Here is a 144,179-nt window from a genome sequence, read left to right as displayed (position 1 = left end):
GTCCTTATTTGCATTCTGTCTATGTAGATAATCCCTAGGAATCTATTTTTAAAAATACTTAGTACTAATAAGAGGCTTTAGCAAAGTCCCAGGATACAGGGTCAGTACACAAAAATTAATTGTATTTCTATATACCAGCAACAGACACTTGGAAACTGAGATTAAAAATAAATACACAGTCATTTGTAATTGCTGGAGGAAAAAGAGAAAGAAAAAGCAAAATGTTAGGATAAATCTAACAAAATATTTAAGAGGATCTGCATGCTGAAAATTACAAGACTTTAAAGAAAGAAATCAAAGAATATTTAAATAAATGGAGAGACATACCATATTCACAGACTGTGAAGATTCAATATAGTAAAGATGTCGGTTCTCCTCAAACTGACCTAAAAGTTTAATACAATTCCTGTGATAAACATAGGATTATTTGAACTGACAAGCCAAATCTAAAATTTTTATGGAAAGGTGAATTAGATCACTAATAAGATTTTTTAAAGCATTATCTGATTTTAAGCCTTATTATAACTACAGCAATAAAGATAATTTAGTATTGACAGAAATACAGACAATAAATCATTGAAACAGAATAGAAGGTTCAGAAATAGACCCACACGAGGATGGCAAACTGGTATTTGACAAAAATGCAATAGCACCTCAGTGGAAAAAGGATAGGCCTCTCAACAAACATTTTTTAAACAACTGGACAAAAGGCAAAAACATTAACTTCAGCTAAAACTTATACATTATACAAAAATGAACTAAAAATGGGTCATAGATCTAAATGTAAAACCATAAAACTTTTAGAGAAAATGTTTGTGACCTAGGATCAGGCACAAAATTTTTAGATATAACAACAAGGGCACAAATCATCGAAGGATTGGACTTTGACAAAATTTAAAAGGTTTGCTCTGCAAAAGACCCTGCTAAGAGGATCAAAAGATGAGCCACAGACTTGGGGAGAGAGAAAAGGGGATTGCAAATCATAGCTATAAAAATCAAATGACTCGTCTGCAGAAGATAGAGAAAAAATCTCAAGACTCTACAATAAGAAAACAGAAAAATCCAATTAGAAAATGGGTGAAAGACTAGAACAGACATTTCACCAAGGAAGATACATGGATGGTGAAAAAGTCCATAAAATGAAGTTCAATAACATCTATTTATAATGAATAGTAGTAACTCTACACTAGGGGGCAGGGAATGCATTTTCTACAAATTCACTGGGACACTCGGTATCAAAGCCCTGGCTTTCCAGGTAAGAAGATCTCTGCACCATGAGGAAGCCCATGGAGAGGCTTCAACTGAGCCAGCAGAGGTTCCAGCCAAAAGCTCACCTCAAGTGCTACGTATGTACATGGAGACAACTCTAGATGATTCCGGGCCCCAGCCATTGTTGCCTCTAGCCATCAAGCCTTCCAAGCTGAAGCAGATATCTTGAAACAAGTCTTTTCCACAATATCCTGCAAAATTCATAACCTGCAGAACCCATGAGCTTAATACAATAGTTGCTTTAAGCTGCTGAGTTTGGAGTATTCATTACCTGCGATAGTCACCAGAGCAAAATGGCACTCTGCTCTGTGAAACATGCTGATTCAAATTATGAATTATTTATATGCTTACCAAACATCTACTATTAAGTATAAAGCACCTGTCTGTTATGTACCCTTTCATTTCTTCCCATCCGTTGGGTTCTGTGCTTGTGATGAGGCATTGTGTTGTTCCCAGACCTGTTTATGTTAATTGTGGTTATTATTATAACCACACAATTGAATTTAAAGTATATAAACCAATAAAATCCTGGCATGAAAAGAATGAGCAGCAAGTGAGGGTTTTCATTGTGAAAACTAAAGTGAATGCCTTGGAAAGACTCAATAAGGGTGTATCAGTGAAAATTATTACAGTAGAATTAGATGTGGACAAGATAACTATGTAAGACAGATAGGGGATTTTGAAAATCCAAAAGGATTCTGCATTTAGATTGCTTTTAAATGTCTTTAAGTTCTCATTCCCCTTTAGAGAAATGAAAACTGTATCTTGTAGTAGAGGCATTATATGGGTATGATTTGTGTAAGGAAGATAGGCTGCAATTCCACCCAGTGGACCCAGACTCAAAAGAAAGGACTTGGCCCTACATCAAAAGATTGGCAAAGGAATATGCTTTAATATGTTTTAACTTAAAATAAAATGTTTAATACACTAACCCTTTGACCCAGTAAATTCACTCCTGGGTATAAGCCTAAGAGAAATGAAAACATATGCCCACAAAAATACTTAGGCAAAGATGTTCATAGCAGTGTTTGTCATGAAACCCAAACTGGAAAGACAAATGCCCATCAAGCAAAGAATGGGTAAACAAGTTGTGTGATACATTCCCACACGAAGTAATTAATACTCAGCAGTAAAGATGAATGAAAGCAAGTACCAAAATGAAGTATGGGTGAATCTCGCAGGCATGATACCAAGTAAAAGAAACCAGACACAAAAAACCCCAAACTACACGATTTCATTCATATAAAATTCTAGCAAAGGCAAAAACTCATCAATAGTGATCACACTCAGGACACTTTCTGGGACAATGGAAATGTTGGATGTCTTGAAAGGATTGTGGGTCAGACACCCGTGTCCATTTGTCAAAACTGTAGTTAGGATTTATGTATGTTTATGTCTGTAAATTTTACCTAAAAAAAATAGAATTTCAAAACACAAGTAGGGGATAAGGAGAAGAAGGAGTCATAGACTAAGCAAGAATGGCAAAATACTGATCTCTGTTGAACAGTATAATAAGGGCACATTATACAGTTCTGATTGTTTTGTGTATGTTTGGAATGTTCCACAATTTTTTCAGTTTAAATGGTTAAGGTATGTGTTTTCCTCTAGTTTCCAGATTTAATCAACCATTTTGATGAGCTGTTCGATAATTGATTCATGTCTTTGCACCTCATTAAAACTTTGAAAGGTGATGTGATACAACAGAGGAAAAAAACATGAATTTCGTTATTAGAAAGAGTAGGCTCAAATCTCAGGTCTGGCACATTTAATCTATTCAACTTATGACAATTGAATGTCCCTGAGCTTCCGGGTCCTTATCTGTCAAAGGAGGGCAAAACCTGTGTGGACTGCTGTTGTCTCCCCACATCTGTCATTTTTCTTTCCACAGTATAAGAAGGCTTGACAGGTGCATGTGATGTCACCAAATGCTGGGTTTGACTACGCTGAAAGGCAGCAAAGTGTGGCTGGATGACTAAGTGCTGCCAATGAGGAATAAAATAGCTCATGCGTCATAGCTTCTGGAATCTTCCTTAAAACAAAACTGGCATACATACACTTTCTGCTCCTTTTTTGTCATCCCTTTCTTCCATCGTGCTGCTGGGATGTGGATGGGATGGCTGGGGATCCAGCCCCCAGCTTGGGCACCCTAGAAATAAGAGTAGTGGTAAGCTGGCAGCAACCTGGGGACTTCTAAACTTCACTCAGCAGAGCTGCCATTTGTGCCCCGAACTGCCTAGCAACAGTTTTATGCGAGATAGAAACAAATGTTTTCCCTTTTTAAGCCATTGTTAGAGTCTCTGTTACAAAATATAAGTTCACAAGTAAACCTAAACCTAATACAATACCTGCCTCAGAGTGTGCTGTGATGAAAAAAAAAAAATGTGTGTGTCTGTAACACCACTTAGGTAGCAAAAATAATAGTGAATTATTGTTAGCTTTTGAGTTAATGTATTGTTGGTTTTCTGTAAGCTCCTCTGGGTCTAGCAATAAGTAACATGTCGTAGCTCCCAACAGATACTTGTGGAAGTGAATATATCACACTTGAGTTTGCATTGAGGGAAGACATACTGATCCACAAGGAAATAATTAAGTATAATAGTTATCATTTGACCAGGCAGGATTTAAAATAATTCTAAAACCAAGAATTGGTGGATGAAATCAGTGATATATTGAGACAGACACCCTCATAAACCAAAGATCAAAGTTTCTCAGTATCAGCACTTATCAACACTTGGAGCCAGATAATTTTGTCTTGGGTGGAGGAAAGGTTGGTGTTATGTATTCTAAGATGTTAGAAGCATCCCTGGCCTCTCCCCACAAGAGATGCCAGTAGCATCCTCCTTCCCTGAGTTGGGATAACCAAAAATGTCTCCAGACATTGCAGAATGTCCCCTGGGGAACAAAAATCACACCCCTGGTTAAGAACCACTGCTAAAGATGGAGGCATAAATTTATACGACTTTTCTAGAAACAACTTGGTAATAACTATTAGGAACTTAAAAATATTTGGACATTTTCCTCCAGAAATCCCACTTGAAGAAAATAATCAGTAATGTAAGATGCACATACATCAATAAAAAAGACAACCTTATTTAAAAATGGGCATAGGATCTAAGTATACATTTCTCTGAAGAAGATATAGAAATGGCCAATAAACATGTGAAAAGAAGCTCGACATCATCAGCCAACAGAGAAAGCAAAAGCAAAATCACAGTGAGATATCACTTCATATCCACTAGGGTGGCTATAATCAAAAAGATAGACAATAACAAGTGTTGGTGAGGATGTGGAGACACTGGAACCTTCCTATGCTGCTGGCGGGAATATAGCAGTGGTACAGGCACTTGGAAAAACAGTCTGGCAGTTCCTCAAAAGGTTACACAATAAGCTGAGGGACGAGGAGTGACTGTGGATGTGTATGGGGTTCCCATGTTCTAAATGGTCTTCGTTGCTGGTTGCACACCATGTGAACACACTAGAAACAATTGATATGTGGACTTTAAATGGGTGAGTCGTACAGCCTGTGAATTAATAAAGCTGTTCTAAAAATACTCAAAACATCAACATCACCCCCAACAAAAGGATGCACATACAAAAATGTACATTGTTATAAGTTATTGGTAAGATTTTTTAAATTGGAAAACACCTAAATGCAAAGCAAAAAGGGATGGCAAAATAAATTCTGTTCAGTCATATGAATAAACATTAAGTAACCACTGTAAATCATCTTTTTGACCACTTACTAACACAAGGAAACCTCACGCTGTGATCTTAAGGGAGAAGGCAGAATGTAAAATTTGCACTTAGACACACACGCACAGACACACAGAGAAAGTTTATAAAAGAAAATCCACAGTCAATAAAGAATGGTTAACATTAGGTGGTGGGATAAATGGTGATTTTTATTTTCTTCTCTTTCTTTGATAGTTTCTATATTTCCTAAACCATATATATGTCTGCAATCAGGATAATTACTTTTTAAAGATTGAGAGAGTTTATTTCCAAAACTTACTTGAGATGTCTAGACCATAAGTGCTAAATAGAAAATCATGGATCATATAGTCAAACCTTCTAATTTTACTGAGGAGGCAACCAGAGCCCAGAGAGGCTGAGTTCCTGTGGCCCTCGTCAGCCATCCTCCCAGTATGTGAAAACAATACAGCTCCTTCCTCTTCTCTCCTACTTTCCTTTCTCTCTTGCTGACCTTCCTAAACACACACACAAAGGCAGCTCAAGGAGAAATTGAGGGATGGACCATTAATATTAATAATTGAGGGCATGATGATAAGACAAGTAAGTCAGACAAAGACAAATATCGTATGATCTCACTTATATGTGGAATCTAAAAACTTTTAATTTTAATTTTAAAAATGAATTCATAGATACAGAGAACAGACTGATGGTTACCAGAGGCAAGGGGTGGACAAAAAGGGTGAAGAGGATCAAAAGGTACAGACATCTAGCTATAAAATAAAGGAGGCCTGGGACGTGCTGAACATCATGGCGATTGTGGGTGGCAACACTGTATTGTGTACAGGAACGTTGCTAAGGGAGTAGATCTTAAAAGCTCTCATCACTAGAAAAAAAGATTGCGTGTGGTGTGTGTGGCGGTGAATGTTCAGCAGACTTACTGTGGTGATCATTTTGTAATATATACATATATAGAATCATTCTACTGTACACCTGAAACTAATACAGTGTTGTATGTCAATTATATCTTAATTTTTTTTAAAAGAAATAAAACATCTTTGAGGGACATCTTCCCCAAATTGGATTCTGTTCTAAAATTCCTACAAGATTAGGTAGAAAGACCCAACAGCCTCTCTCGCAGACCATCAGAGGGCAGTATAGCAAGGCAAGCCAGGCTGAGGCCGAAGCACAGTGAATAAATTACAGTGGGAATAATCATCCTTCCTGGCATCAGAAGCAGACAAACAGGACTAAAACCATGCTGGCCCTGAGATGACCATCTTCAGTATTCTCTGGCAAGCGTTGACCAAAGGAGTCTTTTTGAAGTGGGGCATTCTGGTTCCCATCCAACAAGAACAAGAAATAGATGACACCCCGGGGAACTGCCCCCACCAACATCTCCCAAATTTTTGGAAGCAGCAGAATCTTAAAAGATTCACTTCATTTTCCTGCTCCAAGTGGTGTCAGAGGGATTCTCCAGCCTCCAGCCTCTGGGAGGTGGCACCAAAGGAAGGCCGGAGGCACACAGACAGGACACTTCTCTCAAAGTGACCAGCTGCCAGCGCTGCTCCTTGGGGTCCCCAGTCTTCCAATCAGGCAAGAAACAAGAGTCCAGTACTCCTCAGCGGAAACAAAAGTTCAGTGAGATTTGGCAAACCTCCCTGTTCTCAAAGGATTCCCAGATGATGGTAAATTTGGAAAGTGGTCAGTGTTGACAGTGAGACACATGGACTTGGCTGCAAAGCCTGCTTTCTCCCCCCTCTCCACAACATGTGAAAATAAAAAACACAGAGTTGGGAGAAATAGTGTTCACGTCCACTGAAGGAACCTTCACCATACATGTAGGGCTTGACTGGAGTGCCTTAGCCTACTTATACCGGAAGACAGCCCTCCATCAATCCCAGCTCTACCACTCATTGGTCTGGTGAACCTGTGCACATCGCTCAGCTTTTCTGTACCTGGTTTCCTCATCTATAAAATGAAGGTAACTGGGACAATAGTTCTCCTTTCCTAATTTGTGAGGATTTACATAGTCCCTGACACACTATTAGAACTCAAGAAATATAAGCTATTACCTAGTGCTAGGGGTATTGGGGATAAAGATCCTAAAATAGCTTTTCTACCTTCGTTGCTTAGGCGAGTCCAACATCCTGGGGCTTTTACTGTGAGGAAATTCTCTCTTAAAGACCTTCAAAAAGTTTGTTCGACAATCAGTGTTCAGTCAATCAGCCAGCATTAATACTTTGGAAAAACCCTATATCACCCAACTAAAAATTATCTCTAAAATCTGCCTCGGTTGTATAAGCTGAAGTACATTCTTTTTCACCCTAAGCTGCTGGTTGTCAAAGTTCTTCCCCAAAAGTAAATTTACCATGGTTTGATGTGAAGGCTTAGAAACACAATGTCTACACATCTATACATTGTTTCATCAATAGTTGAAGTGTCAAGTAATTCCCCATAACTGATATATGCTAGGAAAAACACAATAAGATTAATTAATGTGGCTCATTGTATTTTCCAAGGATGGCCACAGCAGTATTTCCTAGTACACGTGATTCTTCTCTTATCGAGAGGTGGGGTTTGTGCTCCCTCCCACTGAATCTGGGAGCAAATGATGCTGTGTGTCTTCCAAGGCTGTCATATAAGACAGTTTGGCTTCCTCCTGGGGATGCTCATTCTTGGAACCCAGCCACCACACCTCAGCACTTGGAGAGGCCATGATGGGTTTCCATTCAGCAGTTGGGGCAACACCTCCCATCATGTAACTGAGCAAACCTGCAGATGATTCCGGTTCCCAAGTCTGAATCATTTCCAGCCTTTGGGTTCTGCCAGCTAAGCCCCTGGACACTATGGAGCAAAACAAACTATCCCACTGTACCCATTTGACCCACAAAATCTAAGAGCACAAGAAAATTTGTCATCATTTTATGCCACTAAGGAAGGGGAAACACTTGTTAGGCAGCAACAGTAATTAGAAAGCTAGCAATTGCGGTTGCCTCACATTTAGACCGTTTAGACTCGACTGCCTGTAAAAATAAACCCCACTTTGCTGAAATCTTGAATTTCACAATGAGATACTTATTCTTTCTGCTTAAATTTTTAATCCCTTTTGAAATATAGAGTAGAATATAGTCAGAGGCCTAGAGTCCCAATTCAGGAGCTACCAACTATTAGTAGTCACTTAATATGTCGGTCTTATGTTGCTTCCTTCCAAATCCACTCTCTACCCTTCTCCCTTCACCCCAACCTCCAAACTGGTGTCTTAGGAGATTAACTTTATGAATTAAATCAGCAAGCTTCCAGGTGTATGTGACCAACGGGAGGCACCAGCAAGAGACCCAGAGGCCAGCAGGAGAAAGGAGTTTGGGTATTCACTCTGTAAAGGAAAAACCTTCCCATTTCTCCTCTCACGTTTCTACTTCCCACAATTCTGGTCCCCAAATGTGTGGGGAGGTTTTCCCACACCAAGCAATTCTAAGACACCAGCTGGGTGTCCTCCAACTTCACTCAATGCTAACATTGTGTATCTAAATATAGCATCAGATCCCACAGGTTAAGGGCTCAGTCCCATAAACTGCCCCCACTGCAGATGCCAACTGCAAGTCCAGTTGTCACCTGGGCTTCTGATCAAATGGCTGAAAATCAGAGGTTCTCACAACCTTTCCTTAGGTTCCATCCTTTGCTAGATGGCTCAAAGAACTCAGGAAACCAGTTTATTCATTAGATTACAAGTTTATTATAAAGAGATACAACTCAGCACCAGCCAGATGGGAGAGATGCAGAGGACACAGTGTGTGGGAAGGGGCGATGGAGTTTCCGGGCCCTCTCCAGGCCCACCACTCTCCTGGCACATCCTCACGTCAGAGCCTGGAAGCTCCCTGAACACCAGAGCTCAGAGTTCATAGCTTGTGGGGGCTTCATCACGTAGGCATGGCTGCTTGGACCTTGGCCACTAGTGACTGAACCCAGGCTCCATCCCCTCTCCCCTCCCTCAAGGCTGAGTTCCAGCCCTCTAAGCACATAGCTGGATCCCCTGGAAATCCCATCTTTAGGAGATTTCCAAAAGCCACCCCATTAATCTAAATTCAAGTGTGATTGAAAGGGTCTTGTTATGAATAATAAATGACACATTTATCACTTTTATCACCCAGGAAATTCCAGGGAATCTGGATGAAGATGAAGTGTATATGGCTTATTACAAATCACAATTATCCCAATTCCCCTCTCCCACTCTTTGGGGTGGTGACATCTCTCAGCCAAAGGTCACAGCTCCTCTGAGCCGTGCTTCTTACACATCTAGTTCACTCTTGCTCCCAAATGCACCTCCACTGGCTGACTTTATCACAAAGCCAGCTGACTGAGTGTTTCAGGAGCTGGGTCTGAAGTTTCCCAGCCCAGGATCATAGATCAGAGGATAAAGGATAGGGCTCAGGACTGAAGGACAGCAGGTAAATGACCAGTGCATCTGGGTACCATTAAAATGTTCTATATTACAGTTATTATTGTTACCCATAACTGAGAAAATGTAAGTATCTGTACCTTAGAATGAATAACTTTTCCCAGTCCTATCCTCAGAGCTACGATATTACAGTCCACATGTTCCGAGCTTACCAAGCTTTGAAATATCCTAACCTGTGCCTCCCCAAAACACACCAAAATGTCCCATAAACACATCCAGACCTCCCAGACCCCTTCTGTGACTGGTGCAGCCACACCAATTCTTTTCTCACATTATAAATGTCAATGATGGTTTCAGAAAAGATGAGTGCCACCAACACTGGCAGTGCCTAGAGCACGGTGACATCTTGGAGAAGCACTCTTGACAAATGCCAGCCAAAACGGGGGTCACCAGCTCTCAGGCTCCGCCTCAAAAGCCCTCAAGAGGTGAAGGTTGCTAGTTCCCCAAGACTCCGCTGACTGTGTGTGGACAGCTAAAGCCCCCACCTCAACCCCAAGAGCTAGTGACCTGCAAAGACCTCATTCCTACAGTTATCAACTCCCACTCTGCAGCAATGGTTTTTAAATTATTGTTGTCAACATATCTTCTTCTGCTTTTTATTTTTATAAACATAGAACCCCAATTATAAACAAAATAGATAAAGTTGGTGGTGTATTAGTTGAAGCTGAGGCTGGTGCTGGATTAAATGGAGCAGCCTGAGGTGGCTGCTGCTCCAGGCTTCCCTTGGACAGTGTCCTGGGTCTCTGAGGAACCCAGTTTGAGAACTTGCAAGTGCTCTAAGACTCCAGCAGTCTTGATAAAGTTTAGTAACTTCAGATACTCTTTAACATAGCGATAGAAGTAGCTTACTACGTATAATTATTCTAGATATTTGAGGATCAGAGGCTGTCTTCTCAGCACACTTATATTACAACCCCATATAGAAATTCTTCATTTTACCTATAGACACAGTTACCCTCTCACACACAAAACCCTAAACAACACATGTTTTTATACCACAACTTTCTCAGAGATTTCCAGACTCTAGGAAAATGGGAAAAATGTTGTATCTGAGGCACTGTGCCTGTGACAGAGCCCCACCCGCTTCAGGCGGGTGACAGGTGCTGGTCTGTCCCCTGGTCTTCTGCAGCCGGCACATCTGCCATCTGTTTGGCATTGGTATTCTGCCTGAGGTAGTCCGCAAAGTGAGTCAGGACTATCTTCTGGAATGTGCTGCTGTAGATGGCCCATGATGGGATCAGGTTCAGGACACTCGCCTGGACGAGACAGAAATGGGGGTGTCTGAAAGAGAAGACTGCCAAGCCAGTTACAGCTACAACATCTCAGTTTGTGTTCATCTCCTTTAAAAAGATTTTTCTGACTAATGAAGTTACGTCCCAAAATCTTTTAAGTAGTTGCTAAAGTTTAAAGGGTTTGTGACACTTCCTCCGCAAACATGGTTTTCTCAGAACCCCAATCCACACATGGCTCAGCCCTGAGGAAATCCTGAGTTAAGAGCACTCTGTCCGTGGTAGCAGCCCTGCCCTTCCTTCTTTCCCTTCCTGGTCCTCCATCTCCCCGTGTCTCTGTGTGCTTCCACCAAGGTTCCATTAAAACGAGATTCCAGGAGAAGATCAGAAATGCGTTCACGTTCAGCACATCTGAGGCATAGTAGGCACAGATAGAATATGTGAACGCATGAATGAGTTAGTGGACAAAAGTCACCACAGAGTGTAAATTATTCACACAAAGCATTTGCTTTGAAAAAGAGGGCAAGCCTCAGTCACAGCCGGACCACCTTTTGGGCAGTAGACACAGGCCCACATGGCTTCTTGCCCTCAAATCACACCTGCACCTTGCAAGATAGGTCCAGGCCCCCAGAAGTGCTCATTTTACCACAGTATGATCCTGTTCATCCATCATTCCTCAATGCACCTACCCCCCCAGGACAACAGAACTGCAACCAGAGGGAAATGCAAGCTTTTTACGGAGTGTTCATTCTTCAGGCAGCTCAGACCCTTGCATCCCTGCACTGGCTGAGATATCTCAAAGCGGCGGACCAGAGATGTCTTCTGGGAACCAAAGCAGAACTCTTCTTCTGTTAGCCAGGTCAACGGACCAATGCAACTTCTTCCTCAAGAGCTTCATTTTCTCCCCCAGAGTTTTTCTATCTCTCAGCAAAATCAAGCCCTTTCATCAGTTTTGCCTTGAAATAAATATTTTGGCTTCGTGAAATCAGCCATAAAGAAAATAAATTAGAGCTGCAGACCCCTAGAAAAAGTTCTAAAAAGTACCCTCTCCCATCCCCAACTTTGTCTACCTCCTCCCAACAGGAAGGGCCATGTAGAAGGAGCCAGGAGAGGCTCTGAGTGGGACGACAGTGGACGTACACCCCAGCCGCACCATCAACCCCAGGCGGCCTCGGACACCCGGTTGCAAGTCTGGTTTTCTCAACTGTAAAGCAGGAGCCAAATGACCCATCTGACAAGATGTTCAGGAGGGTTAAGCAAGGTAGCCCCAGATGCCGCAGGGACTCCACTTGGGTCTCTGTTCTGCCCCAGTGCCTGCCCAGGACTCCCTGGGGACGGAGCGCATGCTCTCCTTCCCTCAGCGTGTAATGGGAGGATTGCTTGCTTACCAGGTGATTCTACTTGATCACCCATAACTTTAGATTTAATAGTCTTTCTAAATCCTGGCACATTACAACTTCCCTTTAAAAGCTTTAATAACTTGTGTGTTTTTCTTTCTCTTTTGCTCCACCAGGCACCAAGACTCTTTGTCCTACTCTTTTCTTGGCATCTGTTTGCCGGAAGAGATTAGATTTGTTACGTAAGAAATCAAAAGTGAAAAGTCAAAAAGTAGACATCTAGAATTGGATCATATAGCAAGGCAATAGCTTTGCAAGCCAGGCTCTTATCTCAAGAAAACATTTTCTAAATGCTGATGGATTCCATTGAATACATCAGCATCCTGGAGAATGTGTGTCCTCTGAAATGTGTCCCCTGGACTTAGGCTGGGGACTGGAGAGAGGCTAGGGACGTCTGATAAAGAAGCAAGAGGGGCACTGGGGGTGAAGGAGAAGTTATTGCCCTTACTCCTCTGTAGTGTGAACTGTAGAACACCATCTCAGTGTGGCGACACAGGTGCCAAGGTTTGGTTTTTCCCAGCGCCCCTCAGATCCACATTGATGCTGATGCAGAATTGAGAGCCGGGGGCCCTCTATGAACCAAAGCTGTAGGTGGACTGCAAGCCTGTGGCTATATGGGGAGGGAGCAGAGATAGCTGGGGAGCAGCCGGGGGTCCCCTGGCCAAGCAAAAAGGACAAGAAGGGTCACTCCCCACAGCCATCAATCAGCAAGGTGCACAGCCACCAGGCAGAAGGGCCACCCATACTTAAGGGCCAGCAGGGACTCTTGTCTGCAGTATCATCTCAGGGAGAAAGACAGGAGAAGGGGAGGCACCCAGAAATACTGAAAGTTTTTCTCTAATTAATATAGACAGAGGGCACATTTCCTAAATGGCCACTTTATATTTTCAGATCAAGTGAACTTTAAACTCATTGGACATTTCATTCGTTTGTTTTCCTGACATGCAGCAAATGTTGATCTGGAGAAAGACCAGATCAGCAATGAGTAAAATAAAGGTCTTATATTCTTCCTGCCTGTCCACCTTGTAGTGTGGGTCAAACTGTTAAATTCTGCACATTGTTGAGGTTCTAAGTAAAAGTAGGAATAATCATCTAACGCAAATCGGTGTCTCTTGCCAGAGTCTCCATTAAGTCCCAGGAGATGACTGAGTATTTGGGGAGGTTAGTGCGCTGACCCATGAATTATTCTAGCATCTGAGGGGGAGAGAGAGAAAAAGCATGAGGCACAGCAACCCATTTCCTGTGGTAGAAAAGCATACGGGTCAGAGGAAGAAGGGGGCATATGCAGGGCAAGTAGACATCTTTCTACATGTGCAGTGAAAGTAGAGATCCGCCTAAAATTCTAGAAACAGAGCTGCAGGACATTGTTTTAAGCATCAGAGTGTGATACTCCAGTCTACCTTTGGTTCATGTTTGTCTCTCAAAGCAGCGCAGGAATGGTGAAATGTCCTCCCGCCGTGAGCCTTGAGCCGTGTTAGAGGCGGCCGGGGCGTGTGGGGCCCGGCTGGTGCTCGCTCGCAGCCGCCCACCGTGCTCTCTGCTCACGAACCGTGAGCAGGGGCAGCCCAGCGGCGGCCCACAACCGGCTGTGGGGGAATAGTTAAACCAAGAGACGAGCGAGGGCTGCCGATCAAGGTGTTTTGTTCCTCCTTGACAGCCAGGCAGTGAGGCATTGACCAGCAAGAGGGCCAGAGAAGATAGTGGTCCCCCCATGGAAGCTCCCTGGGTCCTGGTCTGCCCTTCCCAAGAGCTCAGGGAGCCCTGTCACCATCTGCGGGGAGAGGCGAGGCAGCCCAGGGTGAGATTGGCCAACCCTGGGGTTCTCTGTGGGCTGAGCACCCGGCCATGCACCTTTTCCCTGGCTGTATCACCACCCAGTATAACCTCTGGCGTTGTGATCTTTGCCAAGTGTTCCAACAGCAAGAAAGGGCTAGCTCAGCCCTACCAGGGCCTCCTGCATGCTGCCCTCACTCCCTTACAGAAAGGAGATGCTATCAGTTACCAGGAATTCGTGGGCGAGGCAGCCACAGATCTCATCTCCAGTGGTGACATAAGTCAGTGATTCTTTAACAAACTCATCGGCGGTCTTGGTTACCACGTTGGTCTTTAGGTGCTTCGTCATCGGGGTAGAAACAGCATAGGGGGTCAGCACCTACGGTGGGAAATCAAGGCTGTGACACAGAGGCAGTTCACCCAAGCCTGAGAAATTAACACCCCTTTTACCACCCCTCTGTTTTCCAACTGTATTCTGGCTGTAAAAAGATTTCAGGACCCTAAATAAAAGTGGACAACTGAAAAGTTCTGGTTTAACTTCGCCACTAATTCAAGATCAGGCCTTGGCCTCACCACGCAGATTCAGATGCACGGAAAACATGAACTGCTCACTAAAACAAGACTGCCAGACTTCGAAAATAAGAATGCAGGACACTTAGTTAGATTTGAAGTCCAGACAAACAACTACAAAAATTTCGACATAATTATGTCCCAAGTATTGCATGGGATATACTTACACCAAAAAAAAAATTGTTTGTCATGTACCTGAAATACAAATTTAACTGGATGTCCTGTATTTTATCTGGCAATCCTACCCCAGAGGTTTATTTCTAACACATATGGCCAGAGTTGGAGCAATTTAAAGCCCTTTGGATTCCCACTTTCACACTTCAGTTAGGAGCCAGGAGTGGCCCAACCTCCTTGATCTTTCCTGTTGTGGTAGAAAAATAAATCACCCCACACTGTGCCCCGCACATCCGACATGTGTTTCCACCTGAGGTCACACCACCGTGTGGCCTGGCGGGAGGTTTCACAACGGGGCTTCTTCCTTTATTCCCAGACACAGAGACGTTGGCATTTTTAGAAAGGAAACAAGATCCATGGTTGTTTCTGTGGTTTCATTTATCTTCACATCCCACTTGAAATTGCATTGTTTCATAATTGAATCCAAGCATGAGTCCACCGGTCCAATCAAATCGTTCCTCATGGAAATTTAAGCTGTCATTACTTACACAACACTTTTCTTCCAAAGATCTCAAAAATAACTACCTTAGAGAAATATGAGGAGCATACATTCTCCAACCCAGTTTCCAGATAGGGAAATGCTAACAAGTACTTTCATTCCTACAGTGAGTTTTGGTTGGCAAAACACCTTTTGCACAAAACAGGGGCTCAAGAAATATTAGTTAAACTTGCATACCTATTAGTTTATTGGATCTTGCCAATAATGCAGGGAAGTAAGCAGGTGTAATAAACCCCCTTTTACAGATGGGGAAACGGAGGCTTTCAGAGTTTAAGCAGGTTGTCCGATGATAAATAGCAGAGTTGGGATTTGAACACTAAACCACATCCGTAGTAATACTTGCTCATCCACTGAGCAGAGATGTACTGAGTACCAATCACATGTGTGTTTGGAGAAACCAGTCATTTCTCAAATGGTCACAGAGACCTTTCACCTTGTGCCCTTCCTCGGGGTGGGCTGCCTCCCCTGGGCCACCTCCCCGTGCCCTGCTGTCCCATGGAACGCCCCACCTGGGAAGCTCCAGCACTCCTGGCCCACAGTTACCAAGAGCAGGTGATACCCAGGCTGTCACATCACTAGGGTATAGCTACAGTACAACCAGTAGTGCTGTCCACAAGAACATTTCTCTTTCTTCTTTCTTCCAGACATATGACAGAGTTGCATTCCCTTGATTCTCGTGGTTGGGTGTGACCAGATCTGGCCAATGAGTACATGCAGAAGTGGTGTGTGTTTTTTCCCATCCAGATCCCTTAATTACCAGAGCAAGATCACCCAGAACACCTGCCTCTTTTGCTCTGGCGGGTCAGTGACAAAAATCTAAGATAGCAGCTTCCTCCACCAGCCTGGGTCCCATGTCACCACGATGAGCTACTCCCCTCTGCCAGCTCACAGTGAGTGGGTGGCATGAACAAGAAATAAATATTTGTGGCTTCAAGCCAATGAGACTTTGGGGTTTATTTTTACTGCAACAAACTTCACCTATATGGAGAGGCACCGTTGCAAAAGGGTCCATTGTCAGCAGGGAGTCAGTGAATGGGTAGGAGGGAAAATCTCTGAGAGGTGAGGCTTTAGCTCAGCAGAGCAAAAGAGCAGGACTGTGACCCAGTGACCTCGCTGTTACAGTCACTCGCTATGGCTGGGAAGATGATGTCATTTACAAAGTTCCCACCATTAACTCATACCTGCCTACGGAGTGAGCTGTATCCTATCACCGGTTAATTTATAGGAACAGCCACCTGAGATATTCTCACCCGAGTATTTTAGTTGAAAATCGATATACATACAGCAATCATTTTAAACATGCAACTGTGAGTTACATGTAACTTTTTCATTTCTAATAGTATGTCATTAAGCTTCTTCCCAAACAATAACAAAAACCTCTGTAAAGTGTTTATTCCAGGTTCCTGAAACAGCTTAACTCTGTGCTGCTGAATCAGGCACATGTGTAGCATTAGCTCCTCAAGACATCATTGCTCAGCCTGCAGACGGTGACAACCCGGTTCTGTTCAGAATTCGGTCAAGGTCACCTCCATGACAGATCTGCCATTGCAGGTAAAGGGGAAGCAGAGTGCATCTCCCCATCTGATGACATCTGTCACAGATGAACCACCCCCGAGGGAAGATCCCCCTCCCCTTTCCAACGTGGAACGAAGGGCCCAGTTTTCTTTCGTGTCTCCTCCACAAGTCCTCACCTCACAGCCTGTCTCCCGTGTCCAGTCAGGGAGCAGAGGATGTTTACCCAAGACCCCAAGCACTCACTCGCCTGCCCCCTGCCCTCCTCTGCACCAGGGCGTGCATGAGAACAGCAGCAGGGGGAGCCAGGGCCACCCCGTGGCCACCATGATGGTCCCAGGAACTCTCATGGTGTCATCCAGAGCCTCTCTCATGACCCCACATGCTCAGCCAGTCCTGCAGGGTGCACAGATCCAGCCCCCAAGCACCCAGAGGTGCTGAACTCACCTGGATAATGATGCCTTTCGCTTTATATTCCGCTTGCAGTGCCTTGGAAAATGTGCGCACAAATGCCTGGAGAAGAGGGAGAAACACGTAAGGACCCAGAGCTTGCCGTCCCCATCAGAGCCCACTTGCTCAGCTTTGAAGGAGCAGCCCAGAGAACCTCCCTGTTCACCTTCCAATGCAGTCATCTGGGACTCGGCTGTACTTCCTGGTCTGGGAGAAGCTCCCTCAAGGAGCAGAAACACACATCTTGGGATAAATGCACACTAGCACCCTCGCATTTAGACGACCTTATCCAGGGAAAGCTCTGCCTTGGCCACAGCACTCTGTCCTCCAAGGATGGGTCTTTAGGATTGGGGTGTGGGGACACCTGGCTAGGCTTCCAGGATGGAAGGAAGCTAGTGTCAGTTGCAGGCAGGAAGAAAGCAGGGCTCCCAGGCCAGAGGCTGAGTGGGGCTGGGGTCCCATGGGGATCATGCAGCTGCCCAGAGGCAGTCAGCGCCTCTTTCTAACCTCCCCCAGACCCCTGCCGACTAGCCCAGCCCTGTCACAGAAGGGCATCTGCAGGCGAATCTGTCCATCCCTTTACCAGGGGATGCGAAGGACGATGCCAACCGGGAAGAACAAAGAAAGAGAGGGGAGGCTTGGACTACATGCTGTTACTCGCCTTGGAAGCTGAATACAAGGAGTATTGAGGCCAGGGAAAGAGGGCCACTCCCGAGGAAATGTTCAAGATGAGCCCTTTCCGCCTAAAAGGCAAAAAGCAAAGGTTCATTGCTTTAGTGCCCCATCACACACACCTTGAGAAGGAAGACAGCAACAGGGCCCGTAAGCCCTACAGAACCCCATCCTCTCCAGGCTTCCACACTCACTGTGTGTTCTGAGCAGAAGGTCCCCCATGTCGTGGATTATGACATGGCACAGTGATGTCACTCAGCAGATAGTTGACATCAAGGGCTTGTGACTGGAAGCTGGGGCTCCCCTAAAAACTATCTCCCATAAAATGCAGAGACCAATTCAGCTCAGACAAGAGCCAAGGAGGAGGGGATCCTTCTCTCAAATGTGATGTGAGCCCAAGGGCCCTCCTGACTCATAAAGATGACACGAAACAGGGCAGATGTCATGTGTAATCCTGTCTTGGGTGCAACTGACAGTCTGTCATCTGCTCACCATGCATCCCCCAAGTCCCTGGGGTCCATATGTAATATTTTTAATCCTTCCCACTTAGATGGGTTTGGACCAGAAAAGCCAGGAAACTGCAAAGTAGACGGCAAGGTTAAGCCCCTTCTTGCTCTAGGTAAGACAAAACTATCGACCATTTTCTATTAATGAAACCACCTGAGAAGAATCAGCCCCCTAATGGGCATTGTAATAGGTAATAAAAACATGGAATAAATGGGGACATGGATGGAGTGGCGATTTAGCACTAAGTTGGAGTATTCATTCTGACCAGCGCTGAAACCCCTAATAAGAGATGGTCTTGGTCTGCAGTTGCTTTTATGCTCAATGTAAGTTAATTGTTTGAATACAACATGCGCTCAAACTGCTGCTCTCTTCCTGCCCCTCATCCAGTGCTGTGTTTGACCTTCAAATATGTTTATCTGTTTGCCAGGCTGGCCTGGCCCAGGATGTTAAACTCTCTCTCATCACCTCCGTGTCCTTTCATCACAGTTTTAACATCTGTTAAAGTAGCAGTTGATGAACCCTGTTCCCCCCCACGTCCACCCTCCCACCCTGAGCGCCCACGTTAGCCGATGGCCAGGCCAGAGAGACTGCACTGCTCTGAGTTTTTCAGAAAATGACCTCACCTTGATTCCATGTGCTTCAGGATGAGCTGTGTCATCTGTAAGAGAAGGTCAAAGTTAAGCCCTACATAAGGACTAAGTAGCCATGGGCAGGGGACTTGGGGCAGCAGGTGCTGGAGGGAGCGAGAGAGAGCGCTTGATCTCAGATGGCCTTGAAAATCGCTCACCCTCCCTGGAGGTAATCCTGGCAACACTAGAGTCTGCAGGAACCCATGGGAGGCTATCTAGACAGACGGCAGATTATTCAGAGGCCACAGGTTTCTTCCCCAAAAAGCTGAAGTCTTCCTAAAACTGAGGGCAGTGAAAAATTACAAGAATTGGCTTCTGGCTACACTGAAATTCCCTAGATACTTCTTCTGGGAGACAGGTCAAAGTAGGCTGACCATCACAAACCTTGCCAAGAGCTAGAATCGAGGGACCATCAGGAAACCTACCAGGTGTCCATGAGTGCCCCACATACCAGGCAAGAGGTAGAGGGACAGCTCCTCAGCTCAGACAGTGGCACAGAAACAGCCTGCAGGCGGCCTGTGGAAAAGCCCCACAGACTGTCCACCGGAATTAAAACAGCACTGGGAAGCCCCTTTCCTGTCCAACCTACTGCCCCCGAGGACATCTTCCCTGCCAGTCTGTAGCTTGACTGGCTCATTAAAAGAGCCTTTTACATCACGACGACAAGGCACCCATATTACAAATTAAGGAAGAGGCAAACCCATGGGCTGAAATGTCCTCCAAAGTACAACTGAGTGGAACTGGCCCCAAGAATCCCCCGGACTATCCCCTGAAACGCTGGATTTTGAGGCAGGTGAGGACAAGATCGTGTCACCACCCTTTCTTGGGTTTCCAGCCTCATTCTGGGAATTGCTGGAGCACTTGAGAGCACCACCAGCATTTCCTCAGTCTCCCACATGAATTCACCAGCCTTTTGGGCAAATGATCCCAATTAGAGACAACATCAGACTTCGGGTGTCCCTGTCTCAAAGCTCCCAATTTTTAGTCTCTTATCCCATGCTGTCTTTGCCCTCAAACTCATCCTTGAATCTCTGCCCTGGATAGAGAAGCCCACGGTTTCCAGATGGCTCCTTTGGAAGGGTGAGTGATTGCTAACCGCGCTGCCAAGCAGCTGGCCAGCTGGGGCACGGCACACTCAGGGGCCAGCCTGCAATTTGTTTCCTTTGTTCCCTGGGGTAGTTAGTGCCTACCAATACACAAATCGATTTTTTTTTTTTCAGCAAAGCAAAGCATTTCTCTGCTAAAGGAGGCAGAGGGTTGTCAAACACAGTTGGGAAACCCTGTGATCAAACGGATCAAGACTGAAAGATCAATGTGTGAAGTAAAAGGAAAGATTCTAGTGGTAAAGCTGCTGACAACCATGTGATACATGAAACTATTACATCAATGGGGATTTTAAAAAGCCATTGATTACTCAGCATAAGAGGAATGTGGGTACCAATAAAAACTGGGCAGGAAACTATAAATGCCAGTATGTTTACAGAAATAAAACCAGTGGTGAAAACAGTTTTTGTCAGCCCAACTTAACCACCTGAAAACAACTTTATTTTGGCCTGCACAGCACCCATCCCCACTCCTTATGTTGATGGCAACCTATTTTCCTTTGAAGAACCAGCCCATGTCTTGTAGATAACACTGAGCCTTCCATTGCTTCCCAACCTGGGTCACAGCACTGTGAAATCAGGGGTGATACCTGATTCACTGCTGCAAGTCCATGGACCTTCTGGAGGGATCACAAGGGCTGTCACGCACAGCTGTGAAATTTTGTGTGCTGAGCAAGGTGCCCAGCTGGAGTGTGAGCGCAGGCTGACAGCCCATGGTTCACTCACAAGCCATTTGGGGGGCTCTCGCCCCTCAGAGAAAAGGGGTACATTGTGTTCACATTGGGCTGTGTCCACTTTAAAGCAGCACCTTTTTTCCAAACTGTCTGTCCAGAGGGACACCTTTCCCCTGCCTCCACAAAGGCCCGGCATAGGGCAGCTTTGCGGTAAGACCTGCAAACGCTGGCACTTATGCAGTTAAGTCCAATAAAGGACCTGAGCCCTGAATGGCACCCAACACACCTCTTAGTCCAACACTCTGAACAGATAGGAATCTGAAGTTCAGGGGGTTACATAGCATGCCCAGCACTGTCCAATAACTAGTAGCTGAGCTGGGATCAGAGTATATTTGAACTTGAACTTCAGTTCAACAAATATTTATGGAACATCAGAAGTCCAGAAAACCCAAGCTGTGCCCTCCACCATGTTTCCAGAGCGAACCCTGCTCTATTTACACAGGCTGAGTTGGAGGAAGGTGTGACCTGTGTTTTTTGAAATCTGCCTTAGAATCTGAGTATGTTTCAGTATCATTACACCTATTATGTTCTGACATGTGACAAACTGAAGGGAGAAACAGAAGTCAGATATTAGGGGTAATGAATCTGTCACTGTGTTTTCTTGATGAGAACAGAGTAAGATGATTAAAAGACCACTCCATTGCCTCTCAATCAAGTGTGGTTCAACTTCAAAGAAGACTGCTTATCCAGGGAATGGCATTTATCCTGAGTTACAAGTTGCAATAGCGCCTTCATGTTAATGCATTTAGCACGTATACTGGTCACATACCTTCACTCCTGCGGTGATGTTACAATGGATGAGGCTCTGTAATAAATCATCACAACCATGAATCAGCCAGACCACTGGAAAATTCTCTTGAGAAGTAGTCAGGGCTAAAGAACCATAAAGTGGGCAAAGCCAGTCTGCGTGCTGCCCCTCAGAGCCTGCAGATTCAGCTCCTAAAGGACTCAGCAAGTGTGTGCAGTAGAACCAGGAAATTTCTGGCATCCGTTACGATTCTGTAAGAATGTGATCTTGAACAGAAGTTAATTGTTTCCTTGAAAATTCAGGGAGGAATGCAAACAATTTTTCAAAGGGAGATGTTTCATTTCCAGCTTAGGGAGGAGAGGTGAGTATTCGTGAGGCTAGAAGCCAATAGCCAGAGAATGGAAAGGCAGGTGGTTGTATAATACAAGGGTGAGATTCTGGGCGACAGAGGTCAGATAAAGAAACTACTAGCGTCACCCAAGACAGGCAGATGGGAAAGAAGAGACATGAACAGAGGAAGAGAAGCAAGAATGGAACCCACTTCATGGAAAGACACAGACTCTAGCCAGATCCAGGGACCTTGGGGGTTGGACACATGGCCAAGCAAGGGTGGGGAGTGGGGTTTGGCAAGGATCACAGCAGTGTCCAGGCTCTCAGGTGTTACGTGCCCATGCAGCAGACTGCATGCCTGAACAGGACCCTAGGAATGCCTGTGGGACAAGGGAGCGGAAGCATGAGAGCCCGTTCAGAATCAGTATAACTCCATGACTTCAAAGGTTAAGGCCAAATAAAAGCCAACAGTTAGGGCCTTCAAGGACTGTTACATGCATGACAAAGTCACTCCTAACCAGCAACGGCAGCCATGGGCCTGAGTCACGCTTGCTACACTCACAACACAGAGTTCATATCATGGGCAACCCTCACACTAAAAGGTGAACAAATTTTATTACTGGGGAGACAAAGAAAACCAAAGAGCTGGCTTTCTCCCGTTTATACCCACAGCTATGAATTTAGTAAGCAGAATTACCCCTAGTCTTAGCAAAGCAGAGTCCCAAAGGAATGGGACAGTGGGCAGGGAAGTTTTGACATGCAGAGGAGGGGAAGACACCCTTATCCTGGAGATGATCGTGAAAGTGGCTCCCTCGACCGTGTGTCAGACACTCAGATGAAGGGGAGTCCTCCAGACATCCACCTGGAATATGGGGTTTCGGCCAGACCTGCTCCCACTCCCCCCACCCAGGCTCCGGGGGTGAGCTGGTGAGAGGAACCGCCCCCCAGAACAGCTCAGGCCTACCTGGATTTCCTCTGATGTATTAAGGAAGCAGCTCGGCAGAAAATTTGGAAGCATTCCGACATTGTTGACTGACAAAGAGGCAAAACAGAGATGTCAGAAGAGCCAGTGGCACGTTTATTGAAATCTTTAAAAATGTTCATCCGCAACCAAGGAACTCTTCTCTTGGGAATTTTCCTCACGAAACACATACAAAAAGATATATACTCAAGGTTGCTCATTGCAACATGATTTGATAACAGTGAGACATCGGAAGGAAAAACATAGTTGTCTGATGACGGGAAGCACATGAAATGAATCGTGGGGTGGCCATATAGTGGGACGCAAGGCACCATCCAAAATCATGGCTGCTTCAAAGTTTAAGGAACATGGAACACATTTGTGATGTATGATTCTTAAAGAGGGTTATGAAACAGTATGTACATTTAATCCCAGTTTTGAAAATATGCGTAAATGTGTCTGGAAGGTTTTGCACCAAAGTGCTCTCTCAGGCTGTTAGGATTTTAAGAAATCCATAGTTCTTTTATTAGTGCTCATCTACTCTTTCCACCTTTTATGCAATAATGTATTTAACATTTTATTAGTAAAAAAAGGAATTTTTTAAAATTCAGCAGAAAGTTTAGAAATTAAAATCTTCCTTCTACATATGATACAAACACTGTACTATGTATGAGGTTATCAAATATTCTGTCTATAAATCATGACAGAAAAAATATTGTCTTTCTTCTAAGTAAGAAAAAGAGACAACCCTCAAACAATCATACTGAACTGCTGTTTCATGGATCAATCACAGAAATGTTCGTCTGTTAAACTAATTCCTTTAAGCCACTGTTTCTGAGATTGCCTCTTCCTGCCACATGACATAATTGGTAAATGAAAATTTATTTTAATACTAGAAAATATGGCTAGAAAAATTGAAATATCTAAATTTATTATATTCCAAAACCCTATATAAATGTATTAATACAATGTGCCTCTTGAAGAATTGAACTTTAATATTCAGTTTAATGCTACTGCTTAAAATACAACCATGGGCTAAATTTAAGCTACTATGGAATAATCAGGTGTCACTAAGATAATTGTTTCACTTACAAGGTGTGCGTTTTACAACTTACTTACCTAAAATTCCGATTTCTAAGCCTTCAAGTTTTTCTTTAATGTGCCCATAGATGTCGCCTTTGGTAAAATCTGCTTGTATGATCTTCACACTACTCCCTGTAGAACACTCTGCATTACAGACAAGTTGTTTTTAATGAACAAGGGTCCAGATCACCGTTTGCCCGTGACGCACCGCAGTGCTCCTGCACCACCCGAGGTGACATTAAGGGAACAAGCCCACCACCCCAGTTAGGAACAAGAAATAGCCCAGATAAATGCTGTGCTGTGCTGAAAGATCTGTGAATGACCGTTTTCCTGTGTGTTTGTAAGAGTTACTATAGTGGCAAGTATATGCACTAAAAACAGATTTAATGAGGTGGTTCTCAAAGTGGGGTCCACAGACCACAGCATGCACATCCCTGGGAACTTGTTGGAAACTGATTTTCAGGCTCCACCCCAAACCTCCTGAACCAGAAACCCAGGGAGGGGGCCCAGTGCTGCGCTACCCAGCCAGTGTCGGGTCCCCTCAGCAAAGACACAGCATTTCAGCCTTCGGAAAGGATCTACGTACACAATATCTTGCTTTAATCCTCTCAACACCCTTGCCAAGTAGATATTATCCCCATTTTCCAGAGGCAAACGTGAAGGCTCAGGGAAGCTGAGTATCTGCCCAAAGGCATCCCACTCTGATGCCTCCACAATTCCCTGTGGATTTGTTCTCTGGCAGTTTTCAGGCAGACAGGCCCGCACCAGGTGGAACTCACCAGCCACTGTGGCTCAGCTTGGAAGTTAGACCCGACTTCCCTGGGGCAAGTGATCTGAGGCACAGTTTGAGGGTGGGGGATGTTTTAGTCCAAAGACAATACTTGCCTCTCAAGAGGAGAATGGAAAGCACTGTTAGCATCGTGAGGGAAACACTGAAGAATGTCCCAGTTCTGGCCCGAGTTACTTCTGATATCCAGACACAGAACAAAACCAGAATTCATCGGTCCAAGGGCACTGAGCCTCCACCGCGTGACTGCTCAGCCCTGTGGCTCCCACATCTGCCTGCTGCCCCAAATCTCCCCCAGGGACCCAAGGCTGTCCCCTAGACAGCCTGCCACAGTCTATTTTTCATAACTGAAGACTTGCTGCTTTGAGTTAGGGAGTTTATTAATTACTAAATTAATAATTCATTATTAAATTTAAGTACCCAGAGAGGGACACTGTGGTCATTATCAACTAAGAACACTTCAGAGTGGATCATAATAAAACGTTGTAATATAAACTCTGTCTCACGGGGTTACACAGTGTGGAACCTTCAAAACCCTACGTGGCAGCCCTGGGTCAAGTCCTTCTTAGAAGTCTGACAGCCCCCTGAGGCATCGAACCTCACCCTCCTGCAAGGGTAAGAGCACAGACGCTGGCAAGTGACATCCCAGACAGGTCCTGCTTCTGTAGGGGGAGGCAGAAGCACCACAGAGCTGGGGCCTCTGGGTGGGGGAGGGCTGATCTTGGGGCGGAAGACAGGGGACCAGAGCAGAGGGACAGCTGTGCGTGAGCCCCTCCTGCTTCACCTGCCCGGAGGCTCGCTGGCCGACTGGAGCCGCTCACGCCAGCGCTTAATTGTGAACTGGGGTCCCCGCAGAGGCCCGGTGCCCCAGGCTCCAGGGGGCGACCTAGGGATGCTGACGAGGCCCCCCAAGGCAGGACAGGGGCAGGTTTGGTCGGTGGGCTCCACAGACATCCCCTTATTTCACTCACCGATCTCCGCGGCCACGGCCTGAAGTTTTTCCAGTGTCCGACTGATGAGCACCACGTTGATCCCTTGCCTTGCCAGCTGGGGGTGCGGGTGGGAAAACAGAAAAAGACAGGGAAGGCCTGTGTTAAGTCCGGGGAAAGAAAATCGCGGGGCAAAATACCTCTAAAAACCGAAATCAGTCCAAGGGAGAAATAAAGCTTAAAACCCGTTTATTGCTTACAAAGTGCGGTCCAGCACATCACTCTTCCCCCACCCCCCTCCCCCACCCCCGCCTGCTCCAGAAGAAGCCAGCCAGCCCCTCCTCTTAACCTCTCATGTTCAGACATGCCCTCCGTTGCCCAGGTAATTACCTACTGACATGGAGATGAACTTCTCTCCACCCCTGAGGATATGCAAATGAACCAAAGCCAGGAGAGAGACTCTGGAAATGTTACAGTTTTACCCACAGCCTGTTTTAAAGGTGAACTGGGGCATCTTTGTGTAATCATCGTGTCAAAAGGTATATGCTCTTCAAATTGTAACATTATTGCCAAAGTGCCCTCCCTTACAACTGCACCATAAAAATACAGCTATTATATAATATAGCTATTATTTCTCCACACACTCTGACCAACATTTCATATGAGCAACCTTGTTCAACTTTTTCCATCCTAATGGTTAAGAAATTGCATCCCTTTATTATTTTAATTTGCATTTTTTTTAGTTATCATTGGAGTTCAGTATCCTTTCGTATGTTTACATGTGAATAACCAGAGTATTTCTTTGCCATTCTTCTACTGGGTAATTAATCTTCTTACAAATTTCTTATAAATTTGTAAGAGTTTTTTTTAGCATATTCTGGATATTAATTATCTGCCTACTCTATGTGGTATTTTCTCCTTTGTTTATAGTTTTCTTGCCATACATTACATATTAATTTTAATGTTATCAAGTTTGTGAATATCTTCCTTACGTTTTTTCAAAAAATGTCCTTTATGATGTTCCCTAGCTCCGAGGATATAAATACATTTTCCTATAACATTTTGTAATTTATTTGTTTATTGGTTTTTGAAAACAGCATGAGCTTGAAATCATCTACCACTGTTGTTTTTAAAATGGCCAACTAGTTGTGCCCACCTTTTTCCATTTCTCCATTACTTCCCAAGGTAAAATGCTCAGTCACACGCCCAACCCTCATGTGCACTGTGTCTGATCTGTTCTATTTCACTGACCTGTTTGTCAGTTAGCCCCACTTCTTAGTCATAATCTTAAAATGGGCTTTGACATATGATCAGTCTGCTAGAGAAAGTCTCTATCACTTATTATCTTCTTTCAAATTATTTTTATCTTCTTAGTTTAATAAGAGATAAGTAAGTGATAAAACGGATCAAGTAATACATCAAAATTAGAGCTACTTAGGGGAAATAATATTTTACAATATAATAGTCTTTGTAGCAATCAGTTAATCTCCTCCATAAATATGGTATCCATTTATTCAGATCTCATGTGTTTTCCAAAGACTTTTAGAAATTTATTCAGATAAATCTTGGATATCTCTCATAGTTTGCATTAGGTAGGATAACATTAGCTCCTATAATAATTCCAAAATTTCAGTGTCTTAACACAATGAAGTTCATTTTTTTGTTTTGTATAATAAACTCCGTTCCACATAATCATTCAGGCCCTTGACTGAGAAAGGCTTTGCCACAGTCAACCCCGATTTTCTAAGATTGCTCCGGGTGTTGATATCCAACCAGTACAAGGTTGAAAAGACATACCCCCTCCCAAAACCACTTGGCCAAGAAGGGACACCCATCATTTCTGCTTGATTTCATTGGCCAAATTAGTTACATGGCCCTACTTGGATAGAAGGGAGGCTGTGTAAAGCCCTAGCTGGGCAGTCATGTACTGGCTGCAGCGCCATACCATGGAAGAAAAAGGAGGGATCTGGTTGGACTTGCTGTTCCTGCCACTGTTATCTTACACTTATTTGTTACCATTGTGAATTAAATTATTATGGAAAAAAGAATCTCTAGAATTAAATACCTAGGTTCAATTCCTGCTTCCACCACTTACACCTGTGGGCACAAGTTACTCAGTTCGGCCCCTTGGTATTCTCATTGGCAAAATTTAAGGAAGTCCTTGCTCTCAGGTTGGTGGTCAGCACGCATGCCTTGCCCTGGTCCCAGCCCTACCCTTTCCACCCAGCGGCTCCTCCCTATCAACACAAGGCCTCCCTAATTTGCCTCACATTGGGTAACTGAGCACTGAATTTGATTAAAGGATAGTAAAGGCAAATCTGTGCCTTTTGTAAAAAAATAAGTTACAAGAACAATAGCAATTTTTTCCCCAAACTAAATACAGAAAGACCAGCTCTGTATCCAGATTAGTAAAACATTTCCATAAATGAAAATACTCATAAAACAATAAATATTTTATTAGAAAAAAATACAGATATAAAGATACACATCAAAGATACTAGAAAGTCTGTGTATGGGAGGAAGGGGAGTGTGGGAAGGGAATGGAAGCAAAGAAGATGACAGAGGGAATCCCACTGTCATTCGGGCCCTTGACTGAGGGACATCTTGTGGATGGGTGACAACCCAGCCCTCTGAGGCTTTTTTTCTTCTATCTTGAGAAAACACTATTGCACATAACCAATAGTAAATTTGATAGGATACTAACGAAAGAACAAGAGATATTTCCATTAAGTTATCATCTAACAAGATAAGAACCAACAATATACCCAGTCATAAAAAAGATGTGCAGCCTTCAAATTTCATGCATACAGTGGCAATATTAATGTATCTATATCCCACAATTTGAAGTTCACATAATCCAAGTTAGATAAATGTAACCTACAGAGCGCTCAACATTTCATAAACATTAACCCAGTTAAGTTGACAACAGCTCTGTGAAGCAAATCACATTATGTTACTGATGGATGAGGAAACTAAAACTCATAGAGTTTAAATGAGATCTGCAAGTTGAAATGGTAACTGACATCTGTGATTTGAACCTGTTTCTCACTGCTCATTCTACTTCTCAACACAAAGTTTTAAAACCCGGTCTGCACTACTGGTACAGTTTTTGTGTTCTGCCTGAGCTACATATCACCAAAGAGACAGGAAAAATAGACATCAGAGAAGTTTTTTAAGAAGCTTTTATCCCTTCAGCTTGGCTTCATTGTTATACTCCACAAATGAGGGAAATCATTTGGCATTTGTCTTTCTCTGCCTGGCTTATTTCACTGAGCATAATGTCCTCCAGCTCCATCCACGCTGTTGCAAATGGTAGGATCTGTTTCTTTCTTATGGCCGAATAGTATTCCATTGAGTATACGTACCACCTCTTCTTTATCCATTCATCTACTGATGTACACTTAGGTTGCTTCCATATCTTGGCTATTGTAAAAAGTGCTGCGATAAACATAGGGGTGCATATGTCTTTTTGAATCTGAGAAGTTGTATTCTTTGGGTAAATTCCAAGGAGTGGGATTCCCAGGTCAAATGGTATTTCTATTTTTAGTTTTTTGAGGAACCTCTATATTGCTTTCCACAATCGTTGAACTAGTTTACATTCCCACCAGCAGTTTAAGAGGGTTCCCCTTTCTCCGCATTCTCGCCAGCATTTGTTGTTCTTAGTCTTTTCGATGTTGGCCATCCTTACTGGTATGAGGTGATATCTCATTGTGGTTGTAATTTGCATTTCCCTGATGATTAGTGATGTTGAACATCTTTTCATGCGTCTGTTGGCCATCTGAATTTCTTCTTTGGAGAACTCTCTCTTCATATCCTCTACCCATTTGTTAATCGGGTTATTTGCTTTTTGGGTGAAGCAAAACTGAAGGAACACAATAGCAGCAGACTCAGAGACTCCAAGAATGAACTAGTGGTTACAAAAGGGGAGGGTTGTGGGAGGGTGGGTGGGGCGGGAGGGAGAAGGGGACTGAGGGGTATTATGTTTAGTACACATGGTGTGGGGGATCACAGGGAGAACAGTGTAGCCCAAAGAAGGCACATAGTGAATCTGTGGCATCTTGCTGCACTGATGGACAGTGACTGCATTGGGGTATGGGTGGGGAATTGATAATATGGGTAAATAGAGTAACCACATTGTTTTTTCATATGAAACCTTCACAAGAGTGTATATCAATCATACCTTAATAAAAAAAAAAACAGAAGCTTTTATCCCTCAAGAGATAAACACACACATACACACACACACAGTGGATAGTGTATACTTCAGTATGCTGGTGTGTTGTGTTGGCTGTTAATAGCATATGGTAGAGGAATAGGAGTTAATCAGCTGAAAAATGCCTAATGTCAGTGTGATGGGGGAGGAACACAAGCTAATATTAAATGATAATGTAAAGTAAGAAGGACTTTGGTAAAATTTCATGTAAGATCTTAAAAATGCACAAAAGAGGCAAATAATGTAGCCTTGGGTTTAGTGTAAATTTTGGAAATATCCCCCAGAATGTGAAACAAACATATTGTACTTCCCTTTGCATAGACCCTGCATTTTTTACAAGTTGGGAAGTATGTGGCAACCCTGTGGTAACCAAGTCTATTGGCGCCATTTTTCCAACAGCATTTTGCTTACTTTGTGTCTCTAGGTCACATTTTGAAAATTCTTGTAATATTTCAAACTTTTAATTATTATTATATTTGTTATGGTGATCTGTGATCACTGATCTTTGACGTTGCTATTGTAATTGTTTGGGGCCCCACCAACCATGCCCATGGAAGACAGTGAACTGAATCAATAAATGTTGTGTGTCCTGCCTGCTCCACCTACCAGCCATTCCTCCATCTCTCTCACCTTGGGCCTCCCTATCCCTTGAAACAAAACAGTATTGCAGTCAGGCAAATCAGTAACCCTACAGTGAATGTCACTAGTGTTCAAGTGAAAGGAAGAGCAGCATAACTCTCACTTTATATCAATAGTTAACACATGATGCATCTCAGTGAGAAAAGCATGTTGAAAACTAAGGCAGGCTGAGAGCTGGGCCTCTTGTGCCAAACAGTTAGCCAAGCGGTGAAAGCAAAGGAGAAGTTCTAGACATAAACTGAAAGTGCTGCTCCAGTTCACACCCTAATGATAAGAAAGCAAAATAGTTTTATTGTTGATATGAAGAGAGTTTTAGTGGTCTGGGTAGATGATCAAACCAGCCACAATATTCCCTTAAGCCAAAGCCTGATCCAGAGCAAGGCCCTCACTGTCTTCAAGTCTATGAAGGCTGAGAGAGATAAGGAATCTACAGAATATAAGCCTGAAGTTAGCGGAGGCTGGTTCATGAGGTTGAAAGTAGGAAGCCATCTCCATAACATAAAACTGCAGGTGAAGCTGTAAGGGGTGACGCAGAAGCTGCCGCAAGTCATCCAGCAGAGCAGCTAAGATCATGAACGTGGCCATGCTAAACCACAGATTTTCAATGGAGAAGACACACGCTTCTGTTGGAAGAAAGTGATATGATTTCATGTCATTTTCTTCCAATAGAGAATGAGAAAGAAGTCAATGCCTGCTTTCAAAGGACAGGCTGACTCTCTTGTTAGCTAATGCAGCTGGTGACTTTCAGTAGAACCCAATGCGCATTTACCATTCCTAAAATCCTAGAGTCCTTAAGAATTATGCTAAATCTACGTTGCCTGTGCTCTACAAGTGGAACAACAAAGCCTGGATGATAGCACATCTGTTCACAACATAGTTCACTGAGTATTTCAAGCCCACTCTTGAGACCTACTGCTGATAAAAAAACAAAAGATTCCTTTCAAAATTATCACTCCCGGACAATGTACCTGACCCCAACAGCTCTGATGGAGATGTACGGCGAGATTAATGTTTTCATGCCGGCCCTCTGAGGCTTAGATTAACAAATAAGGAGGAAGGGATTGGGGGGGAAGGAATGGGGAAAGGAAGAACATAGAAAAACGTACAGCTTGCCTGCTGGTAGACCCATACCTATATCCTGATGGCAGTGAATGTAGCAGGCGTGGCATTTCCCTCTCTTTTGCTGTCTATTAAGTGTACCTATTCTAAGTCTTACAACACCCATGCTACCAAATGTAATTTTCTTGTCTACAAATGCTTATTTTACAGCTGCCTCTAGCCATTCCAGTTTATTTTTTAGCTAAGGTTACCCCTAACTCTATCAATGAATAAGGCCATAATTGCACACATTCTGACAAAGAATTTTATATTTTGGCATTAACCCCTTTCCCAACTATGTAAATCCATACATTTTTTCAGTCAGCTCTTGTGCCTTCCTACTGGATCTTTCCTTACTAAGCTGAATAAAACCTTACAAGTGCTAGCATGCATCTTTGTTGGAGAATTTATGTTACTATAATACTGAAGATAAAATATGGCCAATCCTTTGAATTATTTGCCTAAATGGCCACAACAGTTACACTAAAACTCTAATGTCTCCAAGATTTCAGAAGTGAATATACTACCATGCCCTGTGAAAGACAGAAAATATCAGAGAAGAGTTTTAAAGTCTAGATTTATGGTATTTTCAAGAGACACAGCTAAAACAGAAGGTCGTAGAATGGTGGAAACTTAAAAGAAGAAAAAATTATTATACATATATACGGTGAATACCAACCAAAAGAAAAAGACACAGCTTTATTAATGCTACCAAAAGAATTATGCCAATAAGCTTGAAAACTTAGATGAAATGGGTGTATTTCTAAAAAAATTTAAATTTCCAAAACTTATTCACAAAAAAATTAAAAGCCCAAATAGTTCTGTAACCAGTAAAAAAAATAATAGTAATAGTAGTAATGTCCTGATGATAACAATATAAATGAGCAGTTTAAATCACCCCAAAGAGAAAACTCCAGCCACAGATGGTTTTATGAAGTCTATCAAACATTAAAAAAAATCATTTCAAAATCACACAGTGCTTTTTTTTTTTTTTAAATAATTATTTTTTATTGAAGGGTAGTTGATGCACAGTATTACATTACATTAGTTTCAAGTGTACAACACAGTGATAAAACATTTATATACATAATTCTAGGTTCCAGCTATCACCCTACCAAGCTGTTACAGTATCTTGACTATATTCCTTATGCTATACATTACATCCCGGTTACTTATTTATTTTACCATTGGAAGTCTGTCCTTTTTTATTTATTTATTTATTTATTTATTTATTTATTTATTTTTGTGAGGGCATCTCTCATATTTATTGATCAAATGGTTGGTAACGACAATAAAATTCTGAATAGGGGAGTCAATGTTCAATGCACAATCATTAATACACCCCAAGCCTAATTTTCGTCAGTCTCCAATCTTCTGAGGCATAACAAACAAGTTCTTACATGTAGAACAAATTCTTACATAATGAATAAGTTACATAGTGAACAGTACAAGGGCCGTCATCACAGAAACTTTCGGTTTTGCTCATGCATTATGAACTATAAACAGTCAGTTCAAATATGAATACTCATTTGGTTTTTATACTTGATTTATATGTGGATACCACATTTCTCTCTTTATTATTATTATTTTTAATAAAATGCTGAAGTGGTAGGTAGATACAAGATAAAGGTAGAAAACAAAGTTTAGTGTTGTAAGAGAGCAAATGTAGATGATCAGGTGTGTGCCTGTAGACTATGTGTTAATCCAAGCTAGACAAGGGCAATAAAACATCCACAGATGCAGAAGATTTCTCTCAGAACAGGGGGGGTGAGGTTCTAAGCCTCACCTCTGTTGATCCCCAATTTCTCACCTGATGGCCCCCCTGCGACTGTGCCTGTCTTAGGTTGTTCCTCCCTTGAGGAATCTTACCCGTCTCTGGCTAACCAGTCATCTTCCAGGGCCATACAGGGAAATGTAAAGTTGGTAAGTGAGAGAGAAGCCTTACTGTTTGAAAGGTTAGCTTTTTACTTCTTTGCATATTTATGCCCTGTGACTTCTATGCCCAGCATTTGTCTTGAGGTATCTTTACCACTTGGAAGAATTATGATACTCGGTAAATTTGATATGAGGCACGAATTATATTTAAGGGTTGTAATTAGGAAGGAAGAAGAAAAGCTATAGTAGTAGCAGGCGGAAGAAAACATAGAAAGATTGATTATTTCTTTGACATATCTTCTTGTAGAGTAACTTCAGCATGTATAGGTTTTAAACTACTAATTAAATTGCGCACACACATTAACATAATAGGAGTATAGTTACATAACCAAAGCATACCTGTAATAACCAGCCATCTCCAGTGAAACCAAGAAAACCAGTTAGGCACCTTAGGCATTTGTGAAAACTTATCTATGATATGGTGGATATTGTCCAAATGAACTTGAACAGTCTGAGAGAAATCAGACAAATTAAAACAACCCATTCCTGGGGAATGTTCACATCCCTTATGTTCTTTTAACAGTAAATAGTCTGTAGTTGTAAGATTTTGGAGCGCTACAATTTGCACTTCTCCTAATTCTTGGTTGAGTTCCAACAGTATAGATCCAGTCAAATTTGTTGTTTTACTGTATGCACAGGCCAGCTTAGATATCTCCTTCCTCATTCCCATGGCAAGTCCAGAAGCTGGTGGGATGAGTGCATCTACAGCTGTAGCAGTGCGTGGATCGTTGTTGGGGTTTTTTGATGATCATCTTCTGGCATGAGTCTTCCAGAGAGTGCTGATGTTGGAAGTTCTCTTTCATATCGTATCTTAGTTCATTTTCAGGGTAGCCCAATTAGGCTTTGAACTTCTGTATAGACGCAAACAGACCCTTTGTCTACACTTTTATATGCCCTTTATACCCTTGTGTAGAACTCATTGGAGGTTACCACACAGGAACTGCCCTTTTTTTTTTTTTGGTATCACTAATCTACACTTACATGACGAATATTATATTTACTAGGCTCTCCCCTATACCAGGTCTCCCCCATAAACCCCTTTACAGTCACTGTCCATCAGCATAGCAAAATGTTGTAGAATCACTACTTGCCTTCTCTGTGTTGTACAGCCCTCCCTTTTTTCCTACCCCCCCATGCATGTTAATCTTAATACCCTCCTACTTCTCCCCCCCCTTATCCCTCCCTACCCACCCATCCTCCACAGTCCCTTTCCCTTTGGTACCTGTTAGTCCATTCTTGAGTTCTGTGATTCTGCTGCTGTTTTGTTCCTTCAGTTTTTCCTTTGTTCTTATATTCCACAGATAAGTGAAATCATTTGGTATTTCTCTTTCTCCGCTTGGCTTGTTTCACTGAGCATAATACCCTCCAGCTCCATCCATGTTGCTGCAAATGATTGGATTTGCCCTTTTCTTATGGCTGAGTAGTATTCCATTGTGTATATGTACCACATCTTCTTTATCCATTCATCTATCGATGGACATTTAGGTTGCTTCCAATTCTTGGCTATTGTAAATAGTGCTGCAATAAACATAGGGGTGCATCTGTCTTTCTCAAACTTGATTGTTGTGTTCTTAGGGTAAATTCCTAGGAGTGGAATTCCTGGGTCAAATGGTAAGTCTGTTTTGAGTTTTTTGAGGAACCTCCATACTGCTTTCCACAATGGTTGAACTAACTTACATTCCCACCAGCAGTGTAGGAGGGTTCCCCTTTCTCCACAGCCTCGCCAACATTTGTTGTTGTTTGTCTTTTGGATGGCAGCCATCCTTACTGGTGTGAGGTGATACCTCATTGTAGTTTTAATTTGCATTTCTCTGATAATTAGCGATGTGGAGCATCTTTACATGTGTCTGTTGACCATCTGTATTTCTTTTTTGGAGAACTGTCTGTTCAGTTCCTCTGCCCATTTTTTAATTGGGTTATTTGTTTTTTGTTTGTTGAGGCGTGTGAGCTCTTTATATATTCTGGATGTCAAGCCTTTATCGGATGTGTCATTTTCAAATATATTCTCCCATACTGTAGGGTTCCATTTTGTTCTATTGATGGTGTCTTTTGCTGTACAGAAGCTTTTCAGCCTAATATAGTGCCACTTATTCATTTTTGCTGTTGTTTTCCTTGCCCGGGGAGATATGTTCAAGAAGAGGTCACTCATGTTTATGTCTAAGAGGTTTTTGCCTATGTTTTCTTCCAAGAGTTTAATGGTTTCATGGCTTACATTCAGGTCTTTGATCCATTTTGAGTTTACTTTTGTATATGGGGTTAGACAATGGTCCAGTTTCATTCTCCTACATGTAGCTGTCCAGTTTTGCCAGCACCACCTGTTGAAGAGACTGTCATTTTGCCATTGTATGTCCATGGCTCCTTTATCAAATATTAATTCACCATATATGTCTGTGTTAATGTCTGGATTCTCTAGTCTGTTCCATTGGTCTGTGGCTCTGCTCTTGTGCCAGTACCAAATTGTCTTGATTACTATGGCTTTATAGTAGAGCTTGAAGTTGGGGAGTGAGATCCCCCCCTACTTTATTCTTCTTTCTCAGGATTGCTTTGGCTATTCGGGGTCTTTGGTGGTTCCATATGAATTTTTGAATTATTTGTTCCAGTTTATTGAAGAATGTTGCTGGTAGTTTCATAGGGATTGCATCAAATCTGTATATTGCTTTGGGCAGGATGGCCATTTTGACGATATTAATTCTTCCTAGCCACGAGCATGGGATGAGTTTCCATCTGTTAGTGTCCCCTTTAATTTCTCTTAAGAGTGACTTGTAGTTTTCAGAGTATAAGTCTTTCACTTCTTTCGTTAGGTTTATTCCTAGGTATTTTATTTTTTTTGATGCAATTGTGAATGGAGTTGTTTTCCTGATTTCTCTTTCTGTTGGTTCATTGTTAGTATATAGGAAAGCCACAGATTTCTGTGTGTTGATTTTGTATCCTGAAACTTTGCTGTATTCCGATATCAGTTCTAGTAGTTTTGGGGTGGAGTCTTTAGGGTTTTTTATGTACAGTATCATGTCATCTGCAAATAGTGACAGTTTAACTTCTTCTTTACCAATCTGGATTCCTTGTATTTCTTTATTTTGTCTGATTGCCGTGGCTAGGACCTCCAGTACTATGTTAAATAACAGTGGAGAGAGTGGGCATCCCTGTCTAGTTCCCAATCTCAGAGGAAATGCTTTCAGCTTCTCGCTGTTCAATATAATGTTGGCTGTGGGTTTATCATAGATGGCCTTTATTATGTTGAGGTACTTGCCCTCTATTCCCATTTTGCTGAGAGTTTTTATCATGAATGGATGTTGAACTTTGTCAAATGCTTTTTCAGCATCTATGGAGATGATCATGTGGTTTTTGTCTTTCTTTTTGTTGATGTGGTGGATGATGTTGATGGACTTTCAAATGTTGTAACATCCTTGCATCCCTGGGATGAATCCCACTTGGTCATGGTGTATGATCCTTTTGATGTATTTTTGAATTCGGTTTGCTAATATTTTGTTGAGTATTTTTGCATCTACGTTCATCAGGGATATTGGTCTGTAGTTTTCTTTTTTGGTGGGGTCTTTGCCTGGTTTTGGTATTAGGGTGATGTTAGCTTCATAGAATGAGTTTGGGAGTATCCCCTCCTCCTCTATTTTTTGGAAAACTTTAAGGAGAATGGGTATTATGTCTTCCCTGTATGTCTGATAAAATTCCGAGGTAAATCCATCTGGCCCGGGGGTTTTGTTCTTTGGTAGTTTTTTCATTACCGCTTCAATTTCGTTGCTGGTAATTGGTCTGTTTAGATTTTCTGTTTCTTCCTGGGTCAATCTTGGAAGGTTGTATTTTTCTAGGAAGTTGTCCATTTCTCCTAGGTTTCCCAGCTTGTTAGCATATAGGTTTTCATAGTAGTCTCCAATAATTCTTTGCATTTCCGTGGGGTCCGTCATGATTTTTCCTTTCTCGTTTCTGATACTGTTGATTTGTGTTGACTCTCTTTTCTTCTTAATAAGTCTGGCTAGAGGCTTATCTATTTTGTTTATTTTCTCGAAGAACCAGCTCTTGATTTCATTGATTTTTGCTATTGTTTTATTCTTCTCAATTTTATTTATTTCTTCTCTGATCTTTATTATGTCCCTCCTTCTGCTGACCTTAGGCCGCATCTGTTCTTCTTTTTCCAATTTCGATAATTGTGACATTAGACCATTCGTTTGATTGCTCTTCCTTTTTTAAATATGCTTGGATTGCTATATACTTTCCTCTTAAGACTGCTTTTGCTGTGTCCCACAGAAGCTGGGGCTTAGTGTTGTTGTTGTCATTTGTTTCCATATATTGCTGGATCTCCATTTTGATTTGGTCACTGATCCATTGATTATTTAGGAGCGTGTTGTTAAGCCTCCATGTGTTTGTGAGCCTCTTTGCTTTCTTTGTACAGTTTATTTCTAGTTTTATGCCTTTGTGGTCTGAAAAGTTGGTTGGTAGGATTTCAATCTTTTGGAATTTTCTGAGGCTCTTTTTGTGGCCTAGTATGTGGTCTATTCTGGAGAATGTTCCATGTGCACTTGAGAAGAATGTATATCCCGCTGCTTTTGGATGTAGAGTTCTATAGATGTCTATTAGGTCCATCTGCTCTACTGTGTTGTTCAGTGCTTCCGTGTCCTTACTTATTTTCTGCCCAGTGGATCTATCCTTTGGGGTGAGTGGTGTGTTGAAGTCTCCTAGAATGAATGCATTGCAGTCTATATCCCCCTTTAGTTCTGTTAGTATTTGTTTCACATATGCTGGTGCTCCTGTGTTGGGTGCATATATATTTAGGATGGTTATATCCTCTTGTTTGACTGAGCCCTTTATCATTATGTAGTGTCCTTCTTTATCTCTTGTTACTTTCTTTGTTTTGAAGTCTATTTTGTCTGATATTAGTACTGCAACCCCTGCTTTCTTCTCACTGTTGTTTGCTTGAAATATGTTTTTCCATCCCTTGACTTTTAGTCTGTACATGTCTTTGGGTTTGAGGTGAGTTTCTTGTAAGCAGCATATAGATGGCTCTTGCTTTTTTATCCATTCTGTTACTCTGTGTCTTTTGATTGGTGCATTCAACCCATTAACATTTAGGGTGACTATTGAAAGATATGTACTTATTGCCATTGCAGGCTTTAAATTCGTGGTTACCAAAGGTTCAAGGTTAGCCTCTTTAGTATCTTACTGCCTAACTTTGCTCACTTATTGAGCTGTTATATACACTGTCTGGAGATTCTTTTCTTCTCTCCCTTCTTGTTCCTCCTCCTCGATTCTTCATATGTTGGGTGTTTTGTGCTGTGCTCTTTCTAGGAGTGCTCCCATCTAGAGCAGTCCCTGTAAGATGTTCTGTAGAGGTGGTTTGTGGAAAGCAAATTCCCTCAGCTTTTGTTTGTCTGGGAATTGTTTAATCCCACCATCATATTTGAATGATAGTCGTGCTGGATACAGTATCCTTGGTTCAAGGCCCTTCTGTTTCATTGTATTAAATATATCATGCCATTCTCTTCTGGCCTGTAGGGTTTCTGTTGAGAAATCTGACGTTAGCCTGATGGGTTTCCCTTTATAGGTGACCTTTTTCTCTCTAGCTGCCTTTAACACTCTTTCCTTGTCCTTGATCTTTGCCATTTTAATTATTATGTGTCTTGGTGTTGTCCTTCTTGGATCCTTTCTGTTGGGGGTTCTGTGTATTTCCGTGGTCTGTTCGATTACTTCCTCCCCCAGTGTGGGGAAGTTTTCAGCAATTATTTCTTCTAAGATACTTTCCATCTCTTTTCCTCTCTCTTCTTCTTCTGGGACCCCTATAATACGGATATTGTTCCTTTTGTATTGGTCACGCAGTTCTCTTAATATTGTTTCATTCCTGGAGATCCTTTTGTCTCTCTCTATGTCAGCTTCTATGCGTTCCTGTTCTCTGATTTCAATTCCATCAATGGCCTCTTGCATTCTATCCATTCTGCTTATAAACCCTTCCAGAGTTTGTTTCATTTCTGCCATCTCCTTTCTGGCATCTGTGATCTCTTTCCGGACTTCATCCCATTTCTCTTGCGTATTTCTCTGCATCTCTGTCAGCATGTTTATGATTCTTATTTTGAATTCTTTGTCAGGAAGACTGGTTAGGTCTGTCTCCTTCTCTGGTCTTGTCTCTGTGATCTTTGTCTGCCTGTAGCTTTGCCTTTTCATGGTGATAGGAATAGTCTGCAGAACTGGGACGAGTGACGGCTGGAAGGACTTCCTTTCTTGTTGGTTTGTGGCCCTCCTCTCCTGGGAGAACAGCGACCTCTAGTGGCTTGTGCTGGGCAGCTGCACGCAGACAGGGTTTCTGCTTCCTGCCCGGTTGCTATGGAGTTAATCTCCGCTGTTGCTGTGGGCGTGGCCTGGCTCGGGCAGCTACTCCAAAGTGGTGGAGTCGCGTTGGAGCAGGAGCTGCTGGGAGGCTATTTATCTCCGTAAGGGGCCTCCCTGCTCCCTGCAGCCCAGGGGTTAGGGTGCCCAGAGATCCCCGGATTCCCTACCTCTGGATTAAGTGACCCGCCCTGCCCCTTTAAGACTTCCAAAAAGCACCCGCGAAAACAAAACAACGACCACCAAAAAAAAAAAAAAAAAAAGAAAAAATTTTTAAATTAAAAAAAAAAGGTGGTCATTCGTTTTTCTTTATTCTCCGGTGCCAGCCTCAGGCCTCTGCTCACCGGTCTTTCTGCCCTGTTTCCCTAGTATTGGGGTCCCTATCCCTTTAAGACTTCCATAAAGCGCTCACCAAAACAAAACAGCAAAAAAGCAAAAAAGCAAAAAAAAAAAATGGTCGCGCACTTTTCTTATGTCCTCCGACACCCGGCCTCCAGTGCCCGCTCACTGTTCTTGCTGCCCTGTTTTCCTAGTATCGAGGGCCCTGCACTCTGGCCCGGATGGCTGGGGCTGGGTGTTCGGCAGTCCTGGGCTCCATCTCCCTCCCTCTCTGCCTATTCTTCTCCCCCCGGGAGCTGGGGGGAGGGGCGCTCGGCTCCTGCAGGGCCGGGGCTTGTATCTTACCCCCTTTGCGAGGCGCTGGGTTCTCTCAGGTGCGGATGTGGTCTGGATATTGTCCTGTGTCCTCTGGTCTTTATTCTAGGAAGGGTTGTCTTTGTTATATTTTCATAGATATATGTTGTTTTGGGAGGAGATTTCCGCTGCTCTACTCACGCCGCCATCTTCCGCCCCTCTCCCCACACAGTGCTTTAAAAGAGGTGACTTTTTCCTATCCAGTGTAGGAGGTTGGCATAACCTTGACACCAAAACTTGGGAAATAAGTTGGCATCGTGTAGTGATGTTGACAATGCTTCGCCTGTGAGCAGGCAATTCTACCTCAGGGCATGTTGCAAGGCTTGCACAAGACTTCAGCAGAAGTACAGATGACAACAACGTCTGTCAGCAGAGGAAAGGATAATAAACTGGGACATGGTTCTGTCATAGAACACTATACAGCACTGAAAATAAGTGAGCCACATTCTACACATGCCATCGTGGATGAGGAAATAATATTGATCAAAGCATAATATTGATCAATAAGACGCAGATCACAGAAGACATATGAACTGATTTACATTAAGTTCAAAACAAGCAGTGTGGCTGGTCCCCCGCTTAGGGATTCATATGTATGTGATAGAACTTGTTTCTTAAGGAAATCAGTACCACAATGTCCATAAGGCTGATGCCTGTAGGGGCAGGGAAGGGAGACTCAAAGGTGTGCATGTGTGCCCATGTGACATGACTCAAGGACACTGGTAACATCCAATTTCCTAAGCTGGGTGATAAGGGACACAGTACTCATTTTACTCTTTTTTCATAATCACACCTATGCATTAGATACCTTCTTGTTTAATACATTTCTCTCTTTCTCTCACACACATGCAACCACAGCACCCTACAACAAACCCAGGATATTCAAAGCCCAGATCAGAAATTATAGGTTGAAGTCAAGCCACACAGGAATAAAGCAGTGAATCCAGAGGAACATAAAAACAGTTAAAAGCTGCTGTTTTCATTTAAGGCAAGATGAAAGAGAATAAGCTGAGTGCAGCTGGAGCAGTTCAGACTAGGGTAATTTAACCATGCTGAAATGGCACAAGACGCCATGATACATTGCTAAGTAAATGTGTGATGTATACAAGAACAGGGCAAGCAGTTATTTTTCTTGGACTGGTCTGAGGCAGAGCTAGCCAGGTGGTTTCAATCCAAGGGCCAGCTCTGCACCATTACCTGTAGCTGCCCAGAGCACTGCCCTGAGGAGGACGTGGCCTTTGTCTGCCACACTGGAGCTGCGAGCAGTGCCCGCACCCACTCCCCCAGGCACCAGAGCTGCACAGATGCGGGGGACTAAAACCACACAACCTTCAGCTGTATATTTTGCTTCAAGCATTCTCTGGCCAAGTAAAATGTTCATTAAATACATATTAGATACATATTGTAAATTATATAAACATCAAGCTTTGTAATAACATGAGATGGACTAAAACTGGTTCAGTCTTACAGAGAACAGTTTGACAGTGGTACCCCTGAGCCAGCAAGCTCACTGATGAGGATGTACACTCGGATATGTATATGTTGAAAGGTATAAGTACATCTTGAAACATAATGTATAAAAACAAAAATCAACCTTAGTGCCCATCCCTAAGAGGCCAATACAAGAGACATATTACATCCCTGGGATGGGATAACCCTGAAACCATTAAAAAGAATGCAGGCCATCTGTATGCCTTAGCTGTAGCAAGATCTCAATGCTCTTTATTAAACAAGCAAAGCAAAGTTTAGAGCAGGGCTCATGGCTGTAAAGTAGGATCTCATTTGTGCCACCTGGGCATAAGCTAAACAGACAAGTATAAATTCTGACGGAGACCACTAGCAGACCACCAGCACCTATCCCCTCTTCCACCCAGGCACAGGGCCCCCAGCCTTCCTTGCACAGGGTTTGGCCACAGGATGGAGTTCGGTCAGTGGGCCCACAGGACACAGACATGCTCACGACCAGCTTCAACCTTGAGGAGCAGAGCAAAGCCCACATGGGAGAGGAAAAACAAGATTGAAGAAGCCTGGGCAGAGCTAGCAGCCAGTCAAGAAAGTTCCCAATTTCTTTGAAGTCTCTGGATTCCTGTTGGGTCCATTACTATAGCCAATCTTTACCACACTATCAACACTGAAGTATGGGTATAGCTGTGGTTTTTCTTTACCTTTTCTGGGAGGAATCTCAAGATATTTTTAACCCTAGTGACCTTGCAGAGAGGGACAAGGTAAGGGCCAGGTGGGGACAGACCATTGTTTTTCTCTCTCTGTGATTTTCTGTACTGTTTGTGCTTTCTGATTTATGCCTGTGTTACTTTCATCTTTAACAGGAATGATCTGGGAAAAGAGACAATGGCCTTTTTGCTATTTATACTTCTTTATACCTCTTTGAATTGAAAATACATACATAAACATCATTAGCCATCAAGGAGATGCAAATTAGAGCCACCAGGAGACATCAGCACACAGCCATCAGAACGGCTAAAATAAAAAAGAGTGATAACACCAAGTGCTGACGAGGATGTGGAGAAAAGGAACCACTCACACATCGCAAGTGGGATGGTACAGCCACTCTGGGAAACTGTTTGGTAGTTTCTTAAAAAACTGAACGTGCAGCTGCCATACCACCCAGCAATTGCTCGCCTGAATGTTTATCCCAGGAAAATAGAAACTTACGCCCCACAAAAACTTATACACACATATTTCCAGCAGCTTTGTTTGTATTGCCAAAAATTGGAAACAACCTAGATGTCCTTCAGCAGATGAATGGTCACACAAACTGTGGAACAGCACATCATGGATTCTACTCAGCCAAAAAAGGAAGAACTACTGATACGACAGCCCAGATGAACCTCCATAGAATGGTGCTGAGTTGAAAAGGCCAATCCAGAAAGGCTTCAAGCGTATGATGCCATTTATACAGCATTCTTGAAATGACAAACAACAGAAATGGGGGCCAGGTTAGTGGCTGTTGGGGCTAAGGAGGGGTGCTGGGAGGCAGGGGGCTAGTCCCATTTGGGGCCAGGTGGGCTGCTTTCCATACAGGCCAGCACCGTGGCTCTCGGGCCCTCGGGGAGCCCTTCCCGGGGCAAGGCTGAGCCAACTGGGACCCTGACTGGCTGGGCCCATGGGAGGCAGTCAGTGTGAAGACTCTCTCTAGTCTAAGCCTACTTGGCTGTTCAGTAATTAGTCTCCTGCAGATGAGGTAGAGAAGGGCTACAGCTCTCCTTCCCCCATGATCCCGCCACCAGCTGATGGCATCTTGCAAAACGCAGCAAGACATTTCTTAGTATGACAGCATCCAAACATCCCTGGCCCTGTTCTGGTAGCTCAGCAGGTCCCAGCTCTCTGCCCCTCGGGCTCTGTGAGCGCCTGGAGTGAAGGTTCATCCCAGTCATTGTGATAATGTTCTGGGCCTAGTTGCAGTCAACCTCCCAGGGCTGAGACGCCAGAATCCTGCACTAAGAGGCAGGACCAGGGAGGGGCCCAACCAGTTCGAGGCCGAGGATGCTACTCCACCACACTCACAGACACCGCACCTCTGTTCTACAAGGGTGAGGTGCCTATCCGGTGTTTCCAGCCAAACCGCCTATTTTGACCCGCATTTCCTCAGGAAATTATTTATAACATCTGTTAAGCTAAGTGGTAAAAATGAAAGTCCATAGATGCTGATAAACTGTGACATAGCATCTTTAAAAACTAACTAAAAGCTACATTTAGTCAGAGTCCTGGCAGAAAAAGAGAGCATGTTCCAACTGCACAACTTGAGAGAATTTAATAAAAAGACAACGCATAAAGTATGGGTACAATGTAGAGAAACCCAATACCCTGGGGCTGATTATCTCTTGTCACCTGTGGGCCTGAAAGCACTAGAGAACAAGCAGGTACCAGAACCCAAAGAGGATAGCTGCGTGGAGAGGCCCCGACAGAGCCTGCAGAGTGGCCTGCAGCCTGGGACACGGCCAGACCTGACCCGTGGGGCAGGGCCCCCAAAGAGCCGAGCCTCGCTCTCCTCTCTCCCTCTTACACTGGTGCAGTTGCCAGTGTCTCCAGCGGCCCAACCCAGCCACACCAGAGGCCCCCACCGTGCAAGTCAGCCTCCTAGGCACAGAGCGAAGAAGGGCAGAGAATAAAGAAACCCAACACACGCCACCTCTGGGCCCTAGCTTCCACTGTTCAACAGCTTCTAAATGTAGACTGAAGCTCACCAACCTTAGACACACATTCACCATATAACCCAGAAATTCCATTCTTAGGTAATCTGCCCAGGAGAAAAGGAAACATATATCCACCTGAAAACACATACAAATGTTCACAGCAACATTATCCCTGACTTTTGATAGTTGACCTCTGGTTTTTCAACTTTGCAATGGTGCAAAAGTGATACATATTTAGCAGAAACTATACTCAGATTTCAAATTCGGGTCTCTTCTGGAGCTAGCCACTGCAGCCCGGTCCCCTTCCCATGCTGGGCGGTAGTAGGGGACCGCATCTCCCAGGTGGCCTGGGGTCTGCAAGTGACATGCTGACAACCAGCCTGAGCCCACAGATCTATTCTGTTTATCACTTTAAGCACAGCAATGAATCCCATGCACTATTTAACACTCCTACGAAATAGGTCTGTGTTAGATGATTTTGCCCAACAACAGACTAATATAAGTGTTCTGAGCACATTCAAGTGTTCTGAGCACATTCAGGGTAGGCTAGGCTAAGCTCTGGTGTTCCTACATTAGCTGTACTAAATACATTTTTAGCTTAAGGTATTTTCAATTTAGAATAGGTTTATCAGGACATCATCCCATGGTAAGTCAAGGAAGATCAGTATAGCCAAAGCGGGAACGACCCACACGTTTGTCAACTGGTAAATGAATAAGCAAGCGGTTTACCCATTCATGCAGATGTCATTCTGAATTGAAAAATGGAAGAACCACTCACACATCTTACAATATGGATGATTCCTCAAAAACACCATGCTAAGTGAAAAAAGCCTGTCACAAAGGACTATGTATTGAATGGCAGTGTTCATATGAAATGTCCAAATAAGATAAGCGGCGGGCCCAAGGCTAGGGATGGGAATAGGGGACTAATGGTGACCAGGGGAGAGGGATCTTATTAGGATCATATTGGGATGATGGAAACGCCCTACAACTGGATGGTGATGGTGGTGAGCAATTTGGTTAATTTACTAAAAAAGATTGAATTGTACACTTACAATTAGTGAATTTTATGGTACATGAATTATATCTCCAGAAGCTGTTTAAAATGGAAAACTGATGCACACATATACTATATCATCTATGCCTAAGTATTTTAAAGTAAATTCACATTGACTTGAACAGGTGATCGCCAGCCATAAAGTGTTGTCACAGGTCCCACTCTTGGCCTGGAATCTGTACGGTGAGGTTCTGCTTTATAAAAAATAATTAATCAATATACAGACATATAAAAAAGATATTTAGGAGCAATACTCTGCATCTGCTGTTCCCTGTAAATAGTTGATTTCCTGGTATATTTAAAGATGACGCACCCAAAGTTCATCCACTGACAGTTTGGTAGGAACACAGCTATGATTTAAAAGGAAAACACCCTCAGAAGATCTCTTGCAGACTTTCATGTCAATTTTGACTAACCCTAGATAAGCCCCATTCTGACCAGACTGAGCAGAGGCAGGGAAGGCCAGAGCAGTTTCCCTCAATGAAACACACTTTCAGCTGTGCCTGCCTCATAATGGCCTCTGAAAACAAGCTCCCCGGAAGAGCCAGGATGAGTGAGCCCTGAGGTGACCTATGGCCTCTGGATGATGGACTGTTAGTGCAGGTTGTTGGTTGAAACAAACCTCCCACTCGGGTTGGGGTGTCAATAGGATGGTAGCTGTGTGTTTACAGGGACAAGAGGTATATGGGAATCTTCTGTACCTTCCACTCTATTTGGTGGTCAACCTAAAACTGCTCTGTGGATAAAATGAGAGTTCCTGTAGCCAGGATTCTCACCTGGCCATGGTTGACTAGTTCACTGCACACCTGTGGGCAATACATGACTGCTGACTCTATAAAAAGAGCTCTGCCCAGTGCTCTGGGCATGACACGGTGGCAGGGCTGCAAAGCTGCAGGAGAGCAGAGCAGAGGCTGGAGTGGTGGCAGAGCAGAGGCTGGAGTGGTGGCAGTGCCGAGGACAGAGGCCCGGAGGACAGCTGTGCGGACAGAGGGGCCCAGAGGCAGAGACCAGCTTGCTGCATACAGACTCGCTCTGAGTGAACGGGATTTTAGTGACTGACCTGCCAACTGGAAATAAAGTTGGGTATAACCCTTTCACTCCAAGAACGTTTTTTTGTCATTTTCTTTGGTCACATTGAATCCATAGCAAACTTGCCTGGGCTAAAACCCATTGGCAAGATATGCTCTAAGAAATAAAGTTCATTCAAAATTTTCAAAATAAATAGAAAGTAAAAAGACAAACAAAATCAAAAACCAAAGCCTGTCCCATTTCAAGACTTACCCTGCCAGTGATTTCCCAGAGTTTTCTCTCTTTCTCCCTGTGGAACATCCCCCATCATGCCCAGCTCTCAATTTGAGTCTTGGAATCTATCAAAAGGATGGTTACGGAATCAAACACCTTTCTTTCACCATCCACTTCATCAGCCTGCTGAAGGACAGGCTGCCCATTAAATGGAAAACAAGTTGCATTTTGAACACAAAGAATGCGCTCTCCTGGTGGGCTCTCCTGAGTTGTGCTGTTGCTCTCAAGAGCCATAGACATTTTAAAGGTTCCCTGTGAAGTGGTCTGGGCAGCAGGGGGCAAGGAGAACATGGGGTTGTCCAGGCCAGGCATTGTACCTTTGTCCACCTGAGCAGGGCTCAGTCTTATGTCCCAAATGTCCAGGCGGACAGGCTCCATAGGTGGGTGTGCCTTCCGGTTTGCAGGGAGTTGAGCCACAGAAGCACCGCTTTCCCAGACTGTGCTCCCAGGCACCATCCAGAAGAAGCATGCCTGCTTCTGGGATGAATGGCCCTGTTTTCCTTCTACTGCATGTGAGGGCCTGGGCTAGGGAAGGAGCTTATGCTGCTAATCTATAGCAGGTGGTAAGAAAGCCAGGGAAGACAGGGCCTCCTCTGTGCAGCAGAGAATAAAAGGGCAGGCCTGAATTCAGGGGCAAAAAGAGTGAAAATGGTGTGGGACAGAGTGAAGGAATGGCTTCAGGTTTGGAAGAGCAGCCCACTCTCTCCTTCTGTCCCTCCCCACCATATACACACACACACACTGAATCTTTTTCCACAATTTTTTCCCACCTGCTTCTAGTAATGCTTGAAATTCCTTTAGCAGGAGGCAAAGCCTCTCTTGCTACTCTAAATATGAATACAGATTAGGTTAAAATGCAACATAGAATAAGCTTCTGGAAAGATAGAGTGAAGTACTTTCCCCCATTCCTCCCAGGAAATGCAACTAAACCTTGCAGCCTGGACATAAGGGACCCAATAAACAAAAGAAGATGCCAAATGATAACGAGGAGATCACTGGTGCCTCAAGCCCCAAAGGATAGCCCACTGGTAAGTTTCCTGGGTTTTCTTTTTGCCCATATATTCCAGGTTCATTGCTGAAGAATCTGGCAATGTGGAAACACCAACATGTTCAGACATAAAAAGTCCTGACAAAAGCCTGCTCTTTTTAACCAAAAGACCAGAAAAGGGGACAGCCTAGGAAAAGAGAATACTTTGGGCAAAACTGCTTTACTCCAGGTAAACAGCTTGAAAAAAAATCTATGGTCCCACCTGCACTGTCACCCGCAAAGCTGTCAGGAGCCGAGACCTCCACTCTCATGAGGCTGCCAGGTTGGCATCAGAGAAGCCCAAGTAGGGAGCTAGGCCTTTCATCCCAGCCATGTTCCCACATCAAAGTCAGCTGAAACCTGAAGTTGTATTTCTAACTGGCAGTGCCCAGGCACCTCCCCCATCTCTCTTCCCTTGGGAAGGCAGCAGAGGAGGCCTAGCGGGGAGCCAACACTGTGCCCCACACACCTAGCAGTAACAAGAAGGCAGCACCCCCAGTGGAGGCCCAGTGGAAAACCTGAGCTTCTACCTTACCTGCTGGGAACAAGTTGGCACTCCCAATCCCCCACCTACTGGTATAGACCCAAAACAGAAGATTTAAATAAGAGCCAGAGTCTCATAACATAAAACTGAAAATGTTCAAGATACAATAAAAAAATCACTTATCACACCAAGAACCAGGAAGATCTCAACCTGAGTGAGATAAAAACAACCAACAGATGCCAACATCAAGATGACACAGATGTTAGAATTATCAATTAGGATTTTAAAGCAGCCATCACAAAAATTCTTTAATAAGCAATTACAAACACAATTAAAAAACAAATGAAAAAATAGAAAGTTTCAACAAAGAAATAGAAGATATAAAGAAGAACCAAATAGAAATTTTAAAACCAAAACTGAAAACTCAATGGATAGGCTCAATAGCAGAATGGAGGGGACCCAGAAAGAATCAGTGAACCAAAAGATGAAACAATGGAAAATACCCAATCTAAACAACAGGGTAAGATTCACCAAATAAAAAACAAACAGCATCTTAGAGACTCATTGGTCTATAAGAAATATATAACATACATGACATTGCAGTCCCAGAAGATAAGAGGGCCAGGCAGAAAAAGTATTCAAAGAAATATTAAATGAAACTTTCAGATTTGTAATTCAAGAGGCTTGGTGAAGCTGCAACAAGATAAACCCCAAGAAACCCATACCAAGAAACATAACCAAACTTCTAAAAACTAAAGACAAAGAAAAAATTCTTGAAAGCAATGAAAGAAAAGCAACACCTTACCTATGGGGGGAAAACAATTCTGATTACATCAGACTTGTCAGAAACCACAGAGGCCAGAAGGAAGCGGCGCTGTATTTTTCAAGTGCTGAAAGAAAACGATGCCAATAACAAGTCCTACATCCAGCTGAATTACCTGTCAGGAGTCAAGGGGAGATCAAGACATTCTCTGATGAAGGAAAACAAAGAGAACTTGTCACCAGAAGACCTACTCTAAAAGAGCAGCTAAAGGAAGTTCTCAAAATAGAAGAGAGATAGCAAGAGAAAGAATCTTCTCAAAAAAAAAAAGCGATATACAGAAAAGCAAACAGTCTAAACATATAATAATAATAATGGTTAGCTTGGAGACCTTATTTTATGCAAAGCATTCTGCCCACCTCATCCCATTGAACCTTTACAAAAGCCCAGGTGGATTATCAATACCTCCAGTTTATTGATATGGAAATTCTGCAACGAGCTTTGGAGGCAGGGTTTGAACACACAGATTCTTGATCAATTCCCAACATTGGGCTCTTAACCATTATGGTCCACAGCGTCCCAGACTGAACTGCTTTCCTTAGAGCAACACTTGGCAGGCAGTGGGCTCTCTGGAGGGGAAAAGCCCACATGAAGGAGAGGTAGGGAGCCTGGAAAACTCCTGTTTGCCTTAGAAAAGAACAAAAAGAAAAGATTCCCACAAGAAGAGCAAAGGAAGACTTAGTCTAGAACAGAAACAGAAGTTAAGACTTAGAGGCCCTTGAGAGGTATCATTTATGCTGGTAAAGACCCAGGAGCCCAGAAAGGATGTGTAACTTGCCCAAAATGTCCAGAGTGAAGACTGGAGCCCACAGCTCCCAACCTTCAGGCCACTGCTTTTGGAAAGAGTAAAGAAACAAATGGCTAAGGGGAGTTTCCACATGGGTCTCCTCTAAGTAAGAAAGTGAAGTGTCTGAGTCTTAAGACTCCGAGGGAGGGGGCGGAAGATGGCGGCGTGAGTAGAGCAGCGGAAATCTCCTCCCAAAACAACATATATCTAGGAAAATATAACAAAGACAACCCTTCCTAGAATAAAGACCAGAGGACACAGGACAATATCCAGACCACATCCACACCTGAGAGAACCCAGCGCCTCGCGAAGGGGGTAAGATACAAGCCCCGGCCCCGCGGGAGCCGAGCGCCCCTCCCCCCAGCTCCCGGAGGGAGAAGAGCAGGCAGAGCGGGAGGGAGACGGAGCCCAGGGCTGCCGAACACCCAGCCCCAGCCATCCGGGCCAGAGTGTAGGGCCCTCGATACTGGGAAAACAGGGCAGCAAGAACAGTGAGCAGGCACTGGAGGCTGGGCGACAGAGGACATAAGAAAAGCGCGCGACCATTTTTTTTTTTGCTTTTTTGCTGCTTTGTTTTGGCGAGCGCTGTTTGGAAGTCTTAAAGGGACAGGGACCCCAATATTAGGGAAACAGGGCAGAAAGACCGGTGAGCAGAGGCCTGAGGCTGGCACCGGAGAATAAAGAAAAACGAACGACCACCTTTTTTTTTTAAATAAAAATATATATTTTTTTTAATTAAAAAAATTTTTTTTCTTGTTTTTTTTTGTGGTCGTTGTTTTGTTTTGGCGGGTGCTTTTTGGAAGTCTTAAAGGGGCAGGGCGGGCCACTTAATCCAGAGGTAGGGAATCCGGGACCTCTGGGCACCCTAACCCCTGGGCTGCAGGGAGCAGGGAGGCCCCTTACAGAGATAAATAGCCTCCCAGCAGCTCCTGCTCCAACGTGACTCCACCATTTTGGAGTAGCTGCCCGAGCCAGGCCACGCCCACAGCAACAGCGGAGATTAACTCCATAGCAGCCGGGCAGGAAGCAGAAACCCTGTCTGCGCGCAGCTGCGCAGCACAAGCCACTAGAGGCCGCTGTTCTCCCAGGAGAGGAGGGCCACAAACCAACAAGAAAGGAAGTCCTTCCAGCCGTCACTCGTCCCAGTTCTGCAGACTATTCCTATCACCATGAAAAGGCAAAGCTACAGGCAGACAAAGATCACAGAGACAACACCAGAGAAGGAGACAGACCTAACCAGTCTTCCTGACAAAGAATTCAAAATAAGAATCATAAACATGCTGACAGAGATGCAGAGAAATACGCAAGAAAAATGGGATGAAGTCCGGAAAGAGATCACAGATGCCAGAAAGGAGATCGCAGAAATGAAACAAACTCTGGAAGGGTTTATAAGCAGAATGGATAGAATGCAAGAGGCCATTGATGGAATTGAAATCAGAGAACAGGAACGCATGGAAGCTGACATAGAGAGAGACAAAAGGATCTCCAGGAATGAAACAATATTAAGAGAACTGTGTGACCAATCTAAAAGGAGCAATATCCGTATTATAGGGGTCCCAGAAGAAGAAGAGAGAGGCAAAGAGATGGAAAGTATCTTAGAAGAAATAATTGCTGAAAACTTCCCCACACTGGGGGAGGAAGTAATCAAACAGACCACGGAAATACACAGAACCCCCAACAGAAAGGATCCAAGAAGGGCAACACCAAGACACATAATAATTAAAATGGCAAAGATCAAGGACAAGGAAAGAGTGTTAAAGGCAGCTAGAGAGAAAAAGGTCACCTATAAAGGGAAACCCATCAGGCTAACGTCAGATTTCTCAACAGAAACCCTACAGGCCAGAAGAGAATGGCATGATATATTTAATACAATGAAACAGAAGGGCCTTGAACCAAGGATACTGTATCCAGCACGACTATCATTCAAATATGACGGTGGGATTAAACAATTCCCAGACAAACAAAAGCTGAGGGAATTTGCTTTCCACAAACCACCTCTACAGAACATCTTACAGGGACTGCTCTAGATGGGAGCACTCCTAGAAAGAGCACAGCACAAAACACCCAACATATGAAGAATCGAGGAGGAGGAACAAGAAGGGAGAGAAGAAAAGAATCTCCAGACAGTGTATATAACAGCTCAATAAGCGAGCTAAGTTAGGCAGTAAGATACTAAAGAGGCTAACCTTGAACCTTTGGTAACCACGAATTTAAAGCCTGCAATGGCAATAAGTACATATCTTTCAATAGTCACCCTAAATGTTAATGGGTTGAATGCACCAATCAAAAGACACAGAGTAACAGAATGGATAAAAAAGCAAGACCCATCTATATGCTCCTTACAAGAAACTCACCTCAAACCCAAAGACATGTACAGACTAAAAGTCAAGGGATGGAAAAACATATTTCAAGCAAACAACAGTGAGAAGAAAGCAGGGGTTGCAGTACTAATATCAGACAAAATAGACTTCAAAACAAAGAAAGTAACAAGAGACAAAGAAGGACACTACATAATGATAAAGGGCTCAGTCAAACAAGAGGATATAACCATTCTAAATATATATGCACCCAACACAGGAGCACCAGCATATGTGAAACAAATACTAACAGAACTAAAGGGGGATATAGACTGCAATGCATTCATTCTAGGAGACTTCAACACACCACTCACCCCAAAGGATAGATCCACTGGGCAGAAAATAAGTAAGGACACGGAAGCACTGAACAACACAGTAGAGCAGATGGACCTAATAGACATCTATAGAACTCTACATCCAAAAGCAGCGGGATATACATTCTTCTCAAGTGCACATGGAACATTCTCCAGAATAGACCACATACGAGGCCACAAAAAGAGCCTCAGAAAATTCCAAAAGATTGAAATCCTACCAACCAACTTTTCAGACCACAAAGGCATAAAACTAGAAATAAACTGTACAAAGAAAGCAAAGAGGCTCACGAACACATGGAGGCTTAACAACACGCTCCTAAATAATCAATGGATCAATGACCAAATCAAAATGGAGATCCAGCAATATATGGAAACAAATGACAACAACAACACTAAGCCCCAACTTCTGTGGGACACAGCAAAAGCAGTCTTAAGAGGAAAGTATATAGCAATCCAAGCATATTTAAAAAAGGAAGAGCAATCCCAAATGAATGGTCTAATGTCACAATTATCGAAATTGGAAAAAGAAGAACAGATGAGGCCTAAGGTCAGCAGAAGGAGGGACATAATAAAGATCAGAGAAGAAATAAATAAAATTGAGAAGAATAAAACAATAGCAAAAATCAATGAAACCAAGAGCTGGTTCTTCGAGAAAATAAACAAAATAGATAAGCCTCTAGCCAGGCTTATTAAGAAGAAAAGAGAGTCAACACAAATCAACAGTATCAGAAACGAGAAAGGAAAAATCACGACGGACCCCACGGAAATGCAAAGAATTATTGGAGAATACTATGAAAACCTATATGCTAACAAGCTGGGAAACCTAGGAGAAATGGACAACTTCCTAGAAAAATATAACCTTCCAAGATTGACCCAGGAAGAAACAGAAAATCTAAACAGACCAATTACCAGCAATGAAATTGAAGAGGTAATCAAAAAACTACCAAAGAACAAAACCCCCGGGCCAGATGGATTTACCTCGGAATTTTATCAGACATACAGGGAAGACATAATACCCATTCTCCTTAAAGTCTTCCAAAAAATAGAGGAGGAGGGGATACTCCCAAACTCATTCTATGAAGCTAACATCACCCTAATACCAAAACCAGGCAAAGACACCACCAAAAAAGAAAACTACAGACCAATATCCCTGATGAACGTAGATGCAAAAATACTCAACAAAATATTAGCAAACCGAATTCAAAAATACATCAAAAGGATCATACACCATGACCAAGTGGGATTCATTCCAGGGATGCAAGGATGGTACAACATTCGAAAGTCCATCAACATCATCCACCACATCAACAAAAAGAAAGACAAAAACCACATGATCATCTCCATAGATGCTGAAAAAGCATTTGACAAAGTTCAACATCCATTCATGTTAAAAACTCTCAGCAAAATGGGAATAGAGGGCAAGTACCTCAACATAATAAAGGCCATCTATGATAAACCCACAGCCAACATTATATTGAACAGCGAGAAGCTGAAAGCATTTCCTCTGAGATCGGGAACTAGACAGGGATGCCCACTCTCTCCACTGTTATTTAACATAGTACTGGAGGTCCTAGCCACGGCAATCAGACAAGACAAGGAAATACAAGGAATCCAGATTGGTAAAGAAGAAGTTAAACTGTCACTATTTGCAGATGACATGATACTGTACATAAAAAACCCTAAAGACTCCACCCCAAAACTACTAGAACTGATATCGGAATACAGCAAAGTTGCAGGATACAAAATCAACACACAGAAATCTGTGGCTTTCCTATATACTAACAATGAACCAACAGAGAGAGAAATCAGGAAAACAACTCCATTCACAATTGCATCAAAAAAAATAAAATACCTAGGAATAAACCTAACCAAAGAAGTGAAAGACTTATACTCTGAAAACTACAAGTCACTCTTAAGAGAAATTAAAGGGGACACTAACAGATGGAAACTCATCCCATGCTCGTGGCTAGGAAGAATTAATATCGTTAAAATGGCCATCCTGCCCAAAGCAATATACAGATTTGATGCAATCCCTATGAAACTACCAGCAACATTCTTCAATGAACTGGAACAAATAATTCAAAAATTCATATGGAAACACCAAAGACCCCGAATAGCCAAAGCAATCCTGAGAAAGAAGAATAAAGTAGGGGGGATCTCACTCCCCAACTTCAAGCTCTACTATAAAGCCATAGTAATCAAGACAATTTGGTACTGGCACAAGAGCAGAGCCACAGACCAATGGAACAGACTAGAGAATCCAGACATTAACCCAGACATATATGGTGAATTAATATTTGATAAAGGCGCCATGGACATACAATGGCGAAATGACAGTCTCTTCAACAGGTGGTGCTGGCAAAACTGGACAGCTACATGTAGGAGAATGAAACTGGACCATTGTCTAACCCCATATACAAAAGTAAACTCAAAATGGATCAAAGACCTGAATGTAAGCCATGAAACCATTAAACTCCTGGAAGAAAACATAGGCGAAAACCTCTTAGACATAAACATGAGTGACCTCTTCTTGAACATATCTCCCCGGGCAAGGAAAACAACAGCAAAAATGAGTAAGTGGGACTATATTAAGCTGAAAAGCTTCTGTACAGCAAAAGACACCATCAATAGAACAAGAAGGATCCCTACAGTATGGGAGAATATATTTGAAAATGACACATCCGATAAAGGCTTGACGTCCAGAATATATAAGGAGCTCTCACGCCTCAACAAACAAAAAACAAATAACCCAATTAAAAAATGGGCAGAGGAACTGAACAGACAGTTCTCCAAAAAAGAAATACAGATGGCCAACAGACACATGAAAAGATGCTCCACATCGCTAATTATCAGAGAAATGCAAATTAAAACTACAATGAGGTATCACCTCACACCAGTAAGGATGGCTGCCATCCAAAAGACAAACAACAACAAATGTTGGCGAGGCTGTGGAGAAAGGGGAACCCTCCTACACTGCTGGTGGGAATGTAAGTTAGTTCAACCATTGTGGAAAGCAGTATGGAGGTACATCAAAATGCTCAAAACAGACTTACCATTTGACCCAGGAATTCCACTCCTAGGAATTTACCCTAAGAATGCAGCAATCAAGTTTGAGAAAGACAGATGCACCCCTATGTTTATTGCAGCACTATTTACAATAGCCAAGAATTGGAAGCAACCTAAATGTCCATCAATAGATGAATGGATAAAGAAGATGTGGTACATATACACAATGGAATACTACTCAGCTATAAGAAAAGGGCAAATCCAATCATTTGCAGCAACATGGATGGAGCTGGAGGGTATTATGCTCAGTGAAACAAGCCAAGCGGAGAAAGAGAAATACCAAATGATTTCACTTATCTGTGGAATATAAGAACAAAGGAAAAACTGAAGGAACAAAACAGCAGCAGAATCACAGAACTCAAGAATGGACTAACAGGTACCAAAGGGAAAGGGACTGGGGAGGATGGGTGGGTAGGGAGGGATAAGGGGGGGAGAAGTAGGGGGGTATTAAGATTAACATGCATGGGGGGGTAGGAGAAAAGGGAGGGCTGTACAACACAGAGAAGGCAAGTAGTGATTCTACAACATTTTGCTATGCTGATGGACAGTGACTGTAAAGGGGTTTATAGGGGAGACCTGGTATAGGGGAGAGCCTAGTAAACATAATATTCGTCAGGTAAGTGTAGATTAGTGATAGCAAAAAAAAAAAAAAAAGGGCAGTTCCTGTGTGGTAACCTCCAACGAGTTCTACACAAGGGTATAAAGGGCATATAAAAGTGTAGGCAAAGGGTCTGTTTGTGTTTGTACAGAGGATCAAAGCCTAATTGGGCTACCCCGAAAATGAACTAAGATATGATATGAAAAAGAACTTCCAACATCTGCACCCTCTGGAAGACTCATGCCAGAAGATGATCATCAAAAAACCCCAACAAAGATCCACGCACTGCTACAGCTGTAGATGCACTCATCCCACCAGTTCCTGGACTTGCCATGGGAATGAGGAAGGAGATATCTAAGCTGGCCTGTGCATACAGTAAAACAACAAAATTGGACTGGATCTATACTGTTGGAACTCAACCAAGAATTTGGAGAAGTGCAAATTGTAGCGCTCCAAAGTCTTACAACTACAAACTATTTATTGTTAAAAGAACATATGGCATGTGAACAGTCCCCAGGAATGGGTTGTTTTAATTTGTCTGATTTCTCTCAGACTGTTCAAGTTCATTTGGACAATATCCACCATATCATAGATAAGTTTTCACAAATGCCTAAGGTGCCTAACTGGTTTTCTTGGTTTCACTGCAGATGGCTGGTAATTACAGATATGCTTTGGTTATGTAACTATACTCCTATTATGTTAATGTGTGTGTGCAATTTAAGTAGTAGCTTAAAACCTATACATGCTGAAGTTACTCTACAAGAAGATATATCAAAGAAATAATCAATCTTCCCATGTTTTCTTCCGCCTGCTACTTCTATAGCTTTTCTTCTTCCTTCCTAATTACAACCCTTAAATAGAATTCGTGCCTCATATCAAATTTACCGAGTATCATAATTCTTCCAAGTGGTAAAGATACCTCAAGACAAATGCTGGGCATAGAAGCCACAGGGCATAAATATGCAAAGAAGTAAAAAGCTAACTTTTTCAAACAATAAGGCTTCTCTCTCACTTACCAACTTCACATTTCCTTGTATGGCCCCGGAAGATGACTGGTTAGCCAGAGACGGGTAAGATTCCTCAAGGGAGGAACAACCTAAGTCAGGCACAGTCGCAGGGGGGCCATCAGGTGAGAAATTGGGGATCAACAGAGGTGAGGCTTAGAACCTCACCCCCCCGTTCTGAGAGAAATCTTCTGCATACGTGGATGTTTTATTGCCCTGGTCTAGCTTGGATTAACACATAGTCTACAGGCACACACCTGATCATCTACATGTGCTCTCTTACAACACTAAACTATGTTTTCTACCTTTATCTTGTATCTACCTACCACTTCAGCATTTTATTAAAAATAATAATAATAAATGGAGAAATGTGGTATCCACATATAAATCAAGTATAAAAACCAAATGAGTATTCATATTTGAACTGACTGTTTATAGTTCATAATGCATGAGCAAAACCGAAAGTTTCTGTGATGACTGCCCTTGTACTGTTCACTATGTAACTTATTCATTATGTAAGAATTTGTTCTACATGTAAAAACTTGTTTGTTATGCCTCAGAAGATTGGAGACTGACAAAAATTAGGCTTGGGGTGGAATAATGATTGTGCATTGAGCATTGACTCCCCTATACAGAATTTTATTGTCGTTAACAACCATTTGATCAATAAATATGAGAGATGCCCTCACAAAAAAAAAAAAAAAAAAGAAGGACAGACTTCCAATGGTAAAATAAATTAGTAACCGGGATGTAATGTATAGCATAAGGAATATAGTCAAGATATTGTAACAGCCTGGTAGGGTGATAGCTGGAACCTAGAATTATGTATATAAATGTTCTACCACTGTGTTGTACACTTGAAACTCATGTAATGTAATACTGTGTGTCAACTACCCTTCAATAAAAAATAATTATTAAAAAAAAAAAAAATACCACTATTTCCTAATTTGTAGGAATGTGGTGAAGATTAAATGGATCAGTAGTCATCAAGTGCTTAGAACAGTGCCTGACCCATAGTAAGGCCCAACAAGTGTTTGCCATCATTGTCATTGTTATTATTAAGAAATAAGTCTCTGAATCTTCTGCATACGTGGATGTTTTATTGCCCTTGTCTAGCTTGGATTAACACATAGTCTACAGGCACACACCTGATCATCTACATTTGCTCTCTTACAACACTAAACTATGTTTTCTACCTTTATCTTGTATCTACCTACCACTTCAGCATTTTATTAAAAATAATAATAATAAAGAGAGAAATGTGGTATCCACATATAAATCAAGTATAAAAACCAAATGAGTATTCATATTTGAACTGACTGTTTAGAATTCATAATGCATGAGCAAAACCGAAAGTTTCTGTGATGACTGCCCTTGTACTGTTCACCATGTAACTTATTCATTGTGTAAGAATTTGTTCTACATGTAAGAACTTGTTTGTTATGCCTCAGAAGATTGGAGACTGACGAAAATTAGGCTTGAGGTGGATTAATGATTGTGCATTGAGCATTGACTCCCCTATACAGAATTTTATTGTCGTTAACAACCATTTGATCAATAAATATGAGAGATGCCCTCACAAAAAAAAAAAAAAAAAAAAAAAATGGGACAGACTTCCAATGGTAAAATAAATAAGTAACCAGGATGTAATGTATAGCATAAGGAATATAGTCAAGATATTGTAACAGCTTGGTAGGGTGATAGCTGGAACCTAGAATTATGTATATAAATGTTTTATCACTGTGTTGTACACTTGAAACTAATGTAATGTAATACTGTGCATCAACTACCCTTCAATAAAAAATAATTATTTAAAAAAAAAAAAAAAAAAAAAAAAAAGACTCCGAGGGAACCACAAGCAGACCAGGTCAGCATGAATTTGAGGAAAGAATCTGGAAAATCATAAAGAGCAAACTTGAATTTCTCAACACTTCAGAGAATGGAGAGTTAAGGTCATGGATCTTTGGCTGCGATCTGGTCTAAGGTGGGAAACAGTAATATAAAAGGGATACAGTTTCGGTGCAAATGACTAGAAAAGCTTTCCTTTTGATTCTGGGGTACGGAAGACATGAGGCATGGCAAAGCGGTTACTGGGTAGTCGCTGCAGCCTCGGCACTCAAATATGACTGCTCATCGACTGAGTGCCAGGCTCTACTGACCATCAGCATGTAGTGATAAAGAAATAGGATAAGAGTAAAGAACTCTTTTGCTCAAAAAAAAGCAGAGTTGAGGCAGGATGTCAGAACCAAAGATATGAACATCAGAGGCAGGAGGATGGGAGGCAGACCCCAAAGCCCCACACTGGGAGCTTTTCCCGTTTGTTAACATGCCAGAAGTTTCTGTCAAGGGCCTCCGACACACTCTGAACGCCTCACACGAGATGGTTTGGCATCTGTTGTAGTGCAGGCCTTTGGGGACACAAAGTTCTGCACAGTGTTGAATGGTGTTTTCATAATTGAAGTTGTTTTCATCATGTTTTTAAGGTATTTTGATTTTTTAGCAATGCTCTTCTTATAAATTCCAGGACTCCATTTCTTCTATTGTATTTTACATGGGTCTAGAGGTCAGTGGAATAGGCATAAGGAAGGAATCGAGTATACAGGTATTCCAGGAAATAATACTTGATTAATGAAAATGGGAAACTCTTAATAATAATAGCATACAAACCTTCATGTTGTATAAATGCACTTTTTTTAAAGTATAGCTATCTATCATCCATTTATCTGCAGAGAAACAATAGCCTATAAGGAATGCCCATAAGGGCATTAGGCACTCTAAGGAAATACCCAGACACTAATCATAGTCCAGTGAATGTTAGTCCTCTCTGATCCTCTATAATATTTTGTAATGCCCATTACTTTTCTTGCAATGAAAGTCACAGATGATATGCCACACCTACACAAATTATTTTTTTTAAATCAATATATGCCCTCACTATAATGTAAAGGGTAAGTAAAAGGAAAGTAGGTTATCATTTTTTTAATTGTGTTTAAATTGTGTTTCATTTTTCTTAATGCAATGGTACAATTACAGTAGAAAATAACAATGCCCCCGTAAATTTCCAGAACTCCTAAGGGGAGACATCTTTGAATATCACTATATTTTTTTAAAGGAGTTGAGATTATGGTTTTCAAACTTGCTATTTTAAAGAAAATATTTCTCTTCATGAATGAATGTCTTTTGCTTTTGTAATTAGAAAACTAGTGTCTGGGGTGGGGCTCCCGCAACCATGATGTGTTCAACACAAGGGGAGGAGAAAGCCTCCTAGAGCATAGCTTACCTCGAAGGAATAAGCTTTCCCAATCCCATCTCCAGCTCCGGTGATCACTGCAAAAAGCAGACGTAGTTTTGAGGATCAGAATCACCGTCAAGTTCTCTTGCTCACCGGCTGCGTTTTGTTTCCTGGCAGGCCTGCCCTCCAGGACACAGCATCGCAGAGCAGCGTCCTGCTGCCCTCCTGCCCACCTCTGCTCAACTGGGAAGCTTTCAGCCCTTGACTCCTTAAACGTTTTGACATAATGTTCAAAATTAAGCTTGTTTTGGGAGGGGTTAGGAATGCATCTCAAAATGAAACAGAGGATCTCACCTAGGGAACATTTCATTCATTCAAGCCCCATAAGGGCATTAGGCACTCTAAGCTTCAATTCATCAAGGGAAACAGCAGTGTTCGCTGTTATCTCTCCACCCACACACACAGCTGTCACTGTAGGACATTCAAGGTTCCTCCTAAAAGTCAAGTTCTCTCCCACTTCCTCCTCACCCCGCCGGACAGCAGCCATCAGAGACTGTGGTAGAAAGGGAACTTAGAAAGGAAAACACAGATATGCGAAAATGCAATGAAATGATAGGGCTGGAAGAACTAGTACTCAATCAAGCTATTGATGAGTATATAACAATCAGATGGCTTCCAATCCTTTTACATCCAACGTTACCTACACAGTTAATGACTGAGCTCTAGGATGAACCTAGTTTGTATTAACGGCACAATTTCAGATTGCACCACAATTTTGGATGTAGTATCTGCAGCTTACCCTGCACTAAAGGAAGGGGATGTCTTCCAAAAGTGTGACCATAAGCTCCATGTCCATCTTGACCTAAGTGTGACAGCAAGCCAGGTTTCCAGCTCAAAGCAACCCGCAAGCAGAAGCACCTCATTTTAATAATTACTAATGATTTGATCTGTTTGTTTAGGCACTTTGAAGTGAATCCATGTATATTACCTGTTTCACTTAGGAGAGATATCATGTTACCACCTATCTTCCCTCCCACCTTCCCCTTCCTTAGGGGAGCTTCACAGCCACCCAATACAGGGCCCATCCTGTAGTTATGAGAACATCAGTCAATGGCTGATGTCTGCTGAGGGCTCACCTCCCACCATGCTCTGTATCAGGTGTGTCAGAGACATCTTATCATTTAATATCAAAACAAGCCTATAATGGAGGGACCATCATTTTCCTTAGATTATATGAGAAAGCTCTTAACTTGATCAGGATCACACTGATAAAAATAATGATGACAGAATTGGAACCCAGGCTGGCTGACTTTGGGACCACACGTCTACAAAGATACACCAGAGACATAATCAGGAGCTCAGCCACAGAGCTCTGGGGAACTTAAAAGTTTGGCCTCTGCTTAACTGTTTCTTCTTGCCTCCCAACTTGAAATACATTATCTCCCTGATAGCTGCCTATGCCCAAGATTTTATTCTCATTAATGACAACTCTATTCAATATTGATTCAAAAAACAGGTCAAGAGGATATATTTTAATTGGGGTCAACAAGTGTTCTAGTCTCTGTGGCCCCATGTGAACTTCTTTTGCAACGGGTGTTCATAGAAGGGCTTTGCCCTACACTGGGTGGCAGCCATGGTGCAAAGTTCCAAGCTCTCTCTGTGTACGCGGGCATTTGAACCTGTGTAGAGCAGACTACTTGGGTCCAGAAAACTCGAGCCAAGCTGTTCAGCAAGCCTACCAGAGACAGCATACTGCCCCAGAGCAAGGGGGTGCTCACACATACACATGCAGATTCTTCAAATGTAACAAGCAACAGTTAAAAACAATTCTCGTTCTAAACAATTTTCATACAGATGGTAACTTTTCAATTTAGCAAATAATGATCCAGGACATCCAGTTAAGTTAAATTTTAGGTAGACAACAAATAATTTTTTAGTACCGATTTGTCCCATTTAATATTTGGGATATCATATACTAAAAAATTGTCTCCTCTTTATCTGAAATTCAAATTTAACTGAACATCCTCTGCTTTATCTAGCAGCCCTATAAGGTTGTTTACAACCTCTCCTGTTTAACCTGGTATGGTATTTCTAAAGCTGCTTAAATTCTTTTATTTCTTTTTTTCTTAAGTCATTGGATTTCTTGATGCCCAACTTGGACATATAACCTTCAGTGATGCTGAAACCATATCCTCACGCCCTTTACCTTAAGCCCAGGCATGGGCTGAAATCCTGCGTGGCCATTCAAGGAGCTAAATCCCACTGGGAGACAGCCATCAATCAGCAGGGGACACAAAGCAGACCCAAATTCCATATGTAACCATCTTAGAAACATCTCTAGAGATCTTTGCTGCCTTGATTTTGTAATACACCCACTTCATGAAAGGGCCTGGAGAAAATATTTTTAGCAAAGTGAAGTAAAATTATCTTGATTTTAGAATTTTGAAACACTCTTTGACATAATGTAAGCACCCTGCACTTTTCGAAAGTCTGAAGATGATGCAGAAGCTTCCCAGCATTTATTATCTGTATCCTCACAACCTCCAAAACAAGAAAACCCAGCGAGTGGGGACAAGAAGACAAACACGGAGGTGGGAACTGAGTGGTAATGCCCAGTGGGGCTGCCTGTACCCCAGATCTTCTTTGCCAGACAACTTCATGCCTTCCAGCCACCCGAATTAAAATCACCCAAAAGAATTATATCTCTGCTCTCAAAGGGAGGGGATGCAATACACCTTTTGAAACATTGACAATAATAAGCAGACAAACCAGAAACAAGAGATGGAGGCTTTCTTTACCTGCCCACTGTCCCATGGACTTCAAGAAAGACGTTGGCAAAACCTTCCAGAAGTGCAGGAAAACACATCTAGAGAATCTCACACACTTCACCAGGTGGACAAGACACACCAGCAGCCCTACAAAAATAAAGAACTGCTCCAGAAGGTCCCCCATGACTGCCCGGCCGCTGATGCCTTTTGGAACCCAGCAGATCCCTCCCTGGCCTCGCAGGCGTGACTGCTTCGGGCTGTGCCAGCCGTGCTCTGGAGTCCCCGGGTGCGTGCGACTGTGTCAAGGCATTAGATTAAAGTAACTTCTTACACAATCCTCTGATTCACAAGCTTTGGGAGAAAGTATTCTTTCCAGTATCTTTAGAGCACGTTTGGGCTTTGGTGACCTCGGAGGAGCCAGTGGGGAAGGAAGAGGTGGATGAGAGAAAAGATAAAGACTGGACAAAGAGGAAATGACAGCCCCGGGCTCTCTCCCTGGATTTGGAAGCTAAAAAGGATGCAAAATTTCTGAATTCCTTCATTCATTTATTCAACAAGTATTTATTGACTGCCTACCAGGTGGCTTCGCTGGTCAAGATGTTGGGAAGATAAAAAGAGTAAACAAGACCAAGTCGCTGCCCTGGAGGTACTGAGAGACCAGCAGGGGAGACAGACAATATGCAAACAGGATACTTACTGTCAGGTATCAGTACCAGAAAACATGCTGTTGAGGGACCTGTTAAAATGGCCAGAAAGCAGATACTTCAGACAGGTTCAAGGTGTCCAGCAAGTGAAGAGGGAACATTTTGAGCTGAAATTTCAATGAAACGGAGTCAGCCCTGCAAAGACAAGGTGCCCTCCAGGCTGAGAGGACAGGCTGCACAAATGCCCTGAAAAGAGAAGGAGCTGTACCTTTGACAAATAAACAGCCCTCATGGTAGAGGGACCACCTCTAGAGAAGAAGGTCAGGAAAGAGTAAAGATGGCGGAGGTGTGGGGCAGAGCCAGGTGTGCAAGGTGAGGAGTTTGGACTTCTGTCTGTGGGCATGGTTAAACCATGGAGCCATGTCCCCTGAATTACGCTTTTAGAAGGTCACTCTGGATGCTGAGAAGATGACCTGCTGGGGGTGGGGATGGGGTGCGTGACAACCAAAGCAGGGGCAAGGAGACCATAGCAGTCACCCAGAAGGGTGTCCCAGTGTCCAGTCACCCAGCCCTTCTTTGTTCTACCCATGCTCACTCATTTGGGAGGTTGCCCACCCTCTTGATTTCAAAGACTCTGTATGCCAAGGACCCCCAAATGTGTGACTTAATGGTTACACAAGTTGGTCTTCCAGACTTCCATCTGCAGCTGTCTACTGATAGCTCCATCTGAACGCTTAAGAGGATTTCAGACTTCATATGTCAACAGCTGGTTTCTAATATTATCTCCAAGTGTCAAAACCTGCTCCTCTCAAAGACATCCCAGTCTCAGGAAATGGCAGCTCTTATCTTCCAGTTGCTCAGGTTAAAACCCTTGGAGATATCCTTGTCTCCTCTCTCTCTCACATCCCACAGTTAACCTGTCTCCTGTTGACAAACAATTAGATTTTATTTCAGTTTTAGATTATGCTGGACAACACTGCCCTGAATATTCTTGTATCTGTACTTGGCCACATGTGTGCAAGGTCCTCTTGCTCTCTAATAGAAACCACTTTTAGACATATGAAGCTTGAGGTCCTGTTGGGCATTCAAACGGAGGGACAGATAGCAGTGGATATGTTAGGCTGGCCAGCTTGGGTTACAGTAAGTTACATGGTTGGGGGTCCCCCCCCTATACACCCACAAGAGTGCTGGGTCCCACCTGCTGCATAGGTCCAGACATAATGACTCTGCTCTATTGCAGGGTCAGCTCTAGACCACCTCAATAAAACAAATAGCACAATAAAGTGAATCAAATGAATTTTTCAGTTTCCCAGTGCACATAAAAGTTATGTTTATGCTCTAGTCTATTAAGTATACAATAGCTTTATGTCTAAAAACATGTACATGCCTTAATTAAAAAATACTTTATTGTTAAAAATTGCTAGCCATCATGTGAGATTTAAGCAAGTTGTAATTACTGATCACAGATCACCACAACAAATAAAATAATAGTGAAAAAATTTGAAACATTGTGAGAATTGCCAAAATGGGACACAGACACAAAGTGAGCAAACGCTGTTGAAAAACAATACAGATAGACATGCTGGACATGGGCTTGCCACAAACCTTTGATTAGTAAAGAATGCACTATCTGTGAAGCACAACAAATACAAGCTCGATAAAAACAAGGGATGTGCATACAACTTCAATTTTACTAGTGAATCAGGCAGGTCCACTCAGGAGATACAAATCACACAGCAGTCTGAACAGGGACTACACACCAGAAAGAAAATTATTAACCATTTATAGGGAATTAGCAACTGAATAGACCTAAAAGAGAGCTCAAAAGATTATCCAAGGGTTGAAGGAGGGTATCTGAGGAACAAACAATCTTGGAAGAGAAGCCCTGGACCCAAGGCTGGGTTCAGACGTCAGCGGACAGAGTGCGATTGGGGCCAACCGGGCGGTGACCAAGTTCTCTGGCTGCCCTGGGACAGAGCTGTTCCCTGGGCGTGGGGAAGGTTGCTCTCGGAAACTGTGGCCTGGACAGCAAACCCCCTGGGAGGCTGACAAAACGTCCAGGTGTTGGAGAGCTGCAGTGGAGTGAGCACGCCTGGGGCTCCATTTGGGAAGAAGTGACATTTACCTTCACAGTATGCAGTCCTTCCATCTATAAACAGGGCATATCTCTCCTTTAAGGCCTCCATAATAATGTCCCTCAATAAATTCTTATAATTCCTCCAAAAAGTCTTGCATTTATAGAAGTTTATATTAAGAAAAAATATCTAAAACATACAAAAGTGGAGAGACTAACTGAATGAACCCCATTTACCCGTGTTCTAGGTGACTACAATGTCTGTTAATCATGAAATTAACTCTCATTTCATGTCTACTGGTACTGTGTATGTGCCCTCTTTCTTTACCTCCATAAGGCGAAGATGCTTTAAAGGAGCAACATAAGAACGATGCTGTTATTAGAACTTAACAGTTAATAGTAATCCTTTAATACCATCAAATAGTATTAAAATTTTCCTTATTGTCACATATGTATTTCAAGTTGACTTATGAATCAGGGTCTTTCTTAAAGGACTACACATTGCATTCAGTTGATACACTTCGTCTCTTCCCCCACCACTCTTTTCAAATTCCCTTTTACTAGCATTTATTTGTTGAAGAAACTAAGTTGTTTATCTTATAGAAGTTTTCCATACCTTGAATTTTGCTGATTGCCTCTGCATGCTGTCTCCTACATTTCTTTTACACTAGTAACTGTAAAGCAGGAGGTCCACAAACTTTTCATTTAAGGGGCCAGATAATGAGGGATTTTGACTCAAGGAGCCATATGGCCTCTGTTGCAAAAAGACCCTGGCCATGACAGTACAAAAGCAGCCATAAGCACTTGAACAGTAACAACATGAATGAGCTGCAACTTGAGAGCATTTTGCTGAGTAAAATAAGTCAGACAAATACCACATGACTTCTTACATGTGGAATCTACATATATACATTTACATATATAATAAAAAGCTAAGCTCTTAGACACAGAGAATAGATCAGTGGTTGCCATAAGCAAGGAGAAGCAGGGTGAGAAATGCATGAATGACTTCTGTGCTTTCTAGCTTAAATAAAGTGATATCCTTTTCTTTAAAGAAAGAAAGGGTTGAGGAGAGCAACGAGCAGGAGTATCAGGAATCATGTGGAATTAATAGGTTCTCATGTTCTCTTGCCTTGAGAAGTTATTAATATCCAAGTAGCAGCAATCTAAGTCTCTACTCTATTGCTATCAAGGAGTTCAATATTTTGTTAGGTTTCCCTCCTCAAGGAGTTCTTGGGACCCGTTCAGGAACCTGCTCCCCAAATGCTACCCCCCAGCCCGGCAGTTCTGTCACTTCAGGCTCCGGGACGGTGCCCCACTTCCGCCGACTGCTCCCTGCCATCTTGTTGCTTCTTTTCAGGCTCTTGCCTCTCTGCTTCTTCCCAAGGGCGAATAAAAACATTTTACAAGATAGCTTAAGTTTAGATTTAGAGGGGGGAAAGTCCAGTATTGCAAGTTAATAATTCTGCTGGTTATACTCAGTTTATAGGCCCGTACAGCATCTCAGTCTGAATCATTTGCACAACATATATGTTCACACATTAAAAACTCCAGAGACCAAGACAGCTCTGAAATAAAAGGGTTTGCTGAGCCTTTACAGACGCAGCCAGATAAGGACTGAGTCCCAGGACAGGAAGTCTCTGACCAGCAGCAGGGCCAGTTCACAGAAAAAACTTGTCCAGGAAAGAAACGTCTTCAGATTTCCATTGGCCATAGGTAAGGAAGGTGGGCTAATGTGAAGCGGGACAGTCCTGGGAGAGGAGGTCAGTCCACAGAGAAGGCCCAGGGATCGGTTGTTGAGGATGGTGACACTGGTCCCGCACAAGGGGGACGCGCTGGTCCTGGGGACCTGCTACATGCTTGGTGGGATGACTGCATCCAGGAGGTGGAGTTTCCAGTGAGCAGCAGCCTGAGGCTATCGACTGGTGACCTTCCCTTGTCTCTGTCCCCCATTCTTCAGCCCTTAGGTCACTCATTTAGGATGTTTCAGAATTTTTCCTTATCAATATGTAATGGGGGTTGGGTGGAAGGGACCAACTTGAAAAAAATCTAATGTCTTGTCTCCTCCAGCTATGAGGAGGCAATGTAAACATTATGAATCAGAGAGAGTTTTGTAACAAGTGGTCTATCTCTGCATGTTCCTTATCTGTACAGAAACACTAATGATCAGTTCATCCAGGCTGGGGCCAAATATGACGGAAAGAGCAGTGGGATAAGAGATCTGTGGGACAGTCTGATGCAGACGTCCTAACTTGCAGCAGCTATGAAGAAGAGAAAAGGTTATGGATAATTTCATATGTATGTAGTATTTGTACATATATATAAATATTTGGAGGTAGGATCTAAAAAGAGAAACCAATGCATAGACAGTGTGATTGTCTTCACCTGACTTCTCCCTGATATGGGCCTTGTGAGGATAATTCTTTTAGAAAGTGATTCCAGTGAGCAGGAGCTGTGTTGGGACTGGGAGGCTGAACAGGGCAGGACAGAAAGACGTGATGTGTCCCTGGGCTGGCCACTGCTCTAGATGATTGAGGCTGTCCGGCCGGGAAGCCTCTGGGAACCTGTAGAATGCATCTGTTGCTCTTTGGCCTGAAGTGCAGGAGTGTGTGTGTGTGTGTCCCTGTCGGCTCCTGTACCCATTGATCAAGTTTGCCCCTGGGGTTTCACCTCCCTCACTTCCAAGCTTGCTCCAGATGATTAGCAAATAACTGGGTGAAGCGGAGCCCCAGGGAGGAAAGCCAGAGGTGCGGCTGCTGCCAAGTTCAGCCTGCACTCCTCCGCAACCCCGCCGTTTGCGTACCATGTCCCTTTCTGCCAAGATCTCTATCTGGAGCAGCTTCTCGGTTCATGGGTCGGTTGCTCATACAGCTATGGGCGACCTTAAGGACACAGTACAAGAGAGCAAACTAGAATTAGAGCAGAAAGCCTTGGCCAGTGGTGGTCTCCTGTCCTTTCCATTTTGCTGGCTGCCCTTTACCCAGTATGCTGTGGGCACCAGACGGTGCACTAGCACTTCCCGAGGGTTACGTATCTGATTTAATCCTCATGAGGGGGATGTCCTACTCCTCCTGTTTGATGGTTGGTTGTGCATCTCTGTGTGCTGTCAAAGGAGTGAGAGGCATAAAGGCTTGTAGAAAAGTCCATCACTCTGCCCTGACTGCTTTATTTTCCTTTCGAGCATATTATTTATTGGTTCATCTATTTGCTTGCTGTTGGTCTCCAGCCACTAGAATGTCAGTTCTGTTGGAATTGGGACTTGATCTGCTTAGTTAGAATAGTGCATGGGACAGAGTAGGTGGTCAGTAAATATTCAGTACTGAAGAGGCTACTACTGGGTGAATTACTACTGGGTGAGGTTTCACTGGTAAGGGCACAATGTAGTTTGCCCTGTTTAAGGACTTCCTGATGGAGATGTGACAGACACTAGTACAGGTAAGGGGCAAGTTGTAAAGTCTTAGGGAGCAGGCTTAGGTCTCAACTGGCAGCCCACTGCATATGGAGTCAGGGATGAGGAAAAGATGAGGCACAGGAAAAGATGGGAAGGGATTCACTCACAAAAACCACGTTTATCAATATTCACTGGTGCTTATGTGAGTCACAGGGCACCTGGAGGACTCAGTGGTTACATACAGTGTTATCGGATGTAGAGGAGGGAGCAAAGGTAATCAGCAACTGGAGAAATCCAGAGGAAGACATAGGCCTGCAGGGGGGCTCTGTAAGATGTCTCGGAAGAATCGTTGTGAGTGATGTGTGTTCGGGAAAAGGATGACAGGGAGAGACCTAGAGAGAACCTGACTTTGTGGCCAAGCTGTCAGAGCCAATGCAGGCAAAGTTCATGTTACCTGCTCATGCAGGTCAACTGTCATACAGAAACGGAGAGCAGTTTTCATAAAGGAAAAACTATGACATGAATATTAGCTCCCTGAGGGTGAATTTCTTGAAGATGGCAAGGGTTAGAAACAATACAAATTATCTTGGGTTTGGGGGCCATGGATTGGTGGAGTTGGGGGCCCATGTGTGCAGCCAGTAGTTGAACCAGAACTCATTGTCCAGTGAACCACTGTTTTCCCCATCAGAGGAACTGGTCAGACAGCTCTTCAAAGGGCTGGAGGGCCCCGCGGTCCGGGAACTCACGAGCTCTTGGCCTTCCGTGCAGAGCCCGCCCCCCTCCTGCCGGCAGGGCGCCCGCCCATGTCTGTGGGGCTGTGGGGACAGGGTGCAGCTTGCTCCAGGACCCTGGCATTGAAGGAGTCATTCCTGACTCCCGCACACCTTCCTCACCTTTCAGTGTTCTAGCTCAGGGGACCAAATCCCAGGTGAGCAGTTCTGACCCTTCCTGGAATTCTGACAAACACTGTTACTATTACATGAATGATGGAAGTCCAGCCAGGAACGCGCAGCCCGAGGAAGAAGTGTGCTTTATGTTTTTATTTCTCCTTTCCTTTTCGCAAAACTTGCTAGGACAGAAATAAAGTCCCTGTGGTGTGGAGGGGAAGGGGACCATTCTTGACCACACCAGCCGGGTATTTGTTCTGAGCACCCTGCTAGCTACAGAGAAGCCACCGTGGGAGAGCCCATTGAGTGGGCCCAGGCTTGCCCACAAGGTGCGGCAGCCCCCATGCTGGCCCAAGATTCTCAGCAAAGGCCACCTCTCCTTACAATGCTGAGTAACTGGTGATTGCAAATCCAGTAAGACCTCCCTGGATCACGTGGTGCTCAGGGCCCTCAGATGGAGGCAAGTTTGAATGGTGGGAATACCGTTTGCCTAGTAGAGGTTACACATATTACTGAACAGATTGTGAAATCAGTACCATCTTCAGGATCATCCCTCTTGAGGCTACCCAGGCTGGAAAAATCATCTTTAAATTTCTCCCTGTCCTTTGTGCTCTGGACAGAAGCAGTCACCAGATCCAACATGATGACCAGTCCCCACCAGTGGGTGCTCTCCTCTTCATGCCTTGCCATCTCCATGAGACGGTGTGAAGTCTGGGGGCAGAAGGCAGAGCATGGGCTCTGGAGAAAGATGATCTGGAGGTGCAGTTGGGCTCTGTCACATGACATGGACATGGGAAACTTTCTGTCCCTCAAGTTAGTCTTATAAAATGGGGTTGAAAATACTTTTCACTGTGAGGACTATTGCACGGATTAAATAAAACAACATTTTTATAAATGCATTTGACTAAACAGTGTGGCCCCAGTTGCTCCTTTAGAAGTGGTCATGAATAGAAAAAATTTATAAGGATATGCCCCAGACATTCATGATGTTTATACACTGAGGTGGAAGGATTTATGGGCTTGTTTTTTTTTAACTTGTGTCTTTATGCTTTTCTATATTTTTAAGATTTCCACGATGAATAGGTACTACTTTTGTAACTGAAAATCATCAATGTGAATTTTAATTCCATCAAACCTTTAAGAACCAGCTGAGTTGATACTTCTTTTGTTAAAACATGCCAGGTCTTCCCACTGGCAGAGCAAGTTGCTGAAGCACTCTGAGATCGAGGTTGCTCACCTGTAAAATGGGGACTAAAAACTTTCCCAGACGAAGGTCAAAGAACATCTTAAGGTAAAAAACATGAGCAGAAAATAAACTGCAGAGGAAATATAACTAGTATGAAAGTGTGTGGAGTAATACTTAACTTTGTATGTGATTAGAAATACAAATTAAACACATAAAATACCACATATACATAAAACAGTGCATATAACTAGAAGCTGTTGCTCAGCATTCATGAGGATGCAGTGAGGCTGACAGTCCCCTTCGTGCCTTAGTGACATCCAATCTATTAACCTGGTAAAACTTTTTTGAAATGCACTACATACAATGTGGTATGCTAGTTGCCTAGAGTCGGGTGTAGGAATGGAGACTGACTACAAACATGGTGTGAGGGTTCTTTTTGGGGTGATGGAAATGTTCTAAAACTGGGCTGTAATTATGACTGCACAGATCTACACATTTACCAAGAAAATCATCAAATCATACAACAGTTGGTGAATGTTATGGTATTTAAATACCTCAATAAATCTATTGCCCAAAATTGGTAGAGCTGTGATATAAATCCAGGCCATCTGATTCCATTGCATGCCTGCTGCCTTCTTGTGCCAAGACAACAGGAACACAAAGATATCAGTTGGGAAATGCCAGCCGTTTAGATGCCAGCAATTTCCTTAAGATAAAATACATAAGTACCAGGTCACCCCATTTGAAGTATACACAGGGCAACACTATCTACCCCTACTCTTCAAGCCAGTACCCCAGGTTTGAGATGAGAATGAACAACTCAGTGTGAGGAATTGTCCCAAACCAAAGCTCCAAGCCCTTGGGAAGCTTCTGAGAAAAGGAACGGCCACCCTCACGTAGTCTCTGTTAGGCTGAAGAAAGGAAAAACAAGGACATGCAAACAGAACAGAGAGATGCCATAGGGGGAGAACAGACCAGACCCCAAAGTCCGTGCCGTATATGGAAAGGGGACAGCTCTTCCTGAATTCCATCCTGATGTGCCAACTAAGACCCGGATGTCAGCCTCCTCCCTCTTGGAAGGAGAAAAGTTTCTAGTTGACTATTATGTCACCTTTAGCCAATCATACCTCTCCACACCCCCTAGGATAGCTTGCCCACTCCTCCCTAATTCCTTATAAGCCCCCAACCTCCCTAACCGGGTGTGACTTCTCTGGCCTTTGACAATAAGGCCACAGAACCTCAACTGGGGGTATTTAAATAAATTACCTGGCCCTTTGTTGCCTCTCTTTGCCTGTTTATTTCGGCTAGGATTTATCTTACGTATGGTGCCGAAACGCGGGAGGAGTGTGAGCGTGGGGCCCCGACAGGCCACCGGCGGCCCCACCCCCTCCTTCCCCGACCTGGGACCTCAGCCTGCTCTCCGCTGCATGGACTATTTTCCGGTGAGTCCCTCAGTTTCCCCCGGTCTGCTTCCCTTCCTAACTCCGTTTCGCCTGGTCCGTCTGTAATCGTAGCTACGTCCAGGTCCGGGCATTCAGCCCATCCGTTGTGAGTATCCGGGATACTCGCCCCCTGGCCCTGCGGTGGGGGAGACGTCCTTCATCCAGGCTCCCAGTTCGTCTCCCCTGACTTGGTGCACTTGGGACACTGGGCGCCCCTCTCAGTGGGATTTTTTTTTTTTGGGAAGTGAATGCAGACATGGGAAACCGGCCCATGAAAGCAGAGGCTCAGACCCCGCTGCGGTGTCTCATTTCTAATCTGGCTACTCTATGTTTGTCCCAGGAAGTCTGCAAATGGAAGTTAGTCTTCCTTTGCTCTGAGGCTGGGCCTCAGTATCCCTTGGACAACCAATCTCGCTGGCCCCCTGAGGGAACTTTTGATTTTAGCCTCCTCACCGACTTAACTAATTATTGCCACTGGAGAGGAAAGTAGAATGAAATCCTATATGTGCAGGCTTTTTGAACTTCGCACTCCCATCAAAACCTTTATGTTAAGTGTTCTATAACTCAGGTTCTTCTGGCCCGATCTCCAGTTAAAGATTGTCAGCCTCTTACTCTGCTCAGTCCTTCCTTTTCAGATCCGCCAGAAAACCTCAGTCGCCCGCCTCCCTCAGCTCACAATCCCCTCCCCCTCTCTCCACCACCATCTTTAAGTCCTTTATCTTCCCACATGTCGCCTCCATCTTAAAGTCCTGCATTCTCAACCATGCTGTTGTCCTGCTCTCCTCTTCCAGTGGCTGCACCACCCCCTCCCCCTCTCCTTCCACCTTCACTGCCCTCTTCCCGCACCTGAACACGCCCCTCCTGCCCTGTAGTTCCAGAAGCCACAGACAAGAAGCTAAGAAGAAAGAAAGCAACTGAATATTAGAAATCAAATCTTTATGTCAGTTTGTCTGTGTATATGTTTTTATATGAAAAGTGTTGCTGACTATAGTCGTTGTATCTCAGTTTGTACGTTTGTGTGTCTAGGTGTATAGATGAAAAATATTTTATTTAAAAACAAGCACTTGTGAGAATTGGGCATTCTAGAACTTCCAGAGAATCTAGTAAAAAATGTTAAACATTAATGCTAATTTGAGTTTAGCTGAGGCGGGCATGTCCTTGTTGTTAACAGCTGCCTAAGTTTACCTAAGGTCATTTAAGTCAATGTTATCTGCTAAATCTTTTAAGAATAAAATGCTTAAAAGCTTAGCTTTGTCTAACATTCAGTAAAACTTTTGTAAGTAATTTAGCATAGTTGCTAAAAATAAGTAAACAAGCCTAGCAAATAAATATCTTAATAATAATACTGTATTAATGTAAACAGTATATATATATGCAAACAGCCTGAGAATTTTTGTAGTAACCAAAATTCTTAAAGTTTGCTAAGTTATATAGACATATTTTGTGCCTAATAAGAAATTGTGCTATAAAGCACATTTCCAAAAATGATAATATACGTTCATAAATGTATTAATCTGAAGAATGCTAGTGTAACAGTTTACAGTAGCCTATTTTTCAGTGTTCACTGAAGGTTAAAGTAATAGTTTTAAGTTCTGATCAAAACTACTTAAAGTGGTAAGGAAAAGATTTCTGCATGCTAAAAAATATGTCTTTTGATAAAAGAAAGTTGTGAAAAGTTTGTAGAAGAATTTAATATGGTCATGCTATATAAAATTAAAGCAAATGAGTCTCAGTTTCAAGTACACAGCAAAATTACAATTTTGTTTTCAGTTAAAAAGACAAAGTTTTCTTAACTCTGCTCTTAATATTGAAAGATTGCAGAAAGTTCCTCTAATTGTTTTATCAAAGCAGTTTCTTATGCTTAAAGTCTCAGTGAGTTGTCGGAGTCTTTAAGAAAATGAGATCTTAATATTAAGAGGACTAAAAGCTAAACTTTGATAACATCTGTGTAACCTTTATTTGCCTTTGAAGTACTTTGTTGTCATTCTAGTTAATTAGATAAGTGTTGCTTCATAGCAACCTATAGTCCTATTTAAGCAAGTGTCTTAAAACTTTTAACAATTTCCCAAAATCAAATTCAAAAAAGTGCTTTTGCCTCTAGTTAACTCTGATATTTTCCAGAGAACCCCTAGAACATGTCAGAAAAACTTTTTCTCATTAGAGAAAGTATTTAGCTAATTTAGCTTATTTATCTGATATATAATTACCTACTTAATTGCCTGGAGGGCACTGTCAAAAAGAATGATGCTGAACTTTGTTACTGAATGTTTTGTGTTACAGAAATATCAGAATTTCCTTATGTCAACTGTCTTACAGTAAGCTCTCATCAGATCTTTAACCATTGTCATTTGTAAGTCTTTTATTATTTATAGTCACTGTTTTATTACTCTTAAGCTAGTAAAAAACTAGATTTCAGCAGAACAAGTATTAGTTACATAAGATTAAGTAAACTAAGGAAAGTGATTTTGGTGGCTTTTTGTTTCAAATGTTGTTGATAAGGTGTTTTAAGCTTTTTCTCTTAAGCTGACAACAGTTTAGTAAATGAGTGCCTTTACAAGCAGAATTGAAACTTCATCTTTCTCTCTACCTGATCCCTCCAAAATTTAAAACCTCTCAGTGACTATTTTTATATTTCATGGCAGTATGTTTATTTGCATAAGTTCAATAAGAACCTACTTTCCTTGTAAGAGGACCAATTAAAAACACTGGTTATACTACCAAGGCTTTGACTAGAACGTCATACCTGAGAGACACGTGTGTAAACTCAGATATGAACAGACAGCTTTAAGGAACTAAGATTGACTTTATAAAGCCAACAAAGCCCCTTAGAAGAACTGGCCTGGTACCTTGCTTACAGAGATCCCAGCAGCCTTACCAGGTGAATAAGGAAGGTCACTGCCTGGCAGGTGCAGGAACCTCAGGAAGAGAAAAATTCACCCAAATGTACAAGTACTGCAGGCACAACCTGATGGCAAGTCTGGCTTGGCTTTCTGGCCTCAAAAAGCCCTTAAAAGTTCAATCTGAAATTCCTTACAAAAAGTTGCAGCAAAGCATATTTAAAAGAGCCTATGTAATCAATTGCTCTTCTTGCTGCACTTATACAAATAATAAAGCCGACTGTTAATTATTTTCTTAATCTAGCTACTTCTAATAAAAATAAGGGTGATTTTAGAGAAAAGTATTGTTTCAATAATGCAGTCTTATCTATACTAAATCCTAATACTAGTCATTGAGATGTAAACTCGATCCAGAATTCCAGTCCCCCATAATGGCCTGGCTAATGCCCCTACTGGGCCCCTTAATAACAGTTTGTAGTTTACTCTTAGTTGCCCCTTGTGTCCCCAGGTTCCTCCAACAGCGGCTAACCCAGATGACCCGAGTCGCCACCAACCAGATGTTACTTCACCATTACGCACCTCTTCCCACTGAACCCCCTCCTTCAGCCTAATACCAGCCTCAAACCCCCACGACGCCCCTTGTCAGCCGGAAGTAGCCAGATTGAGTCGTCACCCATTATGACCAAAAGGCTGGAATGTTAGACTGGAGAAAGGAAAAACAAGGACATGCAAACAGAACAGAGAGATGCCATAGGGGGAGAACAGACCAGACCCCAAAGTCCGTGCCATATATGGAAAGGGGACAGCTCTTCCTGAATTCCATCCTGATGTGCCAACTAAGACCCGGATGTCAGCCTCCTCCCTCTTGGAAGGAAAAAAAGTTTCTAGTTGTCTATTATGTCACCTTTAGCCAATCATACCTCTCCACACCCCCTAGGATAGCTTGCCCACTCCTCCCCCTCCTAATCCCTTATAAGCCCCCCACCTCCCCAACCGGGTGTGACTTCTCTGGCCTGTGACAAGAAGGCCACAGAACCTCACCTGGGGGTATTTAAATAAATTACCTGGCCCTTTGTTGCCTCTCTGCCTGCTTATCTCGGCTGTAATTTATCTTACAGTCTCCAGTATCCCCCAAAAGTCAGGTGGAAGTTTCCCATCACAAACACACCGCTAACACTGACAGAGCGCAGAGGGCAGTCTGGGGAAGTGGGCGATGCTCCCAGCCTTCTCTCCAGCAGGCAGGACATGTGGCTTTCCAACCCCAGGTGTGATGGTGAGCAGGGAGCGCCACCTGCGGGAGGCTCAGCCTGCACTGCGGCCCACGGCAGAGGTGCAACTGCCCACCGCATGGCCAATGCGTCCCCAGGCACCCAGCATCATGGAGAACCCCCACCCTCACTCACACGAGTGGTCCTCCTCGAGTGGCCAGCCCAAAGTACCCAGGCTCAGCATCCCAAGGGCATCCCCCAGAAGCCAACCGCAGAGGCCAGCCGGCTTTCTGGGTACGGGCGGACTCTCCGCGGGGCAGACTCCCTCAGCCACCACCCTGGGTGCCGGGCAGGGTGCAGTCTTGCTCTGTCAGCTTGCCTCTCCCAGCATGGAGCCTCTGCCCTACAGTCAAGTCGGGAAGGGCAACTGGAAGATTCTTGACCTATGGCGCCTGGGAACATACCCTGGCCCATGCTGGGGGGAGGTAGAGGGAGCCTCTGTCGCTTGGTGGCACTCCCCAGGCACTGCGCCTCACTGGAGCGGGTGAGAACGCTGGCCTGCCCCTTGCTCAGGTGCGGTAACCCCTGATTGGGAGCTGAGAGGATGAATCCATCTGCGCGGCCCCGCCCACCTGGGGCAGAGCCTCCGTGGAGCTGAGGGAGGGGGGAAGGGGAGAGGGAAGGGAGGGGTGGGGGGAGGGGGGAGGGACCAGTGAGTCAAAGCTCAAGTGACACAGCCGCTCATTGTTCTTACCAAGTTTTATGAGGCTTTCTTGAATCAATGTTTCTTCATTTGCTACATGCCCTGAAGACAATTTCCAGAGAACTTAGATGGTTACTTTGGTGTTCTCCGGTTTTGCTTGTGGCACTGGAGAATATGTCCCCCGAGCTCCTCACTGCCATCCCACCTCTTCACAGGCTTTGAACGCTGCACTGCAGGGAAGCAGTCGCAGAAGTTGAAGAATGAGGCTCTGTATCTGAGGCCCCACGTCTCTGGCTTGACCTGAGTGAGGAGGACTTGGCAGCGGAGCCTGTGTCCTGTCCCATGTCCCTCCCTCCCTCTCTGGCCCCCCAGCTGCAGACAGTGGACCACCTCTGGCTGGAGACTGACCCCCTCCCACGAGGAAGCAGCGCAAAAATTGCCCCCAGGCTCCTCTGCACCCGTACAGGCAGCGGATTTCCACAGGTACTAAGGCCAAAAATGGAAAAATTTCCTGAGAAAGCATATTAATCTGGAATTTTCTCCTTCCCTCAAAGGCAGGGGTCCTTACGTTTTATAGTGCATGGGCCACAATAGCAGTCAGGAATGGCCACAGCCCAATTAATTCTCTGAGTCATGTTTTTCAACACCTAAAATAAAGTATATGAAACTATAAAGGAAACCAATTACCAAAAAAAAAAAAAGGTCATCTCGGAATCATTTAAAGATGATGTACTAAACATATGCTTCTTTTTGAATATGTTAAATAACAAGAACTAGTGGGGAGACTAATAGGTACCAGAATCCCGGGCAAGGCATAAATGATCTGACTGCAAAAACTCTTCTAAGGTGATGTGAAAATCTCAACTTCTATTGATAACAAAGTAAAAAATACAGCTAGTAGTAGCTGTTTTGCCTACTCTAAATCTCACAGAGCAGCAGCTACTGGGCAGCTATGCTGATGACCACTGGCAAGTCCCAGCACTCAAAATGTCCACACAGGTGTACATAGCCTTTCACAGCAAACAAATGAGTCGCCAGCCCAAGGTTCTACCCTTATCTCCAGCTGATAAATTCCCAGTCATCCCTCCAATTTGCCTTCTCTGCAGAGAGAGGCCTTCTCTTAGAGCTCTTCCCCACCATAATTAATAACCAGAATGACAGCACCATTATTAACAATGGAAACTAACGTTTATTGGTCACTAGGAAACAAGCAATGACAAAACACTCTGAGGATGGTGCTGGCTTCATCTTACAGATCAGGTGGCTGAAGGTTGAGGGGCAAAGGCACCTGGCCCCTCCCTCTGCCTTAAACGCCTGCTCTGTCCTCACATCTACTCTACCTGGATGCTTCTCCGTGTGCTTCTGTCCAGCACAAGATTTCACAAGCTGGCAAACTGATATTTTCTTTTGGAACACAGGAAAGATATGAATGTGTATAGCCAGATCTATCTGAACATGGGAGGCCAGCATGCAAAGGTGATCACGTAGACCAGGAAACTCAGACACTCGTGAGTACCTGCTCAGAGCAAGTCAGCAACTAAGAATGTGAGCCACAAGGAGCTGGCACTCCAGCCATGCGGGGCATGGGACAGCTGCTGGGGGTGTCAATGAAGATTACTTTAAAAGGGATGTAAACTTTTCTCGGAACAAAGAGCCATCTGAGTAGACCAAGTGGTGCATAAGAAAAGGCTATCTCATCTGGAACCTGAGGAACACCCAAAGATGAGAACTCATGTCTTCTGGGAAAGCCCCAGAGCATCCTTCCAGAGCCTGTGGAATCTGTCACCGAAAAATACCTAGAAGAGACTCAGCTGAAGCACAGCCCAAACTGGGAACCTGGGGAGACAGCAAAGGAGAATTGTCCCCAGAGGAAATACCAATATGTGTGTGCGCATGTATAATACCTAAGTGATATATATGTCTGAACAAGAAGCCCAGCACCTACCCGGTGAAAGGAATAGCCTGTTTGAGGAAGTGAGGCAAATCGAAAGAGAGTGCTTGAAATTCCCAGACTCCCAGAGATAATCACAGAAGGTTTCCAACAGAAGCCAAGACAGGCATGGATTAGTTGTAGAAACAGCTGGGAATATCAAGGAGAGCAGCAAAGACAAGGACGAGGCCTCTAAAAACTAGGCTGCTCCCGGGTGTGGTGCTTCCTTCCCACGAGGGGCTCCTCCACCAGCCCTCCCTTCCCACCAGGGGGCCGTGGGGGTCTGCCTGCCGCCCTGGCAAATGTTCCAAGTCCGGAGTTTAGCCAAGAGTCACTGCAGGCCAGGGGCTGAGACAGACAGATGCACTCCCCCCAAAAGGGCCACCACGCCTGTGGACTTAAACCCATTTAGTAGCTGAAAAAGGAAACAACGAACACAAAGTGAAAAGAAAAAACAAAAAGAAGTTGAAGTGATCATGGAAAAAGTTAACTGAAGACTCTGAAATTATGGACATGAACCTCCACCGTTCTACTGAGGGCATGAAAATATACACCGATATGTGTGTGTGCACGTATAATACCTAAGTGTTATAATATATATGTCATATGTAACTCTTCTCTAAACTAGGTTCTATTCTTTAAACAAACTCAGCTGTCCAATATTCCGGTGCCTTATACATGAGATATATTTAATATATAGAAAAAAAACATTAAAATAGCAGGAAAAAGTCCATCTTAACAAATGGTGTCACTGTTACTTGCACTACAATAGCCAGAAATAAACGAACTATCAAGGTATTAAAGCAATTTTCTTTGTCTCACCCAGAGTGGTTTTTACAATTATTTTCAGAAAAAAATGTAAGAAGAAAGAAATCTGGGGACGTGGGACACTGGGCTGCATTTCTTCTTCAGCCTCCTTGGGCTTATAGATCCCTTCTGTACCACCTCTTTGCATCCAGCACCCTCAACTAACCTTTTTTTAATGGAATATCGGTGATGTACAGTATTATATTGGTTTCAGAAGTACAACATGGTGACTCAGTTATATATACTACTAAGTGCTCACCACGGTAAGTGTAGTCACCCCATTACAGTACCTCAAATTATAAAATAAATTCATTATAACCTTAACTCAGAAGACAATAGGCACTCCCATCAAACACACACATAGGCAACCTGGTTCTTGAGAGGAAGAGCAGAAACGGCATGTTTCAACCCAGCTGCGAGAGCTGCTGGGCTGCTCTCAGAGTGCCCTCTGCTGGCTATACAGGGAAGCAAACCGAAGTGCCGCAGAACGGGCCATTTACTCCAAATATTTAGGGTGATCACAAGTTAAATGAGAACCCCCATCCAGGCATCCTGGCTTTGAAAATGAAAGATTGACATAGTAAGCCTTTAGAAAAACACAAAAGAAAGCTCTCCCGGCCCCACCTTGCACACAACCCCGATGGGGACGGCCCATTCTCGATGGAGATGGTAATGAGAGCTCTCAGCCACTCAGGGCTCCTTCCCACGCACCACTGGTCTGGGAGGTCAGACAAGCCTATGGAGAAATTGTATCTTTGGTTAAAGTCCACGTGATTTGAATTGCAAAGCCCTCTGGACAAACCTGGAGGGAGAAAAGGCAGGCAAGCGACTTAAATATTGACAGGGCATGCTGATTTATTTTTAGTTCCATTGAGTTATTTTATCATTTTTCCCAGCAAAGCCTTAAAAGGACTCCCTTCAAGACAGTGAACCACTGGCTGTTTTCTGCCTGTCTACAACAGTATCAAAGTATGAGGCATGCATATAAATTAATTTTATTTTGATGATTGGGAAAAGATACCAACACATAAGATCAAATCAAAACTAACAACTTTATTTTCAGTTAATTGACTAATTTCATTAAAATAAAGATATGTCTGTTTAAACTAGAAAAATTGTTCTCACTGGCACTTTGCTTTGGCTGGAACCTGGCACTAAGGCCAAGGTGCTGATAAGAAATAACCCTCACAGCACCAACCTTTTCCCTCCTGTTAAGCACAAAGGATCCTCACAAACAACAGCACAGACATGTTGAAGGGTGACCAGAAGGTCAGCGCTCTACCCATGCAAGACCCTTGGAGACAATCACTTAACCAAAGGTTTATTCTGAAGAAGTTCACTTTCAGCTGGTAAGGCTCTGCAGACGCATTTCTCAGCGCCAACGAAGGCTGTTTGCAGAGTGGCATATGAGGTGGGGACTCGGCAATTTGCAGGCATTCCTGTCTGTTCCTTAAACGGGGAGGTGGGGGGTGAATGTCACACCAAAACATCTGGCTTCACATTCCATATCTGGGAATGGCCCCCAGACACCCGTCTGCAGGTCAGTCTGCTATTCGGCCCCAGATTCTAACTCTTCAAATCTGGAGGGATGTTTTCTTCATCCACAGGTTGCTTAGATTTTAACTGGCTGCTCAGCGTTAGAAAGGAGTACCTCAAGCCCCCTGCCATGCTGCAAGGAGAAAAGAGAAGAGTGAGAATCAGTCAGTCCCACACCACCAGCTCTTCTGGCACCTTCCAAGGACAGTCAGCTTAATTTGGAGGGAATGATCAAGACTCATGTTTTTCTCAGTTTGTGGATTACTTGATGAGAATTGCCCCCCTAATTTATGAATCTCTAGGGGCAGAAAAAGAGTAGATCAAATCTAATACAGAATGTTGGGGAGAAAAATAAGCACTTGGTTATTAGCAAATAAACTACATGCTGTTATCCTAAAACAGCATACAATGTCCAGGACCCCAAAATGCCTTTCTTTAGTATCTCAGCCAGTCCTCCCATCCTTAGCATATGGAACTTGGATGGAGCTCAAGTTTAATGAGGCCCACTGCTCAAGAGGAAGAGAGAGAACTCAGGGGACTTTTCTGTGAGGAAGACACATGAATTAAATTCAGATCTTGGCCCTCGAATTTTCACAACCCCCATCTCCACAATCCCCATGACAGGTCACAAAAATAGATGAACTGAGTGATTTAAGCAAAATTATCTTAGAAACTACAACATCAAAACACCTCCTGCTCTTTCACTTATATTAATAACAGACTTTTAAAAATTCATATTTTATGAAAAATAAATTCATTCAAAAATCCCACTTACCAAATATTTAACCCAACAAAGTTTAACATAGAGAAAACATAATCTCCACCAGCTAACATCCCAATGTAGGCAACAGATACATTCTGCAGAGAGAGAGAGAGAATTAGTCACTTTGCAAGTAAAGGATTTAAAGGAAAATACATATATATATGGTGAAATCTGAAACTAAATGTTTTAGTTACTTTGCAGAGAGACTTGTACATAGTAGGTGTTCACAGAATGTTGGATGAATGAATTTTAAAAATTGCATACAGCCTCATAAGGGAATAAAATAAACTGCACTATTGACGGCCCCATCCAGTTAAAACACAGGGAAAAGAGTAAGAGCTGGATTGTCATCAGCTTTCCAGATACCATCTCCTCACCACTCACCACCAGTGGGTGGTAATTTTAGTCATGTTGGTCCTAAACTTGAACAAATCAGAGACATTTAACAGATTCCAAGCAGTGCTCTGCCCAGCACACTCTGGGACACCACTGGGCAGCCAAGGGACACGTCTACGGGGGAAGCAGGCTGCTTTTCTCCCTCCCTCAGAAGGGCATGTGAAAAGAACAGTGGCTGCGGAATACAGCCCAGAACCCCCTCCTGCCCACTCGTGTGTGCTAGGTGTACACACACACAGCATCACACATCCTGTGAGCGCATGCCCCCAGAACTGGGCATCTGTCTGTCTGTCTAGGCTGCAACAGCTCCTCACAAGGAGGCCCCTTCTTAGGCCAGCAGGTTCTCCCAGAAAACCAAGTTGTAGATCAGAAGGTATCTTGGTGAGCACAGAAATTCGGAATGTTTTTCAGCTTTGTTACCTCATTTTCCAGGCCATTCCCTCCCACCACCCCTAGTTTACGTCAGAAATTGCCTCTCTAAACTGGCAAGTCCTCCATGTTCTGTGGATTAGGTCATTAGACACACAAAGGGCTCTCCAGGTGCGGCTGGAAAAGCACAAGCCTCGAGCTTGCCACACCGCTGGTACCAGTCAAGTGGGACTCAGACTCTGTGGCAAAGGTTGGGCTCTGGCAGCAACCCAAACCCACCATCAGGCCAGGGCTGCGCCTACCTTGATGGCTCCCACCACCGCAGTCGTCAGGGCTGAGTTGTAGCAACTGCACAACGCTGCAGAGAACATCAGCAGAAACCTGGGGCGAGGGGCAGCCCGGCAAGCGGGCACAGGGTGGGAAGAAGTCAGGCATGACCACGCACCAGTACTTAAAGCAAACGAAGAAAAACATGCCATATTTTGTGACCTATATCCCAAAACAGCTCCCTTCCAACTCCGGGTTTTTGCAGGAAAATGACCCAGTCATGCAGTGGCCAAACCTCCTACCTAGATGTCCTTTTCACTTTGTGCATTTCCCATTAGTGTTTCCATACAAAAAGGGTAAGGCAATGAGATCCTTGTAATGATCTGGAATCTCAGTTTAAGGCTTTGTTACAACCGTGGTTTCTAACCCTGTCTGTACCTCAGAAGCCCTGGTGCACCTGTGACATGATGCTGCCTGCCAGGGGTTCTCCTTCCACGGGCTTGAGGTGGGGTTCCAACCTATCAAAGCTCCAGAGAGGACTCTACCCGCAGCCGGCGCTGAGACCCACAGGGGAAGAAGGCAAAGTCAGCCGAGCTCTGGACAGTGACGTGCATGGATCCCACATACCAATGACTCTGCTGTACCCTCTGACCAGTTATCAAGCATTCAGCATCAATCGGCACCACAACGCCTGTCAATGAAATGACTCCAGAACAGTGACCAACCACCAGACAAGAAAATACATATACACAGAGGAGAAGGAAGCCCACACAGAAGTAAAGAAATATATTATTTCAATGAGGTGGTGAAGAAAACTGGCAGCAACCTAAGTGGGGTGCAAAATTCTATCCCCGCCCCCAGTCAGTGGTTTAAGTGTTGAATCAAAGAAGTTACAATCAAAACTGGCTGAGAAAGAAAGACAGAGAACTCACAAGATGTGCTGGATTTTTTTAAAGCTAAACCCCAGTTAGAAGGTGTGAGCTTGGATCCCCCACTGACAGAGCAGAGGAAATCCACTCTAGGAAATGGCTCAGCCGAGCCCCTGGGCCACACAGGCAGATGCTTCCTGCAGGAGTCCAGCGCCCAGTCTGGAGTCCAGGCCAGAACCACTGACTGGCTAGTAGTGGAGTCAGGATCACAGTCTTCAACACAGTAACCACTTTTGGCCTGAGTATTTTTTTTACCAGGGATAGTAGAGATAAAATATTGAAGATAAAGTACAGTAAGCTTTTACATTAGGTTGAGGAATAAACTCAATTACAAATTTAAATTCTGTAATCTTCAGAATAATGTGTGTCTTTCTTATAAAAGTAATTACAACAATTTGTTAAGTACACCCAACATCTTGGCCTTTGTGGTTTGGATCTGAAATGTGCAACTGATATCAGACTTCAAATTTTCCTTGAAAGCAATAAGAAAATCTGAGTAGGTCTGTACACAGTATTTGAATGTTTAAAAGAAGCTGATTGAGCACATTTCTGAGTATGGTTTACTAGATTTCAGAGTTGCTTAGGTGTGTAAAGCAACCTGGGCTTGTTAGCTTTGCTAGGGCCTCATTAAGGCTTGGACTAGCTGGAGAAAAATCAGTGTAAATCACATTATAAATCCGTTTAAATTGTTTAATTCATTAAGCTGTAAATGAGACCAACTTACGTAAATTGTTTAGGAGACTTTAATCAGCTAAAACTTGAGTTAACAAGCCGTTTGTCAAATAATGAAAGTAAATGTTCTTATGTCTATACAGAAATTACTAGCTTTGTAAATAAAGCACAGTATTTACAAATAGAATTTAAAGGCTTAAGAAAATCTAAGCTTTCCTAAATGTTTACAATTTTAATAAATTTAACATTAATTCAGAGCCCCAGGAATTATAAATAATCCTATTCATGTATAAAATGAAAAGATTAAAAAACTCAACTTGATGTTATTAATGTGAATGCTGACTCCGCTTGGCCTGGTGGTGAGTATACACACAGCCTCTGCCCTGAAGGAGCTCAGAGTCTAATAAAGAGATGACAGCTTCCTAAACTGGAGTACAGCCTTAAATCATGGATGTTCTTTATTATTTTTGTTTAGAAATTCCTACTCCAGTGTTCCAATCATGCAACATTTTCTCCACCTTACAATTTAGTGAAACCACCTTAGCCTGTATTCAAAACTGGAAGATACCTTGGACAGAAGATCCCAGTATCCTTCTGCCGTGAGTGTGGGCAACTAGGACACTCACCAGCTGGGCTGAGAGGGAGGAGCTCCCTTCCCAACGCCCAGGGCAAGTCCCCCAGCCGCAGACAGTGGCGACAGACAGGCTGCAGTTTTTCCGATAACCACTAGATGTCCCCAAAGAGGCTGAATATAAAACCATTAGGATCAAAGTAGTGTATTAAATTTTTTCTTATAAGAAACTGTCTATTTCTATCTGAAAATATGTAGCCACACAGTCCTTTGACTAGTACCAAGGTTCTAAACTAAAAGAACCTCCATTAACTCAGTACAAGGAAAATCATACCACTTTTAACACCAAAAATGTCAACCTCCTTATGAGAGCAGTTATGACTTAGATCTGTTGATTAATAAAATGAAAAGATATTTAAAGCATTGCTGAATTCTCAGTAGCTTTTTGTCATTCCATACTTTTAAATTATATATCATTTGTGTACACTTGACAGACAACAGCAATACATGTGACACACATTTGTTTAGACAAGAGACTCGAGCTATGTGTGTGTTGGCTTATAGGGACCCAAGGGATGGAGGTCCGCCCATGGAAAGCCCTGAACTGGGGGTTCTGAAGCAGAACCCCTACTCAAAAATCTTCTTTCTGTTTCTGAAAAGGACACAAAAACTGACTTTACCCAAGGCTGTATGACACACAGCGGTCACAAACAAAACTAGACCTCTCTTACAGCAGGTTGATAGTTACCACCCCATGCACGAGCATAAACAGAAATTCAACACAGATGTCCCAATAATACAAGGCCACTTTGATACTCCTGGTGCCAACCATAACAGTACCCCAGTACATTACTCTGTTACAATTCTACATTTCAAAAACTTTCAAGTAATCTCCTCTTGCCCCGCCAGCCCACAGCCTCAGGGGTTGCCAGGGATGCCGACCTCCTGGGATAAATAGGGTCTGTCTTCCTAAAGCATTGATTTTACACTAAGATTTGATTTGCTGGAAAATGATGGGACTACTTGGACCCTTTAAAGGTTCTGCGGCTCCCGTGCTCCAGCAAGCCACAGAATCCTGTTTTCTCTTCATGCAAACTTAAATTCTTAAATTCCACTTACATCTTAGCAGTCCCGGTGAAGTTTCAAAAACTAGAATGCTTTTTATCCTGGCAGTAGGGAAAATTAGATACTTCTGTGTTTTTATTAAGGAATATATTACTGCTTCAGTGAGATCAAAGGTCCTGCTATTGAGGCAGAAACAGATCAGGACATTGCCTGCAGGGCCTGGGGGCTGGTGACAGCCACTGGTACCAATGAACCGGAACCTGTAATTTCTCAGCAAGATTAAGAAGACCTGAGAAGCTTTTTAAATCTAGTTTATCAATTTAAATTCCATTCTGTATTTTAACTTTGCCTGCATTAAATTACCTTAGCTCCCACAATCCAGTTTACCTTTCTGATGTAATCTTGCTCCATCATATGCTTTATTTACAAACTCCTAACTATAAATAGCATTTCTTAAAGCTGAGTCCTTCCACAATCACTCAAAAGGAAATTCAAAGTCAGCTTTTTCACCACTCTACTGATGTCTTAGCATATATTTTTTTAAGTTTTATAATTTTTAAATTATATTTTCAACTCAGATAGAGGTTTGGTGGCTGGAAAAAGCAAGTTTGGTATGCAATCTCAAAACTGAAAATAAGTTAGAAGCTGAGAGTCAGGGTCCCCTGGAGTCAAGGGCTGGGAGGGGCATGCAGTAGTCTAAGACATTCCTTCAGCAGGAGCCAGAGCAGAGGAATCCCGGGCCCAAGGCCAGCTGTTCTGAAAACCAAGGATGAGCTCAGAAGCTTACAATGGCTTCTTTGACTGTAAAGAAGCAAATGACCTGATCCTTTAAGAGAGAAAGTGCAAGAAAACAGGATTCTGAAAAATGCACCATGCCAAAATGAGAGCTTCATTCCAGAGCAATTTCAGAATTAAAGCTTGACCACTGCAGGTAAAGTGTCTGTAACTGAAGAAAAACTGTTAATGCCATGGGCTACAGGTAGAGCCAACTCTGGAGTGAAAAGAGCCAAAGGAACAGGGTGTCCTAAAGGAAAAGAAATATTAACAACAATAATGTTTAACACTTATTGAGCATTTTCCAGGTGTCTAGAACTGTATTAAATGCTCAACACTATTAACTCATTCAATCCACACAACTCCACGTATGAATCAGATACTTTAACTTACTGTTTCTGTTTTAAAGATAATGAAACTGAGGCTCAGATGGTTAAATAACTTGTCCAAGGAACCAGACCTAACAAGTGACTGCCAGGATTGATCCCCAGGACATCTGATTCCAGAGTTCAGGCACTTAACTCCTAGAATGATGCCATGATTTCAGTGTCCTCAAAGATTCACTTACAAAACTGAGAACAACCTAGTGTTCATTCATCCTTCAAGCTGGTTGAAACCTGACATGTTAATGACTTAATTTTTACTGACTGATTTATATTTACTGTACACTTCATGGTATTTTCATTTGAAAAGTGACTAGTGATAAAATAACACATCAAGAACTTTGATCAAGAGTATTTGTTTTCTAAGAAGCATATTATTAAGTGGGGAAAAAATGTGTGGAATTGTGCAAGGATGGCGTCAAGCCTCTGGCAGGCAAGTGTGAAGAGTGACAACTCACATCCAGGCACTGCCACCACATCCCTTAGGGCAGCTGACTTCAGAGGGTTTACCTCTTGAGTTCCTTTGTGGATTGATTAAACAGTAAAGTGCAAGTAAAAACAAAACAAAGCAGGAACAGTACACCTCATCTAGTTTATGACGAAATGTTACTCTGAGACTTGGCTCTGCTGTCCATACATCAATCTGTGAAATGGGTTGATTTTTTTTTTAAATTGGAGATAAAAAGGTGACTCACACAGAGGGCTTAGTAGATTTTTTTTTTGCAAAGTTAAATATTCTCAGACAATGAGTGGGAAAACAAGATCCTCCACATCACTTACACTTCTAAGGATGGCTGCCTAAGTACCCTCAGGGACCTCCCACTGCAGAACAGCCAATGCCTGGAAACAATCCACTACCTGACAGATTGTTAGTTTTGAAAGAGGCACAAGAGGTTGCCCAAAATCCCCCTCTGAAAAAAGAGGAGCTGGTACAGTGATAAGGAATGAGGGCCAGGTAGCAATCAGAGCAGCAGACATTTACAGCAAGACAGGGTTGAATCACAGCAAAGTGGTAGCAGAGCCGAGCCCTGGGCCAGACACTAGGTGGGGTCCCCTGCAGCCCACTGAGGCTGGACCCTGGAAAGGCCTGACATGGGCCAGGTCAGGGGCAACACCTGCTTACCAACCGGAGCAAAAACTATTTGTCCCTGCAGGAAAGTTTCTCAAATTCCCAACTTCAGCCCCTAAAACTTATTAAGATTAATCAAAATGCTCACAATTGCAGTTCTCCAAACACAAGAAAGAAAAACACAATGACAGTCACAAACTATACATTTAGATTCTCAAGAACTGCAGACTGGAATCATCAGGCACAGAATAGAGAATAGCTGTTTGCACAACATTTAAAGGAATAAAAGTTACCACAGTCACAGAGATTTCCCAATGAAAGAAGGTTAGGAATGAATAAGCAAGTTTGAAAAATAAAAAAACCTGGGATTTTTACAAATAAAATATAAAACTGTTAAAACAAGAAGCGTATTGAATTAGACACAGCTAAAGAGAGAATTGGTTAACTGGAGTATATACATAAACATTTTTATTGTATGTGACTATATCACTGCAATTCAAATCAAATTTGATCATTTTTAAGAGTGTTGATCAAAGAGATCATGAGTTGTCTTATTTACATATAAAGAAAATTATAGTATTAGTGGCTAAAACAATAAGGGGTAAATTCATCTTTATTCATAAGAAAAATCTTTTGATACGATTCCCTGAGACAGTCATTTAAAGACCCTTTAGTATGGGATAAGGCACAGGCACTTGTGTTTTCCCAGCCTCAGGAAGGTTATTCTAAAGACTTCAAACAATGGCTGACCCTGGTGAGGAAAACTGCAGTGCTAGAGGGCAGGGAGGAAGGGAGCTGGCTTATGTTCCCTAGGCATTCTTTTGCAGCTTTTGGATTATTTACAAGTTTCATGTATTATTTACTCATGAAAATGAATTTTCAAGTTTTTCAAAGATAAAAAAAAACACTAGCTGCATAGCTTCTCAATAGGAAGATATACATAAGGATATTTTAGAATCAAAAGTCTGAAATTGCTCAAGAGTGCAATGGCCTGGACATCTCCCCTCCAAAACTTCCCTGAACACTGCAGGCACAGCACAACAGAAAGACACTGTCAATTACATGTATTTATGTGAAGTAGAGAATCTTGGGAAACTCGGGACAGTGGGACAAAGACAAATAGTACTGAACTTGATCTGTTGGCTGACTTCACTTCAGACTAACTTTAGAAATCAATAGGCAACATCATCTTTTGGAGGAGAACATGATGTTAATATGACTTTCAAATATAAAGGTGGTCTGTGCTCTTGCTCCTGGCCTTTCTGGCTGTGTTTCTGGGTTTCTGGGGTTCCATCCCACTTCTCAGCTACAGGGGTGCCCTCCAGAGAAAGCTAAAGCACAAAGGGATTTAAAAGAGCAGACAGATCTGTATTTCTGTTTGACTTGTCAAAAGATACCACAGACCAAAGCTTTTACTTATCTATGGATTCTTACCCCAAAAAACAGGAAAGAAGAAACTGTATGATAAACAGAACATTCTTCCATTGGCTGAATTCAGTAGCCTATTATCAAAAAGAAAGAAAACTAATGGTTAGATTATTAATGGTACAGTTATAAATCTATTGTACCAAATTGTTTTAGTCCAGGAACCCCTTTCCCAAACAGAAAATACAATTTAAAAATCCTAGGTAATACCAGATGTGGGACTCTGAGCAAATAAATTACTTATCCTCCCTGAACCTCACCTTCATTTTACAAAATGGTGATTACTTTTTTTAAGCCTTGTCAAAAGGCCAATGTGAGGGTTTAATGAAATTGTTCAGAATCTTATAAGCAGCAAGTATAAAATACAGCTACCGTTGCTGTGGCTTACTAAATCTTGACCAACCTGTAGTTACATTACCAGGGTTGGGTTTGCTTTTTATAAATAATCTTAGAAGAAAGTTTATTATAATATAATGCTGGCAAATTACAAAAGCTAAGTTCATAAACAATTTTAAAGAATTTGCAAATGCTTATCATGAACACATAAACAATCAAGTAACTGGGGTGGAGGAGATGGGACAGAGATATGAGGGTCAGTTTCCACTTCTCCAGAAACTTAGTCCCTAGCTAAGAAAATGAAATTAACCCTCTGAAATAGCAGGTAACAATAAAAAGGAGTATTTATTCATGATTTGTCCCTTGCCTGCATCCAAAATTGAGTTTAAGGTGACTCAAGATAAATAAATAATGTTCTGTTTATCATTAAGTATGTTCTAAATAACATAATTAAATATAAGTTCTATTCAGTGTCCATTAAGCAATACTTTGTTGGCCAAGTTTCAGTAACTTTATGTATTTAAAACTACTTAAATATTTAAGTTTATACTGTAATTAAAAATATTTAAACCAGTTAGAATGGAATTCTCTTTTCCAGTTAATACAACCTTGTCACACATTAGTGTCATTATTTCATTAGTAATATTTTGCCCACCTCTCCTACCCAAAAAAGATACACATTAAATGTTGATAATTGTTGAAACTGGCTGAAGGGTATGTGGGAGTCCTTAGCTGTTCTCTCTCCTTCTGTAGGTTTTCAAGTTTCCATAATAAAACTCTCTTTTAAAACTTCACTTGCGAAAGAGAATAGTATAATGAATATAAATCTGTCTTACTAGAAAGCCCCAAACCAACCAAAGGGACAGAAAAACATCCAAGTTAATGCAAAAAAAGGCAATTATCAAAATTAAACAAAAACTGTAGAAAACACTGTGCCCAAAATTACAATAAAACTGAGAATAAGAGAAAAACCATATGCCCCAAACTTCAAACCAAGGGCAGAAAACCATTTATGTACTCAAAAAGCTGGAAGTATTTACACAAACAATAGATAAAAACAGTATATTCCTCATACCATATAACCCACTGAGGGTTAACTAGTAATTCTCACAAAAATATCTGGACCCTTTGACAATCTAAATTTTGATAGATTTTAGTTTTCTTTTGTTTAATACTGATACGGCTATGCTGGTGATATTTTAAAGAATAATTTAGCATGACATTTATAGAAAACAGTTAAAGATGAGTAACAATGAAGTACTTCTTCCTTTAGACCTGCTATTGCTGTAAGACAATGTCTGATTGTGGATCTTTTTCACTTCACATCCATGCATTTTTTTTTTTTTTAATCAGAAAAAAAAAATCCCATTTTTTATCCCTATTCATTAACTGCAATACACTTAATGTACTTTGAATCTACTGCAGCAATTCAAATGACTGAAGGACGCTCACCCACTGAGTATTGTTAACAATAGAAACCGGCAGGGCTGACTTTGGTAGTCAAGAGACAGACTCAAGGTGCTGTTATGATCTACTGGCTATTCCAGTTCAAGGTCAAGGCCTGAACCCATGCAGTGAATCATTTCCATAATCTCTGATCCACTCCAGTCAACCAGGAAAAATGACTCATCAAAGGAGTCCTTCCACTGACAAGGGAACTTTAACATTTTGCTAATTCATCTATCAACTTTTGGTACCATGAAACCAAACTTGCCAAATGAAGTGCAATTTTATATTGCAAACTAACACCCCTTATTATATAAATTCACTTCTTTATTATATCTGGTTCACAATCTAAAATGGATTCAGCCATGGTTAAAAGTTACCAGTTTGTTACCATTCAATGAACACAGAGCACAACAATGTAATCGTTTTTTTTCTACAAGGTTTTTTTTCTATGTCTTCTACAAGGTTTTTTCTACAAGGTTTTTTCAAATTACTGATTATAGTAAATGTCCCTTATCTTTTGGCATCTCTAATCATACAATATTTTTAAATTAAAAGTCAAGTTTTTAACTTTATGACTTTTGTGTTTTGTCATTTTTATAGAAGGCCTTCCTTACAGTTTTAAACATATTCTATTTTTTCCTAATTATAATTTTTCTTGTAGGGTTTTAAATAAATTTATGTATTTAGCTCTGATCCACATGGAATTTCAGTGAATAGTTACCACCGCAGGGCTCTAAGGTACCTACAGGTACTTCCGTTTGCAGTCTCAGGAGTCTGATCAAATGGAAGAGGCTAGACAGGGTATTTACTACTGTAAATCTTCCATCACCATAAACCAGAATGGGAGCATAATGTTCTCCCAGAACCCCAGGACTTAATAACTTAATTTACTTGTTAAGCCTTTTGTACTTTCTAAGCTAGAAGTGATGGGTTGTCATTCTTCATATGTGAAGGAAAGAAACACTTTTCAAATGTAAATAAAATAATTGACATGACGATGAAGGGTATGTGTCCACCTGCCTGCCTGGAACTGCCACCTAATGCCGTTGGAAGCAATTGAAACTGTGCCCAAGATGCCTTGTCTGCAAATGGGGATGTTGACAGTACTTTCTCCTCAAGGGCATCATGGAACTGCAAACAGACTGCAAATGTCTGATAAAGTCCTCAATAAATACAGCTACTATTATTTTTATTATTACATGAAAAAGTATAATAATTCTGCAGTGATAATCATTTCAGGCAGGTGGAAACTTCTGTGAGAACACATATTCCTATTGAAACAATATTATGCATTATTAACATGATACACCTAGTCTGTTTTACTCATAAGATTCCTAAAATTCAGTTTCTGGTCACTGTGCCATTCCTAACATTGTTCCTATAAGGAAATATGCTTTTAGTTCTGATCAGGTGTGCTAAGGGATCCTAGGAGTTCTGGATTTCTGCTTCTAGAAATAAATATATCGGAAACAGCTATAAAGCACCAAAATCTCAGAACTGATGAACTCCAGTGATTTCAGAAGAAAAACTCACTTCTACAATAATGAAATGAGACGAGCCACTAGGGCGGAGGGTTCATGATTTCACTTGGTTTATGTACGTCGCTGACACTGAAATTGTCTAAAATCAATTGATAGCAGATGAAAAATAAATATTGCGCTTTCCAATATCCTATTCATTACTACTCGAGAGGTGTGGGTGCAGGTCATACCTTCTAACACTGAGTTAACAGTGGGGCCCAGGTTCGCACAATGAGAGCTCTTCATAAAGGCTGGTGTTTCTTTGTGGTTTTTGATAAAAACACATGGAAGTGGCTGTTTGCCTGGGGGCGTTGCTGCTAAGCCCTTCTGCTGCTCCCCCTTTAGGAAAGGAGCTGTACAAATGAGAACAGATAGCTCTAAGAAAGAACAATGGGCCCTGACATCGGCTCCGGGGATCCAGTGCCCACGGTCTTCTTAGGTCACTCAGGCCCGAAAGGGCAGCACACAGACGGGAGGGACTCACCCGGTATAGCACACAGCCACACCAAAAGCTATACACAGTCACACTGCCAGGTGGTGGGTAGGTAAACAGCTGCTGCAAAAGGCCTCTGGGAACCCGCCTCTGGCCCCACAACATGTAGGGTAAGGCTGGCCAGCCAGCCAGAGGCTGGTTCTGTGGGCGACAGGCATGCTAAACCAGCATCTGGGCCCACACGCCTATTTGTTCACATGAACTTTACCACCTCCCTGAAGATACAGGCAAAATGTGTAGGTGTGGTGTGGCTGGCAACTTTCTGAGGCAGCAGGGCATGGCAGGGGCCAGCACACTTCAGGTGGCCACGTGGACTTTAGGGGTAAAATCACCCTTCTCAAGAGATTGGCCTCTGCTCCCTCCAGCTGGGCCTCCACTCTTTCCACTAACTTACTGTTCTCTGTCTCTCCCTAAGTGTGCAGCTGATAAGGTAAGCAGGACAAATACCCAGAAAACGAAACCCTCCCAAAATTTAATGTAGATTCTGGAGTATTTAGAGGCAAAATACCATACCTGGTATTTGTTTTAAAATACTCAGGGAAAGAAAAATGAGAGCAGATGGGGTTAGATGAATAGGAATGATGAAATGCTGGAGAGTGCCGAAGCTCGATGGGGCCACAGAATCAATTATAAACAGCAAATTATTCTACTTTGCACTTTTCAAAATGTCCATAATAAAGGTAATAAATAAATAAATCTTTTTTTAAACTATCAAAATCCCCTTTTAAGTTTTCCTAGGACTCCCACTGTGAAGGGATGACCCCTGCCCCTACTAAGCCCACTGAACCTAAGCAACCTAAGGAATGTCCCCTGTAGGTCCCCCACCCAGGGGCCACTAAACTGCCCAAAGGCCCTGCCCATCCCGGAAGACTGCCTGTACAAAAGCCTTGCTCGCTGCAATACGCGTGCTCAGCCTTTGGAGGTTACTTCGTGGAGTCCACACTGGTGTCCTAATAAACCAGTCTTCACTGATCCCAGACTGAATGCCATTTGTCTCTCTCCATGCAGGTCCAATTTTCCATAACACCACAACAGCAAAGGGGGAGAGTAAGACTACAAGTCAAATTTTCATTACTGTTGTTTTCCAAAAAACTTCAAGTCCAGAGTTCTTGTCACTTCTTCCGGCTACTTCCTATGTGTTAAAGATAGACGCCAAGGAAAAGATGGAGGCAAAGGCATTACTAAAGACATCAAACATCTTACTTTCGTGTACCTTTCTGGTAACCCTAGTTACCTTTATGCTTTTTATTCCAGTGAGCACCAAAGGTTAAATATTAAAATTTTAAGAGACTGATAAGAACATAATGACAGTCACCAGCTCACCTGCTGAAGGTCTCCAGTGGAGACGCTAATGATGAGAGTTGGGATAATCATGAAGCAGGCATTGTAGAAAAGCACTCCGTATTTCCCTAACTCCTGCAGAAGCAATGAAAATCCCAATTTTAGGAAGAGGAAGGATCAGATTTCCTGGGGTCATATATACAACTACATATCTATGTAGTTAGAATATACATTCTCACCAACTCTGTACTGGGACATTTTCAGCAAATTTCTGACATAAAATGCTTCACTTCATTCCATAATTTCAGAAGAAACATTTGTTTTATGCAGTAACGGCAGGTAAATGGATGAGATGGACAGCATCTGAGGTTCCACCCATCTCTAACATTCTCATTGCTTTCTTTTAAGCATGCTACTCAAAATGGGAGATTTGGAACAAAATTAAGAACATTAAAAATGTTAATATAAACAGAACTCCTGAAAAACATCTGCTCTTCCTATTAAGAAACAGCAGGGTTAAAACCCCAAGTATCTTTTGTTCCAATCTTGCATAAATTTACTTTTCATTAAAATAGCTACAACCACTAAACCATTTCCATAAAGGGTGACATACTGTGATTCTCAAAAGACAACAAACCTGTGTTTGTAAAACTGCCACCATTAAAAAACAAAGGGCCAAGCAGAAAAAAAGTGCAGATGAAAAAAAAAAAAACAGCTCAGAGAAATAAGCTTGTCCCGCAGAGCAAACTCCCTATCTGAACACAAAGAATTGAAACAAAGAACCATATGCCTGGCGCATCCTCCAGCGCTTCCGGGACAGCTGGGTGGGGGAGACGACGGGGGCCGGGCCGTTTGGCAGCCACACACAGGGAAGCTCAGCCACCCCCCCCAGCCCCTCACGATCCAGAAAGGCGGTTGCTGCTGGACGCACAAACTACCCGCTCCACTCAGCTCCTTCCACAATGAGGACACCTGGGCTGGAGAAGGTAAGGTCCTAAGTCACAGCGACCTGTAGGCGGCAACCTTCTCTGGCGACCCATGACTCCAGGCTCTCACTACAGCTGCTCGGAGCACCCGGCCTTGGCCAAGAAGGTCACTCTTGACGATGGCAAAAATTGCTTTTAATCTTAATTTGTTTTTCAATTTATAGATTCTGATATTTTGCATCTAAAAGAATAGCATCTTTAACTTGCTGCACTGATGGACAGTGACAGCAATGCGGTATGGGTAGGAACTTGATAATATGGGTAAATGTAGTAACCACATTGTTTTTTCATTTGAAACCTTCATTAAGAGTGTATAACAATCATACCTTAAAAAATTTTATAAATAAATAAATAGCATCTTTTCCCTTCCTAATTTTCACCCAAAACTTTCCAAGAAGAGGAGAAACAAAAACCTACACAGATAATTGAAACCAGTCATTTTCAGATCATATTATATAAATTAAGTTACATGCCAACTTTATAAATTTGTTTTACTTTTTTTTCGTGTAATTTCAGGGGCCAGATGACAAACTTAAAAACCATAGGAATGAAGATCTGGTACCTTTGGGTCCATTTTCTGTTTAGTATAAACGCCATTCGCTGCTGTGAAGATATTATTCAGGAATACAAAAACATAGCCTTCCAAGTTAAAGGCAAGGTCAGAACTGGGAGGGGAACACAAAAAAGGAGGATTATTCAGGAGCTCACCATGTGGCCTCCAAGGCTGCTCTTTTATTTTTCCCTAATCAAACCCATTGGTGACGCTAGTAACTACCTTTTCTCTGGCATATTATCCCCCTCTGTGGTGGTAAATGATTAAATTCCTTTGTTTTGTCTCTAGACAAAAGAAAAAAAAATCAGGCTATTAGGTGGCTTCAACTTAACCAAGAACGGGGTTAAAACCAGAGGGACATTAACCCTCTTCCCTTAACTTGCAAAGTCCTTTCTTTTGCTAACTAGTAAATCGGCATAATAATTCGTGAGCCCAGCTTTTCTAAGGGGAGTGATTTGTCCAACCCACCCAGTGGCTTTGTATAAACAGAGCCATCTCCAGGGTAAAGCTCTGTGGGGACAGCTGGGCACTGACTGGAGCAAGAGGGGTCAGAAACACAACTGACACCTCCATCTGGTGCCCAGTCACATTGTCCACCTGCACCCTGTCCACCAAAAAGCCAGGCAGGACTCCATTCCTTCGAATCTTCTTAGGCTCCCTTCTTCCCATTTCCATTTAAAATAAATAATACTAGGATAAAATGGGAGGGGAGGACATGACATAGGGAGGAGAGGGAGAGCAACAGTGAAGCCATGATATGATTCACCTACTTACACCTGATCTTACAGAGAGAACCAGACCCATGTCATAATTCATAAATACATATCATCAAAGAAGTCTCCTCTACCCTCTTACATTCAGTGACTAGGGGCCTGTGAATTTAACTGACAACAGACAGATTAAGGGAAGGAATACAAATTTTATTAAATATTTTACATATACAGGAACTCACAGAAATGAAACTCAAAGAAGTGGTTAGACTCGGGGGCTTATATAACATTTTAACAAAGAGAGTTTGGATTTCAAGAAACAAATTACGGAAAGGGACTAGGAAATATACAAGGGAACCAGTGGAAGATAAGGTTTTATTTTAGTAAGGATTGTTAAGCAGACTCAGCTGGGTGCTGACTCTCCATCTCAGGGGAAAAAAGATTGCTTTCCTATTCCTGATACAGGAGAGGGAAGCACCTTCACAAAGGGAAGTTTATGGTCTGCTTTTAGGCAGAGAAGGTGGGGGCAGAGACCTCTTTCTATGTCTATTGATTCTCAATTGTCTTCAACTCAGAATAATGCTTATGCCAAAGGAGTATATTTTACAACATCATATCCTGATCCCCTTCAATATCAAAATAAGATTATTTCTAACCAAAAGGAAGGAAACAGAGTAAGGCAAAAATTGCATCAAAATCTGAACACAAATTAAACTAGACCTTGGTTGCAGCTTCCAATAGCTTATTATCTACCATTACATTTGTGAGAATGTAAATTAATTTTAGGTGATCATAAATCAGAATTCTCTGGCTCAATCACAAAAATAGAATCTCTCAAAATAAGGGTCTCCCAAACTCTTGCTTACCCATGTTTGGCTCAGTTTTAAGAGTTTGCTATTCCCTAAGTGGTGACGAGTCCAATGAGCACAAGAGTCAGGCTTTCTAGAGGAATGGAAAGGAGTTGTCTCTCACCTCCTCACAGAGCCTGAGGGGAAATTCCCAGAGATCTCAGGTTTCCACTGTGCTGGGGCAGAGGGGGTGTGCTTCCTAACACGATTTGTTTAGGCCAGTAGTGAAAGCACAGAAGTTTGAGAATAATGTGTTTGCTTTCTAAATGAAAGTAGATTCATGGATAATCTCTGGTTGTCATTTGGGGCTGTTCACATTCTATTTCAACTTTTTTCAGCCATGTGACATGCTTTGGCAAATAAAGTGTAAGAAGTACCACAAGTCACTTCTGGGCAAAAGCTTAAAGAGCCAGTGCCCAGCTCCTCACATGCTCTCTTCCCTCCTGAATGAGTAAGGAAGCCCTGTAGAGAGGCAGGGGTTCCACCAGCCCGGGTCCCCGGAGCAGCTACAATGAGCAGCCCCACAGCATGAACTGATACCAGTTTGGGTGTGTGGTGTGAGCAGACTGTATTTGTTATGTAAACCCCTGAGATGTAGGGGTTATTTGTTACAGCAGCAACATTGGCTTATCTGACTGAAGCTGTCCAGGTACTTCATTTATGTGAGTTAGTATGAATGACAGAGGAGTAGGGTCACAGCTTGCCTGCAGCTAAGAACTGTGTTTATCACCCCACTGGAAGTTATCCTTTCTGTGGGTGCTGAGGACAGGGAAAGATAAGAACTGCTATTCCTAGCTGGCTCTTACGGAAAAGTCAGACGTCTTTGTCAACACTATTTACTCCTTCAGCTCATTAAGACTATCACATATGAGGCTGGAAATATGCCTAGATACACACAGCATCCGAAGTGCCAATCCTCATCAAAGACTTATAGGCATTTTTATAAACCATTTTTTGTAAAAGTATACAACTGGCTCTAAGTCAGTGGTCTCCAAACTGAGCTCTAAGAAACCTAAGACAGAGAGGCGATCCAGAGGAAACCCCAGAGCACTGTGGGATGAGGCCACTTCAACTGAGCACCTCCCTTTTTAAGCTATTTTACTCATAAGATTCTGGCTGAACAAAGACTTCCCAAGTAACACAGGCTCTAGGTGCTGCTGTTGAAGGTCTGTTCTGGCACTATGCCAGAGGCATGAAACAGAGGCCAGCTTCCAAGAGGGTGAACTCAGCCACGGCGAGGATGGGGTTAGAGGAACTGAAGATGAAAATGTAAGTAACAAACCTTGGCTGAGGCAAGGGATCAAATACATTTATAGTAATAATGAGCATCATTATTATTGCTAATATCTGTCATGATCTGGTGTTGCTGGATCTTTTAATCTACTTCTTTTGCTGACTGTCAGTCTCCACCAACCAGAATGGAAGCACCATGAAGAGCAGGATTCTTGTCTGTTTTTTAACTGCTGGGTCCCCACACCTAGAACAATGCCTGGCCTCTGGTAAACACTCAACATGTTTTTGTTGAACTTGGCCAAGCACAAGCCTAGTAGGTGTTTCTATTCTAATCTCCATTTTACATTTGAAACAACCAGGTACAGTATGTTAAATAGCCAGTAAGATAGGAGTTAGAATAAGATCGTAGACCTTTGCACCTTTATTTAATTTGCAGTTAATGAGCCAGAACTCTTGCTTCTAAATGAGTTAAGGAAATAGTTCAACTGAAAGCTTCCAACCTCTTCCTTCCTCCTTTCATTCAAGTAGGTTTTTCTTTTCTATTATCATCTTTACTTTATAGATGAGGAAACTGAGGCACAGAGACACTAAGAAACAGCTGATGGGACAGGGCTAATCTTGAACCCAGGGCCTGGCCGGCACACCACCATGCCATGGGAGCCTGGAATCTGAGGGCCTGCTTTCCAGGGCAGACTTGGTGCCCTCAGTCCTAACCTTGCACATCAGTGAATAAGTTAGTAGTCACGCACTAGTATCAGCCCATGTTCTAAATGTACAAATATATCAAAGGAGAGGTTCTACCCTCAGACATATTAACTGATAAGGTGTCACAGGTAATTAGACAAATCAGCATACAAGGGCTTGATAAATCTGTTCCTCTTCTTGTTCAGATGCCTAAGAGCTTTCAAGTAAAATTTTTATATTGAAGACAAACTTTCAGTAATAAAAGTAAACAGTCCCCTCCTTTTCATGAGGATAAGCTGTATTAAGATCTTATAGTGCTCTTGTTATATATTTTCAGAAATGTTCTGGCCAGCTTGGAACCCAGTCTGACCTTCATGGGAACACATGGGAACTCCACTACCATCAACAGATTTGTCTCTTGGCTGCTCAATTCAACTGCAGCCAGATGGAAAACGGAAAATGAGGACGGGGCTGAGTCTATTGTCAAAGACACAAAGAAGTTACTGGGCAGAAACCGTCCAAAGCCTTACCCAGCTGCTATGAAAGCCCCCAGGATGATGGCGAGGACGCTGACGACGATGTCCGAGGAAAACTGCTTCCTTTCATGGATACACAGACAGACGGAGGCACAGACAGGTAGAGAAGGTTAAGGAGGAAGAGAGGGAAATAGGCATTATATTTAAGCAAACTGAAAATAGATGCCGCTAACAGTTTTATAGCTGAAGTCTAACAGACAATGCTTACTAGAGAAAGCAGCAGAACTCTAAGCGGTTTGCTAAGTCACACCAAGTTTATCTCTTAAGCGGTTGTCCTAATCTGATAGTAAACATAGTTCCCTGTTATCCCCAGAGATGCTGGCCCAAATGTAGAAGAGCTCCTGCTAGTTGGTAGGTGTGTACATCAAGCATCCAAAGATCAAGATAAAATTCAACAGCAGGACTGAAGACACTGGGCCATCATTCAAATTTCATTGTTAAATAATCTTCACAGCAAAATCAAGAATCACCTTTTTGGATGTCTGCCTGAGTATCCTCATGAGAAATTTTTAAATCTACATTATAAAAATTAACTTATTCTGATGTTCCAATATAATCACTACATCAGATTGTATTTCCCTGATCTTCCACACTCCTATCCTATATGTATATGTAGACAGTTTTCCCTCTGTTTTCCAAAATCAAGTGTATATTCCGCCTGGCTCAGATTTAAATCTGGAACAGATTTACATCTGTTTTGGGGTTGTTTTTAATTTTTGACCACAAATGTGTATTATGTTGTCTCATGTAAAACCACAATGAAAAAAATTCACTCATTATGTTCTCAAGGAATCATGGAAACAGGAGACTGGTCGTAAGCGAATAAACCATTTATCCTTAAGTTATTGCTACTAACAATTCAATCAACTATTTGGAAAAATAATGACTAAATGTTGAGAATTTGCTAGGTAAAAATAACATCGGGAAGAGGACACCAGAGGAACAGAAAAAAGATTTAAATCACCCGAGTATGATGGTTTCCAGGAGTAAAGTAAGTGGAATGGTAAATTTCCTGAGCACAGTGAACATCGGCAAGCTGTCGGGAAAAGATTCAAGTATAGTAATATCAGCCACCAAATATTTTTTAACATGTTTTACATTTTTAATTAACCCACTAACCCAAATTCAATATAAAGAATAACCTTAACTATCACATGTACCACTATCAAATCACATTATACAATAAAAAGAAATCGAGATTTAATACTCTCATGCTACTTTTCACTTATTTGCAATTGAAAACATCATACTATCCAACTGCCACAAAGACTGTGCTAACAGATTGTGCACACTGTAAACCAGTATACCCTTTGGCAAATCAAGCTGGGAATACATATCATGTCATTAAATGGTCCTAGCCTTAGACCTAATTATTTCTTGTTGGGAAACTGTTCCCAAGGCAGTCATCCAACAGAATGAAAAAGCCATGTGCGCAAACTTGTGGCTCAGTGAGAACCACAGCTGGGAGGGAGCGTGGCAGCTCCTCCTGACCAGACCTGAGGAGGGGTTTCACATAGCAATGACACTACATCCACAGAGCAGATGCAGAAAGAATTTTCAGGAACTTTACATTATCTTTATTTAAAGATGTCTTATGAGACTGCTTTAAACTGCTTTTGTCTAAGCAAGTGAAAGAAAAGGTCTTATTTTCAATTAACTTCAAAAAATATTTTTAGATGATGCCTTTTAAAAACAGATAAGGTATCCTTAATGATGAAAAGCTGAATGTTTCCCCCTGAGATCAGGAATAAGACCAGAAAATTCATTCTCACCACTGTGTCCACTCAGCATTGTTAACTGAGGTTCCAGACAGAGCAATTAGGCCAAAAAGAAAATGAAAAGAATACCATTTGGAAAGGAAAAAACAAATCTTAGAAATCCTTAGAAATGAATAAATACTCCTTGGACAAAAATTAAATAAATAAATCCTTAGAGAATCCTAGAGAATCCACTAAAAACATATCAGAACTAATGAGTTAGGCAGGTGCACAAAATGGATATACAAAAATCAACTGTACTTCCATACCCTAGCAATGAACAATCCAAAAAGGAAATAATTCCATTCATGATAGCGTCAAAAAGAACAAAGTTCTTAGGAATTACAAAATACCATTAACAGATTACAGAATATTTATTAGAAAGATACTCCAATGTTTATGGATCAAAAGGCTTAATATTGTTAAAATGGCAATACTTCACAAAAAGATCTATGGCTTCAACACAAATCTTATCAAAATCTCAGCTGGCTTTTTGTCCCCTCAGAAACTGACAAACTGATTCTAAAATGAATATGGAAATGCAAGGAAGCCAAAAAAAACCAAAACAATCTTGAAAACAAAGAACAAAGCCAATGGACCCAATTTCAGAGCTTACTACAAAGCCACAGTAATCAGTACTATCTTGTACCGCTTTAAAGATAAACATATAATCAATGGAATAGGACTAAGAATCAAAATAAATCATTACAATTATGGTCAATTAATTTTCCACAAGGGTGCCAAGACAGTAAAATGGGGAAAAAATAGTCTTTTCAACAAATGATTCTGGAACAACTGAACCACATGCACAGCATGAATTTGGACCCCTACCTCACACCGCGTACAAGAAATTATCTCAAAATGTATCAGAGACCTAAATGTAGAAGTTAAAACTATAAAACTCTTAAAAGAAAGCAAAGGAGTAAATATTCATGACCCTGGGTTAGGCAAACTCTTCTTAGGTACAATACCAAAAGCACAAGCAACAAAAGAAAAAATAGATAAATCAGACTTCACCAAAATTTTAAACTCTTATAAATGGATAAACAGACTGTGATACATACATATAATATAATATTATTCAGCCTTAAAACAAGAAATGATATCCTGATACATGCTACAATATGGATGACTCCTGAAAACAATATGCTACAAAGGTATATAGACCCAATCAATGGCAATCCCGTCCTTCCACTTCATGAGGCCATCTTTGGCTCCTTTCCTTCTCTCCCACCCTACATATTATTCATCAGGTTAGTGCTGGCCCTTCAAAATATATCCAACATCCAGACTGTGGCCTCCACATAACCCTTAACATTAAAAATAACCAGGGGATCCTTGGAGAAATGCAGGAAAAGTACAGGATAAACCTGGGATATGACATGCCAGAAACAAGGAAGTAAACAAAGACTACTGGGGGCCTAGAAAACAGACATTAATTCAAAGGACTCCCACTGGCCTGAGATGGGAAAATCTGAGCCATGAAAAATTTATATAATGAATTCAAACATCCAACAAATGAATAAACTGGATCACTGGAACAGAAGAGGCAACACAGAAATAAACCTACACAAATAAAGTCAACTGATCTTTGACAAAGGAACAAATGTGGTTCAATGGAGCAAGGACAGTCTCTTCAAAGTTTTCAAAAAACTGAATCTAGACAGACCTTCCACGTTTCACAAGAATTAACTCAAAGTGGATAATACACCTAATGTAAAGCATAAACTATAAAACTTCTAGAAGACAACAAAGGAGAAAATCCAGGCGATGACAGGTTTAGCAATGATCCGCGAGAGAAAGAATCAATAATGGAACTTCACTAAAGTTTAAAACATCTGCTCTGAAAGGCAGTGTTAGGAGAATGAAAAGACAAGCCAGAGATAGAGAGAAAATATTTGCAAAACATGTATCTGATGTAGGACTTGTATCAAAGAAATGAAAATTCATGAGTTTATGATAGCAAAAAACGTCTCCCATTGATCACCATTTGAAGATGACAGTACACTAATTTATTACTCTGAACGTTTATAAATAAAGCTTTTATTCTGCCTTTCTTATGTGAAATGGTGAAAAGTCTGTATTAAAGAAACTTAGACAATACATGCAGAAGGGGTGAAACAGTTAGAAAATCCCCATTTTGCAACGTGTAATGAAGTAATGGATCTAGACAATCGTTATCAGTGGAAGCTAAAACCATTAGGCAAAAGATTGATGGGGCACTTTCCAATGAAGGCAATAGCAGGACCTCTCAAAATCATTAAAAGTGGAATTGATCAATTTAATATCATTAAAACCAGGACACATGAAGAAACTTGTGGGTGTCGAATATTGTGGTAATGGGTTTCCACAGATTGATACATAAGTCAAAACTTATCATATTGTGCATTTTAATTATGTGCAGTTTATTTTATGCAAATTATACCTTAAAAGCTGTAAAAAAGAGTGGTAGAGAATTTCATGTGCCCTGTGAGGTGATGCAGTAGAAAGAACCCAGTATCACCGGTAAACTGATCCCGCCTGAAATAGTGAACTTGAACCTGATCAAGCAGCTAGAACAGACCACCAGTTCAGGAAAAATATGAGGGACAAGGGAACAGTGTACATGAGTCAAATATAAGCAATCCTTCCTTCTTCCTTCTTCCTCCTCAGTCTCCTTTTCTGGTTCCCTCTCTTCTCCCTAAAGCCCCTATGAGACCCATGAAACCCTCATCTCACCTTCTTGCACTGTTTTAGAACCCTCGCAATAAAGACATTTCTAAGAACACTACTTACTTGCCACCTGGAAAACAGTGTAAATATCAGTGAATGCTAGTTACACCCAGTCTGCAATTAATGTGCAGAAACATTTTTAAACTCTTGTAATAAAGATGTTTCCAATAATGCTACTTGCTTGCTATCTTGAGAACAGTGTCGTATCAGTGAATGGAAGTAACATCCATTCTGCTTTGCATGTAGACAAGTGCTTGAGAACACTAGTAATAAAGATGCTTCTAAGATCACTAACAAAAAGCCCTCATCTGCAAGGAAGAGAACCCCCACCCCAGTGCAAGAGGTGGACAGCTGTGTTATCTGAAGCCATCAGCCATCCCACACAGCTTCAGGTGAGCCCAGAGACAGGCCCAGAAGGCATGTGGTAACATAGCACTAGCACCTACCACAGGCAGCTTTAATACAAATTTGACGCAATTAAGGAAAATTGTGCTAATCCAGAAAGAAACAACAAACCAACTAAAATGTGTAATAAAAACAGTACAGGTGACCTTGAACAATGAAGGGTTAGGAGCACTGCACCCACACACACATTTAGAAAGCCATGTGTAACTGTTGACTCCCTGAAAACTTTACTACTAATAGCCTACTGTTGGCCAAAAGCCTTCTCAACAACATAAACAGTCAATTAACAAGGTTTATATGTTATATGTATTATCTACTATACTCTTACAATAAAGTAGCTAGAGAAAGTACATGTTTTTTCGAATTGTTGCAAGTCTCCAAAAAGTTTTCCATATATTTATTGAAAAAAGTCCAAGTATAAGTGGAACCACACAGTTCAGATCTGAGTTGTTTAGGGGTCAACTGTATTTCATGTTTTGTTGTCCACAGCCATGACCACAACTTGTCCTTTCCAAACAAAGGGAAAGAGGATTGGTCTAACTTCATAGTTCTCAGTGTTACACGTCCTCCTCTGGCCTGTCTCCTACCTGCCTCTTTTCCACTCTTACTACACAAAGAGATTTTCCTCAATTTCTATCACCCTTTACATAAACTTAATTTTCTCCTTATTTACATCTTTCTTCATGTGCATTCACCAGGCTCCATATTTCACACCGCATTTCCAGTTTACAGGATGGCTCTTTGTTCCTACACCTCCATTTTGTTTTTTTTTACAGTGACTTAACAAAAATACGCAAACAAAGGACACTAAAATAAATGCGAATGCAAATTTCAGAAGATAATATCACAAGATTATGAAGGTTTCAAGTTATTTTGTCTAGCATTTGCAACTGTTTTCAGCAGGGGGATTAACACAAATATTCTTGAAGATAATGTCTGCCATTTGTTTCTCCCTGTACCAAATCTGACCTACACCAAATCTGACAGAATGTGCCAGCTTTATGTGTAACCACGTTACACAGAACCACATTCGTATAAATGAAACATCCTGGATAAATCATACCTTCTCTATCTTGATGCCTATAAATCCCATATTCTATGTTCAGACTTGAATATAAAGAAAAAAAATCAACTTTCTAATTGCCTGAAAGCATTAGCAAATTAAACTCAAAACTCCACCTTATTTCTTAAATTATTAAATATTATTATCTCTTAAATGTATACCAAGCAACATCTTGAAAGATCCAACTCGGTCTTTGTACCAATAAGAAGCAAATGAATGAAGAACCTCCCATCAAACATTATCCTGTACTGTACCTTAATTTACTTGTGCTTGATAATCCACTTATGTGGTTTCCAACATAGAGGAGAGGCAGAGGAAACAGCTTCAATTAAAAAAAATTTTTTTTTAATTAGAATAACAATAATATGTTTCCTTCATATATAAAAATGATGACATTCACTCCCCCATTAACAAGTAAATCACTGGGAAGTTCCTTTCCCTGTGACTGGGAATCTTCTAGAATCCAAAACACATCTTAAGTTTTTCCATGTGATCAAAATAATTAGGTTGTCAGTGATACCCATAAGCATGGGGGGTGGGAGGGATGAACCAGAAATCTTGCCAGTGTGAACAAGCGCCTCTCTTAAGTGGAAACTCCTGGCTGGGTTGGTGAGCTGAAGATGGGTGTTTATAATTGGTGCAGAAGGCCCATGAAAAAGTGTGCAAAATTCTGTTATCTAAGCATGTATACACTTTTCTGGACAAACGCAAAGGTCTAAATCTCATTGGAATATCACAAGGTTGGTGACCCTTTCAAAAAGTTGTATATATCAGCCACATTCCTTTGGTGTTACTTTATTTGCTTTAAAGGCCTAGAATGATAACTATCTACCAAGGTCAAACAATGTACCCGTAGTTGAACTTGAATTAGGTTTACTGAGCTCTGAGCTCCTAAACTATCTTCTGATTGTCAAGAGAAATAATGTTCAGAACATACTGAGTAAACCCACAAATGTAAGACCTATTCTTCCGTAAATGAAAAAATACATATCCCTTTGTAAGTTCCTATGATAACTAAGAACTTTTCAGCTGATACCATTAATAGTCTGTAGCTATCAAGGTGAGTCCAACATTTATTTTTCTACTAAAAAGATGGTGAGCATGCAACTCAGATAACTTTTGAAAGATTTTGAAATACTGTCACGTACAAAAAGTTACAGAATTTTATTAACACGAGATTTTCCTAAGAAGATATAAGAGAGAAGGATTGATAGATCAAGGACCCTCCCCTATGCTATACAGTAAGGCCATTAAAAAATATAGAAGCTAGAATGTTGGAAAGAACAAAACATATTTTTTGAAGATGATCTGATTGTGAATGTAGACAAATCCAAAAGAAACTACAAATAAGTTATGATTAATGTTCCATAATTTTGCAGACACAAAAATAATAGACAAAAGCAATATAAAAACATGTCTTTCTACTTTTCCAAATAATGTATTTTTTTAAAGATACATGCAATAGCAGAAAAGAACAATAATTTCAGGATAAATCTAACAAGAATGTTAGAACTCTACGGAGAAAATTATAAAATTTTATTGAGGGTAACTAAAGAAGGCTTATGTGTACTATGTTCATGTATTGAAAGATTCAAAACTAAAAATGTCAATGCACCCCAAATGACTTATAGCTTCAATTAAATCCCAATCAAAATCCCAAAAGGTTATTTTTCTTAAACTTGACAAGCTGTTTCCAATATTCATAGAGAAATGGGAGGGACTAAAAACAAGGAGGAAAGATTTGCTCCTCCAGATAGCAAGACTGTTCATAAAGTTATAGGAATTAAGACTGTGTGGTAATGGTGCAGAAAACACAGACTGATCTTAGAGTACAGGTCCATTTCTATATACACTGTGCTTCCTGCTTACACTGGGGAGAAACTTCTTAATAAAGATTTTATATCACTTAGTTGTATATCACTTATACACTGATATACAGTAAGTTTATAACACTTACTGTATATCAATAGTTGCAACTGTTGTATGGGATTATTCTAAGAATTAAATGTCTGGCCTAATCCTGGGCCCCCAGCAACTGTTCCATTAAAGTTAGTTCCATTCATGTGTGTGGGAGGGCACAGGGAAGGCAGTAAAGCACAGAGAAGACAAGTAGTGACTCTATAGCATCTTACTATGCTGATGGACAGTGACTGTAATGGGGCATGTGGTGGGGACTTGATAAAGGGGGGAATCCAGTAACCACAACGTTGCTTATGTGATTGTATATTAATGATACCAAAATAAAAAAATTTAAAAAGTTAGTTCCATTCCACATTCTCAGGAAGGAATGGCAGGTTTCATGTTTCTAGTTCAACCATGGAAAAAAACGATTCTACATGTCAAATTGTATTGTTCATCCCACTCATACCTTTTATCAATCCAAGCTAAAAATGAAAATTTAAAACCAAAGATCAGCAAACTAGGGCCCAAGAGCCACATCTGGCCCATCTTCTGTTTATGTAAATAAAGTTTTATTATAACACACAGTACACTGATTCATTTGTACTATCATTTAAAGATGCTTCCATGGTACAGTGGCAGAGCTAAATAGTTGCAACAGAGATGGTGTGGCCCACAAAGTCTCTATATTTACTAACTGATCCTTTACCAAAAAAGCTTGCCAACACAGATGGGCAAATGAGAAAGCACACAGAACTGAGCAGCAGAGCCCTGCACCAGTGAATGACTGAACCATGATGCAAGTGGCACAATACTAAGGCCAGACTCTCTGCGGAGCCTGTGACAGCTGAGTGCCCATTTGGGAAAAAAAGGAAATTGTACCATTACCTCACACCATCCACAAAATCAATTCCTAGAAGATAAAAATACTAATTCTGAAATACAATATACCATTTTCTAGAAAAATCCCTCCTCTGTGGTGTATCTTTTTATTTTATCATGTATTTAAGTGTGGTGTTTGCTATGGGTTTTGTGTAGATTTATCTCTTACTTATCTTTTGCTGCATGACTTTGTGACTCACACCAATAATCATGGTATTATTTCTTACAGTTACTGTGGCTCAGGAATGCAAGAAGGTCTTTCTCAACTGAGTAGTTCTGGCTGAAGGCTGATGTACAGTTGCAGACAGACAATGGCAGAGCTGAATCAGGCTGGTGGGGCAGTGGTAGTGCAGCTGCAGGCCGGTCACGCATCTCTCTTCTTATAATCTTAGGCCTCTCGAGATACTTTTCATCACTTACCTTTATGGGAATTTTCTTGTCAAAATCAGGGAAATTAATTATCTTATTTAACTTGGACACATACAGTATCATTATGGTAGCTGCCATCTAAAGGAAAGGGGAAAGAAACTTCAGCAAAATACCTGGAAAGACTTTTCCAGGTAGAAAGACATCATCAAAAGAAAGCAGATTCATCAAAAAGAAATATATCCAAACATCCCATCTTCTAGGTTTCAAACAAATAACTGTTTCTTAACAATATTAAAATTGTTTTTCTTGCCACCATGTGGATTCCATCAAAACTATACGCAAAAAGTGTAACATCAAATAGACTCATGTTATCTCAATATACATTATCTCAAGGGGCTGAAGGAATGGTGACAGAGGAGAAAAAGGAATAGTGGCCCCAAAACTGACCATGTTGACCACAACAGGCAAGGCCACTTGTTGAGCTGGACCATACTTCCCACATACTAGGCATACATTCACCTATCCCCATTAAGTGAGTGTCAGGATAGGACAAATTCCACATATAAATACTCCCATTGTAAAGTCCAATATTTCTGAACCACAGAAGATAAATTAAGAGTAAAACAAATTTGAAAAGGGATTTATTTTTCTCAATGTGGCTGGTACTGCAAAAATGTTTCATTCAAATCCTATTAATCTGGAGTATGCCAGGTGTATTAGAAATAAAAAATTTTAATATCCTCTTCCTATGCAAATTTTAGTGCTCAAATTTCCACGTGAGGATGCAAGAATTTAAGAACTTCAACATGATTACCATCCTAAACCTTGAGCCTAATGAGTTTACAAACTTAATATTTATTTATGCTAGATTATATAACATGAGCCCATCCTGAGTTACAGTTTCTATTTACAACTTACTTTATAATTCTTACAGAAATATACTAACACATTTAAAATATTCTGTAGTCAGATTTTTAAAATTAAGTCCACTGGCCTCTTCCTTCACAAACTGCAAATCAGAAAGGCTTTACCTTAATTAACAATTTACTTCAAGCCCGTGAATTTATTTGCCTTGGGGATTATAAAGGGCACATTATCACATAGTCACTGATCTTCTAAAGTACTTTTTTTCTACTTATTTCACATTGAAACATAAAGACAACATATTTTTTGACCTTAAGGAAATATAATTTCCTTATTTTTTCTCCCTGAAATAATGTTGCAAAGAGTACCTTATTAGCAAAACACTTAACCAGAATAGTGTTTAATTATAATGACACCCTTTCGCAGATTCACAAGTAAAAATTTAGTTAACATATAATTTTCATAATTTTAAGCTTTTCCATGAATTAAAGCAGAAACAAAAAAATCTTTGGCATCTGTTACCACTTGTCTACTGGAAATCACCAGCATATGATCAAAAGAATAAACAAGCCACAAATTAACAGTGAAGGGAAATTTGAGAAACAGCCAGTGGGGCTAGTCTGAAAGTTTATCCAAGCTCATCCTTATACTTGAGAACAAAAATCACACACTGCAGGAAGCAAACTTCAGACATGTTTGGGCCACAGTTTTGTAAAAATTTGAATCCATTACCAGCATTTACAAATTGGGAGATTTGATGTAAAAACTCAAATTCCCTGCTTCTCTTGAAAAACCTCCAGAGTTCTGATAATAAGGTTACGGTGAGCCCTACCTCATCTCCTCGACCCTTGTCCTCTCAGACACAGAGGCTTAAACCAAGTATCAAGTGCACACACTTCAACAAGGCAACGATGCTCCCTGCCCACACCACCCCCCCGCCCAATTATGTTACCCACCAGGCATTGGAGGCTTTCAGTCGTCCGGCCCCTTGCTTTAGAGCAATTACATTCAACAGGAAGTTAAAATATATTATATTTAACAAACACAACTGTTCGAAATTGTAGAATGAAAGAAAATGTATATAAATATTTCATGTTGTTTCACCAAAAATACCATGATCCGGTGGTCCTCTGCCAACTAAAAAACTCTTCAACCACAGTCTTAAAGAATTTAAAATGTTATGTTATGATGGGCACTGACAATAATTAAGAGTTGCTTGTTTTGTTTTGTTTTTCACTTACCTGTCCAATTCCAAGAACAATTGGTGATGGGAAACTACAAAAAAACATAGAATAATAAATAATGTTAGCAACTGATAAAAGACTCAAAGAGTATGATATATAATGACAGGGGTTATTAGACTTCTTTTCAGTCTTAGATAATTAAACCTTAACATCAAATATGTTCACCTTTCATTTGTTCATTTCTTTTTCATTATTTAAACTGATCACTGCTAAACTTGGCAATGAGGTGGGCTGTCATTATATTAACAGAAAACATTAGAGTGAATGTAGAAAGCAGAAATAACTAAGGGATAAATTATTAGAATAAATAAATAACTTTAGCAAGGTTGTGGGATAAAAGACAAATATATGAAAAAATCATTTGTATATCTACATGGCCGCTAGAAACAACATGAAAACTTTAAAGATATCATTTATAATATCACCAAAAACACAATAAATAACACTAACTGGATATTCTATGATATTAAGGAATTATTTTTGCCTTTTTAGGTAAGAAATGGTATTGGCAGTATAGCACAGAGAAGACAAGTAGTGACTCTATAGCATCTTACTATGCTGATGGACGGACAGTGACTGTGGTGGGGACTTGATAATGGGGGGAATCTAGTAACCATAATGTTGCCCATGTGATTTTATATTAACGATATCAAAACAAATTTTAAAAAAGAAATGCATATGATGATTTGTTTTTAATTTGCTTCAAAATAATCTGGAAGGGAGGAAATGTTGGGAGTCAGTGGAGCAGGTATACAAAAGTAACAAGATCGCTAAAACTGGGCGATTCGTTATACTAGTTTTTTTAAATATTATACCCAGGAACACACCTAACAGAAGATTTCCAAGAAAGACTGCTCCATAGAGAACTGTAAATCAACATTTAAAAAATTAAAGAACCTGAAATAAAGGTCATGGATTGGAAACTCGATTACTGTACTGAGGCCTGTTATCTTTAAACTGGTCTATAAAATCAACGTACTCTCTGGGAAAATACCAGCAGGTATTTTGTGGGAACTGACAAACTGATCCTAAAACTGAATGGGAAGCAAAGAGCAAAAATAACCCAAGACAATCTAAGAACAAAGTTGAAGAAATGACTCTACTGGGTGTCAGGATTCATTGTGAAGTTACAAAAAATGCAACCGTGTGGTATTTGTACAATGACAGTCCAATAGGACAATGGAAGAGAACAAAGAAAGGGACAGATACATGCCTATATGGACACCTGACCCATGACAAAGATGACAGCACAGAGCAGTAGGAAAAAGATGGTCTTTCAACAAATGGCAATGGATAATTCGGACACAGAACCCTGACCCCCACCTCCCATCGTATGTAACAGAAGAGCACACCACTCACCCAGCTGGCTCATCGCCCAGTCTCTCTCAGGTTACTAAAAAAGGGGGGAATATCACAAATAAAAAAAAAAAAAACAGCGCTCCACCTGTTCGTAAGAGGGAAACACATCTATTTCAGATAAGGCAAGAAGATACAAAGAATGACTTACTTTATCAGAGAAAACAGAATGAATGTCTAGACAGTACCACCATGAGAATAAAATTAACTCTGGTGGATGGAGGCCAGGTTGTGTCACCCAGATAACCCTTTTCTGGTTTGAAGCACTCATTCCCCAGGTGCCCAAGAGCATCCTCAGCTGAAGAAGGCTGCCTTGCCAATAGCAAAGCCCCTCCCTGACAGCAGCCTGCTTTCCAATCACTGGGCTCTGCAGGAGTAGAGGCCAGGGCCCTTGGCCCCAGCAAAGGAGAACTCTGTATAGCCCCCGGAACCAGGCTTTGTTGGGACTGCAGTACAGCCCAGCCCCCTCTGCCCAATCCTGCCTCCCTGACTCCCCTACAGCGGACCCCAGGAGCCCTTCCCAAATACTTCCTCTGCATCTCAGAGACTACTTCCCGCAGACTACAATCTGCAAAGTGTAGCGAAACAAGACAGCAACATAAACAAACAACAATAGGTTTACAGAAGGCAAACAGGGAGAAATACAATACACAGAAGACACACTCTCCATGATCACTTTCGACTACAGAACACCTTAGTAAGACAGTATCAATAAAACAAGAGGTCAAAACTGAGATGATAAATCAGTCAAATGACATGAAAAGGGAATGTACAGATCTAAAGAATCCAACAGGAAACCAAAACTATATAACTGCCACATGAATAATTTACTAATAAGGGACTAAATGGCCACTGCTGAAAACATAATTACCAACACTGGAGGAAGTCACAGTGAATACACACGAAAATGCCAACCTCTCCCAACAGGACTCATTGCTGGGCCTGAAGTGAAGAACTCACTAAGGAGAGAAAATGGTTCACACATAAAAGACAATAATTTATTGACATAAGGAAAATAAACAAACTGAATCTTCAGCTCTAAAAGAACACTATCTTACAGAAAAATCTCTTTAAGAAATTTCAACACGATTAAAGCAGCAGCCATGAACTCTCCACAAAAAAAAGTGCCTGACATTGGAATCTACCACTTAGGAGTAAAATCAAAATAATGAACTTGGGCATGGAGGCGTTGTAGTAAAAGGGCTGTCACGGGTTACTGTATCTACTTCAATGTAGAAGAGTTTCAAACAACTGCGGGATTATAATTATGAAGCAGGATACTACATCCTAAAAGAAAGTATAGCGGGGAGAAGTATGCAAGTTTCAGTTTTCATAGCAGAGAGTTCATATATACTACCAAAAATTAAAACTTGCATTTACAAAGCTTGTATTTATATAAAATGACTTCAACTCCTTAATGTTTTTCCATGACCTCATAACCTGGGAGGAACTTTTGAGAAACATTAACTCTTATAGCGAAGAAATATATTTGAAAGTCAACGATTCTTTTAGTTGAACTCTAATTCCTCTTTCCTCCATTCAACTTGGTTAAAACTAAATTTCACAAGTACATGCAACCTGAAGTTCCCACCTTTAATCAGACTTCAAATTCAGCCAGCATGACTAATGGTGCGGCAACCCTTGATGTGAAGCAATATGAAGTTCACAGGGTCAGCTACAAAGCAGTTTTACCAAATGTTTAATCTGCAGTTAAGCTCTGAATTTCAGTTAGGAAATAGAGAAAAGTAAGTTAAGCAAAGACTTCAGAAAACAAATCAGACAATCCATAACATGGGATATTTTATAGAACACCTGACTCAGGCTTTTCAAAAAGCTAACATCATGAGGAAGGAGTGAGGTGGGGGACTTTGTTAGATCAAAATAAACTAAAAAGATACAACTCTACGCAATGGGTGAAGCTTGACTGGATCTTCGTTCAAATGTTTAAAACAACCATAAAAACATCCTGGGGATAATTGGGATGATACAGATTTGGTATTAGATTATTTTAGGAAATTATTAAATTGGCTAAAAGCAAAAATGACACTTTGTAGAGAATATCCAGAGTACAGTATCAGATTGTTTACATCCTACTTTCAATGGTTCAAGGGGGAAAAAAAGCAAATATAGCAAATGTTAATTATTGCATCTCATTGTACTTTACTTCCCATTTTTCTGTATGCTTGAAACTTTTTGTAATAAAAAGTTCCCCGGGTGGGATACTAGGTGATCCTCAAAAACATTAAATAAAAGCCCCCTTTTCCAACTCCTTTCCAAATTAAAGAAAACAATTGATAAATGAGTAAACAAGTAGCATCTGTAATACAGACCCATTTTTATTTTTAAAAAATCTATATATCTGTCTCGAATCCATCCATCTAAAAAAATGTCTTAAATTACTAATGTTAATTATAGTAGTTTTAAAAATCTCACCCTAAAATTGCTCTTTTGACTTAATTCGTTATAATCACAACAGAATGACTTTTCCTTTAAAAATATGTATGTTTCAAAATACTAACTGTAGTGGAAATATGGATAATCATTATTGTATTCTTTTGTATATTTGTGTACTTTAATAACCCCCAGTTTTTTAACTGACGTTTTCTAGGAGCGAATGCATGGAAGTGAACACAACTCTAAAAGAGTCTGCCTCTGAAAAGACAAAGAAATGAGGCCCACGTGGCCCCGAGGCAGGTAGCTTTCCTTGAGGAACCCTAACATGGTTTTGGGCTGAGAGTCTGCGGGTGGGAAAGAGGATAACGGAAGAGGCCGGGAGGCACGGAGGCCGGGGTCGGGCCCTGCGCAGGTGCAAACCGCTCGCGCCCGTCGGCAGCGCGGACGCGACGGGGCCTTCCGCAGCTCACAGCTTTTCCCCCCCGACGCGGAGAGCGGAGGAGAAAGCAGGCAGGAGTCCTTCCGGAGACAGGGAAAGCAAGCTCACATCGGAAACCAGAAGGCCATAGAAGGGGTGCCGCGCGGCTGAGGTCTCCGATCAATTTAAAGTCAATTTAAAGTCACCCCAAGCAGCGCAGAAGCTACCTCCTCCCTCCAACCTTCCTCAGGTCTGTTCGACCTGACTCTGTAAGACCAGGTCTCTTCCCCGGGTGGGGAGAACAGGAACAAACTACCGGAGTCACAGAGCGCAGGAGCTGCTACCGAGCAGGAAGGCTGGGGCCTGCACGGGGCCTGGGTAGCAAAGCTCTGCGAGGACCCAGCCCACCCCCAGCCAGCCGGACCGGAGCAGCGCTTCAGGAGAGCAGGCTTTCATCAAAGTAAGTAAAGTTAGTTTTAGTACAGGCTTCCAGCTCCCATCACTGCAGACTGATCCAGTAGCGTTATTCAATCCTTGCCAAGTAACACACCACAAGTCAAGTTTGGAAACCGCTGTGTTCAGTGATTCCAAAGTCCTGGGGTGCATAAGATGTAGACACACAGCAAATACTTGCTGAACTAAATACAAGTTGTATATTTTAATTAAGCATCATTAGTAAATTATTGCGTGTCATAGAGAATATGTCAACAAAAAACCACTCCTGACCACCTGCACAACCCTCATGAATCTGATTACAAAGAACCACTAGTGTAACCAACTGGCCACAGATTCTTGGATGACCTTGCTCTTCCCTCACCCCAACAGGGTCTGACAGTTCACACACTTAAAAGGCCCTTCTGTCCAACCAGGCTAATCTATCAAAACTAAAACTATCAAACACTTAAGACCACCCATCAGGCTCCTACCCTACCCAGAAAACTATCTGTTCAAAGTAGAAGAGACAAACATCCTCTGAGTACATTCCCATGACCCTCAGGAACTGGGTAATTGTTGAAAGGTCCTTCCTTCTACAATACATTCTACCCTCAAACAGCTAATGTTTGATCAGATTTCTGTGGTTTACTGTCATAACTAAATTAACCAACCCTCCTCCACTCAAGAATATGCTCCTAAAATATTTTGAGATGAAAGAATAAACCATGTTATTTGAATAAGATTCTCGACTGTATATTACATTACAGAAATGTGAAACGCTTACTTAATAAGGGCTTTCTTTGCCTTGCTTAGACAAAAACCTGATTTCCTCCTTCGGTCATGGAGCTCAGAATTTTAAAGTTGGAAACCTAGATCATGAGGATCTCATACAATAATTCCTCCTGACTGGACACTGCCTTTCATCTTTGAAGCACTTAACCAGTGCTTACTGGTCTTAGCTTCCAAGAAGACACCTGTTTTTGGAGGCCGTGGCTGCTGTGGCCAGAGAGAGCACACTGTCACTCAAGTGCAGAGAGTACAGACTTACCTTCAAACTTCATCTGACATAACTGTCCACCACTCCCAAACAAACCTATTAAGAGCATTCTCTTTGTTTTTTATCCTACGTGTTTTTTGCTTTCTTTCAATTCGTTTTCACTATATTTGTTAAACGATCCAGATTTGGGGATATGTTCTTTCTGATTTCTTTGAGGCAGTGGTAGCATCCTTGTAAAGAATATCAACATCTGCAATATCACCAGAAAATATCCCAGATCTATCCCTTCCCTCCATATCTACTGCTGCCCCCACCCCACTACCAGCCATCTCTTAGAATTATCTAGAACACTCCAGTTGCTTCCTAGCTCCTCTCCCTGCTTCTAATACCATTATTTCTTCACCCACCCACCAAAGACAGCTTTAATCACACAGATTGTCTTGTCATTCCCCACACTAAAACCTTCCAAGGGACTTAACTGCACTTGGACTAAAATTGAAACTATTTTATCATGATATCCCTGCTTCCACCCCCAATATCTGCTCTCAACACAGCAGCCAGAGTGACTTAGATCCTGTTACTCCTCTGCTCAACATCTCCCTCAGAGCCTCCAAGGTGGCCAAAAAGGGCCTCCACAATCTAGCCATCCATTACCCTGGGACCCCACAGTACCATTCCCACCCAAGCTCCTTACCCTTCTATGCCTGGAATGTTCTTCCCCCATCTTCCTCTTAACTGACGTGTCACCTCTTCAGTGAGGCTTTACTGATCATGCTGAGACAGCAAACTTTCCCACACCCACTCCCCAAACTCCTTTTCCTGCCTTATCTTTTTCTTGTGAGTACACAGCCACATTTGACTTAACATAAATTCTACCAGTTAATGTATTAATCCACAAAAAAGCTCCAGAAGAATGGATGGGCATTCCATGACATTTGGGCTTTTGATCTGCTTTGTTCACACCTGTATTTCAAGTGCCTAGCACATAACAGCTGCTGAATGATTATTATATAAAGAATCTAGTCCTGCCTTCCATGCCTACTTCCCCATCATCTCTCCCATCTTCTCCTACTTTTCATTCAGTTCCAGTCACAGTGACCTTCTCTTTCCCTCCAGCAAACCGAACTTGTGCCCACTTCAGCATATTCCCTAGTGTCTGGAATGCTCCAGCATCAACCACTGCGGACCGGCAGTCATGTCCCGCGGCTGACCCGGCCCCGCCCCTCCCGTTTCCACCATTTAATACTGTACCTTGTCGGGCAGTCCCGTAGTCAAGCAGTTTTCTCAGATGCTCGCAGCATTGTATAGTTTCCAAAGAGCCCTACCTTAATGACAGCTCGTACAAAGCTCTGTGAGGTAACTCACAGGGCTCTGACGCCAGATTTTGCATCTGAGAAAACTGCTTGACTATGGGACTGTCCGACAAGGTGGAAACGGGTCTAAATCCAAGGCAGACAGTGCTGCGCCAACCACAGGACCTGCTAGTCCTCTCAAAGAGGTTCAAGAACCACAGATTTGCGGGTTAACTGCACACTAGTCCAAACGAGTCCATAATGTGAACTGGTAATGTTTCCCCCAGTCCATGAACAGGCTGGTAATTTGAGCACGAATGATCAGACACAAAAATTTACCTGCTCAGGACTCATGATAGCTGAACGTCTGGATGTGCAGGAAGTCTTGCTCACCTGAGCCCGAGCCCTTGCTCACACTGCGCGGGCCCCGCAGCCCCCGGGGCGAGGCAGCGTGCGGGATGCGGCTTTCAGAGCTCCGCGAACGTCCCGGCCCTGTGACGGACGCTCCTGTGACAATGTGGACCGAGCGCCGGCGCCCGCCACCTGCGTCGGCGCAGGACTCGGCGGCCAGGCTCCCCGCGCCCCGGCCCCGGCCGCCCGCGCCGCCCCGGGCCCTCACCCGTAGGTGGTCAGCAGCGCCTTGTTGACCAGCACGAGGAGGAAGGAGCAGGTCCCGTAGAAGAGCGCCGACAGCAGCCTTGCCGACGGGGCCTCGGCGCCCGCGCCCCCCGCCTGCGGACCGGCAGTCATGTCCCGCGGTCGCCCCGGCTGACCCGGCCCCGCCCCTCCCGCCGGCCGCAGGGCGCGGCGCGCAGTAGGAGCTGGCGCCGCTGCTCGGGGAGCCCACGCCCGGGGCGCCCTGGGTCCCAGCGCCTCCTGCACGCGCCCGAGGACGCCGGCGGCTGCGGAGCAGAGCCCGCCCCTTCGCCCCCGGCACTCCGCGCAGACGCTCCCGGACGTCCTAGCTTTCGTTCTGCGGGCTTTTCCTACTTTTTTAATGACTCATACACAACCAATGGCAGATTTTCCAAATCCACGGTTCCATGTTTTGACAAATGCATACACTCATGTAACCACCCAACACAGAGCGCCCATCACCCCAAAAAGTGACCCTTATGCCCCACCAAAGTCCCCCTCTCTCCTTCTACTTTCTATTGCCATAGGTTACACTTGCCTTTTCTAGAATTGCCTATAAATTTCTTCTAAGTGAGCATGTATTCTTTTCAAGGCTTTTTTGGCTCCGTTTATTATTTTTGCGACTCACCCATGTTGTTCCTTTCCATTGCTGAGTAGATCGATTTGTTTAACCGTCCGGCAGTTGGTGGGCATATTGGCTGCTTTCAGTTTAGGGCTATTATAAACAACGCTTCTATCAAATTAGTGTACAAGTTGTAGTGTGAACGTGTTTTCATTTCCCTTGGCAAATACCAAGGAGTGGAAGGTGGGTACAAAGTCTGAAGGCTTATGGTGGCTCCGGGTTTATGGGTTTTCGCAGCTCCTCTCCTTACCTGAGGGGCCCTTTCTTTTCTAGCATCAGTGTTCGCGGTTCACGTTGGAGAGCCTCCCAGAACTGCCTACCCTGACCAGTCTGCCTGCTGTAGCATTTTTTCAAGTAAGCCATATGAAGCATTATTTTCATTCTTAATAATTAACTTAAAAAATCTGTAACTTTCGCTTTTTAGAAAAGTTAGATTTTTCAAGTTAAACAGATATTTGAGCCTAACTATATCCATACATTTGTTTTTCCACTGGAGGCACTGAACATTTTCAGCATTGCTAAGAACGAAAGCAGAACTTGGGACAAATAACTAGCACTAAAAAAAAGCAAGAGTCCACATTACTCAAAACAAGAAATACACATCAGACCATTTTAAAATAGAAAATGAAAGTTCATATTCAAGTTAAACCAAAAAAATCTTTAAGTCTTTTTGGTTAATTTCTTCCAAAAGATCAGTTAAGCTTCCAGTGAGTCTCCATACATGTTTTGACAGTAAAGTCACTTTTAATGACAGCCTGCATCACATTTGCACTTTACTGGCTTCTACGGATATCTCTGGGACCTTAGGGTGCTATCAAAATCTCATCCTCACTCTGTTTAAATCACAACTCATACTAAAGAGTAGTCTTGTGAAATTCTTTAGCACAAAACCTAGACAGGCTGAACCTTGCCATGGCAAGTACATGGCTAAAGATATACCGAAAATAACTAATGAAAAGTTTAAATGATTTGCTTGATTCTTAGGAAAATATAAAGGTCCAAAGTGGACTCTGAAGGTGACCCCAGATTCAACACATTCTGAATATAGTGAAATGAAGTCCCAGTGGCTGACTGATTACCCTAAGGTTAGGTCCGGGATAGTGCTGACAATACTGAGCTACAGCAGTGTATTTCTAGCACTGTAATAACAAAACAGATGAGGAAGTTAAATGAATATAATCTAAAATGCCATAATTTTAAAGTACGAAAAACAAGCCACACTTGGTTCCAATGGTGCTAAAAAGATGCCAGGGATGAGACTGGAATGCAGTATAAAAGGCCCCACAATAATAATGATGGAAGAATGTAGGGCTGTCAGTGACATTTCTTTATAACTTTTTATATCATGGTTGTATTTTTGTATTTTTGATAGGAAAACAAATTATAAAGGGTTCAAGAACATGTACTTTAAACTGTAAATTAAAATAAGTTTTTATTCAAAGCATCTTTTAAAATTACAGCATGTTTATTCTTATGCTGTTAACTCTGCCAAACTACAACTTAGCCATATGAAGCATAAAACACTTCAAAAGTTTGAATGTAAACCACATTTTTAAAACAAAAAGCAGTCTTAACACACCTCAAATTTTGGATACCAATGTATTCTGTCCAAGTAAATAGCTTATATCAAGAAAGAACGTTTTAAATATTTCTATAGTAAATAGTTGTAATAATTTCTTAAAACTTCCAATTATACAAATAAAAAAATGTTTGTGAATATAACTATTATTTATAGTTGATAAAAGCTGACTAGAGAAACAAACAAACAAAAACCTTTACATTTGAAGTCCTTAAATTTCATTATCTGTGAATTGGCAAATACTTGTGTTTTAAAAATTCTTACTGCGTGCTTTCTTCAGGTAAATTCATCAAATTTTAAATTTCCCAGGATTTAAATAGTTGTTTTATAGTTCATTTAAGTCATATTTGAGAAGGAAAATTCTAGACAAAATGTTGAAACCTAAACCAAGAAAATTCAGATGCTATAGTCTCTTTACTGTTTATAAGTGCTCCAAGTTAAAATTCTATATACCAGATTACAAACAAAATTCTTAGACCATTACAAATATAAATTCTCTTATTACAAAAATCCCTCAAGATTTGCAATTTACTGTACAGAGGAATTACATTTTTAAAGTATGTCCTCGTCATACACATTATTTGTTACTATCATCTTTTACACGTTTGCTCCTTTTCAAGACATTTACATACTTCCCCCCCCCCACCGTGGCTACATATTTTAAACTATCTGTGTACTGCAACACAATGGGATTTTTGGATAAAGAAGCCTACATTTTAGATAACATTTCAACTACATCTGTAGTCTACTACTTCAATTCAAAAAAGAAAATAAAAGGCACTGACAAGTCCATATTTCTATTATTCTGAGGTTTACTCCAATTAAGCAATCTATGAAATTACCATGCTATGCATGTTAGTTTCTGCTTAAAACAAAAAGCTAAAATGATGGAGGTTTATACCTACATCAAGGAAGTGAACCACTCAGCTCTTGATTTTTCTCTTCATGCTTCAGTACATAAAGTGGTATTTAAAAACTTCATCTGTTTGGAAAAACAGTTTAAAACCACCACACATGTTAACACACTTGCAGTTAAAACTATTCCAGAATCCTGCTTATTTGAGTAGCTAATATTTTCTGCAGTGTTAAACTGACAACTAAATTTAGTGGACACAAAATAGCTTGGCATATTATTCTGAAGTAATAAAGCAAGAAAGTGCTTTTATGCACGGAAAATACATTTGCTTCCATTTGCTAGTAATTCTAACCAAGCAGTACAACTAAAATTTAGTGTTTGCTAACAAAAGATCTAAAACAGCTCACTACCAACAACCCTGTAGATGTCCCTTTTATTCACAAAACTCCAAGTGCCAAATCCATTACAGGGCCCATAATACTTAAAAAAGAAAAAGACCAATTACCAAGCTACCTAGACTTTGCAAGATTAATCACTCAATTTTAGCAAATGAGAAATATGAAATGTGCAAAAGTTCCCAAGTTAACATAGTAGGGATGACAAGTGCTTTTCAAATCTAAATATTATAGTGAGTTTTTGTAAAGCCTCAGAAAGATAGAATAAGACCGATTTTACTCCAGTTTTGAAAATTCTGAACTGTTGTGCATCTTACCAAGATCCTCAAATATCTACTTTCTTCCAAAGTCCATAACTTAGAACATCCTCTGAAATAGTCAGTTTTCCATTCCATTAGTCATACCATTTTGGAATTTAAAAATATACATACTTACACACGTATCTTACACCTTCTTACTTGCTTCAGTGTTTACAGTATTGTTAAACATACTAATATATATTGTTAAAAATGATCTTATAAATAATCTATTTCAACGTTCTTTGGCTACATGTACCATCCTGTTTTTCCATACAAGTGTCTTATTCAGAAAGTGCTTCCTGTGAGAACGGCTTCCAATGAATGCATTAAACTTGCAAAATCTAGCTTCCCACAATATGTAGTTTTCTACCCTGTACTAGAAGTCCCGTATTTACAAAATACTTAAAACTTTACAACAAATCTATGACCATATAAAAAAAGTGCAATTCTTTCTCACCCCATGTTCTGGGGCGATGACATTCTTCATCAATTTCTACAGAATAGCAGCCTATCATAAGCAAATAAGGTGCTTAGCTTATGCCCAGGGGTGTCCTCTGGAAGTGCACTGGGCAGTCCTAGCGGCTACTGGCGCAGCGGCGCCCCGGTCAGGTTAGCCAGCTCTATGAGCGCCAGAGCCCCGTGTAGCCGCTCACGTTGCTCTTGCAGCCGGCGCGCAGCGCCGCGCTTCTCATCGTCCTCCTCATCCGAAGGCAGGTACTCTAGGGGGTCCTGCTGCTCCTGGTCAGCCTTCTGAGCCAGCTTTCCTCTCAAGGTGGGTGCGCGCTGCTCCCTCGTTTCCCAGTACCTACAGGAAACACACACATCGGTGACATGGGGCATGGGGCATCCTCCAGTGTTTACTTCTCTTTTAGAAACAGGGTTCTCACCACATGCTGTTTCACGTGTTTAAGTTTATGAAAGTACGAAGTGATTTCACATATACTACACATACTTCCCATTAGAGGAAAAAATTAAGTTCAAGAAGATGAGGGCCTTGCTCAGATTTCCAAATTCAAGAACTGGCAGTTCTGAGTCGCATACTCAACCCCCCTCTAGTCACACGTTTTTGCCACTAAACTATAGCCACCTTAAGGATCATGTGTGAAATGAACTAGAGTAAAATACGAAAGAGTAGAACAAATAATGTTATATGTCAATTATACCTCAATAAAAGTTTTTCAAAAAAAGAAACAGAACTAATCATTAGAAACCTCTCCATACTATCCACAGAGAGATGGTGACTTCTAACCAACTTAACTCTGAGACACTTTAAGCCCACAAAATATGACAGACAGATTAATATCTGTAACACATAGACCTTACTCAAATTAAAAGAGTACCACCATTATTCTATTATATAGCCAACTGGTAATTCACAGGAGAAAATGTACATGTGCTACCTTTTTGGTGCTAAACTAAAGAAAGGCATATTTAAGTACTACATACAAAAATGTCCATACAGAAATTTGTATATTATCGTTCCTAGTGGCTTTATTTGTAATAGCCAAAACTACCCAACTGCCCAACACCGAACAAATGAGTCAGCAAGTTGAGGCGCATCCACGCCGTGGACCACTGTTCAGCAATGAGGGCACACTCCGGTACACTCAACAACATGGACGAATCTCAGTATGGAGGGAAAGAAGCCAGACAACAAGAGTACACACTGTGCAACTCCATTTTTCTAAAACTCTAGAAAACGCAAACTGGCTTATACTGACAGAAAACAGATCAGAGTTGCCTGGAGGAGAGGAGGCAAGGCTGGCAGGAAGGATTGCGAAGGGCCCAAGGGAACTCTTGAAAGTGATGAGTGTGTTCAATGCCTTGTGGTACTGGTTTTACAGGTGTGTACATGTGTAAGATGTATCAAATTGTATACTTTAAATGTGTAAAACTTACTGTATTCCAATTATACTCACTAGAGCTGTTTTTTAAATTACATACAAAAAGCAACACAATTACAGATTTCAAGAAATCTGGAGTGCTCAAACTGGAAACATTTTGGCAGTACTTAGGTGTAACAAGAGAATGCTCAGTATGAAATGAAGGACAACGGGGAAAGAATGGCAAGGTAAGTTAGCATGGCCCGCAGGAGCCAGATAGTAAAGGGCTTTCAACACCCTAACAAAGGGCTAGACTTTAATACCAAGGGTCATGCTAGCATTTTAGCAAGATCCCTCTGGCAGCAGGGAGAATGGCTCGGCTCGGGAAGGGTTGAAGTGGCTGGATTTGAGAGTTGTTAAGGCAGATGAATCCCTAAGTCAATCACGGTGTAGGTGGGAGCAGGAGAGGACACAGACAAGGATGACCAACGGGTTTCTGCCTTGGGTAAAATTAGAGGATGGGGCAGTGGGGGCCCCCCATCAGGGAGAGGCAGGAAGGGGTACAGTACCAGACAAGCACACCCCTGCTGTGTGGAGCTTCCGGCCGCCAGGGAAAACAGACACTGAATGAATAAGTAAGCATGTGATGGAGGTTTTGAAAGGGAAAAGCGCAGTGTGCTTTAAAAACATCTATTAAGTGGGTCTAACCCTGTTTGTTTTGGGGGTTGGAGGAGGTTAGGGAAGAACTTCCTGAAGCAACGTTTATCCCAAGTAAGCAATGAAGAATGGGGAGAGCGGCTAATGAAGAGGGAACCACCCATTCGTCCCCAGCAGAGGGAGCAGTGAGCACAACGGCCTGGCGCAGAGTAACAGGGAGCCCAAGGGGGCGGGCGGCAGCTGCGCAGCCAGAGGGAGGCAGTTCGGGGCTCTAGGCTTTATCCTAAGTGTCAAGGAGGCTGCTAGTCTGTATGCAATAAATGACACCTTAAACCAAAATAGCCTAAGAGAAATCTTTTTATACCGGCTCCTTGTTGCCACTTAAAAAAATTAAATAAGGAGCTTTCTGGAACTTTCCTTTAGAAGAACCTCTAGCCTGTACCCCTGTAATAATCAACATGAATCTGACTTTAATAGGAAGAAAATGAAGTCATAGTGCAGTAAAAACAAATGAAGTAAATACTATTCTAGAAAATGGGGATGTAAGAAAGCTTGCTTTTAAAATACACTGTGACCTGGGCACTCAGACTAGTCAATGTCACATAGTAGCTTTCTACCACACTGGTCCTGGTGCCACTCCTACCAATTCTGTGGTATGAGGAGATTATGAAGTGCAATTTCAAGTTATTTTATAATATGTGCACAAAAGCAACTTATTTAAAATGACAGAGTTGCCGAAACCCCCAGATAGGCCCACGTGCTGGGCAGTCCTCTGCCATGGAGCCCAGGCAGAACCTTACTTTGCCAACCACTCAGCGGCAGCCTGGTTATCCACAGCCTGGTGTTTAGTGAGCGCGTCTGTGGGCTCCTCCCGCTTCAGCCTGGCATACGGGTGCTTCGGACAGTGGCGGTTTGCATGGGTGAATCTGCTGAGGCAGCCTTCAAACAGAGGGAAACACTGATCAGAACCTGGACAGCCAGCAAACACAGAAAATGTTGTTTCACTGGTACCCAAGAAAAGTAGAGACAATGAGATTTAACATTCTATAACTTGGGGGAGGAAAAAAAGAAAACCTAAGCATGGTATTAGAGGTGCTAGAGGGGAAGGGGAAGTGGCTTATCACCTCTTGGCCATCATGGCGTAAATGCATTCAACCCCACAGGAAAGTGACTGATCATCACAAGTCATAAGAATGGTCAAACCTCTGACCCAGGAATTCCATTCTTAGAATCTACCTAAGGAAACATCCCAAAAGATGAACAAAGCTTTGAGGAGGAAAACATGCCCACAGTTTTGTTGGTGACACATTTTTAAAATAAATTTAATGTTTACTATCCAACACAGAGACAATCATTGCTATCAAATTTCAGATATAACTATGCAAATATATACACAAGAAAAACAATCTAAGAATAGTGATGAGATTAAGAGAACCACATGAGAAAAACAATGATATTACTACCACAGCAGTGTTTCACCACTTTAACGAAAATTTAGACACTAATGTACTGCCTTCAGTCTAATAGTTAAAAAGTTTAAAATAAAGGTGAACACCTACTTTAAGGGTGGGATTTACTTTTACAGATTTTTCTACTGCCTACAACTGAATATAGTATTTTTAATTGCCCTTTAAGATTTTCATCTAAAAATAATATTTATTTAAAACTCAGTCATTTCCCAGAAAATGAACATGGATCACAGTTTAGGAAAAAGTTTATAATATTATAAAATTTATATCCAAAATCTCTCTTCCGAAAAAATTCAAGCAAAAGCTATTTTAACTTTTAACTCACAGCTAGTTATTCCATAAACTTAAGCCCTAGCACCATACCATTTTCTGAACAAACAAAAGGTTTCTCCCCAGTGTGGAGCCGCTGATGTGTTTTGAGCTGTCCGCTTTGAACAAAGGCTTTTCCGCAGTCTGGATAGTCACACAGATAGGGCCTCTCACCTATGGAGACAGATGTTATGTATTATTTCTGAGACAACATGGTGAGAAGAGGAAGAGGTGGAGGGAGACAAACAGCCTGTGTTGGTCAGAAATCCAAAACAGTAGGCGTGCCAGGCGGCAGCAGAGCACTCAGATGCCACCAAGCAGGTCCACTGGGAAGCACAGGAGTCTTCAGGCCTGGAGCTTGTAGATGCCTAGGTTCAAATCCTTAGTTATCATTTTGGCTTATCCCACATATTTTTTCCTCATGATCCAAATCACTCGCTCTGCTGATTCTTTAAAATGTGCCCAACTCCTGCCTTCCTGTCCCAACTTCCCCTGGTCACAGTGGCAGGCCCCCCCACTAAGAAAGAAGCCAGCTGGCTTCTAGTTCTCCCCCTGCACAGCACTTCCAGAGTAAATGGCACAGCACACTTGCTCTCGTGATGCCAACTACCCCCTAAATCATCCCAAACCTACACTCCTGGAACCACTGACAAGTATCTGCTGACTTTTAAATGGTCCCCTCATATCTGTGCTACACCTACTAGGTTAGAGAGCACACTTCATCTGCACTTCACTCCTGGGATTTATTCTGTCCACAAGGCAGTTCCTCATCTCGTTCTGCTCCTTGAAAATCCTTCTTCTCTGTCCGTTCAAATCTTCCCAACTCGGCAGGCTCTCAGTGAAACTCCCCCTACCTCAAAATAACTGAACTATGGAGCCCCTCCCTAACTCAGTATCCTGTGTTATTTATATATCATGGTACTCTCCATGCACAAAAATTTATAATACCTTGTACTCCATTTCAAGTCCTATACACACAATACAGTGCTAGACTCCAGAAAGTGCTCAGACATGTTCAGTCATAATCAAACTTATTTTTTGAACCATCATACTTTGATCCATACACTGGTTCTTCCAATGACTCAAAGAACAGCAATGAGTCCTCCCTCAATTTCTCATTATTTAGAAATGTATTAAATGATTGTGATAGTTGGACATCAGTTATTAAACATAGGATATGGGGGTTATTTAAGATAGTGAGAAAAGCTTTCTACAAAACAGATGCTATTGAGCTCATCTACACCAGAGCCCTGAGGCCCATTCCTGGGCACACAGCATAGCAGGCTGGGAGCATCGTGTGACAAGCAGTGAGTAGTAGTGGACCAGGACTGGGACGCAGGTATCTTTTCATGATGCCACATGGCTGTGAATCTTACCTACCCTGACAACACGTACTCTATGGTTTGGAAACTAGTTATTTGGGGCATTTCTGACTAATTGGATTGAAAAAGTTTTTTAATTCTCAAATTTTATGTAGTAATGGTTTTACTGAATGGTACCTAAAGTCAAAACCCCTTGGCCATTTTAGTTTATAATGATTCAAAATTAAAACTTTACCTTTTCTCAGGGACTTAAGCTAAGAAAACTATATTTTAGTATGTCATTAAAATATCTTCTCAAAAACAAAAAAACAAAAAAAAAGGAAGCAGGTGATGACCATAAAACAGTAAAAAAAATAGGGGCTAGGGCCAAAAGCTCAGGTGCCCAATAAGAATATGTGAGCCACTTCCAGTGGTCACATCAAAAAAGTAAATAGAAACAGGAAAAATTAATTCTAATAATGTATTTTATTTAACCCAATATAGCTAAAAGATTATCTTAATACATAATCAATACCAAAAATTCTTAAGGACATCCTTTACTCTTTTTCAGATAGAGTATCTTACACAACTTAGACTAGCCATATTTCAAGTGCTCAGGAGCCACATACTACTGTACTGGCCAGCAGACTATAGACTTAAGGGTACGAGAGGTTGGAAGGCAGTGGGTAATTGGGTTTTTGGCACCTCAGTTTCTCCATCTGTAAATTATTAGACACCATTATTAGAACCATTAGAACCTTCTGGGACCAACTCCTTCTATGGAAACAAGAATCCTATCTACCATTTTTTCAATCTCTATATAGTACTTAAAATGCAAGTATAATGTCTCTACACAAATACAGATGTATGATAGTCTTGGGGTAGCTCCTACAATACAGTTAACTATGAAAACCTACACAGCACCCAGACTTAAGGGCCAGGTCAAACACTGGGCACTCTAGAAATTCTACGGAAAACTTCACAATTACTATTTTCAGATTTGGCCTACAAATCAGTTTTGACAATTACGCAGACAACTTAAGGGCATGTTGCATAAAATTCAGATAGGTAGAGGGACAGAACTAAATTTAACAATAACATTCCTGTGGCAACTAAGTTTAAGTACCATGATAACTTTACAAGTCACAGAATATCAGTGTTCTGAAAACCATCCCTTCCCAACAAAACAGAGCCTGTTTAAGAAAAACTTCACATTAAGGAAATATAAAGCAGCTAAGAACTAATTTATGAGCTTAAATATCAAATCAGCTTTCAGGTAAGTATTACTTCTGGCATTCTCTAAAATTTGCTCAACTCACCTGTATGAGTCCTTTTGTGAGCCTGGAGTGATTTCTCCCGTGGAAACACCCTATTACAGATGTTACAACGGATTCTGCTGGACGAATGCTCTCCTTCATTTATTAAATCCCGGACAGTATCTGCTCTGGGTCTACCACGTCGGATTCCATCCTGTTAACAATTTGTATAAACATTAATATGATTTCTTGAACTTCACTCATTAAAGTAAAATATCTTAATAAATCACTTTTAAAAATGTTTGAGGGACACCAGTGAAAACAGCAGAGTAGGTAGTTCCAAAGGCCCATCCCTCCACAGATCACTGAAAAATCAGCTTTGTTACAACTCCAGAAAATAGAGATTGACAGTAACTCAGTGAAAGCTGAATCAACCTAAGACAGTAGGAAAGCTTGGCAGCATCTTTACTGCCCTTCTGACTCTCTCCCCGTCCCCCACAGTGGTCTTGAAGGCAGCAGCCTCACCCTCAGTGTGGGAACCTAGCCCTTGGTTCCAGAGAGAGCACAGCAGACCCCATTCTGAAAGAATTGTTTGTTCTCACCTGTCTGGGCCTACCTGAAGGACTGACATGAGATGCTTGTCCTTATTTTGCCTAACTTATAACTCTCTCAGGGCCGAAAACTGGCTACACAGAGGGCACGGCTCAAACCTGTGTAAGGCCAATAACAACTTGCTGCCTCCTGAGGCAAAAGATTTCAACTGAGACAAAAGGACACACCCAAAGCCCAGGGGGACTATCTGGGGAGATTCTTTGGGAACTCAGGGCATTGAGGAGAGCCCATGTATCCTAAAGATAGGAATTTAGAAAGCCACGCACTTGCCCAGGGCAGGAAGCATGCTCAGAGAAGACCTGAAAGCCCCAAGCTTTCACCTCTGGCTGATCTTCAGGCTCAGCAACAAGTAGGAAATGGGAGCTAGCTAGGGAAGGGCTGTTAAACAGTCTGGCCAAGCACAGAAGGAGAGCTACAACACTGTCACTCTGCAAAGTTAGTTGTTTTTTTCCTGGTTTGAATGGTTGTTAAAGACAATTCTTTACCCACTGAATGTTAAAACCGCCACTTAGAAGCAAACCACTATAGGAGCAGTTTTTGTATACTACTGAAGCTAAGGTGGTATTAATTCAAAATAGATTAAGTTTACAAGGTTAATTGAAATTCCCAGGGTAACCGTTAAAAAACTGGGGACTTTGAATGGTTGATTCAAACTGGTAGGAAGAAAAAATCAGCAAAGTTGAAGATATATCAAGTGAAATTATCCAGTGAGAGGAACAGAAAGCAAAAAGAATGGACAGAGCCTAAGACCCCTATAGCACATCACATGTCTTAGTCCATTCAGGCTGCTATAACAAAATACCATACACTGGGCAACTTTAAACAGTGGAAATTTATTTTTTCACAGTTCTGGAGACTGGAAAGCCCAAAATCAAGGTGTAGCATGGTCAGGTGAGTGGCCTCCTCCTGGCTCAGTCAGTACCCCCTAACTTCACAAGGTAGAAGGGGGCAAGGGATCTCTCTGGAGCCTCTTTTATAAAGGCACTAACCCTCTTCATAAGGGCTCCACCCTCATGACCTATAAGCACTTCCCAAAGGGCCTGTCCCCTAACAGCATCATCTTTGGGGGTCAGGATCTCAACACATGATATGGGAGACACAAATACTCAGACCACAACATCAAGCACACTAACATACACATCATTAGGGATCCAGAAGGCAAGAGAGAAAGGGCAGAAAGAATATTTGAAGAAAATGGCTGAAAAACTTCCCAAATTTGATTAAGACACAAGTATAAACATGTAAGCTCAATGAACTTCAAGAAGAATAAACAAAGATACACACTGAAACACATTAAATCAAATTGTCCAAAGACAAAGAATCTTGAAAACAGCAAAAGAGAAGCCGTTCATCACATACAAGGAGTCCTCAATAAAATTAACAGGTGATTTCTCAGAAGAAACTATAGAAAGCAGTGGGATGACATGTTTAAAGTTCTGAATGGGGGAAAAAAGTCAACCAACAATCTTATATCCAACAAAACTATCCTGCAAAAATGAAAAATAAATTAAGACATTTCCAGATAAACAAAATCTGAGACAGTTCTTTGCTAGTGCACCTGCCCTACAATAAATCTAAAGGGAGTTCTTCATGCAGAAATGAAAGGATGCTAGACAGTGACTCAAAGCCATACAAAGAAATTAAGAACACTGGTAAAGGTAAATGCATAGGTAAATACAAAAGCCAGAATGTATTGTACATTTGACTTATAACTTTTTCTTTCCTATATAATTTAAAAGACAAATGCTGAACATATTTTAAAATGTATAAATCCATGTTAATGGGAATACAATGTAAGAAGAAATAATTTGTGATGGTAACAAAAAGGGGGAGGAATAGCACTGTATAGGAGCAGTTTTTGTATACTACTGAAGCTAAGGTGGTATTAATTCAAAATAGATTAAGTTTACAAGGTTAATTGAAATTCCCAGGGTAACCATTAAAAAAACTGGAAACTGAGAAAGGAATGAAAAAGTACATTACAAAGAAATCAAGGACAAAGAAGGCAGCAACAGAGGAACTGAGAAAACAGGTACAAGACATCAGAAAACAAAATGGCAAAAGTAACTTCTTCCTTATAAGCAATTACTTTAAATGTAAATAGATTAAATTATCCAGTTAAAAGGCAGAGATTGGCAGAACAAACATGATCTATACTATCTATAACAGATTCACTTTCGAACCAAAACAAACTGGCTAAAAGTGAAAGGATGAAGAGAGATAACTATGAACACATACGCACCTGACAACAGAGCCCCCAAAAGATATGAAACAAAAATTGACAATTATGAAGATAGACAGCTCAAAATACCTAGAGAATTTCACTTTCAAAATGGATAGGACAACTAGACAGAAGGTCAACAAAGATATGGAGGATTTGAGAAATACTATAAACCAACTAGACCTAACAAATACAAAACACTCCAGACAAAAACAGCAAAATGTACATTTTTCTCAAGTGCACATAGAACATTCTCCAGGACAGACCATGTTAGACCATAAAGCAAGTGTCAATAATTTTAAAAGATTGAAATCATCCAGTTACCTTCTCTGGCACACATAGAATGAAACTACAAATCAATAAGAGAAGGAAAACTGAAAAATTCACAATATATGAAAATTAAACACACTTAAACAGCCAAAGGGTCAAAGAAATCACAAGGGAGATTAGAAGAGACTTTAATGCAAATGAAAACAAAGCACAACATAGCAAAACTTACAGAATACAGTAAGTGGATTGCAAGACTTACTATATGCTGCTCAATGGGTCTACAGGTCCAGTGAAATCCCTACTAAAATTCCAAAGGCCTTTTTTGCAGAAACAGAAAAAGTAATCCTCCAAGTGACATATGGAATTTCAAGAGGCTCCAAAGAGCCAAAACAATGCTTAAAAAGAACAAAGCAGAAGGACTCACATGTCCCTATTTCAAAACTTATCCCAAAGCAATGGCAATCAAGACAATGTGGTACTGGCATAAGGAAAGACATAAACCAATGAAACAGAATTGAGAGTCACAAAATAAGTCCATATCTATGGCTGATTGATTTTCATAAGGGTCTCAATAATGTTCAATGGGTAAAGAATTGTCTTCAACAAATGGTTCTGGGATAACTGAATTTCTACCTGCAAAAGAATGAACTTGGACCCGTGCCTCACACAATATACAAAAAAATTAACTCAAAATGCACCACACACCAAAATATAAGAGGTAAAACTATAAAATTCTTTAAAGAAAACAGAGATAAATCCTCATGACCTTGGGTTTGGCAATGGATTCCTAGATATGACATCAGAAACAAAGAATAGATAAACTGGACTTAATCAAAATTAAAAATATTTGTGGATCAAAGGATATTATCAAGAAAATGAAAAGACAATCTACAGAAGGGGAGACATTTGCAAATCATATATCTGATAAGGGTCTAGTATCCAGGATATATAAAGAACTTTTCCAACCCCAAAACAAAAAAACAATCCAATTTAAAAATGGGCAAATGTTGTAAACAGACATTTCTCCAAAGAAGTTATACAAATAGGCAGGAAGCTCATGAAAACATGCTCAACATTGTTAGTCATTAGGGAAACACAAACCAAAACCACAGTGAGTAAGTTATGTCTCGATGAAATTGGAAAAAAAACTTATTAGATTAAAAAAAAAAACAATGACATAGGACTTCATACCAACTAGGTCACACTAAAAAAAAAAAGGATAAAAGTAGGAAAGAGAACTGCTTTTAAGGCAAGAATACAGAGAAATTAGAACACTCATTTGTTGCTGGTAGGAATGTAAAGTGGTTCACGCCTGTGAAAATAGTTTGACAATGTGGCACAATGTCTGCACACACGTACATACACATACACAGTGAATACATATACAATGGAATGATATTCAGCCATGGAAATGATACATGTTACAAGGTGGATGAACCTCAAAAACATCATGCTAAGTAAAGGAAGCCAGACTCAAAAGACCACATGTTGTATGATTCCATGTAATGAAATATCCGGAATAGGTAGATGTTCAGAGACAGAAAACAGATTGGTGATTTTCAGAGACTGCATGTGGAGGGAACAGGAAGTAACTACTTAGGCTTACAGGGCTTTCTTTGAGAGCGATGAAAATGTTCTGAAACTTGATATAAGCAGCAGTTGTACAACATTGTGGATTAGTGTCACTGAATTACCTTTTTAAATGGTTCATGTTATGTTATGTGAATTTCAATTTAAAAAAAAAAACTAAGGAAACCTGAATATGCTATAGAATTTAGTTAACAATAACGTATCAATTGGTTCATTTATTGCAGCAAATATACCATACTAATGTAAAGATAGCACAAGAAATTGGGTGTGTGGTTTATGGGAACTCCTGTACTCTGAACTTGTCAATAAATCTAAAAGTAATCTAAAATGAACATTTACTTGAAAAAACTTTATTTCCCCAGATAACTTAAATTTTACAAATAAAAGTTATATGAAAAAAATTAAAGGATCACACTCAACTACATCCAAAAGGATGCGCTTACTGCATTGTTTAAAAATCAAAAGCCTTCCGAAAGCTTTGAGAGAATAAGCTACAGCAAAATTCCCTTCAATCAATTTTCCCTTTGAAAGTAAAGCTCAATCTCAACATGGATGAGTTATCTTACAGTTTAAAACAGTAAGACATGTTTTAAAAATTCTTGATATTAAAATCTACTTCCACATGGCAGCAATCTAAATGTCCACCAACAAACGAGTAGATAAAGAAAATTATTCAGTCTTAAAAAAGGAAATCTTGCCTTGTCTTCAACATGGGTGAACCTTAAAGACATTATACTACATGAAATCAGCCAGTCACAAAAAGACAAATACTACATGATTCCACTTATATGTGGTATCTAAAGTCATCAGACTCTCAGAAAGAAGAATGGTCCTTGCCAGAGCCTGTGGAAAGGGAGAGAAGAGCAGTTTGATTAGTACAGAATTTCGATTTTGCAAGATGAAAAAGTTCTAGAGATCTGTGCACATAATTTACATTAAAAAATGGTTAGGATGGGAAATTTTATGTTTTGTGTTTTTTGCCACAATTAAAAAGAAAACGTGGGAAGGCACTGAGGCAAATAGTATTACTGTGTAAATATTTACAGCACCGTCTCACACGGGTCCCGGTCACCTCAGCCTGACCACATGCCTTGCTCTGGCCAATCAAAGGTGAGTGGCATTTATATGTGTAACTTCTAAGCAAAAGCTGCAAAAGCTATCACATGGTTCTTCTTCTCTCTTCTCTCTGCCTTGAGACCCACACATCCCAGAAAGGTGGTAATGTTTCTTCTGAGTCCTAGCAGCCTAGAATGAACAGGAGGAGGAACCAACCTGCAGTCAACTCTCCCAGGACATATAACATGAGCCATGTTTAGGTGAAGATTTGAGATTTCTGAGGTTGCATTCTGAAGCATGCTTTTGCCTAAGTTAACTGATTCAGGCATATAGTTAAGCATTTGTAGATGGGATAAAGATCTCATCGATTCTTCATTGATCCCCAGACTGCCAAAGAGATTAAGAAGCTTACATTTATAATGAAGCTAGGAATTGGCAGGATTCTAATTTGGACCTTGACTTACTTATGCTTAAGTAATAAGCATTTATTGATACATACAATTATTGCTACAATTATTTCCAATTATTGGAAAGTATTATCAAATACTTTCATCTTCACCTTCTTTCCTCCTTTGCTATGATCTTCACCAGCTACATTTAGCTCTATTTTTGCTTATTAAAATTGTTAACCCAGAGTCAGCAAAGAAGGATCTAGCCAGGGGTAAATTACAAAATCCACTGCCATTATTTATGGAGTCACAATAATTGATTGTATGGATTGTCGCTAGTTATGGTCATATCATGAATAATTGTTTTAAATCTTGTTTTAAGATGCAAAAATAAATAGTACAGCACCTATAATCCACACAAATAGCAGGTGATTTTTGTTAAGAAATGGAACATGAAATCAGCTTCATCAAAAACCTTAGTAGTACAACTCCTCTGCTATGAAAGGATCCTTTTCCTAATATTGTTAAAATACCTAAAACATATTGTTGACTCTATTACAGTTTGCAATAACTGGTTACTTAATATCACAATTTTAAGAGTATCCATTGCCATTTTCTCTGTTACTGAAAAAAAAAATTAACAAGCATGTTTAATTTGTGGGGGAGATGTAAAAAAAAGTTAACCATTTGGCTGCTTCCCAGCTTAAACTACACATTTATATTTTACAAATGAGAAATGGACAGATGAAAAATACAACATCCTAGCCATATCAGGTAAGGCTTCACTAAGTGTAATACTTCAACTGAGAAAATTAAACAAGGCAAGTAATCATCTAATACCCTAAATAAGTGGATAAAGAGCATCTTTTAACCATACATATAAAAATAAGCAGTGCTATTTAAGAGGGCCCTTTTCATTTTGGCCTTAGCAATAAGGAAACCTTGTTTCTACATGCATTTTGACAGTATGCAAAATAGAAGAATGTTACTGCATCAGCAATTAAGTACACCTATAGCATAAGAGACCGATCTTGTCAAGACTGCTGGATGACTCACAAGGAAAAGTAGAGCTGACAAGAAATTCGAAGACATATTGTTACTATGTGGCAAGTTCTGCAAAATAAGCTACTAGAAAGAAGCAAAATGATTAAATTGACAAAAATATTTGCATACTTTAACAATCTCATTACTTCCAGAAGTGAATTTCAAAGTGTTTTCTGAACTATTTCATGATGTTTTGAGTTTTCAATGTCAATAACAACCTTAAGAAGTTATTTAATAAAACTTGAGTTATTTCTCAAGCTACTTAGAATAATGTACATAAACTTTTACCTAGGCTTTAGAAGAAGTTATATTCAAACTTGATATTCATCTGATGACTAAAAAAAACCTAAAAGTCCTTGATACATTTTTATACAAAGTAAAATTCAAATAAAGTGCACAAATACAACCTAGAAGAAGAAAAATAGGTCTCCTGGGCATGTGTACTTGACAAGAAAATGAGAAAATGTAATTGATCATATTTCCCTTTTTGAAATCAGATTTAGATCCAAATTTCCTATGACTTACCTCTCTGCTTCCTGATTCCATCCCCCACTTTGACCTATTGGCACAACTTTCTAAGACTTAATTTGCACTTACCTATTCCATCGTGTGCCCTCATGAAACATCTCAATTTAGATATAGATAAATAGTGTGTATTTCATAGATCAACTTGCATTAGCTTAATTTTAAAGATAAACCCCTAAAGTCAATCCATATGTGATATATAATGGAGCAATATCATTAAGGATTAGAAGCAAAGGCTCTGGAAGGTTCCAATCAATTCTGACACTTACCATGTGATGTAACTAAACTGAATCTTCGGAATTTTCTCTAATTATTTCTTCATTATCAAGAAGGTAAATTAAAGAGCTCAGAACACTCTATAGATCACGAATCACTCTATGCTCATCAGCTATTTATAAGTTTGTATGCAGTCCAGGTGTTTGAGTTGCTCAGGTGATAGAAAGGAAAAGCAGATGGACATCTGACAGGTCCCAAAGGATGAACAGCATCTGAAGCTATGCACAGAAAAGCCAAACCACACAGGCCCCAAAGTGGAGAAGTAATCTCATGAATTAAGTCTCAAGTGGAAAGCATGAGGCAGGGAGGCTTGGAACAGCCTGTGGCAGAGGGAAATTTGACCTACCCTCTTCCCTCCCCTCCCAGAATTCTACAAGCTAGGGGAAGATAGTGCTGATAGAAAATTACATCCCAGCAGTGCTAAGCAGTCTTATGATGAGGGGCCAAAGTAAGTTGGTAGACGAGAATATTCTGCTATCCAGGCAAGGGAGGTAATGTTGGGCAGGAACAAAGGAGAGCAAGGAAGGCTGACACCAGGGGTATAGGACTCAGAGCTGAGTTAGCACCTCGCTTGGGAGCAGCAAAAACTAGACAATAAATGCACATAAATGTTGCTCTCAAAACCACAGCTGTTATTGCTTCTAACCTGCATACTGAGGAAAGGGGGCATGGGGAGCACTATACAGGCACCAGCTCTAGTCTACTACCACCTTCCCACAAAGCAAGCAGATTTGGTGAGCACTGATACACCCATGACCCATGCGGAGAAAAGAATTTCAAGTACTTTAGAGAAGCAAAACATAGGGGGCTGAGATGCCAGGTCTTTAGAGCACTGATCACAAATCAAGCTCACTCATTTCCTTAAATAAAAGGATATCCCAGACCTTTCCTCCTCAAGATGAGGAAGCTAAATGAATGAATATTTGGAGCTGTATTTGGATTGCTTCACTGATAAAAGGACAAGTTGAAATCAATTCATCTAATAATTTTGAACGTTACAATATGTGTGAGAAAAAAAAGAATGCAAAACAGCCTTTTTTACACGTTCTTCATAACTTCTGGTATATTTTACCTCTGAAAAGACGTGAACAAGGTGGAAATAAAATTCAAACCCATGCACTGTATGAGCAACTTTTTTTTTTTTTGAGAGGGCATCTCTCATATTTATTGATCAAATGGTCGTTAACAACAATAAAATTCTGTATAGGGGACTCAATGGACAATCATTAATCAACCCCAAGCCTAATTCTCAACAATCTCCAATCTTCTGAAGCATAACGAACAAGTTCTTACATGGTGAAGAAGTTCTTACATAGTGAATAAGTTCTTACATGGTGAACAGTGCAAGGGCAGTCATCACAGAAACTTTCAGTTTTGATCACACATCATGAACTATAAACAATCAAGTCAGATATGATTATTCGTTTGATTTTTATACTTAATTTATATGTGAAAACCACATTTCTCCCTTATTATTATTATTATTACTATTTTTTAATAAAATCCTGAAGTGGTAGGTAGATGCAAGATAAAGGTAGAAAACAATTTAGTGCTGTAAGAGGACAAATGTGAATGATCAGGTCTGTGCCTATAGACTAAGTATTAATGCAAGCTAGACAAGGGCAACGAAACATCCACGGATGCAGAAGATTTCTCTCAAAACAGGGGGGGTGAGGTTCTAAGCCTCACCTCTGTTGATCCCCAATTTCTCACCTGATGGCCCCCCTGCGACTGTGCCTGTCTTAGGTTGTTCCTCCCTTGAGGAATCTTACCCGTCTCTGGCTAACCAGTCATCTTCCGGGGCCTGTATGAACAACTTTTATAAACGGTATATGTGAAGCTAAATATGTTTTAGGCTGAAAAAAACATACTCAGAGATTTGATTTATCATAACATTCATCTTCTTGGAAATCCAAAATTTGATTGCTACAATTAAGACTAAATGAAAATCTGCCACAAGTAGCTGTGCGACCCATAAGGTGTAGGTTTCAACCAGGTTGTCACATCCTTCCAACACTCTGATTAGGAGCGATTCAAGGTTAGCGACAACCGCGTCCGGTTCCACCCGGTGCTCTCAGCACCTAGGAAAGTAGTACGCTGGCTGAATGAAGGGCAGCGAGCGCTCCTCTCCCGCTGCGGAAGACGCCCCTCAGTCCGCTCTTGCTCCTCCGCCATCCCCGCGGGGCAGCCTTAGCAACGTCAGGTACCCGCAGTGGTGCAGGACCAACCGCGCAGCCCCCTCCCTTCCCGCACCCAGAGGAACAGCCCGAGCCCCGCACCCCTTCCACCGGCTCTCGAGCACAGGCCTCTGCGGTCCGCCCCGCCCACTACACCTGCCGGCGCCCCGCCCCGCCCGCCCAGCCGCCTTCGGTCCGTGTCACGTGGCAGTCAGCTCCGCCCCTTCCCCGGGGGCTCGTTTTATGGCGCGCGGCAGTGACGTCAGCGTCCTGTCACCCGCCCCTGCCCCCGCCAAAGCAAGTTCGCGTTTTAAACTCGGCCCCGCCCGCCGCGTCCGCTGGCGCTGTCTGCTCCTGGGCCGCGCCGTTAACGGGCCCGGGCAGCCCCGCGCCCCACCCGCCTGCGCCGCTCACCTTAAGGTGACTGCTGTCCGGGCTGCTGGCTTCTTCCTCGTCCTCACCTCCCGAGGCGGCGGGCGTTGGCGCGCTCCGACCCCGAAGCCCCGGGTGCTCGGCGGCGGCGGGCAGTACGGCCGAGGGGGCGCCCCCCGCGGCCCCGGGGCTGAGCGTCACGTTGTGCGCGTTCTCGCCCCAGCGCCACGGGTACACCATGAAGTCGCTGAAGCCGGGACTGGTGGGGATGAGCGGCGGCGGCGGCTCCGGCTCCCCGCCGCCGCCGCCGCCCGAGGGCTTGATCGGTGTCGTTCTGATGACCGACACCAGCACCCGCTTCGGAGAGTTGTGGCAGAAGATGACGGGCGGTGGCTGCGGCGGGGGGTCCGCCATTGGCGCTTCCACGCCTCGGATCATCCCCCGGCCCCGATCCACAGCTCCGGCGGCCGCGAGCCGCGCCCCTTGTGCCCGGGTCCGACCTTTCGCTCCGCTCGCCCGCGGTGCTCAGAGCCGGTGCTCAGTCTCGCCGGCTCATGACAGGCGGACGTTTCCCGGAATTCTCCTGCGCGGCGGCCAGCGAAGGAGCGGGGCGGAGCGGCTTGGACGGCACTGGGCGGCCAGGGCCGGACCCCACACTCGGGCCAGGCGGCCCTCCGCTCTTTGTACGCCCCGGCGCAGGGTGCGGCGGTGGGAAGCTGCGAGCGGCTGGCCTTGCGGTGGCAGGAAAGCAGGATGCGCGGCGCCGAGCCCCCGAAAATAACAACCTGCAGCCTGGGTCCTTGCTCCGGCTTTTCCCGCGTTACATTTCGCGCCTGGGCGGAACCAGTCACCGCGAGGTCCCTGCCGGGTGGCCGCGACAGCGAGTGACAGGCCGCGCGGGCCAATGGCCGCGCCTGGACTTCTTTCCAGCCGAGCGGGGCGGAGTCCGGCCTGCGCGCGGGTCCCCTCTGCCACGCCATTGGCCGCCGCTCTCGTATTTTTTTCTGCCTCGACGGCCAACTGCGTTCGAAACTCCGGGGAAGCGCGCGGCGTCGGCCCCGGTCCAGACACACCCGGCCGGCAGTCTGCGCGGGGCGGCTGGGCCGAGGCGCGCGGGGGGCGGGCGGCAGGAGAGGCGCCGGCCGGCCGGGGTGGGGCCGGGCGGTCGTTGGTTGCTGGGCCGCGGTTCCCGCGCGCCGGCAATTTAAAGGGCTAGGGCTCCGGCCGCCCGTTGCCTAAGCAGGTTTCTAGCAGACGCCCCCTGGGCTGTGGTGGGCGTGGGTCCCGGGCTTAGCCTAGCTGGGCCTGTTTTCCCCGTGTAACGTAAGGTGGTTAAGGAAGTGGTCTCCGAGGTCCCCGTGTGCTGCTCGCTGCAGGAACGGCACAGGGGTACAGCTGGCGTGTGTCCCTCTTACACCCGTGACCCATGTCCCTAGGGCCGCCGCGCAGCCTACCCCTCGGCAGCAACCCAGCGCCTGGACGGGCGTGGAGCTCCGGCCGCAGGACCCTTCCGGTCAGGGCCGACTCCTGCTCGTCCTGCCTCAGGGACTCCCGCCCCAGGACCGGACAGCGCTCAGAGAGCGCTTGCGGAGCCTCGGGGGCGCAGAGCGGTGTCAGGCAAAATGGGGTGGCCAGCTCGCTGTAGTAGAAGATGAGAAAAGTGACTGTGTCTGTTCTGTCCTGTTTGCAAGGGCCTAGCCTGCTGAAAGAATGAATACCGAATAGTCAACGGCTAGAATTGGTAATTAAATTGGAACACGCCTTTATAATAGCTGAGTAGTGTCTCACACTCATAAATAGTTATGCCTAAATTAATTTAGCCACAATTCTTGAAAAAAATCAACAGGAACAACTGCTTAGATACATTTTTTAAGTGATAAAAAGTAACCCATGGAATTGTATGTTTTAATTCATGTTTTTAAAATGGTGGGAAAATTGCTTGCCGATACACAATATCTGTAACAAGATACACTAGAAATTAATTCATCAGTTAACTCCAAGGAGGGGCATTATGTGGCTGAGAAACAGAAATGGAAAGATTTCAAAAGACACAACATATAACTGTATCTTTTGATCTCTGAACCAAGTGAAAGTACCTTTTCAAAAAATAAAATAGTATATAGCTACCATTTCCTGAAGGCTCACTAAAATCACAGCATGTGTCTACTGATACACAATAATATAGATGGATGCCTCACATTCTACTACTATCAACAATTCCATGAGGTGGAATTTCCCATTTACAATTTCAGGCTGATCCAAAGCCACATAACTCAATAAATTAGTCCTTTAAAAGTATTTATTTGAAAACTGAAATAAAAAGGCCAAGTTTGAAAACTGTGTATGGGTTATACTTCTTAGTGTCAGCTAAACAAAAGGAAGAAGTGGCTGAAAAATGGGGCCCCCACATTTCTGAGACCTGTTTCTCATATTTAAAAACTTCCAGGTTTGAGGGTTAAATCCAGTTTGGAACTTTGTTGATATGGAAAGCTGAAAGTTCACCTATCATTTCACTTAATTTAGTAAATTTCTTTTTACAATTTCATTCACCATATATTTCTGAGTCAGTTGGATAGGAAATATAATCTATTTTATACTTGAAAGATATTCAAAAGAAAAAGTGATCATGACACTCAAATTATGGGCTGAGCAAGATCCAACAGATTACAACCAATAGTTATTGTTTAACATGCCCCACAGTGCAAGATGAATCACTCAGAACCGGGACACTTTCTGCTTCTAAAAATTACCCTGCCAGCTCCACTTGCTCTCTGCCTCAAGAAAATGAAAGACATGCCAGGAATGTGTGAAGCGGGCAGAGGGTAATTCCAGGAGCAGTGTGAGGTCACACAAGACCTGCTTGTTTGGCTCCATTTCCATGCAAAGAAGAAGGTCAAGTGTGTACAATATATTCCTGATTTCTTTGTTCTGCCCCAGACAGTTTACATCCATTCTGTGTACTATTTCTGAAGAATACTAAAACCCATTTCAGGGTACTTACTATATTAGTACAGTAGTCTT

General features: G+C 42.0%; 3 protein-coding genes and 1 long non-coding RNA gene across 14 annotated transcripts; 1 reads left to right on the top strand and 3 right to left on the bottom strand.

Annotated features, from left to right (window-relative positions):
* Nucleotides 1-9,130: 9,130 nt before the first annotated feature.
* Nucleotides 9,131-63,639, bottom strand: HSD17B3 (hydroxysteroid 17-beta dehydrogenase 3). The gene is made up of 12 exons (XM_036904392.2): nucleotides 63,411-63,639; nucleotides 60,661-60,707; nucleotides 25,548-25,623; nucleotides 23,826-23,933; nucleotides 22,710-22,777; nucleotides 21,437-21,472; nucleotides 18,825-18,859; nucleotides 17,684-17,765; nucleotides 17,020-17,085; nucleotides 14,047-14,196; nucleotides 9,736-10,674; nucleotides 9,131-9,679 (listed from the first exon to the last, which is right to left on the bottom strand). Exons 1-11 carry the CDS (start codon nucleotides 63,562-63,564, stop codon nucleotides 10,504-10,506), a joined length of 993 nt encoding a protein of 330 aa, XP_036760287.2. The 5' UTR covers nucleotides 63,565-63,639; the 3' UTR covers nucleotides 9,131-9,679; nucleotides 9,736-10,503.
* A 9,276-nt stretch (nucleotides 63,640-72,915) lies between these two features.
* On the top strand, nucleotides 72,916-76,914 carry LOC130682969 (uncharacterized). 2 transcript variants are annotated; one of them, XR_008996475.1, is made up of 3 exons: nucleotides 72,916-73,004; nucleotides 75,285-75,354; nucleotides 76,350-76,914. It is a non-coding gene; the product is annotated as an uncharacterized LOC130682969 (long non-coding RNA). The 2 variants fall into 2 exon arrangements; XR_008996474.1 differs by lacking the exon at nucleotides 72,916-73,004 and having other exon boundaries at nucleotides 74,398-75,354.
* A 4,547-nt stretch (nucleotides 76,915-81,461) lies between these two features.
* SLC35D2 (solute carrier family 35 member D2) lies at nucleotides 81,462-120,286 on the bottom strand. Of its 10 annotated transcripts, XM_036904396.2 has the most exons (16): nucleotides 120,044-120,180; nucleotides 119,764-119,916; nucleotides 115,480-115,605; nucleotides 114,760-114,847; nucleotides 113,892-113,976; nucleotides 112,530-112,563; nucleotides 110,476-110,562; nucleotides 107,529-107,596; nucleotides 102,302-102,373; nucleotides 101,332-101,400; nucleotides 97,336-97,438; nucleotides 95,830-95,922; nucleotides 90,718-90,785; nucleotides 83,856-84,003; nucleotides 82,801-82,883; nucleotides 81,462-82,158 (listed from the first exon to the last, which is right to left on the bottom strand). In XM_036904396.2, exons 7-16 carry the CDS (start codon nucleotides 110,560-110,562, stop codon nucleotides 82,056-82,058), a joined length of 894 nt encoding a protein of 297 aa, XP_036760291.1. In that variant the 5' UTR covers nucleotides 112,530-112,563; nucleotides 113,892-113,976; nucleotides 114,760-114,847; nucleotides 115,480-115,605; nucleotides 119,764-119,916; nucleotides 120,044-120,180; the 3' UTR covers nucleotides 81,462-82,055. The 10 variants fall into 10 exon arrangements, with proteins under 10 accessions (XP_036760291.1, XP_036760292.1, XP_036760297.1 ...); XM_036904397.2 differs by lacking the exon at nucleotides 115,480-115,605; XM_036904402.2 differs by lacking the exon at nucleotides 119,764-119,916 and having other exon boundaries at nucleotides 120,044-120,063.
* Nucleotides 120,287-121,312: 1,026 nt separating this feature from the next.
* On the bottom strand, nucleotides 121,313-141,620 carry ZNF367 (zinc finger protein 367). The gene is made up of 5 exons (XM_036904406.2): nucleotides 141,201-141,620; nucleotides 130,690-130,840; nucleotides 128,124-128,243; nucleotides 127,092-127,230; nucleotides 121,313-124,616 (listed from the first exon to the last, which is right to left on the bottom strand). Exons 1-5 carry the CDS (start codon nucleotides 141,594-141,596, stop codon nucleotides 124,394-124,396), a joined length of 1,029 nt encoding a protein of 342 aa, XP_036760301.2. The 5' UTR covers nucleotides 141,597-141,620; the 3' UTR covers nucleotides 121,313-124,393.
* Nucleotides 141,621-144,179: the final 2,559 nt, after the last annotated feature.

The sequence above is a fragment of the Manis pentadactyla genome, chromosome 3, assembly GCF_030020395.1.
Source record: "Manis pentadactyla isolate mManPen7 chromosome 3, mManPen7.hap1, whole genome shotgun sequence".
Lineage (NCBI taxonomy): Eukaryota > Metazoa > Chordata > Mammalia > Pholidota > Manidae > Manis > Manis pentadactyla.
Note: the sequence above shows the minus strand (reverse complement) of the source record. Positions and strands in the feature narration are given on the sequence as shown.

Bases quoted from the DNA above. Each gene is read 5' to 3' on its own strand.
- SLC35D2 (XM_036904394.2), bottom strand. From the start codon at position 120,174: ATGACTGCCGGTCCGCAGGCGGGGGGCGCGGGCGCCGAGGCCCCGTCG. The intron at 101,401-102,301 runs GTGATTTAAATC...TATCCATGAAAG, and splicing joins CTGGAAACCATCATACTCGG to GAAGCAGTTTTCCTCGGACA. The intron at 90,786-95,829 runs GTGAGCTGGTGA...TTTTGATAATAG, and splicing joins CCACTGGAGACCTTCAGCAG to GCTACTGAATTCAGCCAATG.
- ZNF367 (XM_036904406.2), bottom strand. From the start codon at position 141,596: ATGATCCGAGGCGTGGAAGCGCCAATGGCGGACCCCCCGCCGCAGCCA. The intron at 130,841-141,200 runs GTGAGCGGCGCA...AATTGTTAACAG, and splicing joins CGGACAGCAGTCACCTTAAG to GATGGAATCCGACGTGGTAG. The intron at 124,617-127,091 runs GTAAGGTTCTGC...TGTTTCCTGTAG, and splicing joins GCCGCTGAGTGGTTGGCAAA to GTACTGGGAAACGAGGGAGC.
- HSD17B3 (XM_036904392.2), bottom strand. From the start codon at position 63,564: ATGGGGGACCTTCTGGAGCAGTTCTTTATTTTTGTAGGGCTGCTGGTG. The intron at 21,473-22,709 runs GTAGGCCTGAGC...GATTTATTACAG, and splicing joins ATACATCAGAGGAAATCCAG to AGCCTCATCCATTGTAACAT. The intron at 14,197-17,019 runs GTGAGTTCAGCA...TTCCCACCGTAG, and splicing joins CGAAAGGCATCATTATCCAG to GTGCTGACCCCCTATGCTGT.